Source organism: Euleptes europaea, chromosome 20, assembly GCF_029931775.1.
Source record: "Euleptes europaea isolate rEulEur1 chromosome 20, rEulEur1.hap1, whole genome shotgun sequence".
In the NCBI taxonomy this organism is placed as follows: domain Eukaryota; kingdom Metazoa; phylum Chordata; class Lepidosauria; order Squamata; family Sphaerodactylidae; genus Euleptes; species Euleptes europaea.
The window spans coordinates 24,257,706-24,379,601 of NC_079331.1; the positions used below are offsets into that span (position 1 = coordinate 24,257,706).

The following is a 121,896-nucleotide window of genomic DNA, read 5'->3' on the forward strand; positions in this document are numbered from 1 at the left end:
ACATAACTGTACTGAATACATATGTATTAGGCTGGGGCCATAGCTCCGTGGTACAGCATCCGCCTTGCATGCAGAAGGTCCCAGGTTCAATCCCCCGCATCTTCAATTAAAGGGAATTGGCAGTAGGAGACATGAAAGACCTCTGCCCAAGACCCTGGAGAGCCGCTGCCAGTCAAGGCAGACATGGGCCAATAGTCTCACTCAGTATGAGGCAGCTTCATGTGTTCAAATGCAAAAAGTATAAATAGCACAAGCTGTTGTTTGTCTGGAGACACGCAGAGGAGTCTTGTATCATATGGGGAGGCAAAGTAAATTTGCCACCAGGTAAGTGTCATCTTGCACACACCTGGATGACTCAGGATTGCCCAATCTCAGCAGATCTCAGAAGCGAAGCAGGGTCAGCCCTGGTTAGTACTTGGATGGGAGACCACCAAGGAAGTCTAGGATTGCTACGCAGAGGCAGGCAATGGCAACCCACCTCTGAACATCTCTTGCCTTGAAAACCCTCCAGGGTCGCCATATGTCAGCTGAGACTTGATGCCACACAATGATTAGGCCCTGACCTGGTTAGCCCAAACTAGCCCAATCTCATCAGTTCTCGGAAGCTAAGCAGGGTCGGCCCCAGCCAGTACTTGGATGGGAGACCACCAAGGAAGTCCAGGGTTGCTACAGAGAGGCAGGCGATGGCAAACCACCTCTGACATCTCTTGCCTTGGAAACATCATGTGGGGTTGCCATCGGCTGCAACTTGTCCACCCTTTCCATCGCCAAGTGTCATCACCTCATTGGGTCAGGAAGGCTGCAGTCATCTGCTCTTGGTCATTTGTGAGAAAATGCCTTCCTCCCACATGCCTCGCACACACAAATCTTGTGCGTAGGAAGATACTCCTCACATTTTCATTCGCCAGGATCATGCTCAATGGACTTCCGGGTCAGGTGACCCCCCCCGTTGCAAGCGCGAAAGCAGCGCTCCTGCCGTCCGCTGCTACGGGGCACATAATTAGCCCCGGGAAGAGCCTGCAAGCGGCACCCCTCGGGACAAGAGGGGATGCAGTCCTGGGTGCCGGTGGCGGAGCTGCCATGGGAGCGATAGCCGCCGAGAAATCGGCGGCGGTTGCTCTGGCAGATTCCACCAAATAGCCGGCGCCATCTTAAAGAAGACGGCAGGAGAGAGCGAGGTGGGACCTGACTTTTTCTTTTATGGATTATTAATAAAGTTTTTTTCTGATTTTTAAAAATCACTATTTGGGGTGTGTGGCAGTTTTCTTTCTTGAAGGACAGTTCTGAAACTATCTATAATTCAGTTACGCTTTTTTGTTCTTTTTTTGGCTTTTTGCCAGTTGAGTGACGCACTCACAAAAAAAAAAAAAGTTTCTTTTAAAACTAAAGACCATTGAGCTAAGAGAAAAGAATTGGAGGATAATCAAGTGACATGGCATAGAAACTTTATAGTGGTCACAGTGATTGTTTTTTCCAAAGTGGTTTGTTCTGAATGAAATGAAATAAAAGAAACTTTCTGCCCCCCCCTTCCTTCCCTTGGATTATAATGGATTTGTAACTTCAGTCTCCAGTTTTTTTTTTTTGCCTCACCAATGGGTGAGAAAGAGAAACACACTAAGGACATTTTAAAAGACACAAAGTTGGTGGTACAGCCTCCTCTTAGACGGTCCTCTGTGACTCAAATAACTCAAACAACCAAACAGACAACTTCTCCAATTGCAACAACATCTATTGCTGCCAAGATGCCTTTAAAAACTAAACCTGAAGTGACTTTGACTTCTGTTTTTGAATTGCTAACTAAGACCCATCAGGATGTCACTGAAATGAAACAGGAGCTATCTCAGAATACAGCTACTATAGCTCAGAACTCAGCTGCAATAGCTGCCTTGCAGGATACAATCTCATCTTTGGCTGTCAGGCAAGACAGGGTAGAAACCAAGCTCAAAAAAAATTCACAGGATACTAAAGAAACTAAGAAGAAGGTGGATACCCTGGAGATGTCAATAACATCTGTAGCTGACAGACAGGAGACCCAAAATGATCAGATGGCAATGATGGAACTCAAGATAAAAGAATCTTCCCTACGTATTCGTGGATTGCGAGAGAAAATTGAGGAGCGGGATCTGCGCAAATATCTGTCGGTTCTCTTGGCAGATTTTTTGCAAGAATCTGAGGAGGTGATTGCAGGGATGATTGTGACAGCCTACAGAATAAATTCAGCATATGCAACCAAGAATAAAGTACCGAGGGACTGCCTGATTCAACTATTTTCTAGAAGCCACAGAGACTTAATTCTTAATACTCATTATAAAACACCACTGAAGGTTGGAGGTGAGTCTCTGAGGCTGATGAAAGAAATACCTGCAAGACTACTGAGGAAGAGGAAGGATTTCATGGAGATTGCCCAGCGCTTAAGACTCAGTGGAATTCAATACAGATGGGAATATCCGCAGGGTGTCTCTTTTATTTTTAAGGAGAAAAGGTTCAAGTACACAGAAGTGGATAAGGCAGACCAGTTTTTAAGAAGATATGATGCAGAACTGGTTAAACCTTTCAAGTCAGCTAAACAAGTTCCAACTAGAGAATCTACAGAAGAAGAAAAGGCATCTGAAGCTTCTGGTGGCGGAGATTTGCCAGTAGCTTCATCAGAGGACTCTCTAAATGATGAACCTGAAGACTGAAGATCGAACAGATGGGGGGTAGAGGGGGGTTGTGGTAGTAGGAGTCAAGTATGTATTTACTGTGAAAATATATGGAATCTAACTGATAATTTGATATGTTACAGGCTATATCTTGGAATGTTAATGGATTGAACTCTCCCAACAAAAGGAGGAAAATATTTCATCATTTACGAAAATCTAATGCTAATATTATTTGCTTACAGGAAACGCATATACTCCCAAAGGATGTTGTGAGGCTGGAACATGCTAGGTTGGGTACTTTATTTACAGCTTGTAATAGCACTAAAAAAACTAATGGTATAGCTATGTATATATCTGTTTTATTACAACCAAAAGTTATTTATCAAGATATAGAGGGAAGAGTTTTGTTGTTGGAGGTAACAATTGGTTTCCAAAAGATATTGCTTGTGGGAATATATGCACCTAATACAAATCAAAAGGTATTTTATGAGAACTTAGCATTATTATTAGCTGAATATGCTACTGAAAAAATGATATGGATGGGGGATTTTAATGGAGTTAAGGTACCTAAGCTAGATAGATCTGGGAAAAAGAAAAAAGTAAGTAATGAAGGAAAGTTACCAGGGATTTTTGATGTTCTTATAGATCAGTGGGATATGTTTGATGTCTGGAGGTTGACACATGGTAATAGGAAGCAATATACTTTTTTTTCACAGAGACATCTCACGTGTTCCAGGATAGATATGATATGGATGTCAGAGGGTCTGGTACAGAAGTTAGAAAAATGTGAGATTCTACCTAGGGTGCTCTCAGACCACAACGCGGTTTCAGTTAAAATTGAAATGGGAAATAGAGGTTACAAACCCTGGAGAATGAATGACTTTCTTTTAAAAAATAAAAAAATTGTAGATAAATTGAAAACTGAAATATCAAATTATTTCATAGAAAATATCGATAAAGGTACCAGTGAAGACATAGTTTGGGATGCCGGTAAAGCAGTAATTAGGGGATTTTTAATTCTACAAAACACAAGATACTATAGGGAAAGGGAGAATAAGAAAAAATGTATATTAGATGAAATAAAGCAAGCGGAGAGATATTTAAGTAGATTGCAAGATAAAGAGGCTAAACAAGAACAACAAAATAAGATTAGAAACTGCCAACTTCAATATGAATTCTTACTTGCTGAGGAAATTGAACGAAAAGTTACGTATACCAAACAAAGATTCTTTGAACATGCTAACAAACCAGGTAAAATGTTAGGTTGGCAAATTAAACAGAAAGATAAAAAAATACCAATAACTCAAATAAGAAGGGAGGGCAAGATAACAAGAACTAAAGAGGAGATAGTAGATACATTTGTGAAATTTTATATAGATTTATATAAAAAAAAGTTAGTTTCAGAGGTAGAAATGGATGCATATCTTGCTAAATGGGATTGGCGGAAAATAACACAAGAAAATAAAGAACTTTTAGATTCTCCAATAACCAAGGATGAATTGGAGCAGGCTATAAAAAAAACCAAACTGAATAAATCTCCTGGACCAGATGGTTTTACAGCATATTATTATAAAACATTTAGAGAACAATTAATCCCCTATCTTTTGGAAGTTATGAATTTAGGGATGACAAAAGGTATTATTCCTCAAACATGGAAGCAAGCAAATATAGCTTTAATACCAAAGGTGAATTCTGATATATTGGAAGTTAAAAACTATAGACCGATTTCATTGTTGAACATTGACTATAAATTATTTGTAGCAATTTTAGCTACTAGACTAAAAGGAGTATTGAATCAATTAATACATGATGATCAAGCTGGATTTTTACCAGGGAGATTGATTAGTCAAAATGTTAGGGTGGTAATAGATCTTTTAGAATATGCGGAACAAGACACAACACCAATTGCTTTTATATTTTTGGATGCTGAAAAAGCTTTTGATAATGTTAATTGGCAGTTTATGATTAAGGTATTAGAATATATGGGTTTTGGTGATAGTTTTAAAACTGCCATAAAAAGTATATATACACATCAAACAGCTAATTTGATTATGAATGGATCTTTATCACCAAAGATTCAAATTCAAAGGGGAACGAGACAGGGTTGTCCTCTTTCCCCTTTACTTTTTATTTTAGTACTAGAGGTTTTATTGAATAATCTTAGAAAATCTAATGATGTAGTAGGGGTAAGAATAGGGAGAAATCATTATAAACTTAAAGCTTATGCGGATGATTTAGTATGTTTTTTGATTGACCCGAATGAACAGTTTGACAAATGGAACAAAATACTGGAGGTTTATGGAAAGCTTTCAGGTTTTAAAATTAACAAGGCAAAAACAAAAATTTTGGTTAAAAATATGACTCTCTCACAGCAACAAACATTGACCAAAAAGTCGGGACTCAATATTGAACATAAAGTTAAATATTTAGGAATATGGTTATCAAATAATAATCTTAATTTATTTCAGGATAATTATGTGAAACAATGGCAACAATTAAAAAAAGATTTGATAAGTTGGGAAAAGATTCCTTTATCACTCTGGGGAAGAATATCAGTAATTAAAATGATGTTATTGCCCAAGATGCTTTTTTTGTTTCAAAATTTACCAATAGTGGCAGGCGTACAGACATTTGAGGAATGGAAAAAAGATATTCTGAGATTTCTTTGGGGTAAAGAGAGACACAGGATTGCATATAATAACTTAATAGAATTAAGGGAGACGGGAGGACTGGGATTACCGGATTTAAAAATGTATTACCAAGCGGCATGTTTCACCTGGATTAAAGATTGGATTCTCTTGGAGAATCCAAAGTTATTAGAATTAGAAGGATATAAGCTACGATTTGGGTGGCATGCTTATTTATGGTATGAGAAGCAGAAAGTGAATAAGGAATTTTATTTTCATATTATTAGGAAAAATTTATTATATGTATGGAATAAATATAAAGATGCTTTAGAAAGTAAAACTCCCGGTTGGATAAATCCTATAGAAGCTTTTATGCGAAGAGGTGCACATTTAAATTTGGACTGTGATATTTATAGAGAATTGATAGACTATAGAGATGGGGTATGGATATTGAAAACACGTGAAGAACTCCAATTAAAAGACTGGTTTATGTATTATAAATTAAATGATGTTTTTATTAAAGATAATAGATTGGGATTTAATCATACCAAATCTAATTTTGAGACAGTATTATTGAAAGGTAATAAAGGATTGATTGGTAGGATTTATAAAGTACTTATAGAATTGAACTTAGAACAAGAAAGGATTAAACCAGTCATGTTGAAATGGATGAGAGATCTAGGATATAATATTGATTTGGAAATTTGGGAAAAGCTTTGGAAAAATGAATTTAGGTTTACTATTTCGAATGAAATAAGGGAAAATTTATATAAAATGTTTTATAGATGGTATATAACCCCAGTTCTATTGAGTAAAATGAAAAAAGATGACAAAGCGTTATGTTGGAAGTGTGGTACTGATATAGGAACGTTTATGCATGGTTGGTGGTTATGTAAAAAAATTAGAAGATTTTGGCAATTAGTTATGAATGAAACTAACAATCTTATTAAAGTAAAAATCAAGCGAGATCCCGCTTTTTGTTTATTGGGCATTCCAAATAGAGAATTGGATAAAGGTGATAGAGTCATATGCCAATATAGTTTTGCAGCAGCTAGAATTATAATTGCAAAAAAGTGGAAGCAAACGATTAAACCTTCAATTAGAGAATGGAGAGAAAAACTATGGTTATATATGCGGATGGCCAAAATTACAGCATCTTTACATGGTAAAGACATGGAGGAATTTAAAATTATGTGGTCAAAGGCCGCTGCATATTGGGATAAATCGGCAAAAACGGATTTTAAAAATTTAATTAACGAATTATAGTATAACGTGATTTTAATTAATGTATAATAATGTGATTTTCTTTTATTAGTCACTACACCCCATCGGAAGTCCATTGGTGATGGGCACTGTGGTGGGTGGTGGATTTTTGAAGTAGGGCGTAATATATATTTCTATATGTATAACAACGTATGTGTAACAGAATTGTACGCTCTATCTATGTTTGTATTATTTTTTCTCTTTTTATTTTACTATTATTTTTTTTTATTTTTTTTCTTTTTTTTTGGATTTATTATAAAAATCAATAAAAAAAATTATAAAAAAAAAAAGGATCATGCTCAATGAAGTCATGTGATGTCAGCACCAGGCCACAAGCAGGATGAGTGTTCAGCATTGCTGGGAGTGAGCATCAACTTGGAACCCCACATGGTTCCCATGGGAATGCAGCTGGTGGACTTCTTCACACCAATGTAGTTGACCTTGGGCTGGATCTGAAAAGAGGGGAATAGAAGGAAGATGGGCAAGAAGCATCTAGAACTAACCCTGAGCAACAGTCACTCAATAATTTTATTCACATTCAGCTTGTTTAGTCCGCTAAAAATGTGGCTTGGATTCTTTAATATTCATGTGTGTGCTATGTACCATCAAGTCCCTGCTGGCTTATGGCAACCCTACGAATTAACTAGGACAGGAGCTAAAAACATATTAAAGATTTGTTAAACTGAACCTGTTGGGATGAAAATGGACTAAGCCACCCGGTATCAAAAATGGTGCATCAGTAATGGGGTGGTGGAGTTAGAAAAAGGGAAGAATGAAATGCATGGATCCTATTTTCATACAAGCACAGAGGGCAACTTCTTTAACGTGTCCTTGAGGACTCTATTGGCAAATCTACCTGGCCCTCAGGACGTCCCCTTTTGAAAACAGCCTAACAGGCTGAAAACAGGCAAAGCATAGTGTATGATTCCCAGAGGTTGCCCCCCTCCTCTCCGCCACAATTCCAACAAGGTTGTCATCTACCAAATGGAATTTCACCAAGTCCAGCCAGACTCTGCAAGGATTCCATACTGGGAATATTTATAGATTCCACAGCCCCCAACCCAGGTATCTGACAAGGGGAGCTTTGACTCTCGAAAGCTCATACCCTGGGAATTTTGTTGGTCTTTAAGGTGCTACCAGCTCTTCCATAGCCTCCAGCAGCTGAAATTTTGGCAAACAGGTTCCTGTGTTGTCTCTGCCCAACACGGAAATGTTTACAAGCTTTCTGGAAAGTGGAGAAGTTTTCCACGCTTACCAAGGTAGAGCAGCCGTGTGGGGAAAGAGCGGAGCAGGGAAGGAAGAGATGAAAAAGACAGCCACAGAACAGAAGTACCATTTTCCAGTGAGGAAGGAACAAAGAGAATAACAGAGAAGGATTTGTATACTGCAGCCGTTCCGCTGCGTCCTCACAAGGATTCTGGCTTCTGAGAGGCTTTGTGCTTGGCGGAGAAGGAAAAGCATCTCTTTGAAGCACAGCTTATCTCAAAGTTTGTTTCCCCAGAGGTAAATCTGCAACCAAGTGGCACACCTGCTCAGCTCCACCGGCTGTGGAAGACTGATGGCCGTCAAGCACGCCCAGGCCTTTTATGCTTGGTCTGTTTCCGCTGGATCTGCTGCTCACTAACTGCACCGTATTTACAGTCGAATTCGCAGAACATTATGCACAGGGGCTTTTTGCCACAAAGAAATTCCAGGAGTACCTTGTGATCAATTATGCATCCCCAGCAAAAATGCAGAGCTTCTGAACCATGTATGAGTCCCGCCCTTTGAAAATGCTGCTTTGTAATTGGCTGTGGTGTATTTTTTGAAATTTGCCACCAGCTCCTGCTGAACCAAATGGCCATTTTACAGCTAAAGCAGAGAAGGGTCCAGACAACCCCCCCAAACCAATTTTTTTCTGCATAACTCAATGAAGGGGGTCATAAGAACATAAAAACACTTGCACAGTCATTTGTGACATTCATCTTTCTGTTGGAAGTTGTAAACCCTTGGCCCAATCTGAACCAGAAACCACATCAGAGACAATCAGGTCCAAAGAAGTTGGTTTTTACTGGTCATATAGGTTAACAGAGCACAAAGAAAAGGTGACAGCAATGGAGCTTGCTGGCTTGCACTTGGTAATATAAAAGCATGAAAAAAAGCAAGAGATTACAAAACACAAACAGCGCTGTGGTTCCCACAGCTTCAAAAGAGTTTAGGTATGCATAACAGTCCTTGAGTCTGATCAGTGGGAAAACGAAACCAACTGAGACACAGGCCTGACATTCTGCCCCCCTTAAGCCCCCCCCCATCTTGCAAGGGGGATGGCTTGTCCGGGTAGGCGGTGTGAAAGGCGTTCACTAAGTGTGGGGCGGATACATCCTGTGCACGCACCCACTCGTCGTAGGCAGGGGGGAAGTGCTTCCAGCGAATTAGGTATTGCAGGGACCCATGTCGTATACGTGAATCCAGGATCTTTGACACTTCAAAATGTTCCTCCCCCCCCACCATCACGGGTTGCTCGGGAGGCGGTTCCGGGTGCCATTCCGAGGAGGCGACATGAGGCTTGAGGAGGCTGACATAGAAGACTGGGTGGATACGTCTTAAGGTTTTAGGGAGAGTCAGTTCCACAGTGACAGGGTTAATGGTCCGGGCAATGGGATATGGCCCTATGTACTTGGCACTGAGTTTGTGGCAAGGGCGAGTGGATCGCAGGTTTTTGGTGGAAAGATACACCAGTTCACCAATTTGAAAGTCCTTGCTGGGAGAGCGATGCTTATCTGCTTGCGCTTTATATTTGCGCTTGGCTCTGTCTAGGTTGCTCACCAGCCAGGGCCATGTGGTGCAGAGAGCATGCGCCCAGGAGGCCACGTCAGGATCCCCCTCCCCCTCGGTTACCTCTACAGGGGCAATAGGACCAAAGTCCTGACCATACACAGCATAGAAAGGGCTGAATCCTGTAGATTGATGTACAGCATTATTGTAAGCATATTCTGCAAAAGGCAACAGTTCAACCCAATCACCTTGGTGGTAATTGACATAACAACGTAAATAACATTCCAGTACAGCATTGACACGTTCAGTTTGCCCATCCGTCTGGGGATGATAAGCACTAGACAAACCTTGCTCCACCCCCCACCAACTTGAGAAAAGCTTTCCAAATTTTAGCCACTAACTACTTCCGCGGTCGCAGATTATCTTGCGCGGGAAGGAATGTAGACGGAAAACATGTGACACAAAGAGGCAGGCCAACTTGGGGGCGGAGGGAATACCCGCACACGGAACCAAATGTACCTGTTTGGAAAATAAGTCAGTACAGTTTTGCCCCCACTAAGTGGGAGATCCATCATGAAATCCATGGCAATCACCTCCCAGGGCTTGCTGGGAATTTCCAGCGGTTGTAGCAGTCCCGGGGGCTTGCCTTGAGACCGTTTGACCGTGGCACAAATAGGGCAGCTGCGAATGAAGGAGTCCACATCAGAACGCATCCCCCCCCCAAAAAAAAACTGTCTGCGCAACAAGTGAAGGGTTTTTAGGAACCCAAAGTGCCCCACAGTTTTAGCTCCATGGGCCAATTGCAGGACTTCTCTTTGAAGTATTTTAGGCACGTATAATTTCGAGTCTTTGTACCAACAACCACCTTGCTCAAGCAAACCTTGGGGTAGGGTCTGGGCAGTGCGTTCGGCTAAGCACTGAGCACGAAGGGAGTCCAGGAAGGAGTTGGAGAGGATCACTCCCCCTCCTCCCGCAGAAGAGGGTGGATCAGGAGCTGGTGGCGATTGAGGGGGGGGAACTGGTTGCTGCGGGGCGCCGGGTACAGGCGCTGCAAGGGGGGACGGCGAGGGAGTCGGCTGGTTAGTGTTGGATACTCTGTCGGCCACTGTGCGGTTTCCAGGCTGGGGCCGAGTTTGGGACCGAGTCTGCACGGCCAGTACGGGCAGGGCCCCTCTGTGCGCCGGGGTGAATAAAGAGTCTGTTGGCCGATCAATTTTTACTGGGTATTGAGGCAACCTGGATAGGGCATCAGCAAGTACGTTTTGTTTCCCAGGCACATGTTTAAGAACAAAACGGAATTGAGCAAAGAAGTCCGCCCAACGCTGTTGTTTTGCGGACAGTTTATGGGTCCCCGTGAGGGCAGCTAGATTTTTGTGATCGGTCCAGACTTCGAAGGGGACCCTGGACCCCTCCAGGAATTGCCTCCACAGAGTAAGGGCATGATGGACGGCTGATGCCTCCTTCTCCCAAATGGGCCAGTTCAGTTGGGCATGCGCAAACTTTTTCGAGAAGTAGGCACAGGGGTGAAGGAGACTGTCTGGTCCTCTCTGGAGAAGAGCCCCCCCCCCCCATGGCTACATCGGACGCATCGACCTGTACAATAAACATTTGGTTTGGGTCCGGGTGCCATAGTACAGGTTCAGAAGTGAAAAGCCGCTTGAGGGCTACAAAGGCGGATTGACATTGATCAGTCCAAAGTATTTTGGCAGTGGGCAACATTGCAGAAACCCCTTTACCCTTTGTTTTCAGGTGGTCAGTGATTGGCAAGGCCACTTGAGCAAAGTTGGGAATGAAACCACGGTAGAAATTAGCAAAGCCCAGGAACTGCTGCACTTGTTTGCGGGTGGAGGGAGGAGTCCAGTCAAGTACCGATTGGACTTTAGCAGGGTCCATGCTAAGGCCACGATGAGAGATTATGTACCCCAAGAAGCCAGCTGGGTGACCTTGGGCAAGTCACAGCTCTGTTAGAGCTCTCTCAGCCCCACCTACCAACTCTTCTTCTTCTCCTCCTACCAACCAAAAGGGGGTGCAGAGCCTCTGCTTTGTGTGCCAAAGGTCCCAGGTTCAATCCCACAACATCTCCAGTTAAAAAATGATCAGTCAGAGCTGATGCTACTGGCTGTGCTAGACCAAGGGTCTGCTTGCCCCCACCCAAATCTCCATAACAGGCCCTGACCAGCAGCAGCCACAAACCAGGCAAGGTAGAGGCAGGGCAGACACTTTGCAGGGAGAAAGCCACGAAGGGGCGCTGTCTGGCCTGCCTTTGGCTAACGGCACTGCTGCGGTGCAGGGACCTTCACATAAACTGCTGCTCCACACCATATTCCGTAGGTTTGCTTCTTAATGCTCTTTAATAAAGGTTGTTTGAGGGACATTGTGGAAAAGTGGGTTATAAATATTTTAATTAAATAAAGAAACAAACAATCTGATTTGCTTGCTGTGTGTGTGTGTGTGGGTGAAACCCACAAGAGGCACAGTTTCAGGACGGCACATTTTTTTGATAAGCAACTGGAGCCAAACTTAATTGCTTTCCTAAAACTAATATATCAAACTGCATAAATAAAACTGTTTCAATAATTCATGGTGGAATTTCCACTTGGAAGAACAAGAGCAAGAGAATTAATTTCATTTCCCAGGCTGAATTGGCCAGAGCCGCAGATTATTCAAGGATCAAAAGAGGAGAAAAGATGCAAGGAAGAAGGACGCTTTTTTCTTTTAAAAGTGAAATTTAGCCCAGAGATTCGTTCCCACTGGGATTAAAAACATATCTAAACAATGGTAGCCAATCACGGGCCCCTCCTGTTTGAAGAAGCACTTGAAAAACCTTTGAGGATGAAATGCACGTGCCCAATACAGATGCAGATGAGAATTTGCAACCTTCTGATTCTGTGGCTCAAAAGCGGACACACACACCCCAACTCCCAGTCAGCGCAATAAAACGCCTGCCTTGCCCTGCCTACTGCCAGTTGTGAAAAGCGAGAGGTCAGGGAATCTCCCCAGCAGCAGGAGGCACTGTTGCTTTATGGAAAAGGCATTTGGGGGATGCATTGCCTATTCTCTCTTTGGGGTCAGCCCAAGATATTTCCCAACCCAAATGGGACTACTGTGCATATTAATCCTTTGCAATATTGCGGAGAATGTAATAATGCCTGGCTTAGGGGCACAAGAAGAACCCTGCTGGGGTCTGTCTAGTTGCTAACAGCTGCTAACCAGGTGCTAGCTAAGTGGGGAGGGGCTGTGGCTCAGAGGTAGAGCATCTCCTTGGCGTGCAGAAGGTCCCAGGTTCAATCCCCGGCATCTCCAGCTAAAAAAGATCAGGTGGTGGGTGATGCAAAAGACATCCACTGCAGACCTTGGGCGGCTGCTGCCAGTCTGAGTAGACAAGGCTGACCTCGCTGGATTAAAGGTCTGATCCAGTACAAGGCAGTTCCATGTGTGCTCATTCCCATGTGCCCCCTGGAAGCCCACAAGCAGGGCAGGAAAGCAGCAGCCCTTCCCCTAGAGTTGCCAGGTCCCTCTTCGCCATCTCTTCGCTTTGATACCTCTAAGGGCAAAGGTTGGGGGAAGGGAGGCCTTGACTTGGCCTGTGTGTGTGTGGGGGGGGGGGAGGGCTTTAGCTTTAACAAAGGCAGCATGAAGTTATTTACCGAGAATATTTTCATCTCACTTTCCTTGCATCCATCCACATGACACAACGGCAAATTGAAGCTGGGGTTCGGTTTCCCTTCGGTTAGCTCATAGATCACCATAAACGTGTCTTGCCGCCTTCTGGGATGTACTACCAGGGCTTTTATTGCTCACCCACAGATGTGTGTATTTCTAAGAGCACATTTTATCCTTTCATCACGCCAACAACAACAACTCACTCTCAAACATCAATGGCAGTGACAATATTACCAAAAATGAAAAACTGCACCAGCTAAAAATTAATAATTGCTCAATTTGGGGAAACAAAAGAGCACATCTCCAACAAAAGACTCCATCTCCAAACATCTGGCCAAAGGAGAACTTTCATACCTGATCAAGAAAGTTGTTCCCGAGAGCGGTAGCCACAGTCAAGAAGGCTTGCAAGCAGGTTATGGCTGTCCATGGAACTGTAGCTCAAAGACCCATCAGCAAATCCAGGTGTAATGTATGCAACTGGAACATGGATCTGTGCAAGGAGAGAGGGTCCCTAGGGCATGTGAGTCCCAGGTTGTGCAAGGCTTGAATGGTAAGAGAACCCTGGACTAAAGTGGGAAGCATATCAGTAGCCACAGATTTTGCTTCAAAGCCAGCACCACTGGAGGATATCAGCGCATCCGAGTTAGAAGCACTCGCTGTAGCATCCTGTAGCAACCTTCACCTAGAGTGCATTATAAGCAGGTGCAACCAATATGAATAGGTAGCTTAATTGTGGGCGAAAACGCATGGTCAGGATCGAATGCATGCGTTTTGCCAAACATGTGTTCGATCCTGGCTGAAACAGGGAATAAAGGAGGCTAAAGCGACCATGCGTTTTCGCACACACTATCTGTTGATGGCAAATCATTTCCCTCCAGCTGAAATGCTGACAGCTTACCTTTACAGTTATGCATAACATCACTCCCTGGCAATGTATTAGGTGTTTTACAGCCCTAGGGACCGTCTCTCCTTGCACAGATCCATGTTCCAGTTGCATACATTACACCTGGATTTGCTGATGGGTCTTTGAGCTACAGTTCCACAGTTGCCAACCTCCAGGTAATAGCAAAAGATCTCCTGCTATTACAACTGATCTCCAGCTGATAGAGATCAATTAACCTGGAGAAAATGGCAGCTTTGGCCATTGGACTCTATGGCATTGAAGTCCCTCCCCTCTCCAAACCCCGCCCTCCTCAGGCTCCGTCCCCCAAACCTCCCGCCAATAGCGAAGAGGGACCTGGCAACCCTAATTGTATGGCTGGCTCTGCGTCTTGTGGCAGCCATTTTGTGGTTGCGGCCCCCACCTTATTTCAGAATTCTAAAGGTGCCCCCACCCGCTCAAAAAGGCTGGAGTCCCCTGGTGTAGATAGAAGCCTAACAGAAAATCCCCTTTTCTGTCCATTGCACCTCCTTTCTGAAATCAGGAAGGCAAATTTCCTTTCCTTGATTCTTTTCTCTCTAACTATTTGCATGAAGCCATCCATTTCACTTCCACGTGGCTGCATTTCAGATCTTAAATTTAAAGGATGAAGAAGCACCTTTAAAACTTTAATAATCCTTTAATTTCCTAGCCTGGCTATATCTCCTACTGCTTCATTCTGTAAAACAGCTAATTAAAAATCGGCTGCTCAGATGATGGGAAAGATTTTTTCTGAAAAGCTGCCAGCGAGGAGCCAGGAAAGTTGAGAATGCAGCAAATGCTGCCGGTCCTGCTAACTTATTAATGTGAGGTCCACAGAATAATATGTCTGAGTAGAGGGGATTCAAGAGTATTTAGGAGTAAGAACCAGTCACTCCAGAACATTTTGGAAGAACACAGAAGATACTGAGAGCCAGTGTCACCCTAGTGCAGTGGTTGGATCTGGGAGACCCAGATTTGAATCTTCACTCTGCTATGGAAGCTTGCTGTGGGAACTTGGGTCAATCCAACAGCCGAATCTACCTTACTCAAGACAAAATTATGAAATGGGTGCTTCAAAAGAACTGTTTCCTAACACTTTAGGCCAAATGAGGAGATATCTACACCCATTAAGGAACAACGCCGTTCCTGTGGTTTGTTTAATTAAACCAGGCTTTTGTGTTGTGTCCAAACCAAGTCTTCACATTTACTTTTAAGAAGCCTGCGCCTGGAATCATTTTTGCGAGGGAAGAAGGAATCGGAAGAGAGAGATGGAGTTCAGCCCTTATTTTCTGTGCAAGGACAGAGTGGGTTTTCAGGGCTCCACCACTGGTTATGATTCAATTATTCTCCAAAAAAAGAGGCATGAGGTGGGGGGGGGGCTCATAAGCCGCTGCCTCCCCCCTCCTCCTCTTTGTGGCCCCATTTCAAAGAGCGCTGTGTCTCCCCACGTCCACCTGAAGAACCTACTCACACCCTGAAAAAAGACCAGCCCGGCCCCTGCTAATTTGCTCCAGAGACAGCTCCAAAATCAACAGTCTTTTGTGTCCTGCCCGTTTACATGGTGTAATTACACCAAATATTTATTGGCAACCGGCACCTCTATGAAGCAATGGCTGGAGCATCACAGGGCGGGGGGGGGGGGGGATTGGCACTTCCAGCCCGGAGAGAGGCCTTGAGTGGGCCGGCTGTTCCACTTGGCCCTGGGAAGAGATTTTGTCAACAGTTGTGAGTGGCTTCCTGGCAGCAAATTAACACCACAATATGCAGGAGGGTTCATTCTTTGGAGCTCAAGCGCTGCATTTCCGCCCAGGAGCCAGCTGACTCAGACAGGCAGTTGAGTTTCGCAGCAGGGCCAAGAGACTGTCACAACACTGCGAACGCCATCCATCAAGAGCCTGCATCAGCCATGCTGTGCGGCCACGATGCAGGCCCTTTCCAAAACCACACTAATTGGCTGCCCTTCCCATTCAGCCAGGGGAAACTGAGTGCCTCTCACCTCCCATTAGCAAGCTATGTCAGTCGGGAGGGGCTGTGGCTCATGGGTGGAGAGGCATGCTTAGCAGGCAGATGGCCCCCGGTTCAATCCCCAGCATCTCCAGTAAAAAGGGATGGGTAGGAGGTGATTTGAAAAAATATGGGAAACCTTTAAAACAGTTCCACAGCAAGCAGGACAGGAGGAGGGGATACTTCAAAGGGAAGAAGGAGAGGACCACCCGGAAATGTGACTCACTCTTAGATTCTCTTGAATTTTCCCCTCTTGAAATCCTGCTGCATGCCGGGTCTTCGTGTGCTCTAAAGATGCACTCAAAAACACCAATTCTCCTGGATGGTTTGTGAATGATGGCAGAGGATAGGACTTGCAATCATGGGTTTGAATTGAGGGCGGAAAGGTACTGGCTGGATATTAGGAAAACATTTTTACAGTGGAACAGTTCAACAGTGGAATCGGCTGCCTAGGGAGATGGTGAGCTCCCCCTCACTGGCAGTCTTCAAGCAGCAGCTGGACAAATGCTTGTCAAGGATGCTCTGGCTGATCCTGCATTGAGCAGGGGGTTGGACTAGATGGCCTGTCTGGCCTCTTCCAACTCTACGATGCTATGAGTCTATGATTTGGAACCAACTGAGAACTATTTAAAAGAGAATCATGCAAGGACACCCATCTTTCAGTATTACTCAGGGAATCTGGTATTGCAGATTGTGAGTTCCAACATGAACCAATAATTTCATGTTTAAACCCTGTTTTAGTTGATACTGAACCCCTGTTTTCAGTCAAAGTAGAGCCATAAGACTGTCGGCAAAAAGGAGTGGATTGTTTTGAACCGTTTCTATCTTCATCCATTTACTGTTGCTCCAAATCATGGCATCACAGGATAGGTTTTTTTTGGGGGGGGATGCAGCTGCTTCAGAAACTGTTGAAGCACGCTCTTAATGCTTCCCTTCAGTGCTGGGAAACGTGATGGTTACTGTAATGTATGTAAATAGTTAGGTGATATGCAGGGGGAAACTTAGGAGCTTGAGTCCTGGATGAAGGATCCTAAGTCCTGCATGCGCCATTGGTCCAAACCGGCTCGTGCCATTGGCCCTAAGCCGGCACACGCCATTGGTAGCCCGGGGTTGTTTCCCCCCTATCACGGATCAGGGGGGGAGTGGCGCGGGCCAGCCAAGGGAGCATATAAGCAGGGCCGTTTGCACTGTGTTCTCTAGTTCTGTTCTGTTCTTCAATAAACGCGTTGTTGTTGGAACTCCGTCTCGACCTCATGTGTTTCCCCACGCGGACTTAACATTGGCGACGAAGGCTGGTAGGCAGTCCGGCTTGCTACTGAAATCACTGTTGCTAAAATCGCCTGCAATTCTCCGCGACCTCACAGTGCCCGGTAGGCAGTCCGGCTCGCCTTGCTGAAATCCTTGACACACTGAGACGCAACACTTCGCTGCAATGGCCACCCGCGGATCACTGGAACCGTTCGACTCTGCCAACCCCAGCGAGTGGGAGAGCTACGTGGATCTTGTTGCCTGCTTCATGGACGCCAATGACATTGACTACGCCGGCAAGCAGCGCTCGATCTTCCTGAGCATGTGTGGGCCATGGACTTTCCAGCTCACGCAGTCCCTGATGGCCCCCGTCAAGGTGTTCGAGGTGCCCTTAAGGTGTTCGAGGTGCCCTGGCCACACTGGGGAACCATTTCATGCCCCAGCCGACGTGCCTTGCTCGCTGCCTGCCATTCCACCTCCGCAACCAGGAGCCGGGCAAGTCCGCCGCAGACTACCTCGCCGCGCTTCGACAGCTGGCCCATTTCTGCGAGTTCTTGAACCTCAATGACGCCCTCCTCGACAGGTTCATCTTCGGCCTCCGGAACGAGAAGGTGCGCAGCCGCATCGTCGCCAGGAAAGATGCGACCCTGACCTCCGCCATCGAGGATGCCACGGCGGCCGACTCCACTGCCAGGAGCGACCGTCCCTGGGACCGTGGCGCCACCGTACCGCTTCGCGAAGCTACCCCAGTCCATTTTGAGGACATCTGCGACTCCGACTTGGAGGACGAGATGCACAAGATGTCCGCCAGACCGCACCGGTCGCTGGGCCCCGTGGCTTGCCCGTGCGACAGCTGCGGTGACCAGCATGACCTCCGTTCCTGCCATTTTCGCAACGCCAACTGTCGGGCTTGCGGCCGGGTTGGCCACATCGCAAAGGTCTGCCGCTCCATGCAGAAGGGTCGTCAGCCGGGCCGGGCCAGGAAAGATGGCATCGCTCAGCCCGTCCACAACATGGCCGGCGATGAGTCTCCCACCTCCTACCGCTACCGCTATGACTCCAAGCTGCAGAGCATCCACGTGCACCAGGTCCACGGCATGGAGAAAGTTTCAAAAGCGTACCAGCAGCTGCCTGTAGACTCTGTGTTGGCTGAGGCGCAGACGATCGTCACCCACCAGGATGCCTTCCGGGTGACTCGCCTGCAGTTCGGGGTCAGCACGGCCCTGGGCATCTTCCAGAACCTTATGGAGGACCTCCTCAAGGGCTTGCCGGGCGTCGTCCCGTACTTTGACGATGTCTTGGTCGCCGCCGGCTCCAAAAACGAGCTCCTGGAACACGTCCGCCAGGTGCTCAGCTGTTTCCAGGATGCTGGGCTGACAGTCAAGCAGGAGAAGTGCCAGCTGGGCCTGCCGCAGGTGGAGTTTCTGGGCTACCTGATCGACGCAGACAGCATTCACCCCACGCCCGACAAGGTCAAGGCCATCCACTGCGCCCCACTGCCCCGTTGCAAGCAGGAACTCCAGTCATTCCTGGGGCTCCTCAACTTCTACCACGCCTTCCTGCCCAACAAGGCGTCGGTAGCGGAGCAGCTTCACCGCCTGCTGGACAAAGCCGCCCCGTGGTCCTGGGGCACGACGCAGCAACGGGAGTTCGAGGCCACCAAGGGTCCTCTCTCCTCCGTAAGTCTCCTCGTTCACTTCGATGAGCGCCTGCCGGTGGTACTGACTTATGATGCCTCGCCCTACGGCATCGGCGCTGTCCTGAATCACCTGTTGCCAAGCGGTCGGGAGGCCCCGATCGCCTTTTACTCTCGGACCCTTTCCACGGCGGAGCGCAACTATGCCCAGATTGAACGGGAGGCCCTCGCCGTCGTGGCCGGCGTAAAAAAGTTCCACGACCACCTGTACGGTCATCCCTTCACCATCGTCACGGACCACAAGCCGCTGTTGGGTCTGTTCGTGCTGGATCGCCAGACGCCGCATATCCTGTCCCCCTGCATGCTCCGGTGGTCGATTTTCCTGAACGCCTACGAGTTCAGGCTGCTGCATCGCCCCGGGACCAGCATCGCAAACGCGGAAGCCCTCAGCCGCCTGCCGCTCGAGGACACCGATCCGGACCCATCCCCGGCCTACGACGTCATGCTGCTGGAGACCCTTCCAGAGCTGCCCCCCCTTGCCTCAGACATTGCCACCCACACTGTGAAGGACCGCACCCTCGCCCGCGTTCTCAACTTGGTGGGGAAGGGGTAGCCGGCCGCCAGGCTGGACGGCGAGTTCAAGCCGTTCGCCGTGTGCCAGCAAGAGCTTTCGCATAACAAGGGGTGCTTGCTCTGGGGGAACCGCGTGGTGGTTCTGGCGAAGCTGCGCACAAAGGTCCTGGAGGCTCTACATGCCTGCCACCCGGGAATCATGCGCATGAAGGCCCTAGCACGGAGCTATGTATGGTGGCCGGGAATTGACGCGGCCATCAAGGAGTGGGTGAGCCGTTGCCGGCCATGCCAAGAGTTGTGCCCAGAGATGCCGCGAGCTCCAACCCACCACTGGGAGTCCACAGACACACCCTGGTCTCGCATCCATATAGACTTTGCGGGGCCTTTTCAGGGTAAGACTTTTGTTAGCCGAATTGCTCCTTTATATGGGGAAATTAGCTGAGCAATCGGCAACTATGTATTTTTAGAGCGGTATCGCACTCAACTATACCAGAATCCGTTTAATGAGACGTTTGAATAAAGACAGAGGCTAGGAGTTCCAAATTAAACAGTGTTTATGTATTCAGGCATTCAAATGGTGCATCACAAGCATACAAGAAGCTAGTAAATTAAAGGCAGTAGTACAGGGAAATTTGCCAATTTGGCAGGATATCGTAGACCCAATATATTTACCTTATCTAGATGAGGTGTTGTCCAACTCACGCAGACTATAAACAGATTGAAAAGAAAGACCGAGATGGGGGTAGGGGTTCCCGTGGGCTTGACCAGCAAGGCGGGAGGGAGCGTGGTAAGGCTCGCGAAACCAAACCAACAGAGTAACGGCAAAGGTGCCAGGAAAGACCTAAGGTGCCATGAATGGGCCAGGGGTATCCTAATTATACTGTTTTCTGGGGGCGGGCAGAGGGGTTTGACCCCTCCCAGGTTCCCAGGTGGCAAAAAGGTGGACAAAAGGATTAAGCTGTGTCTACCGGGGCAGGGTAGTGAGAATTTGGAAATCTATTATAATTCCAATGGCTTTCACAACCCGAGATGGTCAAGAATCTTTCTGCTGATGGGATTTACATTCCGGAACAATAGGTGCGATCTGTGCAAATGTCCTGGGGTCTCTGCAGCTGGACAGGAGGGATGACTCATCTGGATATCAGGATTACTGCTAACGACTCATTGAGCAACGGAGGAAGTTGGGAGGGGGAGCAGCTCGCATTGGGTACGTGGCTGTCAGCTCTCTGCGAAATGGCTGCTTCTAAAACAGAGATGTACAGGAACATGGCTCCTCTCAGGTTCACAAGAGACAGCCCTTTGCATCTGGTTCCTAGTAGCTGGTTGCCCGGGCTGGCAAGAGCAGCTGTGTCAGTTTCAAATGAGTCGCGCTGCGACTGCCCAGTAGCGTTTGAGGCAGGCGTGCGGCTAGAAAGCAGTCTGTACGCTTGCATACCAGGTTGCCAGGTCCAGTCCTGGAGATTTAGGCAGGCCCGTATGCTATCAATTCCCCTCCTTGCCGCCTGAAGACAACGTCTGAAATGGCGGCACACCTAACACGTGTTGATTGAAGTCTTGATTGGAGACACCGGGGTCGGGTTGCATTGGCCAATGGAGGTTTGGGAACCATTTGTCCTATGCTAAAACCTTAGATTAAAAACGGGGCCGCCTAGTGAAGTTGGACAACCTCTCAAGAAGTGTGCATTGTTAAATTTGCAAGCATATTTCAGGGCGGATGCATTGCATGTATCAAAGCATCCGGTTCATCTTACAGTACAAAATAAAACATTGTTTTCTAAACTCAAGCTTACATTGCTAAACTAACAAACTGAAAACATATACATTGAGTCATAACAGTATACATAGGATACAAAGAAAAAACCTTAGGCAAAACTGCCGGATGTAAAAAGGAAAAACTTTGTACCCTTTTTAAAGTTACAGATAGACAAAGATAGAAAGACATACCGCTGGTTTACAAGCATTCGTTTTAGGATCTGGAAAATCTCGTTCCCCTCCTAGTAGAAGGGTGAAGGTACAACATAAACGCAATGGTTTCCAGTTCGCTCCTCCCCATGGTAAAGAGAGGGGGGCTTAATAAAAAAAATCTTCTTTGCCTCTTCCGTTGGCAATCGGCTGGGCTCGGCTATCTTCGTGCTTCTTCGGTAGCACTCTTCGGGGCCTCGCCTGTCTCGGGGGTTGGTATGGGATGGCCTGGCTAAGGGGGCGTGGGGTGATTTACATACAGCCTTGCAAGGCATTCTGGCCAGATCTAGGGCCATGCTAGAGGCACAATAAGATTACTATACCATTTTACTCTGGCACCTCTGCCTGTCATCAAGGGGTCTAGTTGTCCGGGACCCTTCCTACGCACTGGTTTTGTGTCCACTATATCCTTTTAGGGTGGATCTATTGTAGTGGATGCCCTCGCCTTCCATAGCCATCCATCAATCATGAAGACTCGCGCCTGCGCGGTCCTCACTATGGTACCTCTCGGGGGTGGCGCCTATCCGGCGGGTCACCAAAGGTGACCTTGCTGGCTTACACTCGCGCCATTCTGGTTTCGGGCCGGATGATCCCGCCGGGCGAACCGTCGAGGCTCTGACTAATGAAGCGATTCCATTTGGTCAGGCTGGAATCGCTTCCTCGGGAAGGGCCTCAATACTCTTGGTAAAAGATAGATCAAACAAAATATATACACAACACACGCAGTAAAACATATATGCATAACTAGAGCCTTAGGGTTGGAGGGGCGGTCGTATGCAAATGGCGGGTATGCTGGCATGTTGGGTAGGGGCACCTGTGGGGGCCCCTAGCGCGGCTACACACCGGGTGCTCCGTTTGGAGACCTGTAGGGGCATGTGCGGGGGATTAGGTCTGTCTTTGACCTTCCTAGTATGGGCTTTTTGCAATTTTGAGTCGGTCGCCATGCTAGGTGCGTCTACAGCTGTCGTGGACCCGGAGGACTTTCTAGCCCCTGCTCTTTACCGAGCCGGCCTAGTGCTGGCCGTGGGCCGGTGGTCCAAAACCGGCCCGACAATAACTGGCATTGGCTTCCAAGGCATAGGCCAGATCAGACAGTTCCATTCCCGCGAGTTCCATAGTGAAACTGCCATCAAATTCCTGACTGTTCCCAGCCAATTTTTCCAAAGGGGCAAGCCGAAAAGGGGTAGCCCCGCCTATGAAGGTCAAAGAACAGACTTAACAGATGGGGGAAAGAGCCCGGATGCGGTCCTATCGGCAAAGGCCGGCCTTTCTCGGATTTCTCCGTAAGGGAAAGGTGTCAATCATTCCTAGTCTCGCGGCCTTTCGAGCTGCGGACCTTCGCTTTCACGTTGGAGGCGATTTTGGGGGAGGAGAGGCATTTTGCATAAGGCGCAGGGTATTATGGTACACAATACATTTACACATTTCCTAATAAAACCTTTGCAATAACATTTCTATATCCGGGTGTCTGTAAGGCCTTTCCTGGTTTCCTATTCTTATACATATGAGAAAAATACTAGATGAGAGGTTTAGTTGGACACAGTCTGCAGAAGGTAACCGGGGCTAGGGGACCAAGTTAGACCGAGGCGCAATCCATTAGCTCTAAGCTAATTTTCCCTGGTGGCATGTCCCCACACCCACCAGTAAATGCGGTCCTTTACCACTAGGCCCAGGTGGGCCTTCTGGATTGCACGCGGATCATTCTGGTTTTGGATAGTCAGCCCACTGAGCGGGCTAACTATGTAACCAGGACCTTGAGGTCTCTTCCTAACAGGGCGATTCTACAGGAGCCGGAATCGCCTTCTCGGGGGGAGACCTCTCCCATACTGGTAAAAGATAGAATTCTAACTAAACAAAGCAGCATATACAACAACATTTCCATACTTGACTTGGTATGCTCCAAGGGGAGGGGGCGAGGGGACTTCATGCTAAAACTGCGCAGACTCGGTCTGCACCAAAGGGTCCGGCTTATGCAAATTTTTGAGTCTAAGGGCTTGATGGGTAACTGACTGCTCCTGGTGTTTAGACAGGTATTCAGCCTAGGTGCTGTCCGTTAAAGAGACAGCGGCAGATTTTTGACACAGAGAAGGGTGCTGGCTTTCCAGGGGAATGTTTGTTTTTCGGTGGGAGGGGGCCCCTGTGATTTCAAGGCGGGTGTCTTTAGGAGACCATGCGGTGGCAGTGGAGGCCTTCCTGCATTGGTGGGTGGGAGGTGGAATTCATTAAGGTCCACCATGATTCTAACTGCAGCTCGGTGGCTGTTAGTTTTGGGGCTATGAGGTGTCTGATTTCCAGGGGGAGGTGCCCCGCTGAAGCTTCTTTAATTATTCCCATGGCCACGGCTGTGTTTAAACTATGGGCTTGGGTACAAGCTATGGCAATGGACAGATTGGCTTGTAGAGACTGGGTCCCTTTTAAAAGGAGAGCAAAGTCTCTTTCAATTTGGCTTTCCCAATTCACTAAGATTTCACTGATGGAGTGCTGTACTTCAGACATGGACTGCATGGAGTTGGAGATGGGCTTGCCTAGGTCTGAGATCGTGGCTGTAGCATAAGCAAACTTATTAGCCAGGACCTCTATATTTGCCGCATCTATAAGGGCTGCTCCTCCCGCTGCGGGGGCAATCCAATCGGCTGCTGCTCTTTTCCTTCTGTTGGGGGAGGGAGAGGCGTCTGTCCACAACCTGAGCCAAGCTTTCCATCCTTCCTGGCCCGGTTTTAGATAGGGGGCGCATTGGGGTAATCTATTCGTGGTGTTGAGACCCGAGAGCTGGACTCGGATCTCCTTTAGAGACATTTGGGGCTGGATCAGAACGGTTTCCTTTATATCTGTTTTGATCACATGGGAGCCAGCGACTTTAGTAAAATTGTCCATGAGTTTTTGTGGGTCCGAAATTAGGGGGTCAAATGTTAAATTAAAGGAATCCCCTGCTTCCACTTCTAAGTGATATTGACCCACTGAATGAGTCAAACGTATTTCTATCACTCCCAGGTGGTGAAACCTGATAGAGTGGGCTTGACTGGGGCATTTGGGGTCCGTGGACCTTATGAGCCAGTCTGGAGGTCCTTGCTTTGCCAAGTCCTCGTTGCTAACTGTCCAAGGGGTATTTGTCCAGTTTCCCACTTGGTTTGTGATGACCTCCCCGGTAGGGGTGGTTAATTTAGTGGACACTTCCATTTTGGTCCTGGTGCCTATTAGGATAATAATTTTTAGGGGTTCCCCTGCCTTCCAACTTGCGGCCGACAACATGCAAACTGCGCAAGCTGGAGCCCAATCCTCGGTAACAGGAGGAGGAGTGGGGGTACGGACAGAGGTGGTCGCTGGCTTTGGGGTAGTTTTCTTTTTACACTGGGTTTTGAGCTTAGGTTGTGGTAGAGTTACTTGGGACCAGTCTTTGAGATTGGGGTCTCCCTCTTGTTTCCAAATGCAAGTAGCTTCAACCAGTGGAATTTGTCTGTCTTCATGGGAATAGCACATGAGGACCTGAGCGCTGGTCTTAACTTCTATACACATGAGAATCAAGTTTGGGGTTTCATCCCATTGTTCTTCGCAACTTCTAAATCTGTTACTTGGGGAAAAGTAGGGATATTCTGTGCGTGTATAACTACTCTTAAGAATGTCACAGACCATGGGCTCATGTTCTGCTCTTGTGCCCTTACATGTCCAGTGCGGTTTTCCCGATATGCTGCGAATTGCATTGTGCAAAGATTGGCCATTGCTAAGTTGCAGGGTAACGAGGAAGCACAAGGTCCTGATCCATATTTTCCATTCCATTTTGGGGACCCTGCAAGTACAGAGAGGGATCGGATTCAGGATATGCGGGGGGGTTTTCAACAGAAAAATTTGTGAGGAGGTTGTCTTTCTCTTTCCCCTCCTTGCTTATTCTGGGGCTTTTAACCCAGAAGAAGCAAACTAATAGAAACTATATACAGTCTGTTTCAGATCTCCATGAAGGTGCCTTCCAGAGAGACTGTTGGAAGGTGTGATATACTCATGACTGAGATCTGCTTAGTTCTGACTTCTGAGATTGGGGGCAGCGAGGGGGGTCTCGCGGCTGGTTGAATTTGTGGCTGGACTTCTGGCGGCTTGCCTTTCCACTCCTTTAGCTGGGAGCAGTGGAAGAATTTATACCAGGTGTCTCCCTTGTGTTTGGGGATGGCTACCTGATAGACGGCAGGGCTCACTCTCTTAGTGATAGGTACAGGTCCCTGCCATTTTGCGGACAAGGGATGTCCGTCTTTGGAGAATTTTCTGTAGAGGACCAACTGTCCTTCTTCCCACTGCTGGGGGTTTCTGACCCAGCCTAACTTTTTGTCTATCCTTTGCAGGTTGACTCCTAGGTTCCGTGCCACTTGAAGGTGCACTTCTGAAATGGTTTTGACCAGGCTGCGGACCCATTCCTCGTTAATGACTACAGTCTCCATGTCATTGGGTAGCTGTGAGTTAATCCAGAGGGACTCAGGGAGGCGCATTTTCCTGCCTGTCATAACCATATGGGGAGTATAGCCGTGGGTGGCAACGGTGCCTCTGAGGGCCATTAGAATGATAGGGAGTTTTTCGTCCCAGTCTCTCCCTGAGGACTTCACCATTTTGCGAAGTGCCTCTTTGAGGGTTCGGTTTGTCCTTTCAATGGTTCCCGCTGACTGGGGGTGGCCAGCGATGTGGAATCTCTGTTTTATGCCCAGCGCCTTGCACAGTTCCTGGGTGACTTGCCCAGTGAAGTGTGTCCCGAGATCGCTGTCCACTTCGCATATTCCAAAGCGGGTGAATATGTTATTAAATAAGAGGCGGGCTGTGGTGGCTGCATCGTTTCTTTTGCATGGAAAAGCCTCGACCCATTTGCTGAATGGGTCTATGACAGTCAGGCAGTGCTTATTTCCTCTGGCTGTGGTTGGGAGGGGACCTATAAAGTCGATTTGGATTTGTGCCCAGGGTCCTTTAACTCTTTGGTGCCGGAGGGGGGCTTTGGGGCCGGAGGAGTCCGCATTTACCATTGCGCAGGAGAGACAGTTGTCTACCCACTGAGCTACTTCCTGGCGCATGTGCGGCCACCACCCAACTTCCTGGACCCGGGAGAGCGTGTGCTCTTTGCCCCTGTGCCCTTGTTCATGGACAAATTGAATGAGATCCCCTCTAACATCCGTGGGCACGACCCAATGGAATTCGCCATCTGAGTCTACTGCCCAGACTATAGAGTCTTTGCATTGGATGGTAAATTTGCCCGTGGCATCTTTGCCTGCTTGGGCTAGCTGTTGGATGGTTGGATCTGATTCCTGCAGGGTAGCCAAGTCTAACACTTCTGAGGTTTTCATTTGGGCAGCAACCCTTCGTGTGGTTACTGGCCTGATCTCATTGATATAATGGGGTGGGGAGGGTTTGTCATAAGCAGCTGCGGCTTTTGCTTCTTGGTCAGCTAGGTTGTTCCAGTACGCTGTTGCAGAGTCATCCTTCTGATGCCCTTTGGCATGCGTGATCTGGGTTATGGCTATGCGTCTCTGGATTAGGGCTGCAGCGTCCATCCAGCGTTGCTGGTATGTGACAGCTTTTCCTTCTTGTGTTTTCCAATCATTTTTCTGCCACACCGGGAGCCAGATAGTGGCTGCTCTGACTGTCCAGTCAGAGTCGGAGTAAATGGCGATTGGGGTGCGGGGGTCTTCCCAGTCTAAGACTGCTAACAGCGCGTCTATTTCAGCCGCTTGGCTGGAGTGGGGGCGTGTGATTCCCTTTAGCACATGCTGATCCCTTACTCTAACGGCTGCAAAACCGGTGCGAGGGGAGCCATCAATGTAGAAGGAGGACCCGTCGCAGAACCAGCATTCGAAGCCAAGCGCTTCTGCTTCTGCTAGGGGGACTCCTTCCTTTGCTGGCCAGGGATCATGCACTATCGTTGGGAGAGGGCACTCATGCTGTTCCCCTGTAACTAAGAGGCCATACGGGGACTGTGGTTCACTAGGGGCTCGCTGGAATTCCACTCCTTTGTTAACTAGAGTCAGAGTCCATTGAGCGATTCGGGCATTGGACACTTGTCCATCTTGAATTTTCCCTGAGAGGATATATTTGAGTGGCGTGTGGGAGGTGTGAACTATCACCCGGGAGCCTCCGACTATGAACTCCCAGTGTGTCAGGCTCCAAACTAGAGCAAGACACATTTTCTCACACGGGCTAAAGCGTATCTCTACAGGGCTCAGGTTCCTGGAGGCATAGGCGATAACTCGTGGGGCGCCTGCCTGCTCTTGAGTCAGAGTAGCTCCTATGCTGCGTTCTGACGTAGCCAACTGAATGTGAAAGGGTTTGGCGGGGTCGGGGTGTGCTAGCGCGGGGGCTTGCATGAGATTGGCTTTCAGTGTAGCGAACGCCTCTTGCTGCTCTGCCTCCCATTTCCACGGGGTGTTCTTTTTGAGTAGGGCATAGAGGGGTCTAGCCTTATCGGAGAACGACTCAATGAAGTCGCGTGAGAAGTTAAAGGTGCCTAGCAAGGCTCTGAGGGAGGGAACGTCTGTGGGAGCGGGGAGCTTTGCAATCACTTCAACCCGCTGCGCATCAGGCGCCCTTCCCTCAGGTCCTAGTGCTAGTCCCAGGTATTTGACGTTGTCTTGCACCAACTGAGCCTTCTCACGGCTTGCCTTGAAGCCGGTTTCTCCGATAAGTCCTAGGACTTCTCGGGTGATGTCAGCAGTCTTTTCAGCTGACTCAGAGTGTACGAGGATGTCGTCCACGTAACTCAGCACGTGTGGACGCGAGTCAGGCTGGAGTCTTTCCCACATCTGAACCACATGTGCATGGCAGATGCTTGGGGAGGAGTGAAAACCTTGGGGCGTTCTCTTGAATGCATACTGTTGTCCTCTGAAGGTAAAGGCAAACTTGTACCAACAGGATGGATGGAGCTCAATGCTATGAAAGGCATTGGCTAAATCAATGACTGAGTAGAACTTGGATCCAGCTGCTATGGCGGCAAGGATCTCGTTGTACTTGGCCACTACTGGAGCGACTGGGGGAGTGACTGCGTTTAGGGCTCTAAAGTCGACCGTCATCCGCCAGGTGACTCCATCTGCTTTTAATACAGGCCACAGCGGGGCATTGCAGATGGACTGCATCGGCAGAATAACGTCCCACTTCAGCAGACCCTGTATGGTCTTCCCTATGCCTTCTTCCGCGTCCGCGGGGTACTTGTACTGGCGCTGGGGAGGGGGATCTTTCCCTTCGATGAGCACGCATGCTCCTTGGACTAGACCACACTCAGCCTTGTCTTGGATCCAGACGTGCTGGAATTCCTGTGCCCAGATATCATTTATGATCGGGGCCAGGGGTAGGGGGGCTTTTAGGGCCGCACATCTATGGACAGCATTCACTAACGTGGGTCCTCCTGGGATTCGCCACAGGAAGCCGTTAGCGAGGTCTATTGTGATTTGTTTTTCTCTTAGGAAAGGCATCCCTAGGATGCCATCGTCTTCTCCTTGGTTTTCACAGGCCTGCAGGGAGGACTGAATAGCTCCAATCCTTACTGGGATGTTGTCCCAAAGTTTTGCCCGATGGCTTCCGCCTCCAAAGCCGGAAAGGCGCATGGTGGTGGAAGTGGGCTGACCTAGTTTAATGAACGCGGGGTGCAGCACGTTAAGAGCAGCCCCTGTGTCTACTAAGAGGGTGGCGGACTGTATATTCCCGGGAGTCCCTATTTCCGCCTTTACCATGGGCCTCCCCCAGGGGTCGGGTTTAAGCTCTGCCACGATCCCTATCGGGAGGTCAGGGGACTCCGGGCATCCCTATGCGGTCGCGGTCGTTTTGACGCGGGGAGCTGGCTCTGGGGGTTGCAGTTTGCTCACAGCATAGCTGGGAGAGGGATCAAAGGCCTGGTTCCCTTCTAGCTCAGCCAATGCTTGGAGCAAGGTTTGCAGCGGGGCTCCATCATACTGATCCATATCGACTCCTTTGCTCCTGAGTCTGAACCATATTATTCCTCTAAGGTTATCCCTTGGGGCAGAGGGGGAAGGGGGAGCACACGCGGAGGCTCTGCGCTGCTGCCCATCGGGTGGAGGGGGAGCATATACAGAAGCTCTGCGCTGCTGCTGGGGGTCAGTCTGGCGAGGGATATATACAGAAGCTCTGCGCTGCTATTGGGGCTCAATCTGGCGAGGGACATATACGGAGGCTCTGCGCTGCTGTTGGGGCTGGGTGTCGTCGAAGGGTTGTTCCGGAGGTGCGCTAGGGGTAGTCTGCTGAAAAGACTCCCTGTCGCCTCCTTGCTGGCCTTTGCTATGGTTGCGCTGCCATGTGCCCTTGTTGTGCCCATTTTTAGTTTGGTCTGGGTTAAGCCGAGAGTGGGGGCCGTGGTTAGAGTAAGTCACGGGCTGGAGGGGCTCGTGGTGGGGTCGGCTTCTCTTGGAGCTGCGCACCTTTCTGATTTGGTACTGTTTAGCCGCTTCTCTTAGTTTGGTTTCTATCTCATCCCAGCAATATTCCGGGTTACCATTTAGCCCTGCCAGGATCTTAGTGTCCACATCTAAGCCTTCCAAGAAGGGACTTAGGAAATCTATATCATTATAGATGGGGGTACCGTTCATATCGTCATACACGATACCGGCCAGCCGTCCTAGGAGCTTCTTCCTAGTGGCATAAGTATCAGGGTCCTCTCCAGGAGCCTGAAAGTCTGCCCAAAAAAGAGCTTTGACAGAGTCTCCTACTCTGTTAAATTCCATGATTGCCTTCATCCAGTCTATCACAGAAGCCATTTTCAGGTTTCTGGAGGCTATAACCGACTGGAGTCGGGGGTGCTCATGTTGGGGGGTACACCTTAAAGCTAAGGTGGTCAAATCATCTGCGTCCGCAGTCGCGTAAGAGGAGGAGGCAGTAGCCAGCCAAGTTATGACTGTGTCCCGATTTAGGGGGCCAACATGGGCGGCTATAGCCTTGAGCTCATCCGCGGTCCATTTCCGGGTCTCTGTGACTCTTTTGGTCACAGCCGCTTGCTTTCCTTGTTTGGTGACTACACACCGTGACTGTATAGGTTCTACTGGGGCTGTTTCAAGGGGGGGGGTGCTCGTCCATGATGGAGGAGTGGGGGGAGTGGGTTCATTCATATGACCGAGTATTGGGTACAGGGGTATAATGTCATCCTCTTCTTCGTCACAGGGGTTTACTGTGCTAATAATGGATTGCTGAAGGTCTAATTTCTGTTTTAGGGCTCGAATCTCTCTTTTGCAAGCCTCGTGGGAGGCTGCTTCAATATTTTGGTTGGCTTTCTCTGCCAGATACTTTGCAGCTTGGGCTGCGCGGGCGTGCTTGTTTTTGATTTCTTCTACCTGGTTCTCCAACTCCTTAACTCGTGATATTAGAGCATCTTTTTCCTTGATGCGTTCTAACATGGCTGCGGCTACTGTTTGGTTTTCAGTGGCTAATCTCTGGATTTTATCTTCTTTCTGCTGCAATAGGACATCTTTCTGCTGTTTTTGGGCAGAGAGCTGCTCTGCCTCATCAAAAGCCTTCCTGGCTTCATTTAGCATGGATGTGCAGTCTCGGAGGGCTGTGTACAGTCCCCAAGCTATATATCTATCTTTCTTTGAAGAGGACGGCTTGTCCTTCTCGCAGAAGGCATTAATCGCATTTTGCAAGGTAGCAATAGGGTTCTCAGTGCAAAAGCTGTTTTCTTCCCACGGACAATCACCTTTCTTAGCTAGCCATTTTGCCAAACGTGGGAGACTGTCCTGCTGTTTGAACATCTTGCTTAAGTTACTCTCTTCCCCGGGCGGAAGTGGCATGAAAAGTTCAATCCTCTCCTTTCTTTACCCTTTAGGAGCTCTACTCCGGGCGGAGATGGGTCAAAAACAGTTCAGTCCCTTCCTCCTAACCCTTGACGGGGCTTAAAAATGCTCCCCGGGCGGAATGGCGTAAAAAACCTAAGTCTCTCCTGGCTTTACCCTTAAGGAGCTCTACTCCAGGCGGAGAGTTTCAGGCAGTTTAATCCTTTCCTCCTAACCCTTGGCGGGGCTTAGTTTTCAAAACATGCACCCTCTGGAAAAGCTGAGCCCTTGCTCACCGGCTATACCCGTCACTTTCCAAAAGAGGGGGGGGAATCAGGTTACTCGCTTCACCTGTCCTCGGTTGCAGTTAGGACTCTCCTGTCCGTCTGCTGTTTTAATTTCCTTTTCTGAGTCAGTGAGCGCAGGCAGTCTAGGTCGCCTGACCCCTCACGTCTTTGGGAAGTTGAGGCTGTGAGCGCAGGCAGTCTAGGTCGCCTGACCCCTCACGGCTTTGGGAAGTTGGGGCGGTGAGCGCAGGCAGTCTAGGTCGCCTGACCCCTCACGGCTTTGGGAAGTTGGGGCGGTGAGCGCAGGCAGTCTAGGTCGCCTGACCCCTCACGGCTTTGGGAAGTTGGGGCGGTGAGCGCAGGCAGTCTAGGTCGCCTGACCCCTCACGGCTTTGGGAAGTTGGGGCGGTGAGCGCAGGCAGTCTAGGTCGCCTGACCCCTCACCTATTTTGGTTCAGTTCAGTAATCGGGGGGGTTATATCAGTCCTGAGTGTAGCACGTGCAAAATGTCTAGTGCAATCCTACACTACAATAACCCCACCCGGACAGCCGTTCAAATGGGGAGTCTCCGAAGAGAGGTGGTTCCCAGGGCAAAGCCTTGCAGTCCCCTTGCGTTGCTGAGAAGGTAGCTCAGCTGGCGGCTGGACTTGGGGCTGAAAGAATGAAGGGGGGAGAAGCCAACCCACAAGATAGCGCTCACTAGAGCCACACACTCAGACACACACACACTGTCATTTTACGTGACAATTGATTTTTTGTGAAAAACTAGTCAAAATTCAAAGCGTCTCAAAAACTTTTTCCTACGTCAACACGCTAAATACACACGTGCCGACTCGCATGTATTCAGACGTGCAGGAGTGCCCGCATTCTCCACCAGTAATCTGTTAGCCGAATTGCTCCTTTATATGGGGAAATTAGCTGAGCAATCGGCAACTATGTATTTTTAGAGCGGTATCGCACTCAACTATACCAGAATCCGTTTAATGAGACGTTTGAATAAAGACAGAGGCTAGGAGTTCCAAATTAAACAGTGTTTATGTATTCAGGCATTCAAATGGTGCATCACAAGCATACAAGAAGCTAGTAAATTAAAGGCAGTAGTACAGGGAAATTTGCCAATTTGGCAGGATATCGTAGACCCAATATATTTACCTTATCTAGATGAGGTGTTGTCCAACTCACGCAGACTATAAACAGATTGAAAAGAAAGACCGAGATGGGGGTAGGGGTTCCCGTGGGCTTGACCAGCAAGGCGGGAGGGAGCGTGGTAAGGCTCGCGAAACCAAACCAACAGAGTAACGGCAAAGGTGCCAGGAAAGACCTAAGGTGCCATGAATGGGCCAGGGGTATCCTAATTATACTGTTTTCTGGGGGCGGGCAGAGGGGTTTGACCCCTCCCAGGTTCCCAGGTGGCAAAAAGGTGGACAAAAGGATTAAGCTGTGTCTACCGGGGCAGGGTAGTGAGAATTTGGAAATCTATTATAATTCCAATGGCTTTCACAACCCGAGATGGTCAAGAATCTTTCTGCTGATGGGATTTACATTCCGGAACAATAGGTGCGATCTGTGCAAATGTCCTGGGGTCTCTGCAGCTGGACAGGAGGGATGACTCATCTGGATATCAGGATTACTGCTAACGACTCATTGAGCAACGGAGGAAGTTAGGAGGGGGAGCAGCTCGCATTGGGTACGTGGCTGTCAGCTCTCTGCGAAATGGCTGCTTCTAAAACAGAGATGTACAGGAACATGGCTCCTCTCAGGTTCACAAGAGACAGCCCTTTGCATCTGGTTCCTAGTAGCTGGTTGCCCGGGCTGGCAAGAGCAGCTGTGTCAGTTTCAAATGAGTCGCGCCGCGACTGCCCAGTAGCGTTTGAGGCAGGCGTGCGGCTAGAAAGCAGTCTGTACGCTTGCATACCAGGTTGCCAGGTCCAGTCCTGGAGATTTAGGCAGGCCCGTATGCTATCACTTTCCTCATCATCGTGGACTCCTACTCAAAGTGGCTGGAAGTGGCCGATGTCGGATCCATGACGTTGCGCATTGTCGTCCGGGAGCTGCGCAAGGTTTTCGCCACCCTGCTTAGCTTCCAAGATCTGACAAGATTGGGCTACAGCATACCTTTCCACTTCCCAAAGTAAATAAATAGGTGAATTTAAAGTTTTGTCTGACAGTCTTGCCAAAGTTTATAAGCATTAACATTCTTTTCAACAATCTTCCTAACTCTAAACAACAGTCCTGTGATACCTTAAAGACTAACATATTTATTGTGGCAGAAATGTTCTCAAGCCGGAGTCTACTTCATCCAAAGCATGATGCGTCACAGCTTCTTCCAGAATAAAGTTGCTGGGCTTTAAGACTTTTTATTGCATCAACCCTCCTGGAATTCATAACCCTGAAGCATGTAAACTAGGATATATTATTACGTTTAGTTTTAACTAGAAAGAAACTATTCCACTTCAGCATAGAAACCACAGTACATATATAGAATATGAATGAAACAGGACACGGATATTCATCTCACACCCCTTCTAGAAGTAGCTATTCAACCACTACCAGTGGAGTCTTAATCAGAGTTCTAAGTCCATTGAAGTCAAGGGTGTAATTCAGGCAATATACAGCACAGTTCTAAACTATCAGACTTCACATTTACTTTGAATGCATGACTATGGCACATTTTCCTGATTAGAAACAGACAACATCGATGTATGTCAGCCACACCTTATTTTTGCTATAAGCCCAGATGTCAGTGAAAGAAAAGTTGTTTTCTCACTAGCCATTTAACTTGGGATTTCCATCATTCATTTGCACAGTTTTAACAATGTTGGTGACTGCTTGTGGCATTGTTTTCCCTGTTGTTCTCCTGTCTTTCCCCCCCGACCTGATTTGTGGCAATTTTTAAAATTTAAAACACAGTTGTAGCACCAGCCTGCTCTGTCCAGTGCTGTGGAGGAGAATTCTCAGGGCTGCTATTGCTTCCGATCGTGCTTCTTAATTTCAGCGTAATTAAAAGTGCTGCTGTGTGGAAACAACCAGGAGAGAGGTTGCAGCAACAATATACTGAGAAAGCCCAGAGTAAAATTAGCTCATTTTCTTCACAACTGGGTTTCCTAGCAGAAGCGCCAGTAGCTGCTTAGACCCACAGAGACAGATAGGGTTGCCAACTCCAAACTGGGAAATTCCTGGAGATTTGGGGGGTAGAACTTGGGGAGAAAGAGTTTAGGGAGGAGAAAGACCTCTGTGTGATATAATACCATAGATTCCAAAGGAGTAATTTTCTCCAGGAGAACTGTCATCTGGAAATCAGTTTTAATTCCAGGAGATCTCCAGGCCCCACCTAGAGGTTGGCGACCCAGAGGCTCTTGGAATGGCGGAAGGGACTGGTATGGAGCAACTAATTTTTTTCACCAGTTGGGTGGAAGACAAAAAAGTGCACTCCACAAGCACACCAGTGAGTTTGGGAGGAGGGAAGAGACAAACACACCACAGAAAACATGGGAATGCACAGGTTGCCTGTGAGATCATCTGGATTGTCCATTAAAACTGACTGAAATATGGCAGCCCCAAACTACACAGCCTCATGTGGAGCCACCCCATCGCCATAGAATCATAGAGTTGGAAGAAACCACCAGGGTCATCTAGTCCAACCCCCTGCACAATGCAGGAAATTCACAACTATCTCCCCCCACACCCCCAGTGACCCCCTACTCCATGCCCAGAAGATGGCCAAGATGCCCTCCCTCTCATGATCTGCCAGAATATAGAGGATGCCTCACCCCAAATCCCTGGGTGACCTCTCCCGTGAGAGAGGTTTTATGTGGAGGTTGAACAGCCTGGGGGACGGAATTAATGTCTGTGGGTTCCCAGGAACCTCCACGTGCCAGAGGCCAGAGTCTGGTTCCCCCTCAGATGACCCCCCTCACCCCTGGACTAGTCCACCATCTATTTATTATTATGTTTCTGCTGCCATTCCCCCCCCCCCCGAACTCCAGGCAACATACAGGGGAGGCCCAGGAGGAGACCCCCATGACAGGCTCCTGTCCATTGACCGAAGGAGTCCCCACAACCTAAGATTTTGGCAAACTGGGCTTTTTTAACATATAAAACCTTCCCCTCAGTTGCAACGTTCAGTTGGGGTAGCAGGTATAAAAGTGTGAAGTAAGTTTTGTGGTGAGCAAGGAGGACAGGCAGGTCACAGAGGCAGGAGTGGTATAAAAATAACAAAGGAGGTTTTTTCCCCCCCATTTATGTACAGGCCATTTTTGAAAGCCCAGTGCTGCAGCAGCAGCACGGGAGACGCCCGCCTGGGGCACTTCAATGGAACTTAATTATGGCTTCAGGCTGTGATTTCAGCAGGGTACAATGTCAAAGAGTCCATCCTCCAAAGCAGCCATTTTCTCCAGGGGAACTGATCTCTGTCATCTGGAGATCAATCGTAATACCGGGAGGTCTCCAGGCCCCACCTGGAGGCTGGCAACCACACTCCAGAATGTCAACATCGTGGCAAGCAATCTGGCCTCTCGGAGGGGCGCATGAAGGCCTGAAGAAGAAGGCAGGACTGATCTGTGCCGAGAAGCCCCTGAGCCCACCAGAGAGCCCGGACGCCTCACCACGCCCTTTCATCTGGGGAGGGCCCTGGCTTGATCACTTCTTGCAACCTCTGGCCTGCTTTGGTGTGCCTTTATGCCCTCTCTGAGTTGCTCCTGATCTTGGCAGCACCTCCTGGGACCACCGCAGCCTTTCCCCCTCGCCCGCTGTCAACTTCCTCCTCAGTTTCACTATTATTCATCGCCATGCCGCTCAAGCGAAACCGCACTCGGCTCCTAAGGGTGAGATGTGGCGAGAACTGCAGACACAGCCTCCAAAAGTATTCCCGGCACAGCACGGCCCACGCAACCAGCACACTTCCCTCCCCTTCTGATCAGCTGGCCCCAATCCAGCTGCTGAGACAACATTCTCACTTCTTCAATACCGGCTCCCATTTTCATTTAACTTGGGCTGTCAGTCAGCAAACTCTTGGGGTTTTCAATTGCCAGGGCTAACTTGACTTCAGCAGTTAGCCAGAGGCAGATGCCACGTTGTCCATCAGCAGTTTGATAAAGGGAGCAGGGTGTGGGCTGCCCCCCCCCCACACACACACCAAAAGATGGCCATCTGACTGAGCTCCATTTTGCCAGAAAATTTGCTGGGATGGGATGTGGCTCAGTGGAAGAGCCTCTGCTTAGCCTGCAGAAGGTCCCAGGTTCAACTCCTGGCATCTCCAACGGAAATGACCAGAAAGTAGATAATGTGAAAGACCTCTGCCTGAGACCCTGGCAAGCCGCTGCCAGGATGAATAGCCAAGGTTGACCTTGACAGATGCTGATAAAGCCGCTTCATGTGAGTTCATGCTTCCTGGTAACTTCACAGGGAATTTTCTTTGTGTCCAATACATTTAACTGTGACTTAGAAGGCCTTCTTTATATTTCTTTATAATTTATTTATTTACACAATTAATATTTTGCCTTTCTGCCTTTCCAAGGGCCGCCTATGTACCTAAAAATCCAAAAGAGACATGATAAAATTAAATTGTAAAACCATTATAATAAAACATATAAAACATACATCATTACAACTTTAAGAAGTGTTAAAAACAGAGTTAAAATATATACTAAACAGCTGAAATACATACAAAATGCACACAACAATTGGTTAGGAAAGAGGGATCATTGAGGGAATGCTAAACGAAACAAAACGAAGCCATCACTCGCTGGCACAAGTCATGAACAGAAAGGAACAGACAAATCCCCCGGAGGAGAGAATTCCAGCGCTTTGGTCCCATGACGGAGGAGGCCCACTTCCAGGTTGCCACCCACCTAATCTCAGAAGATGGGGGCACCTGAAGCAGGGCCTCCAAAGGTGACTGTAATGGGTGGACATAAGGGATTAGGTGATCCTTCAGGTATGTTGGTCCCAAACCACATGGGGCTTTGAAACTCAAAATCAGCACCTTAAATTGTGCTCAGAAACAAATTGGCAGCAAGTGAAGGTGGGCCAAGACTGGAGTAGGGTTGCCAGGTCCCTCTTCGCCACCGACAGGAGGTTTTGGGGGCAGAGACTGAGGAGGGTGGGGTTTGGGGAGGGGAGGGTCTTCAATGCCATAGAGTCCAATTGCTAGAGCGGCCATTTTCTCCTGGGGAACTGATCTCTATCGGCTGGAGATCAGCTGTAATAGCAGGAGATCTCCTGCTACTACCTGGAGGTTGTAACTGTAATAAATGGCAGCACGTGGCTTTAAAGATAATAATATGAAATATACCAACTGGAAAAGAAAACAATATTATAGAATATAATAATTCTATTTTTTGAAAAATCCAAAACACAACATATATTCATAAACACGGTGTTGAAAGCCACACAGAAACCTCACAGGGTCTAAAATAACAAAAAATGTATAATACAGATTGCTTTAAGCAACATGAACAACATAAATTCAAGAATTATTTCTATGGCCTTAGCAAGGGCTTATGTATACTCAAGAATTATAGTCCATGAAAAATCACGAAGAGACGAAGAAAGGTCCAAGGTGGGTCTATCACAAGTACGCGTTTCGGAATCCAATCCTTCCTCAGCTTGGCGACCACAATGATGTTTATTATTATTAGGCTTATTATTATTACTATGATTATCATTATTCCTAGAAGCCATTTTTTGGTCTCTTTAAACATCATTGTGGTCGCCAAGCTGAGGAAGGATTGGATTCCGAAATGCGTACTTGTGATAGACCCACCTTGGACCTTTCTTCGTCTCTTCATGATTTTTCATGGACTATAATTCTTGAGTATACATGAGCCCTTGCTAAGGCCATAGAAATAATTCTTGAATTTATGTTGTTCATGTTGTTTAAAGCAATCTGTATTATACATTTTTTGTTATTTTAGACCCTGTGAGGTTTCTGTGTGGCTTTCAACACAGTATTTATGAATATATGTTGTGTTTTGGATTTTTCAAAAAATAGAATTATTATATTCTATAATATTGTTTTCTTTTCCAGTTGGTATATTTCATATTATTATCTTTAAAGCCACGTGCTGCCATTTATTACAGTTTCTACTATTTCCAGCATAGGTATTTTCTTCTTCCAGTTTACTACCTGGAGGTTGGCAACCCTAGACTGGAGTGATGCAGCCCCTACAGCCCACTCCAGTCAACAACCTGGCTGCAGCATTCTGTACCAAATGACGTTTCCAAACACTTTTCAAGGGCAGGCCCCACACAGAGAGCATTGCAGTAACCTGACCTGGATGTGTCACCAGAGCATGCACACCACAGTGGCCAGGACTTTTCTGTCCGGGACAGGCTGCAGCTGGTTAACCAGAGTTGAAGCTGGTAAAAGGCCCCTTTTGGCCACAGCTTCCACCTGCTTATCCAGCAGTAGGCCTGGGTCCGACAGCAACCCCAGACTGTGGACCCGATCCTTCGAGGGAGGTGTAACCCACAAGTTCACAAGGTTGGAAGAGACCACAAGGGCCGTCCAGTCCAACCCCCTGCCATGCAGGATCCCACAATCAGAGCACTCCCGACAGATGGCCATCCAGCCTCTGCTTAAAGATCTCCAACCCCATTCAGAACGGGTGACACCTTAAATCCAGGGTCAGACGTTCTGCCACCGGTACCACTTCCATCTTGTCAAGGTGAAGCTTCAGTTCATTCGCCTGCATCCACCAAAACTGCCTCCGGACACCAGAGTTTACTGGGAAAGTCTTCATTCCTGCCAGTCAAGTAGCAACTGAGAGGAAAACTACATATGGTTTTCCCTGGGTGCCCAGGATCAAGGACATATGGCAAGTTTGGTCCTGGGAACATAAAAGCCCTGGTCCCGCCAACATAAGGGCCAGCGAGAGCAGAACGCAGCTCCTCTCCAGACACAGTCCTCGCAAGTGAGGGTTCTTATTGTGTACAAAACAGAGGTCCTTGCTCCTTTCCGCCTGAAATTTGGAAAGGATGAAGCTTAGAATGAGGGGGCCAATAATTTAATCCCAAGTAATTGAGAGGGAGGGAAAATTGCAGGCGCAAAGTGTTTCCTATTGAAAATAAGGGAAATAAAAAACCAAGTATGCATTTCACAGAGGATGCCGGTAAGACCAGGTCATAAATTCATGGCTTGAAAAATCTGCTTCTGACTTCTGGCCAGTCTGAGAGCATATGCACGATGTTTCCGGTCAGTTGGGTTGGTCCTAATAAACTGTATTACATGGATTTTGTTGTTGTTTGGGGGTTCTAAATAAGGACGTTAGGAGGAATGGGAGTCAAGGGATGTATAAGCAAATTCCACCAGAAGGCAACACCCCCCCAAGCCCCTTAAAATAATTCTACCTGGTACTTCCCCAAGCTGCTAAACCCCTGCTTCCGCCAGAGTGTCTCTCCAGGGCCCTAACTTCCTTGGATCAATGGTAAAAGATGGGTTTGGGCTTTTCACACCTTAAAGCCACTTTGATTTTTTAAAAATTATTTAGGCAACCCCTCCCACCCCAAACCCCTTGATTGTAAGGTGAATTGCAGGTGTTATCTGGGAAGAGGGTCTCGCTGAGCCCCTTGTGTTCTCCTTGCCAGCTGGGCATGTCACCCTCTCATATGGCCCTGCCAGACCCATTGCGGGTTTTGCAACATAGAGAAAAAGGATTATTTGGAGGGGGCTCGGCTGGATGACCCCTAGATACCCACACCACCACAACCAACTACCACCTCTCTGGGAGTAAGAGGGAAAGGGCTCGGAATAGCAGAGGTGGGGCTGGTGCAGCTCCCCTCACTTCTCAAGGCTGTGGGGCTGGCAGAGGAGGAGTTGCTCACCATCTCGTTCTTGACACCAACTCCCAGGAGTGGCAGATCGCTTTACAGGCAGGCAAGCTTCTCTAAAGCTGCCATTTACATGGACAATTACATACTGCCCAGCTTACACACAGGCCTTGGCTGACGGCCCAGGATGCAGAAACCTGACAGCACCCACCCCGCTTGTTGTGAAAAGGAAAGAAGGGGGGGTTGGAATGCATCCTTTCATTTCACTTGTGTTCCTTGGGGTGGGGGGTGATGAAAGTTACCCTGCTGTTGAAGGCATCTGTTGTGCCTGGGGAGACAGGGAAAAGGGGCACCGAAGGAACAGATCGGAGCTTGCCAGAAGATGCCCCCCAAGCCTGAAGAAGCTCTCCGTGGGCTCCCAGGGTTAAGCAGGGAAGCCACATGGGGAAGAGGCTCACCACTCAGCTGGGGGGGGGGCTCCTTGTCCGTGTCGTCCCACCTGCCTCAGCACAACCAGAAGGGAGGAAGAAGAGGTTCACAGGCCCAAACAGCGACGTCCCTCTGAGAAACCAGGCCAGCAGCCCCGGCCCTCCGCCTGCCCAAGGGGAAGAGGGGCGCCAGCCGCTGACCTGGGTTGTGCCTGTAACATGCCAAACCCTGCCCGGGGCCCCAGCAGTGCCTTCCACCCCTTCCGTGTAGGGGAGAGTCCTGGTTCCTACCCCAAGATAGAGGAGGAAGGAGCATGGATCATGTCACTCCCGGCCACCGAACATGCCCGGCTGAACCTTCATGAAATACTCGCCCAATATATTTAGTTTTGGACTGCAAGCAAATGTATAGCAGTGTGTTGCTTTGATGAGCACTTTGCAGTTGGGTCAGTTAAAAGAATCAAGATCCTGCGACTCTAAAGGGGGAAGCTGAAAATCCTCAAGTAGTGAGCCTTGAAGCCCCTCCCCTCCCCAAACCCCACCCTCCTCAGGCTTCGCCTCCCAAACTTCCCGCTGGTGGTGAAGAGGGACCTGGAAACCCTAATGTATGAAGGTGTGGCAATCATTTCGTGGCTGGCTCTCCCTCCTGCCATCTTTTAGCATCCATTTTGCAGCTGTGCCCACAATACGGTGTCAATTCCAAAGGTGCCCACAGTCTTCAAAAGGTTGGGGACCCCCGCTCTAAGCCCAGAAGCCTCGATCACAGCCAACCGCCCCCCCACCAAGATTTCTTCAGGGACTTGCTTGACGTGTCAAAGTTTGCTGCAGCCACAAGGGCTTGACTCCCCGCCCCCCAAAGCTGGGATTTTTTTCAGGGTGCTAAATGCAGGCAGCAACGCCACCCCTGCAAGGCACTTGTCAGTAGCCAGTTGCTTGGCCAGAACCCTCTGAGGTTCATCCTGGGTTCACAATTTCTACCTGATCTGTGTTTCCAGCTTTGAGAGGCCCTTCATCTAAAATTTGAAATTTTAAAAAGCCTTCATGCATAGTATCAGCACACTGCACAAGGGTAGGGTTGCCAGGTCTCTCTTCGCAACCAGCGGGAGGTTTATGGGGCGGAGCCTGAGGAGGGCGGGGTTTGTAGAGGGGAGGGACTTCAATGCCATAGAGTCCAATGGTCAAAGCAGCCATTTTCTCCAGGTAAACTGATCTCTATCAACTGGAGATCAGTTGTAATAGCGGGAGATCTCCAGCTGGTGCCTGGAGGTTGGCAACTCTAAAGGGCTGCATCCTACCAGCTAGCCGCAGACACATGCCTGGGGCAGCGGTATCTGAAGGCAATCCAGAGCCCGCTCGGTGCAAACACCCTGTTTGGGGGCAGAAAACAGCACACGGATCAGCTGCCTGGAACATCCAAAAGCCCCGCTGGGCACTCAGCCCTGCCGTGGGTAACACCGCCTTGTTCCTGCATGAACAAGACAAGGCACAGACGGAGGAGAGCATCGCAACCACAGTTATCGAGAAGCATCTCTTTGAAGGTGCGCTCACGCAGCCTTCCCCACCCTGGAACATCAGTAAATCTTCCATGTGGGTGGCGGCTGTGCCATTAGCTCGGCTGCCAGGAGCTGCAGGTGCCAGGCCTGGGAGGGGGAGAAGAGAGGTTAATTGCAAACATAAGCGGAGAAGAGCAGGTTCCCCCCCCCTTGGAGGAGCAGAGGAACACACACCGCAGCACCGTACAAGGCCTGAATAATCCGAGGAAAGCAGTCTGCCCCGGGGCTGCTCCGCCCTGTGGTATGATCCCATCAGACCTCCCCGGCTCAGCCGGAGTTTGCTGAGCTAGGCTGGCTGGGGTCACGGCTTCAAAAAGAGGCTCCTCTGGAGGAACGCCTAATTGCTGAGCCGCCTCTGGCAACTCTTGAGGAGGCGCCTCATGCCAAGCAAGGCAGAAATAATTTGTAGGCTGATTTGGTAGGTGCATTTGTGCATGAGGAGGAGGAAACCCTTTCCGTCCTCACTCGCACATTTGCCTAGGCCCTGAGAACGGCCACTGAGCCCAGGAAACCATTCCCAGTAGTAACCAGACAGATGCCCCCAGGGAAATTCACAAAAGTGGGGCGGGATGGCAGCTCCTCTCCCCTTTTCACCTCCTGCATTTACTATTCAGTGGACACTTGTATTCAGAAAAGACCTAATCAAACTCCATTTCCAACCAGTCATGATTGTTAATCTTGAATGAGTAACTAAATGGAAAGGCAATACCTCTGACCGTCAGTAAGGAAGCCAGTGGGCCACATGTGAACCATTAGTTTTGTCAGGGGGTTGGGTTGGGTTTCAGATTCCATTTCCCTATGCCATCCATTTCCCCAAGGGGGCGAAAGGTAAGGAAGGAGTAGCAAGAGGAGAGATCATCTCAGCAGATACATGTCTGACAGGGACTTTGTCCAACCAGAACATTTAACCCATCTTCACACTAAACAGGATCGTCAGGATTGGGAGGCCTGTGCGCCATAAGGATCTCCCCCCAAGGATTTGGGAGGGCTGTCATTATTATGGGACACATTTGCCTCTGTGTCCCCTTTGTCCTGGGCGTTTTCAACAGCTGCCCTATGCTGGTGAAAACTGCCTTCTGGAAGAGGCCAGGGGCACATCCGTCTTCCTGACTTCCCTGTGAAGCTATAAGCAGAACTATTCCAGAACATCTCTCTAGCGGTGCATAAACTGATTTTAGATTGGTAATTTTAATATAGTTTTATTGTATTTCATAACGATTGAACTGATTGATTTGGTACAGTTTTGTCGTATTTCATGTCGTTGCTGGGTGCTGAATTTGGGCAGGAGACAAGCAGGCGTGTAAAGATTCGAAAACTGGAACTGCTGATTCAGGTTCTGAGATATCTGGCGCGTCTTCATAAATTGCAGTTAAAACAGTCAGCTGTAGAGGGACCCAACGTGCATCCAGTCGACCCGCGCACACGGGAGCAGAGGTCTGTTCTTACAAGAGAGGGGTGTGCGAGGGGGGGGAAGCCTGCTCCCTCCCTCCGCCTTATCTCACAGCATGGAGCATTGGGCTGCTTGAAACATTCCCCTCCTCCTCCTAATCCTGACAAAACTTCTATATCATAGTTAAAGGGAAATCTCCACACTCGTGGCCAAATCTCATGGGCAAACGTCCTCAGTGTTCTCTCCAAAGCTTATCCACATTAAACAAAATATTACATATTGGGTCTACCCGCAGGTAAGAACTAGGATCATTGAACACCGCTCTCAAATAAGGTTGGGAAATAGAGAAGCCCCACTCGTAGACCATTACATACAACACAGACACACGAATCTAGATATTAAGTTCTTTATTCTTTGGCATTAGACTAGTAATCCTTTCAATAAGGTGGATGTAGGACGTATTCTTCTTCAAAAAGAGGTGGTCTTTATTCATTTATTGAACGCCACGAGCCCACGTGGTTTAAATGCTGCAATTGATTTCTCTTGTCTTGAGGTAGTGTGGAGATTTCCCTTTAACTATGATATAGAAAGTTTTGTCAGGATTAAGGTGTCCAACAGCAATTCCAGGCTGTAGCTTCTTTATTGGAACTTTATTGGCAGAGGGATGAAATTCCAACAACCAAATGGAAAGGCTGTGTCTGACTGGCATGGAGCTGAGTTAGCGGAGACACAGGGGAGGATACAGTGCTGGAGAATTCCACCCCCAGCTGGATCGGAAACAAAAAAAAGCTACCCAGCGCAGAGTGCAGAGAGGTGCAGAGGTGCTTTGCCATTGCCTGCCTCTGCACAGCAATCTGCGTCTTCCTTGGAGGTCTCCCATCCAAGAACTGACAGCTGCTCCCTCTGCTTAGCTCCCTCTGCTTAGCTCCCAAGCCCTGATGAATTTGGGCCAAACTGAGCTCCTCGGGCTGCTCATGGTGGGAAAGGCAGGGTATACATGAAGGAAATAAATACAGGCCCAATTCCAACAGCAGACACTTTCCTTGGTGGGCGCTCTCCCTCCCACATTGTGTGAAAGAGAAAGAAGCTTTCAAAGGCAGCCAAGTCTCAGTCAGTCACCAGGTTGACAACTGCATGCCAGCCATGCAAAACTCTGCATTCTCCCCCCCCCCCATAAAAAGCTGCCAGCAACCCACCAGGGATAGCAGCAGAATGAGCTTCAGGCAGACTGCCAGCTTCTGCCACTAGCAGAGGGTCACCTTTTAAGGTACCTTTAACCCACCAAGCACCCCATTTTACCCTTCTTACTGCTCAAATGCACAAACAAATCACAAGTGTTATTTTTCCCCAGGCAAAAAAATGAAAACATTCTTCAATTTTAGTTTACATCAATTAAAGTACCATTACAAACATTTACATTATACTCTGTTCACAAAACCTACAAAAGGTAGCCAAGCATTTAGAGAAAAAATTCTTTACCATTCTGTCAAACATACCTGTCCTGTTCTTTCGACCACCTAGGGTGGTGGTTTCGTGTAACCCCAGCAATCAGGGCTTTTGCTGCTGCCAATAAAAGTCTAACTACTTCCCTATGTTATTTCTGCACAAAGCTTCCAAAATCACCAGGAAAAGTGTTTGAAGAGTTGGGTGGGAAGTCATACCACGTCCTTCACCTAAACACACACAACCATTGGGAGAAAAACTCCTTCAGCATGGCTTTGATACCTGGGTTCTATTCTCAAAGCTGAGTTTCATTTATGGGATTGCACAAAAGTAAGAGTTCTGATCAAGAGTGAAACTTCCATTTATCACTACAATCTATCCAGTAAAGTATACTGTAAAGTCTTAAGGCAATAGTATTAAAATCTAATAGCCAGGAATTCCAAATCACTCTTCCGGTCAGGTTTTTGCATGGTTACAGCTATCACCCAGGAATTTTATTTTTTTTATTAACTTTTGTTTTTGTTTTTTTGCCATTTCTTTACAGTGGCTAAATGACTCAAAATGTAATGTTGCCCAATATAAACCACAGCCTTGCTACATGCATTTGAAATGCATCCGTCCCTTATTTGGGTGTGTGCGTGTGTGTGTAAAGTGCTGTCAAGTCACAGCCAACTTATGGCAACCCCTTATGCGGTTTTCAAAGCAAGAGACTAACAGTGGTGGTTTTGCCATTGCCTTCCTCTCCATAGCGACCCTGGTATTCCTCGGTGGTACTAGCCAGGGCCAACCCTGCTCAGCTTCTGAGATCTGACGAGATCAGGCTAGCCTGGGCCATCCAGGTCAGGGGCCTTTATTTATATTATTTATTTATTACAACATTTATATCCCACCTTTCCTTGTGGTTCAAAGCAGCCTATAATAATAGTTTAAAATGTTTTCGGTTAAAACCAAAAATAAAATAGCAAACCCCAAATCTCTCCCCCTTCCATCCAGGATAGTTTCAGCTCAGTCCATAACCAAAAGTGTTTGAAGAAGAAATGGGAAATGGGCACCAGTTTCTCCACTGCAGAGCTGAATGGCTTCCTTAGACCTTTTAAGGGTATTTAATTCCTTAAAAACTGCTCCACTGAGAGGTCATTGAAGCTTTGAATTAAATGGACACTAGGCACACATGAGTCTCTGAAGGTTGAAGTTAAAGCCGTGTCCTCTGCTTGTTTAATACCCTTATTTGGGGAGTTGTGCCTTGAATGAGAAATTCCTCCACAGCAAAGTGTTGGGCAAGTACAGTAGGGAGAAGTTCCTGTGGAAGAACAGCTCGCAGCGAGCATGCCTGAGCTGTGGCCAGCTTTGGTAGAGTTGCTGACATCTCAAACTGAGGAGGAAAGCAAGGAAGCTGCTGCCTTTGGGGACTCGAGAGGCCTCCTGCCCCAAGCAACAGGTGGGAGTCAGGCGAATCTAACACCAAAAGAAGACGAGGACTAGCAGATCTCCTCCTCAGGTTTGGTTTCATGTTTTTAACTAACTCTTGCTCAGATTAACAGCGTCTCTGATTTTGAATGGTGTGCTGTGAGATTTGCGATTTGCACAGGCAGGCCAAAAATGCTGCTGTGCCCCCTGGCATCGGCAACACCAGAGGGAGCAGAAACGCTTTTACACCCGCACACAATACTGTTCACTGCAGATGTTTCTTGCTAGCTCCAGCCTCTGTTCAATTCAAAAACCTTTAATGGCATATTTACTATTACAGTTGTTACAATTACAGTTGTTACAAGATAATCATAAAACCTAATATCAATAAGATGAGCTCAAAAATCTAAGGTTGCAAGCTTTTGAATTTTCATAACTTCCAGCAGAAAATTGGAAACATCTATAGTAATCTTTGGAGCAGAGTCATTTAGTAGTAGTTGACATTTTGCTTTGTTGGATAGATAATATTTTGGATGTATCCAATTTTAAGCCTTTTCTCACGGGATATTTGGTAAAGGGGACAGTCAAGCAGTATATGGTCAATCGTGTCCAGGGAATTGGACCCACAGGTACAAAGCCGTTCCTGTATTGGGATTTGATGGAACCTTCCATACAACATCCTTGAAGGGAAGGTGTTGACCCTGGCAAGAGAGAAGGCTCTGCGAAGAGAGAGGATGTCCAAATTATAAAAATAATGGGGAATACTGTCAGGTTTGTTCTCAAGACCCAGCGCAGCAGAGGAGCAAACCGGGGGTTGAGTGTGATGTAGCCTCTGTAGTTCTATATCTAAGAAGTGTTGCTTAACAATTTTAAAAATGTGAGCATCAGAGGTTGAGGCCAAGTCTTCCAGGGAGACTCCAGTAGATTTTATTTTGGCCAAGAGTATGCAGTCCCAGGAAATGTTATGAAGTTCTTTCAGCAGCATTGATAAAAGAGAACCGCACTCTGATCTGAAATACAATTTAAGCCAGAAGCGAATCGTTATTAGCCAAGCCTTTGTTTCGCACAAACTTTGGCCTAATCAGAATAAATTGCATAATAAGAGACACATCGTGGAAAAGCCAGAATTTGTCTAAAAAAGTTTCCTTGAAAGGATTCCAGATCACGGTTAAAGGCATTGATCCAAATTGGAATTCTGTACAAGATCCGAGGAAAGATTTTGGAATTGAATACCTTAACTGCGGCAGGGACAAATTGGTTGCCCTTATAGAAAAAGAATGACTTTAATTGGCTCAAGGATATTCTCCCTAGTTTGATAGCTCTACTTCTGTGTACTACCCATCTCAGATTATAGTTGAAGGTAATGCCTTTACCTCCTAATTTTGGTGGATGGCCGTTGATGGGATCTAAAGAGCAAGCAAGGTCTGACAGAAATAAGTTGAAAAGAAGGGGAGCAAGGATGCAGCCTTGCTTCACACCCTTGTTTGAAGAAATTTTATCAGTAAGGTCACCTTTAGAAGAATATTTTACCTGGCAAGTTGTAGATGAGTGAAGTTTTTTTTAACAGAAATAGGAGACGGGGATCAATTCCTAGTTTAGACAGCTTGGACCAGAGTTTATCTCTGTTAATAGAGTCGAAGGCCGACTTTAGGTCAATGAAGGCTACGAAAAGTTTCTTACTACCCAGATTCATGTATTTTTCTGCAAGAGAAGCAAGAGTCAGGCAATGGTCTAAGGTTGATTTATTTTTGGGAAAGCCAAAAATAATTATTATTTTTGTTCAGGGCCAACGATGGTGTTGTCCTTAACCCACCTAAGGAGATGTTGTTCAAGGTGCTTCGCATAGAGTTTGCCTAAGACTGATAAGAGGCTGATGGGGCGAACGTTTTCAGGTAAAGTTGGGTCGCCTTTCTTGTAAATAGGGATTATTATTGAATTCAGCCAAGAGTTAGGCAAAATGCCATACAAATCAATAGATGTGAATAAATTGGCAAGGAGCGGAGCCCACCAATCTAAAATTTCTTAAACAAGTCGGCAGGGAGCCCATCAGGACCAGGGGCTTTGCCATACTTCAGGTTACCTATTAGCTCCTTAATTTCTTCGACATCTACAGCTGGCCCTCTAGGGTAGGTGGAAGGGATCATTTCATCAGAATTAAGCACAAGATTACTGTGTGAATTAAACTCCTTAGAAAAATGCTCAACCCAACTATGAGGAAGCTCCAGCCTCCAGCTTCACTCAGCAAGGCAGGGAACAAAGGCCGATAGAGACCTCTTTGTCTGCTACCAGCCAAGCGAAAGACTACTTTAAGTTCTACGGCAACACTCTTCCTCCATGTTGGGTGTGTGAGAATCAGTGGTTAAAATCCTGTGGAAAAGAAACTACCAAAGGTACCAAATGGGGAGGGCTGAACTGAAGAATGGGAAGAGAAATCACAGTTGACAGTTCAATGCTTAGAGAGTGAAATGATGTGAATTTTCAGAGTGCGCACAGACAACAGTGCATTAGAAGAGATTGGGCTGAACTCAGACATCAGTCTTCAAATGCAGCCAAAATTAGCTTTGGCCCCCAGTTGTCTTCTAACTTTTTAACATTGGGTTGGATAAACGTTTCACAGATGGCAACTCGGGAGTCGGGTCTCCTCTGCAACATGGCAAGGCACCCTGGAGGGCAAGTTCTTGAAGGGATCACACAACATTTGCTTGGCAGACCAGGTGTTTTCTTGCCCTGGCCAATGGTTTGGATTGCTTCTAGCTGCCAGGTCGGCCCCTCAAGGAAGTTTGGGAAGGAGGGAGCTGCCCACGTGCTGCGGCCGGGCCGGCATCGCAGCTTCCACAGAGGCCGGGCCATTCTTCCTTTCCAATATCGCTTTTCCTCCCTTTCAGTGTACACAGAATGCCCTCTGTTGGCCACGGCATATTTTTGCTTCTCTTCCATGCCTCCAGCGGTGATTTTCTTTTGAAGAATGTCTCCCCTCACCTGCTTTTCTGCTTCGCTATCCACAACAGAGGGCAGCCACATTCTGTCTGACTTGCTTGCTTGGAAGACAAGTTTGCACAATAGTTGTCCAGGAGAGACAGAGAACCACAACCTTTCAACATGTGCTCAGAGTATCACACCAAAGCAGCTAACCCTAACCCCTTCCCCTGCATGGGGCAAATGCACTCCACCACCGTTACAATGGTTCTCATCTTTCATGGGGTCATGAAGGATATGGCTGGCTTTAGCCCGTGCATCATGGAACGAGGGGGGGCGGGGACTTGGCCGTGCATGGCACAGGGAAAGAGCCACTTGTCCAAGCTGGGTGGGGCATGTGAGCAGCTGGGCTCTGCCTCACTCTCTGGGGGGTGGGGGCGGTAGGGCCAAGGCAGGCAGGGGACAGAATAGTCCTAAGAATAGTCCGGCGGCAGCAAACTATCGGCAAAGAGAAGTGACAAAGGAGTCATGTGGCACATTAAAGATGAACAGAATTTATTTCAGCATGCATTCCCATGGGTCAGAGCTTTCTTCTTCAGATGCATAGCACATCGACCAGGTTTGGTTAAGCACAGGGTCACCAACCTTCAGGTGGTGGCTGAAGATCTGCCAGGATTATAATTGATCTCCAGGTGACGGAGATCAGTTCCCCTAGACAAAATGACTGCTTTGGAAGGGGGACTCCGTGGTATTATGCTCCAGTGAAGTCCTCCTCTTCCCAAACCCCACCCTCCTCAGGGCCCACCCCCAAAATCTCCAGACATTTCCCAACCCGGAGCTGGTATCCCAGGTTAAGTGCCCATCAGAGAATGTTTAATAGGATACAATTTTGCACATCAAAAATTCTTGATTTTTACAATCTGAACTATTTTGCAACTTTCAGCACTCAGTTTTAAGATGCAGAAGGGGAGGGGGCAAAAATACCCCAACATAATTGTTATAAACTATTACCTTATTTGAGTCCATAGGTTATGATTTATGGATGTTGTTGTGTTTGGGGATTTCAGGGATAGCTGGGGGAAATCTTAAATACAAAATTTAAATTTTGCAAGCAAACCCAGATTTGAGCTGCCTAAATAAGTGCTTCCATTTCTTTCCCAGCGTGAGCTCTCCTGGAAACTGCCCGGGCAAGGACAGTCTTTGGTGTCGCAGGCCACCACCCGACAAGAAAGCAAAGGGAAATGAAACAGTTGTCAGGAACATATTTTAGAAAATGATCCATTGTCTAGATGTCCTCCCACTCTCAGTAGTTCAGCGTTGGGGGATGGGGAGGCCCAGGAGCTGGTCCTGCTACCAAAGCCCCAGCCTCTATGGCCACTGCAGCAAGCCCGACTCCCATTCCCATTCAAACACAAATTAAGCTCAGAGTTATCACAGAGATGATGAGGCCAAGAGGGATCAAAGTCATGCACGAACGGTGGGAAAGGGAAAGATTACAGAAAGTAAATTGAACAAAATTTCAAAGCTATTAAAAGGTAATAACGCAGCTAATGAAGAGAGGCCACTCAACCGACATCAAAGGCCCTGCGAGCAAAAGGAAAGCACGGCAACCGAGAGTCACAGCTGCTCCCCCTCCCACGAGAAAGCACCAAGGAAGAGGTAAAGGAACCTAGTGAAGCACCTGTGTGAGCATTGCCAAGAGGCCAGGGCACCAGCCTCCCCCCCCCACCGGTTTCTGGCAAGTGCGTCATTCTCCAGGCCGCATGTGCAATGGCTTCTCTTGCCCATATTGTAAGGAAGGATAGGGAATGGGGACAGAAGCAGAGGCCTATCCCAACCCCCAACCTTAAGCCGGCCTGTAGCAGAGGAAAGAGGCAAAGAATCCATTGACTATTGAGGCATTTGAGCAAGACCCCTGCCTCCCTACGCTGAAAACACGTCAGCTGCAATTACAGCCCCAACTCACCTAGCGATGCGTGCCACACCAAGTCCACGTCCCCCATCCTTCTCCGCCTACCAGGGCAGAAACACTTAAGAATCCTAGAGCCATTTCTTTTTGAAGCACAGAGTTCGGCTTGCTCACGAGCAGGGTTGCCAACTCCAGGGTGGGAAGTTCCTGAAGATTTGGGCGTGGGGCCTGGGAGGGCGGAATCTCAGCAGGGCACAATGAATGCCACAGAGGCCACCCTCCAAAGCAGCCATTTCCTCCAGAGGAAATGTTGTATGGAGATCGGTTGTCATTCCAGCTCTCCCAGCCCCACCTGGTGAGCACCCACCCTCCTCTTCTGGTGCCGTTTGTCTGGCAGGAATGTTTCAGTGTGTGGTGGGGGGAGAGGGTCCTTGCTCCTTTCTTTATACAGGGAGCAGGCCCAGCCCTCCCCCCCCCCCGGTGTTGCGGCAAAACGGGGGTTCGTGGAGGAGAGAGACCCGAGACCGTTAGTCGAGAAAAGAGTTTTATTGCAGCTGCGGCTCAGCCGCCTTAACAAGCATAAAAGACTGAGCCCCGATTGTACTGGGGAATGAACTTTTATCCTAATTCCATGCTAAGACATGACACGTCACCATTTGGTGCTTATCTGGTAGTTTCACATAGTCAGGAGCACAGGAGCACAGCACTTCCATCCAGTCCCCTTGATCATTCACCATGACTTTCCCCCCACTAACTCAACACACAGTCTTGTACTGCAGCAGACTTTTCCCTTGCTGTCTCACTGGGTAAACAAGAACAATTAAACAGTGCCTGAAAAAGGGCAAGCAGTTGCCTGGGTGCTATGGGGAGGAGAGCCACCACTCAAAAGGCCCTGTCTCCAGTAGTTGCAGGTCTCACGTCTGAAGGGGGAAAGGAGAACCAGAGAAAAGGGCTTCAGAAGATGACCAAAAGAATCAGGCAGGGTCACGGAGGAGTAAGTGGCCCTAGTCTTTAACTCAGGGGTGTCAAACATAAGGCCCGTGGGCCGGATCCGGCCCCTTGAGAGCTCTTATCTGGCCCACAAGCCAGCTGAAGTGATCACACACACACCCCACTCTCAATCTGGGCTGGCGAGGCATGGACCTGCCCGGCCCAGGTGAGCCAGCTTGCTGGGCAGGGCAGGAGACACACCCGAAAAATATCTGGTCCTTGCAGCAATTAAGTTTGACACCCCTGCTCTAACTGCTTGGCACTTTGCAATGGGCCCAGAAACAGGGCAACCAGCTCCGTTCTTTCAGTACAAGAGTTCCCTGCAGCAACTCTCGCAAAGGGCGGTGGGAGCAGCCACAGCAGCCACAAAATGCCACGGAGGGAGGGAGGCCACGCACCACTCAACTCTTCAGCATTTCAGGAGGAGGCTCTGCTTCACAAGATGCCTTTTTAAAGGAACATATTGCCTGAAAACGCTCTCCTGCATATACATAGCTGACCTTCAGTCACACACAGAAGCTCCTTGGACCGTGGAGACAGCCGCCGCCGCCACCAAAGCAACTAAAAATCTACGCAGCCAATCAGGAGCCCCCACTGGCCCCGCCCACTTTCTAAAAATACCTGGCAGACACTAGAAAAGGGGTCAGCGGGGGCCACGGAGCCTCCGGGTTTGGTTCTAGATATTCCTGGCAATCCAAAACTGGCCCCCTGGTTGCTACTCTGAACCCACCTGGAGGCCCTCCCGGCAGGATCGTCGCAGTCCATGGCCGTATCTTCCTGATCAAGGAATCGAGTTGCGTGAACCAGCTGGTGGTATGTAGGGCTGCCAACTCTAGGCTGGAAAATTTGTGGGGATTTTGAGGGTGGATCCTAGAGAGGGCGGGGTTTGAGGACCTTAGTGGTACATAATGCCATAGAGCCGGCTCTCCCAAGCAGCCATTTTCTCCAGTCCAGGAGATCAGTTGTAATTCCGGCAGCTCTCTAGGTCCCACTCGGAGGTTGGCAACTCTAGCTAATGGTGAAGGGATCTGCTAGAAAGAATGCCAACACCCCCAGACTTCAGGGCAAGCACAGCCCTGTTCAAAATAATTTGACTCCCTGATCCTCAGGCTGAATGGTCGATGAATAGCTTCTCGCAGTCTCACCTGGATTAAGCTTCAGTTTATTAGCCTGCACCCAGACACCAAAAGATCTGTCAGAGTCAGCTGAAGAGGAGACACATCTGCATAGTGGAGTTGTGGGGTTATGGTCTTCACAGGGTTTAGCACTATCAGTGTTCCTAGGGGCTCACACTGTCCACCTTCCCTCCCCAACACTCAGGAGGGTTGAATTCTCTTTGCAATCCCATTTTTTAATTTCTTGCTGGTGTTTATCTGTTGAAGCAGACTTGGGCCCAGATCTGCTCCTAAATTATTGGCAGGTGCACCCCATTATTGTTTCCACTGTATAGATTATGTTGAAGGAACCCCCCCCCAATAAAATCTCTTTAATCACCAAATAAGGTAAACAAGTGCCTATTCCACTCAAGAGCCTGTTGGGTGCAACCCCCTCCCCCAAAGAAAGGTCTGCAGAAATACCTTTTTGTGAAAGGCTGAGCTGAAAAGTAAATGATCCACTGCAATTCGAGGGGCATCTGAAATGTTTCCAGTGGGAGGCCGTCCCAGCCGATAGTAGGAGAAAATTCAAAGACAAACGGCATTTCCCAAAGTAAGGCTCTGGTACCCTGCCAGAAATTGTGCTAGTCTTTAAGGTGCTACTGAACTCTTGCTCTTTTCTAAAGCTTACTTTGTCAGACACAAATGAGAATGAAGACCAGTCAGCCCTAATAACCTGGTCAGAAATCACCCTTGCAAATCCTCCTCAGCTCACAACATCCTCTGGCTGGCAGTTCAGCCTTGCACTCTGAGTTAGCAGAGAACAGGGAAAGGGGGTGGGCGCTGGTGTTTAACACCCTACCCCATTTGGGATTCTTCCTTGGTAGGGTGTGCTACCAGCAAAATAATTTTTTTTAACCTGGCCTCTTTTAGAAGCCAGAAAATTGATGTGTGTGTGTGAGAAACAGAGAAGAGTTGTTTTTATATCCCGACTTTCTCTATCTTTAAGGAGTCTCAAAGCAGCTTACAATCACCTTCCCCCCCCCCCCACGAACAACAGACAGCTTGTGAGGTAGGTGGAAGTCCTTCCCTTCCTAGGATGTAATTGCCTCATGCCCAGAGATAAGCCGGTGTTCTTCCAAAAGCACCTTTACCCTTTTGTAACTGCTCCTTCTGGTACAAGTGACCCATAACTACCTGAAAACTGCAAGCTACGAAAAATTCTTATGAAATAGATTTAATGTGGAAGGGACAACCAACAGATTATCGTCTGCTATTGCTTAATCTTTAAAATAATTAAAGTTCTCTCATCCCTCTAAAAATGGTAATTAAGAGGTCTTTGCACCCCAGAACTAGAGACTGCTCCTCACACACACCACGCCAGCGTGGTGTAGTGGTTAAGAGCAGTGGACTCTGATCTGGAGAACCGGGTTTGATTCCCCACTCCTCCACATGAAGCCAGCTGGGTGACCTTGGGCTAGTCACAGCTCTCTCAGCCTCACCTACCTCACAGGGTGTCTGTTGTGGGGAGGGGAAGATGATAGTAAGCAGGTTTGATTCTGCCTTAAGTGGTAGAGAAAGTCGGCCTAGAAAAACCAACTCTTCTTCTTCGTCTTCCAGACAGACTTTGTCTCTTCAGCCAGGTTCTCCACAGGAGGCCCTAAGAGGATTCCTCTGCAATATGTCCCAATGCTACCAAAAAAACCCTTAATTTCTTCTCTCCCCGCCCCCAAAACAACATCAGGATAAAGTGGGACATGCTCAGCAACAGCACAGAAGATAAAAACTTTTATTGATATGTAATGCAGGGAAGAGAGAATAAAAATATGCAAAATGTCTCCCTGCGTAAGAAAAGTTACAGTGACCACGGTGTTAGTATGAGGATATCAAAACCACCAGATATCAAAGTGGTGGTTAGAGGAAGAGGTAAGCTGGTAAGAGGAAGAAGTACACTTGGCAAGCTGGTTCCTGGCTGGACTTCTGCTGGGAAGGGGCAGCCAGCGGATGGCAGAGCTGGCGACGTTCCCTGTAAATCTGCCAAACTCTTGAGGCTCTTCTTTCTCCCCTCTGCCCAATTTCAAGGCAGGCCCTTGGAGGGGGAGGGAGCAGCTATTTGTTACATGGATGACCCCCCTGGGGTGGCAGCTTGGGCATCCCTGGGCTGCTGCAAAGAGGGAAGAACCCCCCCTTGAGTTGGGCAGGTTCTGAGGTGAGGTTTTGGTTTCCGCTTGCCATCCAGCATGTTGTCATCGGCAGCCCCCTCCGTTACTCACAAGTCCAGAAACCAGCCGTGAAGGAAGTGCGGCACTTGTGGGATGAACTCGCTTCACAGTGGGGTTCTCAGCCTGCTTGCAGGTACTTTGGCATATCCATCAAGCCTGGCCTTCAGGGGCAGGCAGGACAGGTAAGACGGATCCCCGTGCAGATCCAGGATCCCCTCTTTGGTACCGACCCGTGAAAATGCAGGAGCTCCCTTGGCCAGAATGGTCTTTGAACAGAAACACACGCTTTGCCTGGTGGTTATTTGCAGCATAAACACTCGCCTCAGGGCACTACAATGAGGGAGCCGGGCATTTCTAAAGCAGCCCCCTCTTAATACTCCCAGTTGAAGTATTTTGGCTTTTCCAGAAATCCAGGATTCAGTGTCAGTCTTTGGAATTGCTGTTAACATACTTGGGGAAAAAAAGAAAAGAAAAAAGAGACGCAGCCCTGTGGGGTGTCTCATATAACACAAGACGGCGATCCAGCTCTCTCCTTCCTACATATGCATTTCCCTGCATAAATAAAAGCCAGCATCCTGTATTATAATACATAATTTACAAAATATAGTATTCAAAAGCTGAAAAGAACACCGTTGGGCACTGCCACTGACCAAATGGCAGCTGAAAGCTGGTTTATGGGAAGGCCAATTTGGTGATATTCAGAACAACTGAGCCCTGCTTTGGCACACAGAAACCCTTAAGAGCACACTCTCCCCCAGCCACACAATCCCGCACAAGCCTTGAACACAAAGGCAACTCCAGGAGACCAGCACAGGAGAGATCCCGACTGGGATGGTGCCTTAAGTGTTGTTGGCGTCCACTCACTGAAGGGGACAGCGGAAAGCCCACAAGGAGGAGGAGGAGGAGGAAGTGGCTCCAGTTCCCAGGGAAAGCTCTGCTGAGGGCAGAGTCACCTGCATCTTCAGCTGCCAGCAGTTATTCCCCTCCCGCAAGTGCAGGTGGCAATAGCTTCTCCCCACCCCCCTCAACACAGGGCTGCTCTGTGGGAGGGAGGGCAGCATATCCCAAAGTCCCCGAGCTTCTATTGCCAAACCCCTGGGCCATTTGTTTCAGCAAATATTAACTGGAAGTTTTTTTGAGACTGTTCCAACTGTTGCTTTCTTACTTCAGTAAGAAGGTTTTTTCCCTCCCTCGTGAAGAGAATTCTTTCACACAATTTTGGGTTCCGGCAGTTTGAGATAAGGTAACAGCTTTTCAATTGCAATTATTCCAGTCCTGCTATTTCTAAAACACGTAATCAGAGTGACGAAGAATTTGTGAAAAAAAGAATCTCTTGTTAAAAAAAACACACCCAACAGCGAGTGTTTAATGGCCTCCTTTCATGTGGTGAGCAATAAAAAGGCACTGCTCCTTAGTCCTTAAAATGACTTCGGAAGGTGCAATCCAGCCAGCCAAGCTACAAGACACAGCCTGTGCTGCCAGCAGCTGCCTCTGGTAGTTTTCTGCCTGCAGCTCCTCCAGGTACAATCAAACTTGACACAGCCACCAAAAACAAATCCACTCTGAAAATCACAAAGACAGAATTTTGGCCACAGTGATTTTGGTTCAGGACTTGTGTGCTTTGTTGTACTTTGCATTTCTCAACAAGAGGAACTGAATTTGTTGAGGCAAAGAAAGTGGAAGAGTTCTATTTTAGCTTTGTATGGTCAATCAGACATTCAGAATTCGGCTTGTGTCATCATTTTGACTACCAGAAAATAAAAGCCATGACTCCTGCCTTCCGAAAATCAAAAAGCTTTGTCAGTGAACCATAGCTCTTTTTGCATTGTTAAAAAAATTAGTGTTTTTTCCTCCTCACACCCTTGATAGAAGTGGGAGGGAAAGAGCGCTTTTAACAACTGTAACCCGAAACGCCTAAGAAAGAAAGAAGCCCTGAAAGGTTAGTACATTTTGAAGCTGCCTCTGGACTCCAACAGCAGCAGCTACCCCACTAGCAGACCAGCCCCTGCCGCATTCGGAGGATCTGAAGTAAGGCCGCTTGGACATCTTCATCCATGTGACCCTGAAAATTAAAGAGACCTTCAGCACACACTGAACAACTGGCAGTTTCACACTCTAAATTCCCTGCATGTTCTTGGTTCAGAGATGGTTCTGCGAAAGAGAATCAATTCAATATGACTTTTGCCTGGGCCACAGGGGGCAAACTGCAGCCCAATGTCCCACCTCCCCTTCACCGAAGCTTTTCATCTGGCCCTCAAACTGCTCCAGTGCTTGTTTGAGATCAGCTCACTGCAGTATCAGGTCACAAACTGATGCTCTCAGAAACTCCAGGGCCAAGAAGGGCAGCAGCGTGGGAAAGTGGCCACATCTGGCTCTTGGGCCAAAACAACTGCCCACCCCGGCCTAGACCCTGCTGCCCTGTTCCCACTGGCAACACAAGCGGCCTACAGAATGCCCTTCCTTGGAGGCCGTCAGGAAGCACTGTCAGAGAGAGGCCACAAGGGAAGACCCAACCTCAGTACTCCAGCTGCCCCGTCCCGTGGGATGCCACGGATGCAGAAGAACAAGAACACCTACCTGGACAGCACTAAGAAGGTGAGTCCGGTATATTGAGATGACCTCCTGGTGCTGCCTCTCAGCATCCTAGGGAAGAGGACCACCGATCATTCCCCAGAGTCCAACTATCAAGAGTCCCCTTTGCTTTGGGAAGGAGGAAGGTGCCATAGAGGGCACCGACACCCCTCCCCCCACTGCCCCATCATAGCCGCCACTAGACTTATATGCTCCCGAGATTTTGCCCCCCACCCCCCACACTCAAACAGAGCCCAGTAAGGACTAGAAAACTGATGCCCTGTGCGGGTGCTGCTCTCTCAGCTTCTTCAGCATGAAAGCAGAAACGTCTCATCGGCCCAGGGCAGAAGGCCCATCGCTGCCGGGCACCTTGGCTACTTACAGCCAGCTGTTGCTGCAGGGTCTTCACCTGGCTCTGGAGGGCTTCTGCCTGCTGATTCTGCCTCTTGGTCGGAACGACGTTGCTGTACGTCAGCTGGGAAAGGCCATTGAGGGCCTGCTTCAGCCGCTCCACGTCGTTCAGGAGTTCCGTTATCTAGAAGCAGTGCAAGAGTTTAAACATTAGCCTCATTTGATTCTTCAGCATTAAAACAATCGTACAAAGTATCAATTAGAATAAAGAAAACAAGCGATAAGATTTTATTGGATGTGATGGTTCTAATGACTTCCTTCCCCTTCCTGAGGAGTCTCCACACTTTGAAGAAGGAACTAGTAGAAGGTGCAGCTCATAACAAATACAACAGAGTTGCCCTTGCCTGTAACTGCTGTTCGTTGAGGTCTTCTTGTGCACACACGTGGGGACTGCGCCTGGCGCAGGCCTGCCACCAGATTGATTTTCTTTAGAGCTTTACTACAGTGTTTCCCCGAAAATAAGACACTGTCTTATATTTATTTTTCCTAAAGAAGACACACTATGGCTTATTTTCAGGGGATGTCTTATTTTTATTAAGTATGGCCTGGGGCCGCCTGAGGGGAGTGGCCGTGGGGTGGCCGGGCTGGGAGTTCGGGCCGGGCCTGCGTCTCAGGGCTGGGCGTGGAGGGGGAGGGAGGCCCGCGCGGCCACAGAGGCGGGATCAACGAAGGCGCGACCTGTCCAAAGGCTTTTTGAAGGGCGCTTTCACACAGCCTATTTGGGGGTCGGGGGGGGGTCTCTCTTCCCATCCTGCTGACCCAGCCCCAGCCTCCCCCCTTACCCATGCTGTGCCAGCCCAGCGGGGAGCCGCGCCGCCTCGTCCCTCTCCGCCGCCTCGTCCCTCTCGCTTCAGCCGCCGCCGCCGAGCTCAGGCCAGACACGGCGGCCCCTCCATGGGCGGGAATGGCGGCCGGGTGCGGGCAACAGGCGAGGAGCCTCCTTCCAGCGGCCGCTTCCAAGGGGCGGCATTTCCCTGCCAGCCCCGCCGCCCCGACTCAGGCTACCTGCCCACCGGAACGAGGCAGGGGGAAACGGGCAGGGCTACAGGACGAGTGGTCTGAGGCCGAGGAAACTCTCCAGGAACAGTGAACTGGCGGGAAGTCTTGGTACGCTGCATAGCCACGCCTATCACCATGTCTTATTTTCGGGGTATGGCTTATATTGAGCAAATGGTTAGAAATCCTGCTACGGCTTATTTTATGGGTATGTCTTATTTTCGGGGAAACACGGTATAGAGGGGGCTCCTCCCCTAGTCTGTCCAGCAACGGCTTCCCGCCTGAACCATCATGTGTCTAGGGGAAGAGCGACCCCCTCTCCCTCAGTCCCTGTCTACCACCACAAACCTCTCCTAGGCCCAGAGGAAGACCCATTAGAGAGGTTGCAGCGGGGTAGGAGGGAGGGATGTGTGTCTGCACAGAAGACCTCAATGAACAGCAGATACAGGTAAGTGCAACTCTGTTTTCATTTCAGTCTTCTTGTGAAGCCCCACATGGGGATTTTAGCAAGCTTACCAAAACAAAGGAGGAGGGCAGACCTCTTACTGGAACAGTGTATGTAAAACGGCCCTTCCAACCTCCGTATCTCTTCTCGCTTGCAAATCCAAGGCGAAATGTGATGGAACGCAGCCAAAGCCCCCCCCCCCGAAGCGTTCCAGTGGAGTAGGCTCTCACACCCAGTGGACAAGGCTCTCTCACAGACCCGTAGGCTTCAAGGATGGCCGAGATCACCCAACAAGAAATCATCTGTCATGACGCTGCCCTAGCCTTCTTGGGGCCCCAGAAGAAAACAAATAGCAACTTCTCCAACCTGAAAGACCTAGTCCTACCTAAATAATAAAGAACGGCCCTTTTAACATCCAATGTGTGTAATGTTTTCTACCTTGCTGGATCAGGGGAATGCAGTAGACATAGTTTATCTTGATTTCAGTAAGGCTTTCGATAAGGTTCCCCATAAAATTCTTGCTGACAAATTGGGAAAATGAGATTTAGATCCTATTACTGTTAGGTAGATCTGTAACTGGTTGACAGATCGCACCCAAACAGTGCTTGTTAATGGTTCCTCATCCACTTGGAAAGGAGTGTGTTCAGTTTTGGGCACCACAATTTAAGAAGGATGTAGACAAGCTGGAACGTGTCCAAAGGAGGGCAACAAAGGTGGTAATGGGTCTGGAGACCAAGTCCTTTGAGGAAAGGTTGAAGGAGCTGGGTAGGTTTAGCCTGAAGAGGAGAAGACTGAGAGGGGATACAATAACCATCTTCAAGTACTTGAAGGGCTGTCATATAGAGGATGGTGCCAAGTTGTTTTCTCTTGCCCCAGAAGGTTGGACCAGAACCAACAGGTTGAAAGTAAATCAAAAGAGTTTCCATCGAGACATTAGGAAGAAATTTCTAACAGTTAGAGTGGTTCCTCAGTGGAACAGGCTTCCTTGGGAGGTGGTAAGCTCTCCTTCCCTGGAGGTTTTTAAGCAGAGGCTAGATGGCCATCTGTCAGCAATGCTGATTCTATTACCTTAGACAGATCATGAGAGGGAGGGCATCTTGGCCATCTTCTGGGCATGGAGTAGGGGGTCGCTGGGGGTGTGTGGGGGGAGGTAGTTGTGAATTTCCTGCATTGTGCAGGGGGTTGGACTAGATGACCCTGGTGGTCCCTTCCAACTCTATGATTCCATTATTCTATTCTATGACTCGGTATTGAAAAATATTTTCTCCAAAACAGAATCTTAGGAAAAGGCGGTGATCAGGATGGATACTTATATGAAAGTAGGCATCCTTGAGGTCTAAAACAGTGAACCAGGAGTCCCTGGTCAAGCAGAACATCAGAGAGAGAAACCATTCTAAATTTCAAAACATTCAAACATTTTTAAGCTCTCTTAATTCAAGAATGGGTCTTTGTCCCCCATCCTTTTTGTCGACAATAAACACTCTTGAAAAGATGCCCCAACTGGGGTGTTCATACTGTACTCTCTCTACTGCTCCTTTGGTCAAGAGTTCCTGTAGCTGCAGAGTGAACTCCAGAAAAGGATTATCTCTTGGTGAATCAGGTGGGGAACAGGAGGGTAAAAACTTGAACTCTAACCTATAACCATTTTTAATAATACTACAGACCCAGAGATCAGAACAAATCTCAACCCAATGTGGGTAAAAAGGTGCCAATCTATCCTCAAACAAGCATCCAGAGTGTGGCACCCCTGAAAATAGTCAGAACCGCTAGCCCTGAACCTGCTAGTCTTTTTGGGCCTGTTGGGGAGGGGGATAGGCTTTGACATGGATCCCCTCCTGCATTTTCCTATTTGGAATGATTGTTGGTACTGCTGGTAAAAATGCTTCTGCTCAGGATACTGATTGAACTGTTCAGGGTGCTGAAACCTTTGATCTCTGTAAAACGGGGTAGCATAGCCTTGCTGCCTCTAGTAGGGTGGTCTCTCTCTCCCTTGTGTACTGTATGGTATTACCCCATAATCTCTAGCTGTCTTTCTTTCCTCTTTAATATCCTTCAGAAACTCAGTGGTGTTTGCTGCAAACAAAGTGTCACCCTCGAAGGGCAAGTCCTCCACTTGTGCCCTGGTGTGAATGGGCAGTATTGTCGTGCGTAGGCAAGCATGCCTTCTCTCAGTCACGGTGGCTGAGAGACTCTGAAGGCCACCTCAGCAGAGTATTTTCCTGCTGAAATGTCTTTCTTTGACAGGGAAATGGCCTCGTTCTGTATTATCTGAATGAGAGACCTAGTCTCCTCGAGAATGTCTGGCATACGTCCTGACAGTTTCTCCCATAGGAAGAGGTCAAACCCTGCCATTATAGTCTGATAATTGGCAATTTTTAGATTAAGGGCTGCTGCTGTATAAAAGCATCTGCCCAACGTATCCAGTCAACGGCTTTTTTGTCTGCTGGGGTCGAATGTTGACCTTGTCTTTGTTTGAGCTGCATCTCAGAAGCCACAATAGATGATGGTGGAGAATGGGGGAACAGAAATTCTGCCGTATTAGGCTTTATTCTGTAAAGGTTCTCCAGCTTCTTAGTTGATGGTGGAGCTGAAGCTGGCTTTTTCCAAATAGTCTCCTTCAGGTCATCTAAACCCTCCAGTAAAGGGAAGGCCACCACAGATGGACTGTCAAGGAGAAGCCTGCTTAGGATTTTATCCCTGGGCTTCTTCTGGGTCATGCACACATCAATCTCTAAGGCCTCTGCAATTCTAAGCATCCTCAGCAGGTGACATGGGGGTTGGATCCCCAACCCTATCACCTGGGGAGCAGCTCTCTGAGTCAATAATTGAGGGGTCTGGAGCCATCACCACAATGTCAGGTTCCAATGCATCATAATTGGTCATCTGGATAGAGTGGCTGAACCATTATGTCTTGAATCCAGGAGTGGAATGAGATCGTAAAGCCCCTCTCTCCATTTGTCGAAGTCAAGAAAAATCCAGCCAATCCTGAAACTGTACAGGGTCAAAGCCCAGATCCATTGTCAGAACCTGTGCCACTCTGACGATTGGTTCCCAAGTGTCTGGTACCGACTCAATTTTGTCTTTAAAAAGGACTACCTCCGAAAAGGATGGTGTCAGGGAGGCAGACCGCAAGGAAAGAGTCCTCAAAGGTACGAGGTTCAGGAGCCTTCAGGAGCTCCAGTTCAGGAGCCTTCTTCTTCTTATGATCCGATCTCTCCAGTTGCTTTGACTTGGATTGATGCTTCTTTGAAGCCGGCTTTGAGTAGGAACTGATCTTATTCTCCTTACGCTTAGGAGTGGTTGGAGGTTGCATAGTTGGAGCTTTTGGAAGCGAGGCCAGAACCAAGCTCGGAACTGCCCTTAAAGAAGCCAGAGATCTCACGGACGCTGTCTCAGTATTAGATCTCTCGGAAGGCACAGCAGGGACTGATTGGGCAAAGACGGTCTAGGTAAACCCTTTACAGATTTTGTTAATAGCTGGGCTAACACAGTGCTCTGCCAAAGGGCTGCCTCGAGTCTGGCAGCCTTATCTCCCCTTGCTTTGGTGGTGAACTCCATGCAGATTTTGCAAGATTGAAAGTTATGGGAATCTCCTAGGCAGAGAAGGCACAGGCGGTGCTCGTCAGAATGGGGCATCTTAATCGAGCACTTTTCGCGTTTTTTAAAGAGAGCCTTCGATGCCAAGGCTCTGGATCAGTAGGGTCAATCTTATCCGCACAAACTCTCTCCACTCGGGTGAAACCTCAGGGGAGTCATTCGAAAAAAATAAGCAAGCTGAGTTAGGCTGAATGAGGTTGCCTCAACCCCCGTTACACTCTTGAATTTCTCCAATTCTTCAATATCCCGCAAGCACATCGCAAGAGACCAATCACAGCAGCGGCAAGAAAGGAACTGAGGGAGAGGGGGTCGCTCCGCTCCTAGACACGTGACGGTTCAGGCGGAAAGCCGTTGCTGGGCAGATTAGGGAAGAGCACCCCCTCTATAGTAAAGCTCCAAAGAAAATCAATCTGGTGACAGGCCTGCGCAGGCGCAGTCCCCATGTGGGGCTGCACAAGAAGACCAAAAGTGAATTTCCACTTTCCCACACATTTGCCTGGGACAGCCTGTTCCTGTAACTGAAGCCACCTTCGTGCATCATTCACAACCCTGGTTCGGAGCCCCACTCATCCCGCTTCCCACACAGAAGGCGTCCCCGACTTGTTGTGCTGTCCAGGCAAAGTTAAGTTTATTTCTTCTCCATAAACCGGGGATCACACCATGGGTTAGACTCCCTCCCACCCAACTGGTTGGAAAGAAATAAACTTCAATTTATTTAATACAAGACTGTCATCTACAATGGTACTTGTTAAATGCCCGAGAACTGCAGTTCGGGAACCAAAAGCCATCACAGTCCCGGAACTGGTTTCCCAAAACACTGAGAAAAAGGACACGCCCAAAGTACATGGAAGAGATTAGCAGTTAATGACTGATACCAGCAGCCTGCGATGCAGGCACCTCTTACACCCCCTCACATTTATTTATTTATTCAATTCATACCCCACCCTCAATTCCCAGCCAAAACTGGGCTCAGGGCGGCTAACATATAAAAACAAATACATTCATTAAAACAATAAAACATTCAAGGTTGGGTGGGATAAAAAAAACATAAATAATGAAAATGTAGAATTTATTAGAAGAGCTATGTCAAGATTAAAACTATTTAAAAAACGTTAAAACAGCACAATAGCATTTCCTAAGGTTGATACCTATAACCACATGCCAAACATGTTTCGGCCTATATGGCCTTCCTCAGTGGCCTATTTGAAACCCATGTAAAACATGCAAACGCTTACAGATATATATACACATATGCAAGCAATATAAGACATACCAGCCATGTAATAGGTTACATATATTACCAATTACACCAACATCTGGTAAGATTGTCTTTTAAGTTTTTATGCTGGGCTGTATATGTCTCCTATATAAGATGTGTGCAAGTATCAACAGTCAAACAATGTGTAGCCAAATGTGTAAATGTGTGTATGTTTTACATGGGATTCAAATAGACCACTGAGGAAGGCCATATAGGCCGAAATGCGTTTGGCATGTGGTTATGGGTATCAACATTAGGAAATACCATTGTGATGTTATAACGTTTTTTAAATAATTTTGATCTTGACATAGCGCTTCTAATAAATTATATATTTTCATTATTTATATATTTTTTCATCCCACCCAACCTTGGGTACCCAACTTCTGTTTTCTAGGTTGGGTTCTATTCCCCTATTTTTTCTTCTACAATAAAACATTCACCATAAACATTAGCCAAACATCTAGATATATCCCAGATTCAAAAATTCATTCTACACTGACAGCTGTCCTCTTGAATACACATATGGGAAGCTGCTGCTAACACAACTCTCAGTGTAGAATGTTTACACATTTGGGACAGGTCTAGATTGTTTCCTCATTTAGCTACATGTATAATTTTAGCTTCTTCACAAGATCTGGGCAATTGTGCATAGTATCACAGTTTCTATTGCTCTGCAGGAAAACTACCAGAGCATGGGGATTTCATTGCTCAGCGATGCTAGAATTCCCTCCACTGAGTTCCAAGTATCTGGACTTTGGTTTAGAAAGAAAGCCCCTCAGCAAGTCTGCTGAAGCAGAACTTGAACAATAAAAGTTTCTATCTCCTCACACTTTCCTGAAAAATAATCATTATGCCTTTTTCAAATGAATTCATTGTTTACCCAGCTATTCATGCAGTAACAGCTTTGCTGGTAGCTCACGCAGGTTTATTACTAAACTCAGAGTATTTGGTTTCACAAAGTTGTCAGAATTCCCCAGTGCCACCGCCCTCAAAAGTGTCAACTGGTGCAGTCTATCAGAAAGCCCAAGAATCTTGAGTTTTTGTGCTACTGATGTTTTATTGTATCACTTGTTTGCTGTTTTGGCTACTCAGGCCCTCACAGAGGGGGATGCTTTGCTTCCTGTTTTCTCCCCAGACAGGCCTGCAGTGCTGAGAATTCAGCCAAGACTCTTGGTAATTGACTTGGCAAAACCCACGGAAGAGCTTTTTCCTTTTTCTCTGAAGCCGCACAAGAAGGTCCCCAAGCTCCAATCCATCTTCCAAGGTTGGAAGAGAGCCAGAATTGCCACAACCAAGAACACTGGAATACCAAATGCAAGCAGTTTGCAAAAACCAAGAGCACATCCTACACCATCAGTGGTGGCGTGCAGCACACACATTCATTAGCCCAGCCAGGAAGTCACTGCCCCAGGTGGCCACAGCCAAGCATTTCCCCCTCCTGATACTACGCGTATTAACTTCAGCAGTAGCCAAGAAGTAGGTTTCAAAGAGGTTGACCACACATGTTCTGGAAACGACAGCCAAGGCCCGTGAGGCCAGCCAGACCCGTGGGTGTTTTTACATGCAAGGAAAAGCTGAATCCACCCACTTTATGGAAGACAGCCAAGTTGGTTTCTCTGAAAACCAGCTTGGAAAGTGCTTGCTCGAATTCATTATTAGTTCTCCCTTCTAGGTTTCTGGGGCTAGTTACGGGGGTTGAGGGATCCCTCTGTTTGCACCAAAGCCCCTCCTCAGCCTCCCCCTTCTCATTTAGCACCCAAGGACCTTTGCTTGCTCAGCCTCAGCCTCGCTCACCTTGTTGTCCTTGGCCTCCACCTGCTTTGCAGACTCCTGGATCCTCTGCTGCAGCTCCGTGATGGTGCTCAGAGACTTGTCACACCTCTCCTTCTGGTCCTGGATCTCTTGCTCTATGCTGAAGCTCCGGGGCTGCAGCTCCTCCTCATCGCCCCTGGGGGGCAGCTCCTCCGCCCGGGCCTGCGCGGCCTCTTCCTGCACGGCCTCAAACCTCTTATTCAAGTCCGCCAGTTTCTCCTCCAGGCTGTTTTTCACGGCCTCGTGCTCAGAGCGCTCCACCACCTCCCGACTCTCCAGTTTCTGCAGCGCCTGCTTTGTGCTTTGGATTTCGGCCTGCAGCCGGGAGACATCCTCTCTCCTCCTCTGGCTCTCCTCTTCCTTCTCTGTCAAGGTGGCTTTGAGGGCTACCGCCTCTCTCTCTAGCGCTTCCTTTATTTGCGTGTGCTCTGCCAGAGGTACCGATGTGGCCCTGAGGCCGGCCAGATCCTGCTGCAGCTCCTGGGTCTTCTGAAGCTCTTGCTGCCAACTTGCCGTCTTGTCACTCAGCTCTCTTTTGAGGTCCTCGACGGTGTCGCCGAGCTCCCGCTTTAAGGCTTCCACCTGCTCCACTGGCACATACTGGCCCTGGAGGCGGCTCTGGGCCTCGGCGGCCTCCGAGCACTGCCTGGCGCTTTCTTCCTGGAGCCGCTCCTTTTCGCCCTGTATTTCCGCAAACTTCTGCCGGAGCTCCTGCAGCTGCTTGTTCAGGGCATCCATCTTGCCTGTGAACGCCCTCTCCATTTCGTGCGACTTTTCGGCCAGGATGTAGTTCTGCTGCAGGTCATTTTGGATCGACTGGATCCCGGCCCGTAACTTTTCGTTCTCCTGCCGGCATTTCTTTGCCTCCTCCTCTTGTCCTCTGCACTGCTTTTCCTGTTCCAGCAACTTACTCTGCAGCTCTCTCAGTGTGGCCTCGAAAGTCCGCTCCTTGTCCTCAAAACTGGCAAGGGGGGCATACTTGGACTGGAGGCACTCCTGGATCGTGTCCAGCTCCTTCTTCTGGGCTTCAATCTCAGAATGCAGCTGTGACACCTCTTCTTGTTTGGCCTGGCACTTCCCCAGCATTTCGGCGTTGCTTTGCTGGAGCTCTTGGATGTTTCTGTTCAGGGCAGACATCCGATCGTCATGATCTCTCTTGCTTATGTACTCCTCTTCAATCTGGTTCTGTAGAACTCTTAGCTTCTTTTTTAATGCTGCATTCTCTTCACTCCTTTTCACAAATTCTTGTTTAACACCTTCCATTTTGTCTTTCAGATCCATCAGTTCCTGGCCTGCTTTCCCCAGCATGCCGTTCAACTCCTGCTTGGTCTCCTCGTGAGTTGAAACCGGCACATACTGCTCCTGCATTATCTCTTGAAGAGATGCATTCTCAGCGACGAGTTTGCTGGCCCTGGCTCTCTCCTCGTCAGACATCTGGCCCAGCTTGGCAAGCTGCTGCTGCAGGTCAGCGATGGTGGATTTCAAGGCCGCCGCCTCCTCCTGGTGCTTTCCTCCTAGAGGGCCATAAACAGCCTGCAGCTGAGCCAGGTTCTCCCTTAGGGCGGCCTTTTCTGCCAGCAGCTTTTCCACCTCTGCTTTGTATCCGTGACACTTCTCAGAGGCTTCCACGAGCCTCCCGTTCAACTCCTCCAGCGTCTTCTTGTTTGCTTTCTTCAGCTCTTCTGTGGCTTCCAAAGGCACGTACCGGCTTTTCATCTCGCTGCGGAGCGCGTCCATCTGCTCCTTCAGCAGGCTGCTCTCGGCATTCACTCGCTCCACCTCCTCCCGCAAGGCCTGGTTTTGCAGCACCAGCTCCGAGTGCCCCCTCTCCAGCTCCTGGGTCCTCTGCTCGCACCTGCTCTTCAGCTGCCTGTGCTCTTCCAGCCTCACGGACTGAGCAAGCTGAGCTTGCTGCATCTCGAGTTGTGCCCTGAGCAGCTGTGCCTCTTCCTGCAGTTTCTTGCGCTCTTCCTCCACTTCTGCTAACTTCCAGGCCCTCTCATCAACCTCACTGGAAAGCGAACTCTTCATTTTTTCAAATTTTGCCATGGACTCCTTCAGCCGGCCCTCAGCCTCCAAAAGCCGCTTTTCCTTCCTCTCGCATTCCATCCTCAACATGCTGAACTCCTTCTGCAACCGCCTGTTCTCCTCCAGCAGCTTCCCTTCATCTCTCCTGAACTCCTCAACCAAGAGCTCGTTCTGCTTCAGCTGGTTCCGCAGCTTGCCCACTTCGGCGGAGGCCCCCTCGTACTTGGCCTTCATGTCCCTCAGCTGCGCCTTCAGCTCTTCCGCCATCTTGCCAGTGCCCACGGCCGCTTCACTGGTCAGGTGATCCTTCAAGGCCAGGAAGTGCGTCTGCATCTGCTTGACCTTCCCTTCCGAGTCAAACATTCTCTTCTGGACGTCCTTCAACGCATCTTCAAGTTGCTTGATCTGCCGGTCAGACTCCTGCTTGGTCCTCTCGCACTCGGACGCCAAGGCCCGGCACTCGGCTGTCTTGTGGGACAGCTCCAGCTGGAGCTTGCCCACCTCCCCCCTGGCACTCTCGTAGCAGCTCCGCAGGTGGCTCAGCTCTCGCTTCAGGGGCTCGGCCTCCGAGACCGAAGAGGGACTCGGACTTGAGAGTTCCAAAGGTCTCACCATCGACCTGCTCTGCAAGTTAGTTGACAGTGAGGCAGATCCATGCTGTAGGCAAATATACATAACATTTCAGTCAATTTTTCGTACAGCAGTTCCTGCCACAGTTATGCCTTCTAAAATGGTTTAAGTAAAATATAAGCACTTTCACAGCTCAGGGGAAGAGCTTGTACACTACGACAGACAACAGTTCCAGTTCAAACCCCATCGTTTTCAGTTTAGAACAATGGATCTTGGGGAACAGAGCTTGTGAAAACCCTTGTCTGAGACCCCGAAGAACCACTGAAGGCTGCAGTAGGCAGAAGCCACTGCAGACACTTTACGGTGTAAAAAAAGGGGCAGATGAACCAGGGGGTTAAACAAAGTAGCTTTCTGAAGGCCTTTTCTCTTTTAAAAAAATTAATCATGTCAATGCAATGAGTTAACCTGAACTCTGTGTTAACCTGAACACCTAAGCTACACTCTTTCAACCAGAGCCCAATTTATTTGCAAATTCTGGCAGTGCTGTAGGCCGCTCGTACACATTCATTCTCTCTTCCACCCCAACCTTGATGAACGGCTGCCTGAGGCGGTCAGGAAGGCTCCCGTGCATCTGGCCTTTTGCAAACTATGCAAAACGGAACTGTAAAGGAGGGCATTTTCACAAAGGGATTAGGGCAGCAGTGTTAACAGAACAGGCCAGGAATGTGCTTCTATAAAGGAAGTTTGGACTTTAGTTTGAGCCACTACTTTTGGTGTGTGCATTATCCATATTATGCTACTCTTAACTGCATTGTTTTAATGCAGTAATTTTCTGCATTGCTTATCACATCTGATACTTTTTTGCATTCTTTCTAACTGTTGTAATCCTAGTCCTATTGCATTGCTTGTTAGATATTTCGTGCTACTTGACTGTATTGATTTACACTGCGTAGTTCACCTCATCCAGGAAAGAGCAGTGTTTTGATATCCACCCCACTGGCTCCATCATTGGGCCCACGCTTTCACAAGCCAACTTCTCTTCAGAGCATATCTACGTTACTGCAGAGAAGCTGCACACAGAAACTATGTGGAAAGTGCCGTCAAGTCGCAGCCAACTTATGGCGACCACCCTTAGGGTTTTCAAGGGTAAAGGACTAAGAGGTGGTTTACTATTGCCTGCCTCGAGGTAGCAACTCTGGACTTCCTTGGTGGTCTCCCATCCAAGGACAACCAGGGTCAACCCTGCTTAACTTCTGAGATGTGACGAGATGGGGCTAGCCTGGGCCATCCAGGTCAGGGCATGGTAACTGTGTAGAGTCTGACAATTCCAAACTGTTCTCAGAATCATATGCCACAAGGGAACTGGGACATGCATCCTGGAACCTCAAGAGGGCGCCAAATGAGCACAAAGTCAGAGAAACGCCAAAAAAAAAAAAAACCCCACATGGATGCTGCAAAGGCTGCCGGTCCTCTTAGGCTGGTAGCAACGTTGCAGATGCCCAAGTGGATATTCTGTCACAGGGTAGGACTGAGCCAACAGAAGGGATTACCTGCTGTTCCACAGAATATCCTGGACCCTGCTTAAGCAGAACTTCTTCTTTCCCTTCAGAAAGACACAATTAAAATTTTCAAATTAGACAGTGAATAAATATGAACAAGAAGTTTAAGCGAACCATTCTTTTAAAAAGCAGCAGCTCAAACCACCCCAAACCAATGCCAAACTCGGTCTGTGGCACACTGTGGTCCTCTGCCTAAGCAGCTGCAGCATCACAGAACTCAGGCAGCCAGCGTGGCGCGCCCAGTTCTCACCTCCACGCCGTCCTAAGGCACGCTGAGTGAGCGCAGGCCACTCACACACATGCCATCTAACCTGCCTCACTGGTAGTCGTAAAGATTAAAGGGAGAAGAAGAAAACCAGACCAGTCCACCTCACCTCCTTGAAGGAAGGGTGGGGCCAAAAGCATACTAGATCCTCCGTGTGGAGGGCGAAGACCACTGTACCTTAGGATAGCCCAGGAAATGGGTTGTTAACAGGAAGGAACAGACAAAGAAACCTGGGAAGCTGGAGGATCACAAGCCTTGGGGAAAGGAAGGGTAAATTTCAAGCACTGGCCAACTGGCCAAATCTTGAGTGTACTGACTAGAGGTATCTGGACACAGATTGAGCAAATACTCAGAGCTTGCACATATCTACAATCTCATGCTACACTCATCCCTTTGATCAGAGGCTTCCCATGTCAAACCACACTCTCTCTTGGACTAGACTGCCCACAGAACAGGACTGTAAACTATTTGGGCACTTGCAAGGGCAGCTGGCTAGCTTCGCTGTTTTTTGGCAAAGCTACACCCAGGCCATTCTGCACACACTGGCTGCAGCTCTATCTAGATGCAATGCAACTTGATCTCTTCTTTAACCGTACAGAACCAGTTTTCCAGCAGCCAAAAGATCCTTCAAGTCTTTAAAAAGAGTTCTACCAACTGACAGGTCTCCAAAATGGGAAGGGGAATGCAGGTCAATAATTCCAGGAGAGCAAACAAAGGTAAGAGCAGCCCCTGCTGGATCAGACCAGTGAGGGGGGGGGGTCCCCACCTAATCCTGCATCCTCTTCCACACAGTGGAGACCCAACAAACAGGGCTCCAGAGGCCTCCCCTGATGCTGACACCGGCACCGGGTTTCAGAAGGTTATAAGAACATAACGGAACAGAAACGGAAGGAAATCAACATTCAGGCAGCAGGACAAGCTGTGACTCAGAAGCAGAGCGCAAGGCTTGCCATGTAGAAGGTCCCAGGATCCATCCATGAGACCTCTCCACGGAACACTCTCCAGCAGCAAAAGCCCCTCTCTGCAGAAGGCCACAGAGAGCCTTCTAGCCTCGTTTGACATTTCTGCATTCATGTGTTCAATGGGCACCGGAGGACATTCATGCTGACGGGGCCTCCGCCCCCTTCAAGAGACGAGCCTTCTTCACAGTCTCTGGCTCAGACTCAAAACTTTGGTTCAGGCATGAGGCCCCAGAGAAGATGGGAAATTACTGCTCTCTAAGTACCAAGGCCAAACTGACAGGGACTCAAGAGAGAGAGAGGAGGGTGGAAGGGCGACAGGAATATCATCAGCCCAGAAGGTTTCAAGGCCACCCTTGGAGGCCTACACGTTCCATCTTGTTAACACAAGGATTTATGGGAGCTGGTTAACTGGATCTGAGGTAACTGCAAAACACCTGATCCTAATTAGCAATCTCGGCTGATTGGTTATTTCACCTGGTCAGCAACAACAGTGGTCATTTGGGTTACATCACTGGGCCTACTTTTGATGTGCTGGCCTGAATCATGTCAATGCAGGCAGCGAGGCTTCCAGTATGATCTTTCATTCTAGTCTTGCATGCTTAGTCACAACATGCTCTTGCCCTACCTTGAGGGCCTGGCTCAGCTCTTGTTCCTTGGCCCAAGGCCTTGCTTGTAGGGTGGGCCGGGACAGCCGGATACCCTGTTGATTTTGGACTCTGAAACTATCTTGGACTCTGCCTTGCTAAATACCCTCTGGATTTAAAGAACCGTTGTTTTTAAGTATCTAGGACCGTGTTGGCGAACCTATGGCACGCGTGCCGACTCTGGCACGCGTAGCCCTCTCTGCCGGCACGCGCCCGGCCGCCTCCACTCCCCCCCCGGGGAAGCAGCCTTCCTTCCCCTTCCCTTCCCGGGCTGGAGGCGAGGGGTCGAGGCGCGGCTTTGCCTGGCCCCGCGCCACGGGCGGTCCGCAGCGACTCCGGATTGGCTCCTCACGCCCGAGGTCGGACTGGGAGGCGCTTCAGAACGGGGGCGGGGACAGCGGGCGAGCCGGCAGCGGTCGCCCTCAGGGCCCGCCTGCCCGCCCGCCCGCTGAAAAAGGCCCCCGAAGGCCGGGCCGCCACCTGCGGCGCCTCCCCTGCTCGGCCAAGAGGAGCCGCTGCCGCCGCCCCGGTTCTGCCCAGTGCGCAGCCCAGCGAAGCGGCGCCGGGGAGCGACCCGTGCGGTGGGGGGGGGGGGGCGTGCTGCGGTGGCGGCCGGCAGGACTTGCGCCCAAGCAGCCCCCGGAGCCTCTGGGAGGAGGAGTAAGAAGGCTCCTGGCCCAGCCTGGGCTCCGCTGCAGCTGCCAGAGAAACGCAGCGGAGCACGGCCCTCTCTGAAGCCGCAGCATGCAGGAACGCTGTGGCCCCTTTAAACCCCCTCTCGCCATCGGCAAGAGGAGGCGGGAGGCGGGAGGAAGACGCTTCCCCCAAGCTGGGAAGGCGAAGCGTCCCTGCACGCCGCGCGGCACAGGGGTTGAAACCTCTCTCGGCCGCCGCGGAGGGAGGGAGGGAGGGAGGGAGGGGGGAAGAAGAGGAAAAAGCCAATCGCTCCCTCCCGGGGCCGGAGCATCCGCGTGGGAGCCGATCAGGTGGAGGACTTTTGTGGACTTGGGGGGGGGGAGAGGTGGGAAGGCTGAAGCCCGGTCGCAGGGAGCCGGCTGTGTGTGTGTGTGAAGGCTTTTCTCTCTTTTCTTCCTTTTTCTGTCATTCTCCTATTCTTTCTCTCCTCTTTTTCTGTCTCTTTCCCCCCCTCTTTTTCTCTCTCCTTTTCTTTCTTCCTTTCTCTCTCTCTCTCTCTCTCCTTTCCATGCTTCCTTTCTGCCTTCTTTCTGTCCTTCATTCTTTCCTTCCTTCCTTCTTTCCTTACTTCTTTCTGTCCTTCATTCCTTCCTTCCTTCTTTCTGTCCTCCTTCCCTTCCTTCCTCCTTTCCTTCTTTCTGTCCTTCTTTCCTTCCTTCCTTCTTTCTGTCCTTCATTCCTTCCTTCCTTCTTTCCTTCTTTCTGTCCTTCCTTTCTTCCTTCCTTCTTTCTGTCCTTCCTTCCTTCTTTCTGTCCTTTCTTTCCTTCCTTCCTCCTTTCCTTCTTTCTGTCCTTCCTTCCTTCCTTCTTTCTGTCCTTCCTTCCTTCCTTCTTTCTGTCCTTCATTCCTTCCTTCCTTCTTTCCTTGCTTCTTTCCTTCCTTCCTTCTTCCTTTTCTTTCCTTCTTTCTGTCCTTCCTTCCTTCCTTGCTACTTTCTTTCCTTCCTTCCTTTCCTTCTTTCCTTCCTTCTTTCCCTGCTTCCTTCCTTCTTTCTGTCCTTCATTCTTTCCTTCCTTCCTTCTTTCTTTCCTTCCTTCCTTCTTTCCTTCCCTGCAGATCAACCGCAGGCTGCAAGCTGCGCCCCCCTGGCACCTTGGTTGCCTGGGCCCACCGCTGGCTGCCTTCCCACCTGGGAGGAGGGGGAAGACCTGGGGGAGCTGAGGCACCCTCCAAGCCTTCTCTGCATAGCCTCCCCTAAGGTTGCCAACCTCCAGGTGGTGGCTGGAGATCTCCTGCTATTACAACTGATCTCCAGCCAATAGAGATCAGTTCCCCTGGAGAAAATGGCCACTTTGGCCATTGGGCTCTATGGCTGTGCAGTCTTCCTCCCCAAACCCCGCCCTCCTCAGGCTTCACCCCCAAAACCTCCCGCCAGTGGGGAAGAGTACCTGGCAACCCTAGCTTCCCCCCCCACACACACACACACACCAGGAGATCTACGCCCGGTATGGCCCCCGAACGATGTTATAAATATGCAAATGGCCCTTGGCAGAAAAAAGGTTCCCCACCCCTGTTCTAAACTAAAACCTCAGTATTCAGGTTAAATTGCCGCATTGGCACTCGGTGATAAATAAGTGGGTTTTGGGTTGCAGTTTGGGCACTCGGTCTCTAAAAGGTTCGCCATCACTGATCTAGGACTAGCTATTTAGCTTTTGTTCGTTAATTCTCACTGTTCTTTGCTCTTGTTTGTACATTCCCACACATCCTTTTAATAAATCACGTTAATTCTATTTTTGGTATGTTTTTGCATTCAGGAAGCTTCAATTTGAATCCAGTACCTTGGCCCTGGTTGACCAGAGCTACCAGAGTGACTTGTGTTTTGAAGACTCACCCTGAGGGTGGGCAACCTTGCAGGGTGGGTGGGTTTTGTTTGCTGCCCAGCCCCGGTCTCCCTGACACCCTCTTTTGCAGATATTAGTGATAATGGATTGGGAGTGTTGGTGATTCATCTATTTACCCAAGCGTAACAGCACCTTAGAGACTAACAAGTTTTTTGGGGGGTATGAGCTTTCAAGAGTCAGTGCTTCCTTCATGGCAATTGCTGTTATAATAATAAACAATGCTTCCTTCATCAAGATAAAAGTTGACTCTTAAAAGCTGATACCTCAAAAATCTTGGTCAGGGATCCTGGAGGTTTTTTGCCATCTCTGGGCATGGAGCAGGGGTCACTGGGGTGTGCGGGGGAGGTAGTTCTGAATTTCCTGCATTGTGAAGGGAGTTGGACTAGATGACCCTGGAGTCCCTTCCAACTCTATGCTTCTATGATTCTAAGATGCTCCTGGACTTGAACCTAGCTTTTTAACAGCAGACCCTCTGAAATTATCCAAGTATTTAACTGTTAGTTTTAACAACAATCGACCAGAAAAGCAAACAACCAAACAGAGCGACACCACCAGAAAGACAAACCCCAGTGTATGAATGCTATTCTAGGTATCCAAAAAGTTACTCACTGTTACCAAAACCACTTCCAGCCACTGCATGGTCACTCTGAAATAAAAACACAAATGCATTAAGACAGATGGAACATAAGGGATCTGAAGAAGTGAGTTTTGACTCACGAAAGTTCATAACCCTACCAGAAATGTTGTTAGTCTTTAAGGTGCTACTGGACTCTTGTTCTTTTCTACTGTTAAGACAGATGTTCAGACAGAGGAGATGACTGGCCGGTTGCAAAGTACACGGGCTTTTGGAATAGCTTCCAAATCGGCAAGTTCAGTTTACAGTCCATGTAGACACAACAATCTACCAAGAACATGTCCCAGCACAAAGCCACATGGAAAGGAACGGAAGCGGGACTCTCTTCCACCAGACTCGGGGAAGGAGGAACTCAGCTGAGCTTTCTTGCCTCCAGCTTTCACCCACTGGCTGCCGGGAGCAGCTGCCTCCTTCCCCACAGAAGGGACGCACCTCATAGAATCTCAGCTTCGACTTCAGAGCCTCAAGAGCTCGCAAGCTTTCCTCCTGCTGCTTCTCCTTCGCTGTCAGGAGCCTTCCAAGTTCATCCTTCTGAAAGCAGGCACGAGAAGGCAAGGTGAGATACACCTGGCAACATTTACGCTCCGAGCCCCCCCCCCCTTGTGCAAACACATTTTAATGGGATTACTGTGTATGCCCACAGCTTGATATACCAGAACTGGCCCCCAAAGAAAGGGGCTCAAAGATCAGGAAAAATCACCTCCTCAAGTCAAATCACCTGAGGGGAAGAAGATAGAAGTTCTCCCCCAGGTTCACATTTTACAACAAATAGCTCAGGGTGGAAAAGAAAAAGTGCCATTTTCTCCTTACCTCACTTTCAAGATCATCAGCAACCATTTGTTCCTGCAAGAGAAAACACACCCCACCCAAAATTAAATGAGGTGTTTTCAAGGCATTCACGTGTCTGACAAAGGCTGTTTGAATTTTCTACCTTTTCCTAGCAACTGGCAGGAAATAAAACCTGTTAAGTCTCAAGTCACCCACCAAAAAGCAGCTCCTGTCTTCTTCAGGCAGCTTGCCCTGCCCAATGCACCAACTGATTTCTGGGCTTCATGCGTGGTCTTCTGGGGGCAAACAGCAGCAGCAAGAATTCCTCAGCAGTTTTTATTCATTGTTAACACAGCCTGGGTCTCAGTGATGGAGCTGGCTGAATATCCAAGTAAACATGCAAGCATAGCCCATGATGGCATTCACACCACAAAGAGGTGCCAGTTAAACACCCAGAGTCAGATGTTTCAGTTTTACACCACCAGAAAGCCCTCACTCACTCCCTGAATCTCTCAGAAACAACGGAGCTGCGACACGCTCCCTTCCCAATCCCACATCCTCCTCAGCTATATCTAAGGCGACATCTGAGCTGAACAGAGTTGCTCTCGGAGGGTTTCCAGGTGCCAGGCCCACTTCTCCCATGGCACCACAGACAACCCTGCCTCCAGAAGGGCAACTGTGGCGGCCGCCTACAAACCCAGGCAGACTGTACTAATTATGGGGACCGCTCCTCGCAGCTGGACTTTCCCTCTTGGGCTCTTTCAGAGGATTCTTGTCTGCCCCTCTCAAAGTGGAATGCATTAGGGTCTCTTTATGCTCCAGTGGATCCCATTCCTCCTGCAACCTCTGCAGCTAGAGAATGAATGGCGCGCAAAGTCACAGCAATATCAATGTGATCCGTTTTTCACATGCTACATTAACATTATGGGCAATCCAGACGTAAAAATTGGGAAGAAATTTTTTTTTTATGGAAGGCTTGGACCGATAGGGGGATTTTAACGTTGGATCAACTGCTACACCATGATGATGTTGTCATTTTCTCAGCTGAGGTCTTACATGTGACTTGTCAACTTCTGTTGAATGGCAGCGTTTACAATTGCAACATCTGTTGGTGCGTAAATATGGCCCTGTGGCATTAAGTGTTTTGGAGCCCCCTTTTGCTCCCGCAAACTCTAATTGAATCAACGCAGAAAGCAAACCTTCAAGATTTGCTAAAAAATTTTTTGATGGCGATTAATAAACATGATATGCAAAGTCATAGAAAAGAATGGAATAAGATTGCCCTATTTTGCCAAAGCAACAGGAGATGGCTTTACCTGCTCTCTCTGTGGATCTCAAATTACAATTCATTCAGCACAAAATTATTAAAATTATGCTTAGGATATACTGGACACCAAAGCAACGATTCGGTAAAGTGTCTAATTGTTGGCGCTGCAATTCACAGTGTGTGTCCTTTAAACATAAGGTTTAGGCATGTCCAGTAATTCCGTTTTTCTGGAAGTTATTACTCATATCAATTTTGTATTAGAATGTTCATTGGTTTTTGAGGATGTGTATGTACTTTTAAACGATCTGCCCATCTCTTGGAGGCTAACCGATGGTCAACAAAAATGGACCCTCCGTACCCTTAACTACAGCTAAAAAGACTTGTATTACAACACTGGAAAGATAAAAGCCCACCTCTGGTAAATCAATGGGTTGAGGACCTTACAACATTATCAATATTTGAATGCACAGCCTATAGAGGACACCTGTGTATGGACTTATTTTTAGATATTTGGAAATCTCTTATGGAAACTTAGGAGTAGATCTGTTACCGCTGTCGTTATATTTGTGTTTCTACTTTATATATACTTTTAATTTTTTTATTAGTTGTTGAATTTTGAGGTTTTTTCCTTGTTCTTTTTTTCCTGGTGTTTTTGAATAAAATAAAAATAAAAACCCCAGAGTGTACAGCATGTCCATGACAGCAGCTGAGATGGGTCTCTAGTGCCCAGAGAGTTGAGCTACCTGGTCACTGTCGGCTGCTTTGTTGCAAACGGGGCCTCACCTCATTCAGCTGCAGCTGCAGCCCATTTATCCGCTCTAGTAGGATCCGGTGCTCCTGCTGGATCTCCCGCATCCTGCCCTTCAAGTCTTCGTTCTCCCTTTCCAATTCCTCCGAACAAGAAAGGACATCTCAGAATCTGGACCACTGATCAAGCATAGCATTAATGCAAACTCTAGATGCAGCACACCCAAATGACTCATCCCCTCGCCTGGCAGCTGACACCTGCAGGGACCCTTCCGAAACATGGCACATGGCCAGCCACATCCAGCTTCTCTTGTCCGTACACTCAGAAGCTGTCATCACTTCAAGCCTGCTGCTTATCTCAAGCCTGTCAGCATCTGTAAAGCCAGCTCTTCAGCGCCTCTAAGGCCAGGCCTTTTTCGCAGCTCCGTGAAATCAAGAGCCTCTTTGCTGGGACTGTGTGTCGACATGCAGACTGGCATTGCTGTGGCAAGAGGTGAACTGAACAGCCCACTCAGCAAATTCTGCTTCGCTAGGGAACAGGCCGCACTTCTTAGGATCAGCATGGGACCCAGCCAGCCCCCGAAAGAATCAGAGGTGGGAACCATGGCAGGCAGAGTTCCCTTGTGCCTTCTTGTGCAAGTCACCAGCAGGAGTCTGGTGGGGAATGTCCTGCTAGCAGCTCTAGAGTTTGCACAGAGTGCCAGTTGAAACCCCTCATCTCGGGGAGTGCACCTTTTTCAGACCCTCTCATTTGAGAGACGTTTAAAAAACCAAGTTCCTTGTCTCACCTGTACATTACGATGATCCTTCTGATACGGCTTGAAGGCTGCTTCCTCTGAGGCACTGGGCAGGCTCCATTTTGGCAGTATGTTGGTTACCTACAAGGTAAATGAACAGAATTGCCACCTGAAGCAAGTTCTTCATCAGCAAGCAAAAATATCAGCATTAACCTTCTCATCAGCAATAGTGACAGATCTTCAATTGTCAAGTTCATCTTAGGCAGCTGCAGAAAATATCAGGATAACACTTGCAATGTTTCCCAAACCCGACAAAAAAACAGACTCCTTACCTTTACTACAGACTGCCCCTTCTTCATAACCTCGTAACTCACTAAAAAGAAAATCACACAATTTGTTCATCGCCCCAGTTCATTCAGAGGACTGGATTGTTATAGCTTATTCTGAGCAAGCTGAAAAGATGTTTGTCAATTTGTACTATTAGTGCTTTACATACAGCAGCACACACAAACATCTAGACTTTAAAAAGGGAGAAGCAAACACAGAGAAAGAAAACTAGTCGTGAATCCTTTAAGCGCCCCTGATGAATTCGAAGTCTCTCTTTTAGTGTGTACAATAGAGACCCCACCACCACCACCCAGGATTCTTCCACCCATCTCCTCCAAGAGCAGGGGAGGCAGAGCCCAGCCTATGGCAGGGGTCAAACTGACTACGCACTTCAACATTTCCTGCCCCCAGGCTGAGTTTCCCACACGCCTTGAGTCTCTTGTCCACAGAAAGGAGTGAAGTAAGTTCCTCCCTTTACTCTTTACTCTCCAAGTAAAAGAAAAGGCGACGTACTCTTGCTGGACTCCTCCAAGGCACCTTTTATTAGCTGCAAAATGTCTACGCTGTCACCAATCCGTGCATAGTAAGAACAGTCGTGGCCGAGGGCATCAACCAACGAGATATCCGCACCGCTCCTGAGCAAAACTTCCACGGCATCCTTGCAACCATACTCGCAGCCTAACATCAGAGCGGTCCTGAAGGTAGAAAGGCCAAAGACACATCAGCTGTGATCAGCTTCATGTGGGTTTTAAGAAAAAATCTACTTGACTGGACAGAGCTTTGAGATGTATTACCGGTTCTGCTTGTCTCTCGCATTCACATCAGCACCTCTGTCTAGCAGAAGCTGACATATTATTGGACGGCACATCTGAGTGGCCAGCACCAGTGGCGTCCTTCCATCCTAGAGGGAAGGGGAGGGAAACGTGAAGGAAAGGGTGCAAAGAACTTGGCCAAAGGAGGATGGCTCTGCGGCGGCACAGGCAAGACTTACTGCGTCTCTGGCGTTCACGGAGGCTCCGTGATCACACAGTAGCTGGATGCTGGAGGGACAGTCGGACATGGCTGAAGAAGACAGAGAAAGGGGACGATCAGCAAAGGGGACAGCCCACTACTGGCAGGCTGCATGATGGACGCCAAATCTCAACTGCTAGGCTGCTGTAGTAATAAAGAGAAGCTGCTCTGCTTCCAGACAACACCGCTGCATTGTACCCTGAGGAGCTGTTCCGTTAATGCTTTACCTGCTCTGATGGAGGTTTTTCAACACTGGCCTCCTTGTGCCAGAGGAAAGGGGCACCGTTCACAGAACAGATCCAAGAGACCCAGCCTATTGTTTTTTAACTACTGCCGAATGTGCAGCGTTTTAACGGAAAACAATCCTACTTGGCAGATGACACCAAGCATCTTCATACCTGCCTTGCAAAGAAGCCTGCAGGAACTGTTCGCCCACACAAGCCGTGAACAGCTCATAGAATCACAGAATTGGAAGGGACCACCAGGGTCATCCAGTCCAACCCCCTTCACAATGCAGGAAACTAACAACTACCTCCCCCCCACATCCCCAGTGACCCCAACCCTCCCCCTGCCATGCAGGATCCCACAACCAAAGAACTCCCGACAGATGGCCATCCAGCCTCTGCCCAAAGACCTCCAAAGACAGGGACTCCACCACCCTCCGAGGCAGTGCACTCCACCATCGAACATCCCTCACCGTCAGAAAGTTCTTCCTAATGTTTAGGTGGAATCGCTTTTCTATTAGTTTAAATCCATTACTCCGTGTCCTAGTCTCTGGAGCAACAGAGAACAAGCTAGTTCCCTCATCAACATGACATCCCTTCAAATATTTAAACATGGCTATCATGTCTCCCCTCAACCTTCTCTTCTCCAAACTAAACAAACCCAACTCCCTAAGTCTCTCCTCATAGGGCATGGATTCCAGACCTCTGACCATTCTGGTCGCCCTTCTCTGGACACGCTCCAACTTGTCAACATCCTTCTTAAATTGTGGAGCCCAAAACTGGACACAGTATTCCAAGTGAGGTCTGACCAATGCAGAATACAGTGGTAGTATTACTTCCCTTGATCTAGACACAATACTCCTATTGATGCAGCCCAGAATTGCATTGGCCTTCTTAGCCGCCATATCACACTGTTGACTCATGTTCAGTTTGTGGTCCACTAAGACTCCCGGATCTCTTTCACATGTACTGTTGTCAAGCCAACTCTCCCATCCTGTACCTGTGCCTTATGTTGTTTCTGCCTAGGTGAAGTACCTTATACTTCTCCCTATTGAAATCCATTTTATTACTTATGGCCCAACTCTCCAGTCTATCAAGGTCATTCTGAACTCTGACCCTAACCTCCGGGGTATTAACTACCCCTCCTAACTTGGTGTCATCTGCAAATTTGATTAGCATGCTCTCTGTTCCATCATCCAAGTCATTTATAAAAATATTAAATAGTACCGGTCCCAGGACAGACCCCTGTGGTACTCCACTAGTCACTCCTCTCCAGGATGAAGCTGTGCCATTAATGAGCACCCTTTGGGTTCGGTTGGTCAACCAATTACCAATCAACCTAACAGTAGCAGTGTCCAGCCCGCATTTTACTAGCTTTGTTTCAAGAAGAGCATGGGGGACTTTATGAAAGGCTTTACTGAAATCAAGGTACACTACATCTACAGCATTCCCTCCATACTTGTCACTCTATCGAAAAAATATATGAGATTAGTTTGGCGTGACCTGTTTTTGAGAAACCCATGTTGACTGTCAGTGATCACGGCATTTCTTTCTAAGTGCTTACAGACTGTTTAATTGTCTGCTCTAGTATTTTACCTAGTATTGATATCAGGCTGACTAGGTGATAATTGTTTGGGATTTCTTTCCTCCCCTTTTTAAAGATGGGGACCACACTAGCCCTCCTCCAGTCTGCTGGAACCGCTCCATGAATTCTCAAAGATTATTGCCAGTGGTTCTGAAAGCACTTCAGCCAGTTCTTTTAACACCATTGGATGCAGTTCGTCCGGCCCCAGAGACTTGAATTCATCAAGAGTAGCCAGGTATTCCTGTACTATCTCAGATTCTATACTATGCTGTAATTCCCCTATTGCATCCTCTGCTCCATTATTCCCAGGTTGAGGACTATTTCCCTTTTGGGAGAAGACTGATACAAAAAAGAAGTTAAGCAATTCTGCCTTTTCTGCCTCCCCTGTTAATAACTCACCATCTAACACCCAATCCACCCTCCAATATTTGTTCAGCATCCAGCACATCCATGATGTGAAATAAGAGAAGTGGTCCTCTGCTGGTCCGAATAGAGGACAGATATACTCGCTTGCCACAGGCAGCCGGGCAAGTGGCTATTTACAAGACCAGCTCAATACCAGGGGTGGCTCAGGGTATTAAGGACAAAAAGGCTCAATGGAGATGTATCCTTACCTGCATCGTGCAGAGCAGTTCGGCCCTGCAGGTCCACATTTTCAGTCGGGCAGTTGTACTGTCAGAAGATCCAAATGAATTTTATCATTACAAGGGCCATCTCTGACGATCCCAGCATTTTCACTCACTTGAACAAATATTTCACAAGGCATTTAAATATGATTCTGCCCCAGTATGTTAAATGTGCCCTGAGACATCTTCCTGGCCCCTATCAGACACCAGGCAAAGGCTTGGCTCTGCGCTTCTCCTTTCAGTTTTGTCAAATTTACTGCTTGGCTTTACTAGATCACAGTCCGGGCTAAGCTGCTACTTAGTGCCAGTGCAGTGTAGTGGTTAAAGTATCTATCGGATTAGAAGGTGATGGAACCAGGCTTAAATCCCCACTTGCGCCATGGAAGATCGCTGGGTGACCCTGGGCCAGTAGAACCATCTCACAGCTTGACCTCTCTCACAGGGCTTGGGGAATAAAACAGAGGAGGGGAGAATGAGGTAAGCGGCTTTGGGTCCCCACTGGGGGGAAAGGCGGGATGTAAATGAAATAAGCAAATAAATAAATAGCAATCGCTTAAAATTTGTGGTTGAATCTAACTGTGTTTCTGCTCTGTGGCCATTTCATTTATTTGTTTAGTTTAAAATTCCTTCTTTGATAAACACTTTCCATGCATTGCAAATGGGATTCTTTTCAATTAAAACCAAAACCACAAATGAAAAAGTTCAATCAGAAAACTTCGTTGTCCTGCTTACGGAAGACAAAAGAAGACTAAACTTTGTAATGACAATGAAAAGAACACATTGCGTATTCAAGTCTTGGAAACCAAATGCCATAAGAGAACTTTCTTTTTCAGATAAGGCATAGCAAAACATTTCCACACTGGGGCTTTTGTAAATGATACGTTGCATGGTGTTGAAAAGTGCCGGGCAAAGTTATTTCTAAGCATCTTCAGGCAGATGCCTTCCAGAGAGGCCCATCTGGCTTCTTTACCACAAGTCCTGCTTGTTTAAGAAGTGGCAGCGACTACTCTGTGGCCATTTTAAAACTGTTTCATGTGCTGCTTTACTTTGACTGATGCTTTACACATTTGATCATCAGTGTGCCAGAAGCAAGAATTGCCCTGGGCATCATCCTTATACACTTATTCTTATATTCTTATACATTATTCTAATACACTTAAGCAAATTGCCAGGCATTTAGTACCTGTAGCAGTTTTTGCAGGCAGAGCGCGTGGCCGTATTTTGCCGCCAGGTGCAGAGCATTCCTTCCTAGTGAGGATAAAGTGACAAAGAAAACAGGAGTCATAAAGCCACATGCCACAAAGTTAAATAAATAAATACCAGATATTTAAAACACGCACAGTTGTGACCTTGGGCCAGTCACACCCTCTCAGCCTGTAAGCAATGCCTGTACCTCTTAGTCCTCAAAGGTTTACAGAAAAGGATGAACTGTTAACCCAGGCAGCCACTTGTTTCTATCCTTCTACCACCTCCTTTGTTTCCATGTGCTGCAACCCACCCTCCCAATCCACCCAATCCCCACCCCAGTCTCCAAGCAACAACTGGGAATCAAGCAGGGTCATGAATCCAGAAGAGACACTGAAAAGCATTCTCACAAGCTTTTAGAAGCTTGTTTAGGGTCACAACTGTTTACATTTACTCAGGATGTTTGAGAAACACATGAAGAGTTTGACCCACGCGATATCTTCTACAAGCTCATTCAGGAACAACAGCAAAATTATCCTTACATTTTCAAAGAAGTCACCGTACCTACAGCATCAGTAGCTACAAGGTCAACTCCATGTACAAGAATGGTATTCAGACAGTCAAGGTTCCCCTTTGATGCTACAACGTGGAATCTAAACAAGAAAGGGGAGGAAAAGTAACTGTTGGGTACAGTGATGACGTGAATGGGGGAGGGGGGACATGAAGAGAGGTGAACTCAAACTCAGCTCAAAAGGGAAGAACAGCATGACAAGGCAGGCCGCAGTACAAATCAGAGGCAGAAAAATCTTGGCGGCCTCCTCATGGCCGTGCTGAGAGGGCCCAGCAGCTGGGTTTTGGTTCCAGGAAGCTGCCTGGTGTCCTCTGCAGTTCATTCCCACCTCAGCTTGCAGAGACAACACAACAGCCACCAATTTCTATGATCCAGTACCAATCAGCAAGAAATGCTCTGGCTGCTTCCCAGGTTGAAACAGGAGGAGGATTGTGCGACGTGAGTGAGGACTTCCTCAACAGAACAGCTCACCACAAGCCATTCAATAGATGCCTCATGGAAGAGCCCTGTTTTAGAAGCTCTCACAGGTTATGCTTCGAGGCCCGAGAACGGCTCTGTGTGGTAACTTGAGCCTACTATTCAAAGCTTTGGATATTCAGAAAGTTCTGAAATCACTACAGAATCTCCCCTCTCCTTTAGCACATATGAGGGCAGGTACAGGAACAAAAACACACCTGAAAGAGGAGAGGGCATCAGACAAGTAATATGGGCCACATGGGAAAGACCCAAGCCCTTTTCTTCTGGCCTCCCAACAACCCTGCCGAGCAAATCAGTCACACACACACACCGATTTTCTGAGGAAGCCAGACAAAGACAACCCAGTCCTTTTGTTGGCGAGTCAGCTGATTATTACTAGGAAAACAGAAAATGTGATCTATTCATGCCAACACCAGCTGAGCATATGCAAAAAAATCTCAGGAAACACCCAGCTTTCCTGTAAGGAATGTTTTTAGACAATAGAGTATATCACATGGTCTAGCAAGAAAAGACCCTCTAGTTCACCAGGGGCTTCTTTTAAACACCAGTGGTTCCTCCCACCCCCTCCAAATAAAACCATTCTTGGATGATTGTGTACCAGATTTATTCCCTTTGTCCAGAGGAGGGCAACAAAGATGGTGAGGGGTCTGGAGACCAAGTCCTATGAGGAAAGGTTGAAGGAGCTGGGTATGGTTAGCCTGGAGAGGGGAAGACTGAGAGGTGATATGATAACCATCTTCAAGTACTTGAAGGGCTGCCATAGAGAGGATGGTGCCGAGTTGTTTTCTGTTGCCCCAGAAGGTTGGACCAGAACCAAAGGGTTGAAATTAAATCAAAAGAGCTTCCGTCTAGACATTAGGAAGAATTTTCTAACAGTTGGAGCAGTTCCTCAGTAAAACAGGCTTCCTCGGGAGGTGGTAAGCTCTCCTTCCCTGGAGGTTTTTAAGCAGAGGCTAGATGGCCATCTGTCAGCAATGCTGATTCTATGACCTTAGGCAGATGATGAGAGGCAGGGCATCTTGGCCATCTTCTAGGCATGGAGTAGGGGTCACTGGGGGTGTGTGGGGGAGGTAGTTGTGAATTTCCTGCATTGTGCAGGGGGTTGGACTAGATAACCCTGGTGGTCCCTTCCAACTCTATGATTCTATGATCCATCACCACTGCCACAACAGCTACCCAGGAAAAGAGCAAGCAGGCCAGGGGTGGGGGCATTCCACTCCCTTTCTCCACAGCCATTTTGACCCTCATCACCCATCCCCAACAGGCATTTTGATCCTCATCACTCCCTTGCCTGAGCTGCTGTGCCTCATGGTGGATAGAGGGAGAAGGCAGAGATGGAAGCCCTTCTCCTCACTCCAGACACACAAGCTCTCCACACTGCGGAGAGAGACCACCCTGCATGCTCAGAGATAAAGATGACTGATAAGACTGGCAAGGTTGTTGTCAAAATCTTAAAGCACAACATCAGTGCTAGATATTAGTACTACTGGGAAGATGGATTTTGCTGTCTATCCCAGAGAGGGTTCCAGTAATTCAGTCAATTTCCTTCATAAAATACAAACCAAAAAAAACAAGGAAGTTCTAGGATGAAAGGCAACATTGAAGGCACCTGAACATCTGTCAAATTGAATGTTAAGGCACCCCCATTGAGTTCCACATCATATGAGCAGTGAACATAGTCAGAAACACAGAAAAACAGACAGTGGAGATTACAAAACATCAATCATCTTGTTAGCACAGACAGACCTATACCTTGTACCAAACAGACTGCTGTTAGGAAGTGGTTTCAAAAGAGGTGGACTAGACCTCTCCCCCCATCACACAACAGAAGAAGTATTCCCCTGGATAGAAGCCTCCCCAGTTTTGGACTCACGCTGATCTCCCTTCCACATCCAATTTGGTGGGATTCACCCCCTTCTTGGAAAGGACAGATGCGATCTTCTCCACATCGCCCCGTTCAGCTGCCTTCATTAACCGATCATCATATTTGTTCCAGTCTGCAGTCAGCTGTGTGAGGAACACAGAGGAGGTGTGTTTAGTGCTCAGTAGAGGAAATCCAACAGAAATACACAAAGTCACATTCCACAAGATGCCACTGCTCAAAGGAAGGGAAAGCGTCCCACCTGTATCTGCCATGAAGTTGGAAGGGAGACTAATATTGCTGAAAGATTCATAATAGAAGGTGAAAGGTTGTAGCAATATAAATCTAAAAAAGTGTTACTCATTATTCAGTTTTATTGCCTGCTCAATAGGGAAAGTACTTACGAAAAACCAAAAAATGGATGAACTATGACAGGGGTCGGCAAACTCATTAGTCAAAAGAGACAGGTCTACCAAAGGAAGCTCGCCCCACCCAACAGCTGATAGGCGGGCGGGGGGGCAGGAACCATCGAGCCGCCCGCCCAACAATCATGCGGCTGGAGGGGAGACTTTAGCCTCCCAACCATTGAGGGAAAGGGGGACCTGGCCATTCTCCACGGTGGGGGGGGAGAGACAGCGCGCCCGCTCACCTGCTCTCTCGCGCTCGCTCACTCTCTCTCTCAGGCGCGCCGGCGTGAGCGGGCGCGAGAGCAGGGCTCCGAACCACGTTCGGAGAGCCGCACTCAACGGGCCAAAGAGCCGCATGCGGCTCGGGAGCCACAGTTTGCAGACCCCTGAACTATGAAGTCTTTCTCTTTCAGGGCACTCCCCACTCCAAAGATCTCCACTACTGATGGTGTAGGTCAGGTGTGGGAAGCTGAGGAGAGTTTGGCTATCTGGCCGGTGTACCGAACGCCTAGCGCACCAGCAAACACCCTTTTGGGCCTGCTAGAAGTGGTAATGAGCTGGGCCTTGGCGTTCCCCAGGCTAATAGTCCTGAGGGACTTCAACGTCCATGCCGATGTGGCTGCTTCTTTGCAAGCTGTGGCCCTAGTATCTTCCATGGGACTCTCTCAAATTGTATCCGATCCCACACACCAAGAAGGCCACACACTGGAGTTGATCTTTGGTGTGGGGATGAATGTAGGTTTGATCTCTGTTGACAGAGTGCCACGGTCAGATCACTGACCCCTGAAGGCCCGCCTGGTAATGCCAGCCCCTCCCTGCATAGGCAGCGAGCTAGCAGAGACTGATGGACCCAACTGGGTTCCAGAATGCTCTGTGGGACTCGATGCCTCCCAGCAACTCATCAAACATGCTGGTAGAGGACTGGCACAGCCATCTCTCTAAAGCCATCGATGAGATCGTACTTCCAACGCCCTCTTTGCCCGTTCCAAACTAGCCCCACGGTACACCTCGGAGCTATGGAGGAAGAAACGGATGCTTAGACGCTAGAGTGAGGTTTGGCAGTGTAGTTAGGATGAAGCTACAAGAGAATCCTATAGGACGTTTATGAGCTCCTATCAGATGGCAGTGAAGGCTGCCAAATAGGAATTTTATGCAGCTTCTATGGCGTCCGCTAGCTCTTGCCCGGCACAATTATTTAAAACAATCAGGTCACTGACCTCCCTTACCAAAAGGTTCCAAAAATTGTAATGATTTCGCAATCAGCTGTGAGGCTTTCGCAAGCTATTTTGCAGATAAAATCTTGTCATTCTGCCAGGACCTTCCCACCAGTATTGATACAGTGAGCGAACAGGAGGCCCCTTGGCCATCTACGGGTCCTGTTTTGGACCCATCCAGCCGACTCTCCCAGCCTGATGTTTATAGGATCCTGGCTGCTGTGAAGCCTACCACTGGCCCCTTCAACCCACGTCTGTCATGGCTGGTGAAAGCCAGTGGAGATGGTATACAGGGGCCCCCAGGAGGACATTATTAATCTGTCCTTGAGTTCAGGGGTCTTCCTGGGGGGACTGAAAGAGGCAGTGGTAACACCGCTCTTGAAAAAAACATCCTTGGATCCGCGTGATCCTGCCAACTACCACCCCGTGTCGAATCTTTCATTCCTGAGTAAGGGTAGTTAGAGAGCGGCAGCTGAACAGCTTCAAGCCTTTCTGGAGGACACATCAGCCCTGGACCCATTCCAGACCGTTTTCCAGCCTGGCCATGCAACAGAGATGGCACTGGTCACCCTCATAGATTATCTCCAGCGCCAGCTGGATCGAGGCGGATTAGCACTGCTGTTATTGCTTGAACTGACGGCAGTGTTTGATACAGTCAACTACGATCTGTTGACCCACCGCCTCGCCAGGATTTAATGCAATTCTGCAGGGCCTGCAAGACTGAATTGTTCCAGCAGGCCTATGGTTGAGGACAGCAAGGGTTTTGCATCTTGGCTGGCCTCCCATCCCCTTCTTTTCCCTTTTCCTACCCTGCCTCTTTAGTTATATTAACAGTTATGCCTACTCTAACCTTGATTCCTTCCTTGTTGAGTTTGTTTTTACCACTACTCGGCTGGCACCCGCCACTGGGACAATTAAGGGCGCCATTGGAAATGTTAAGAGGGTAAAGAATTTTAACTGGAATTATATGTTTTTAAATTACCTGCTGTCAGGCCTTTGCTGTTAGCAGGAGTAAAGGCTCTTGACATGAGTAGGCTACAGTTTCTGGCTACACGTCAAGTCCTTGGTTCTCATGTCTGTAAACTCTCTGTACAGTTTTGCTCATCCTGTTTTCCACAGCTGCGCTAATGTTTAGTCTTCCTTCCTGGGAATCGCTTATCTCGGGGTTGCTTAGCCATGTTTACCTTCACAGCCTGTACTGCTTTTAAACATGTAACCTGCCTAAGTTTCACCATTACCAGCCTCACCTGCCCGTGGGCAGTCAGCTCTTAAATCTGCCTTTTGCTCCCAATAAAGTCTTACTGCTTCAGATCTACCTGTCTGGATGAGTTTGCTTATGGGATGCTAGGGACAGACGCCTGATCCTGACATTAGGCTGGTAATCCGGTTTATGGGCTGTGGTGCCGTGTTCTCCCTAACACCATGGGTGAGGCTCTGGACACCAAAGTGCCCGATACCACGATACCGCTGATTCCTGACCAAGAGCTGGTAGACCCCAAGGTACCGGACGAGGAACCACCGGAGAAAACAGAAGAGGCCCCCAAGTTGCCATTGGAGCAACCGCGGCCTCGGGGGCACGGACGGAGCAGTGCCCGGACCTCCGGATGTTCGTCCGCAGCTTTGGCTGGAGTCTCCTTGGCCATGGGTGCCTCCACACGTTAATACCCGCCGGTGGCGGGGAGCGGGCTCCGTCTTGCTGGAAGAGGACTGGGATTTTACAGTTGGCTCTCGGATGGGAGCAACGGGGGGTTCTGAGGAACCACCTCTGTGGGGCATGGGATTGCGCCAGACACGGAAGTGGCGAGAAAGGGACGAGGACTTTCAACCCCAGGAGCAAAAGTGGCGAGAGCGGGACGAGGACTACCTACACCTCCAGCATCAACATCATGAACTGGTCTAGCAGAGAGCTACGCTGCGGGGCTTATTGGAGGGACTTTGGCTAGAGGTGGACAAGCTACGTCGAGCACGCTTGACTCCGCCCGTGGTGGGACAGGGCCCCGCGGTTCCGCTCGTACCTCAACAACCTCTACCGCCGGAAGCGCCCGTACTCCCGCCACCCCGCCACCTCAACCCCAGCCGCCAGCTTTTCAGAGAGAGTTACAGGTGTCCTTTGACGGCTCTGGAGATAAGCTCCCCCTTTTTTTATCCAGGTGGATGGTTTCATGAGGGAGCAGGGGACCGCCTTTCAGTTGGAGGAGAGCCGGGTGCGGTACGTGGCTTCACTGCTAGAAGGAGAAGCAGCGAGCTGGATGGTCCAACAGTATAATTTGCAGTCCCATGAGCTCCGAACCCTTGATGACTTCATGTTTGCCCTCAGACAGCGCTTTGAGGATCCACACCAAAGTGAGCGGGCCAAGACAGCACTGCTGCAGCTTCGCCAGGGATCCAGGTCGGTGATGCAGTTTGCAAGCGAATTCCAACTACTAGCCAGTAAGGTTGTGGACTGGAGTGAAGCTTCACGTGTGCAGTATTTCCGTGAAGGCCTGAATTCGGAGGTACATGCAAGGGGACCCCCCTGATCTCGAGGGTGGATCCAGCTGGTGGTGGAAGTTGAGAACCGCCAGCAGTTACTGAACCTATGTAAACAATGCAAAGCATGCAAATCTGGGCTGCGGCCGGAGCAGGCAGTTCCGAGAGGGGGCTCCCGGCCGCCCCGACAACAGAGAGAGCGAAGCGGTTTCAGAGTGGGGCTTGCCTTGTTTGTGGCAGAATGGGACATTTCGCTGCCACTTGCCCTTCTCGTCCTGAGGGCCTTTCGGGCGCTCCGCGCCCAGCCGAGGAGGCGTCGCAGACTGGAGTCAAAGATCGTCAGAGGAGTGCAGCTCCCGGAGGGTGAGGACCCACTGCTCTCAACCTCACACCGACAAGCCAAGGGGAACGGAGTACTACTCAACTCGATCCAACGAGATCACGGATTACAAATGTACCAGTGTCAAGCCAGGACAGATCGTCAGCCTCGGAGGGGGAGGAGGCTTGGAACCACCAGCCAAAAAACGTCCCAGGTCTGCTGTAACCGGGGCTCCGCAGCAGACCTCTTCCGAACAAGAGCGGGGAGCTCCAGTGATGGTGAGCGATATGGGAGAGACTTTATTTTTAGACGCTGTTTTACAAAGTCCCAAGGGGGGACCCCAGTTTTCGGTGGAGGCTTTAGTTGACTCGGGGTGCGCACAAACTCAGACTTTTAAAGCTTTAAAAGTGACAGCAGTGGACTCGCCTCAAGCCATCCACTTCACTCAAATGGATGGCAGTGACTTTAGGGGGGGAACTGTTAACCGGCACACAGGCTGAGTAGCGTTGGGAGTCGGGACTCATTGGGAGGAGATCCATTTTACCATAGTTCCTAGTATCCAGTGGTACTTGGAGCAAATTGGTTACAAGGACACGGTCCCACCATAGATTGGGTGGCCAGGACTATTACCTTCACCCAGCCGCAGTGTGACCACCACTGGAGGAAGGTGGCCGTCCGGGGGTGTGCTGCCATGGCTTCGAGGAGTTGGGATCCTATACCCCCCCACCTACCTGAGGAGTAGTTTGCAGATGTGTTTAATGAAAAGGAGTGTGATGTTCTACCTCCTCATCGAAAGACAGACTGTGTCATTGAGCTGGTTCGGGAGGGCAAACTACCGAAGGAAAAGGTTTATCCCATGAGTCCAAAGGAGAAGTTGGTGTTGCGGGAAAATTTTTTTTATATATATAAATTTTTATTGGTTTTTTTAAACTATAAATTCTTCATAGTATCAACAACAATTCAAAAACAATATCAATGTCACAAATACATCAACTGTTGTCTTGATTGGAAATAAAGATAAAACAAATAGGCTTCCCCCCTCCTCCATCTACCTCTTAATAAAGTATAACTGTCCATCATTGATGTATTCTGATCCTAATATTAATCTCATACTAAGATTACTTTATTAATCTCATACTAGCATATCAAATAAAATTTAACATTTTGGATCAGAGTAAAAGGTAACCTTCCATTTTTCCCAGATATTATATATGTTCACTATAATTCATCCAAATCTCCCGTTATCCCAAGAATTAGTCTCCATCTCCTCCAGCTCTAACATTTTAATCTAATCCCATTTTTTCTGGAACATCCATCCCTTTCCCTTTGGCTGCATCTAACAATTTTGCAGCCATTGTAACATGAATTTAAAAATATCCTTTAAGTTTAAATGCCATTGAGAATCATACTAAATATCATCATCTTCAATATTTTTTTAAAAGTTTCTGTATAATCCATTTTATTTTGTAACGTCCAAATCTCAATTTATACCGTAAATAGCCATGCCTGTATTCAAACCAGACCTTTAGCCATGATCTAATATTTCCTTCCGGATCTGTAGTGGATCAGTCAGGTGTAAAAGCCAAATCTCTTTGTTCTCTCGGCAGCTTTCTCTGACCTTCATCTTGACTGTATTCTGGTTGGTTTGTGTTGCTTCAGTCTGTTTTTCTTGTCTTTCTATCTTTTTCTTTGTTTCCTTCTGACCCTCTACAGCTCTTTTAACTAAGAAATCCATCAGTTGTATGTCTGTTTTCATTGTCACAAGCAGGTTGCTTTCTTGTTCTTCTATCTTCTTTTTTATATCCTCATGTACTTCCATAACCTTTTTGACAGAAGAATCCATTACTTGCTTGTCTGTGTTTATGATCATCATTTGATCCTTGACATCTTTTTCCATCTTCATAGTCATAATTTGGGTCTTGACGTCTTTTATATCTTGCGTGACAGCATCCATCTTCTGATTGATAGCTTGTGCAGATTGGTCAAGAGTAGTCACCATTGAAATCAATTGCGCCATCTGTGTAGTCTGTGAGGGTCTGTATGCCTCTGCCTGGTTTCTCTCCCCCCCACCCTGGACTCGTAAAAGCAGTCCAGGCCTTTTGCCTTTCCTTGGTTCAGGCGCTGGGTCTGACAGGCCCAGGTTGGAATGTCTCTTCCCACGTCCACCTCCCTTGCTCTCTCTGACTCCCTCCCGCCAGCTGTGGCCTTGGTGGGTAGATAGCCTAACGAGTTCCCTGAGGTCTTTGATGTTCTTGTACCATGCACAATTATCTCGTAGATTCCCATAACATACGTTTGACATCTGCTTTCCCGTAGGGGTTATAATTCTGTCTTTGTGAAACTGTATTCACTTGCAACTTTACCAGTGTAAGGCCTGTACTACCTGAAGCTTCCAATAAAGTTCCTTGTTTCTGCATGACAGTCTGAGCAAGTGATTTTATAGAGTTTGCACAGGAAGGTTGGGAACCCTCACATTAAGTTGCAAGTCCTCTGCCTCGTTGTCCTGCTCCTGTACCGTTCTTGGACAGCTATGGCAGGCAACGGGGATGACAACAACGATAAGGACGACGCTGTACCCAAACAGCCCGACCTGACCCCTTCGGAAGGGAAGTCGACTGGGAAGACGCCCAGTGGAGCTGACTCGGGTTTGGGTGCAAAGCCCAAGCCCACCCGCTTGGAGACCTGGCTGGAATCTCCCCGGCATTGGTCGCTCCCGCAGAGCGACGCGCGGTCACGACGGACTGCGGTTCACGGGTTGGGGTTCGAGGACGATCCCGCCCGAAAGGAAGCCCTGCTGCTTCACCAGATGGATGAGGAGCGGCAGCACTGGCAGAAAGAGCGCCAGGAGTTACTGGACCGGATGGATGCCATGAACGCAGTGATGCTGGACATGGCCCAAGCCATGGACAACCTGAAGGTTCAGACTCCACCCGTGGCTCCGGTGGACGGAGGGCAACAACCAGACCCACCCGTGGTCCCCGCACCTCCCATCCGTCCTGCTCCACCGGCCCGCCGAGATCTGAAGATCACGTATGATGGGTCGAGTGACCAGCTGACGTTTTTTATGGTACAAGTGGACATTTTTATGTGCGAACAGGCCCGGACTTTTACCTCGGAAGAATCCCGGGTCCAATACGTGGCGTCCCTCCTACAAGGTGAGGCGGCCGCCTGGATGGTACAGCAGTATGAGCTCCGCTCCCCGGTCTTGCGAAGTCTCGATGACTTCATGATCACCCTTCGACACCGTTTCGAGGACCCGCATTTGGGTGAGCGAGCAAAAACTGCCTTGCAACAACTGCGCCAAGGGACTAAATCTGTCACGCAGTATGCAAGCGAATTTCAGTCGCTCTCTAGTCGGATTTTGGACTGGAGTGAAGCTACCAGAGTGCAGTGTTTCCGCGAAGGTTTGAACCCGGAATTGCAACACTGGGCTTTCATGCAAGGTAACCCTCCCGATGTTGAAGGGTGGGTTCGTCATGCCGCTGACATCGAAAACCGAAAGCAACTGCTGCTCCTGTCCCGACAATGCACCGGACGGGAGACCAAGACCCGTGGAGACAGGCCCGGCGGTCCGAAGGACTCTCGTCCCCCCTCGGGGGGAGGACCCTCCGTGACCAAACGCCGCAAATGCTTTGAGAGCGGGGTCTGTCTCGTTTGCGGGGGGAAAGGACACTTTGCTTCTCAATGCCCTTCTCGACCCGGACGTCCGGGACCGTCTCGTCCGACAACGATCGAACCGAACGCCGCAAACGCTTTGAGAGCGGGGTCTGTCTCGTTTGCGGGGGGAAAGGACACTTTGCTTCTCAATGCCCTTCTCGACCCGGACATCCGGGACCGTCTCGTCCGACAACGATCGAGGGGCAACCTCACCGCCGGAGCGGCGCACCCAGCCGACGGGGCGCACCCTCGGCCTTGCACGCATGCGCCGAGGTCGAAGCCTCGGACTCTTCTGGCCCATCGGGGCCACGGATTACAAATGAAGCCTTGGACTCATCGGAGTCACGGATTACAAATACCGCATCTGCTTCCTCCAGCAAGGAGGAGGACTGGGACAGGCCGGCAAAAAACGCCATCGGTCTGCTGTAAAGGGGGCTCCTCAGCAGACCGCTCCGAACGTTGTGCAAGGAGCTCCACTGATGGTAAGCGCTCAAGAAGACAATGTGTATGTAAAGGTCAATCTCTCACTGCCCAAAGGGGGGCCCACGTTAGAATTTACGGCCCTAGTTGACTCGGGTTGTGCCCGCACCCTGCTAAGCGAAGAGGCTGCCCAACAATTGCGAGTTAAGCGAAAATGGCTACCTGAACCCATCCGCTTTTCCCAGATGGATGGCAGTGACTTTAAAAAAGGACCTGTAACTCACCGCACCGCCGCGGTCGTCATGGCTATAGGGGAGCATTGGGAACGACTTTATTTTACCATTGCCCCCATCACCGCACCCGTTGTTTTAGGGATGAATTGGTTGCTGGGGCACAATCCCTCCATAGACTGGGTTGAGCAGACGCTCACCTTTCCCCGCAACCCATGCGAGCTTCATGATAAAGACCGAGTGCTTACCACTCCCGCAGCCGCCCTCGTGGGGGCCCCTTCTATCGAGATTCCTCTGCCCCAGCTTCCCAACGAGTATTCCCAGTTTGCCGATGTGTTTGACGTGCGGGAATGTGACGAACTGCCCCCCCACCGGGAAACGGACTGTGCTATTGAAATAGTGGGGGATGGCAAATTATCCAAGGGGAAGGTCTACCCCATGAGTCCTAATGAAAAGGCGGTGTTGCGCGACTATTTGGACACCAATTTAGCGCGGGGCTTTATCCGCCCGTCTAAGGCTCCATACTCGGCCCCCGCCTTCTTTGTCAAGAAAAAGACGGGAGACTTAAGACTGTGTATTGATTTCCGTAGACTGAATGCCGTCACTCAGTCTAATGCTTACCCCCTCCCTCTCATTCCAGACCTTCTCGCACAATTGAAAGAGGGCCGAATCTTCACCAAATTGGATTTGGTGGAGGCTTACCACCGAGTCCGCATACGAGAAGGGGACGAACCGAAGACTGCCTTCTCCAGTTGTTTTGGAATGTTTGAGTATTTAGTGATGCCATTCGGACTTTCGGGGGCTCCGAGTGTGTTCATGCAATTAATTAATGAAGTGCTTCATGATTTATTGTTCCGCGGGGTGGTGGTTTTCTTGGACGATATCCTCATTTATACGAAAACCATGAAGGAGCACGTACAACTGGTGCGCGAGGTGCTGCAGCGGCTGCGCGAGCACAAACTGTTTGCTAAGGTTTCTAAATGTGATTTCCATCAATCCTCCATCACTTTCCTGGGCTATGTGATTTCCCATCAAGGCTTAGAGATGGATCCCGAGAAGGTTCGGGCAGTAATGGAGTGGAATCCCCCCATCACGCGCAGGCATTTACAGCAGTTTTTGGGCTTTGCTAACTTTTACCGAAACTTCATCCCTAACTTTGCCCAGGTAGCGCTCCCTCTCACTTCGCTCCTACGCACAAAAGGGAGAGGGGCAGGAGCCGCCTTGCCCTCAGCTAGGCTGCAATGGACTTCGGACTGCCAGCAGGCTTTCGATACGCTCAAGCTGCTTTTCTCGTCCGAACCCGTTCTCGCGCACCCTGATTGTGAAAAACCTTTCGTGGTCCAGGTCGATGCCTCTGACGTTGCCATGGGGGGGGGGGGCTCTTGCAACGGGACGCGAACGGTCAGCTGAAACCTTGTGCCTATTTTTCAAAAAAATTCTCCCAATCCGAAATCAACTGGGCCATTTGGGAGAAGGAAGCCGCTGCTGTTAAACATGCCCTCACCATTTGGAGGCATTTTCTGGAAGGGGCAGAGATCCCTTTTGAGGTGTGCAGCGATCACAAGAACCTAGAGGCCTTAAAAGGGGCTAGAAAGCTCACCGCGAAACAGATTCGTTGGGCACAGTTTTTTGCCAAATTTCGCTTTGTCCTGAAACATGTGCCAGGGAAGGACAATGTGTTAGCGGATGCTCTTTCTAGATTCCCCCAATACCGCAATGACTTTGACCGGCCAGTGGATTCCTTGTTTACCCCTGAACAGAGAGGGGAAGTCTCGGGACTTGCAGTAACCACCCGGTCCCAGTCCCACCGCCAGGATGTTCTTCCCCTCAAGGGAATCCCGGAGGCTTTTCAACAGCGGCTCCGGGACGCTTCTCTGAGGGAGGCGAGTCAGCAGGTTCTCCCCGCACATCTCGACCAACAGGGCTCCTTATGGTTGCAGGGGGGTAAGCTTTATGTCCCCGAAGTACTCCGAAAAGAGGTGCGGGGACTGGTTCACGGGGCCAAACTTGCGGGGCATTTTGGGTTTGTAAAGACTTTGCATTTATTGCGGCGTCAATTTTGGTGGCCAGGTATGAGAGCCGATGTGGAGTTGTACGTGCGCAGCTGCCCCGTCTGCGCCACGGCCAAAAAACGGATGGGAAAGCCCCCCGGACTCTTAAAGCCTCTGGAGACCCCGACCATGCCCTGGGAAGTGATCGCCATGGATTTTATCACTGATTTGCCCCCAAGTCGGGGGAAAACTGTACTGTGGGTGATAACAGACTTATTCTCTAAACAGGTTCATTTTGTTCCTTGTGCGGGGCTACCATCGGCCCAGAAGTTGGCTAAACTGTTTATTAATCACGTGGTGAAGCATCATTCGATCCCGAGGAAGGTCCTCTCCGACAGAGGGGCCCAGTTCGTTGCCAAATTCTGGAGGGCCTTCCTGAAAGTCATGGGGGTGGAAGAGCAAGGACTCTCTTCGGCCTACCACCCCCAGACCGACGGTCAGACCGAACGTGTCAATGCTGTAGTAGAATGCTATCTAAGGTGTTATGTCAATTACCACCAGGACGATTGGGTGGACCTACTGCCTTTTGCTGAATATGCCTATAATAATGCCCCCCATTCCTCCACAGGTTTCAGTCCTTTTCATGTGGTTTATGGAAAGGACTTTGGGCCCTTTGGTTCTCCTAACATCACTCCGGAACTTGAAGGGGTGCAGGAGGTCCAAGATTGGGTACAAGTAGTGCAGACCACTTGGCCCTGGCTGCAGAAAAACCTGGAAAGGGCCAAGCGCAAGTACAAAGATCAGGCCGATAAACATCGGTCTCCGGGGTGGGAACTCAAGGTGGGAGGGCAGGTTTACCTTTCCACAAAGAACCTACGCTCACTTCGGCCTTGCAAAAAGCTTAGTGACAAATATGTAGGTCCTTTCCCCATCACCCGAGTGATCAATGACGTCACGGTAGAGTTGGAACTTCCCAAGTCTCTTCGAGGGGTGCATCCGGTGTTCCACATCAGCCTACTTAAACCGTACGTCGCTGCCCCTCAGTTCCACCCCCTCCCTAAGTCCGAAATTCCTACGGTTGTGGGGGGGAATCGCATCTTGAGGTTTCTAAAGTGTTGGACTCTAAACTGAAAAAGGGAAAGCTGTTCTATTTGATCCGCTGGAAGCACCTGGGATCCACCCAGGATGAATGGGTGGCCGCTCCCCATGTGGCGGCTCCCCGCCTGGTTCGAGAGTTTCACTCTGCCTATCCGGACAAGCCTCGTCCGCCCAGACTCGGGGGAGGGGGACCTTAAGGGGGGCAGAATGTGAGGGTCTGTATGCCTCTGCCTGGTTTCTCTCCCCCCCACCCTGGACTCGTAAAAGCAGTCCAGGCCTTTTGCCTTTCCTTGGTTCAGGCGCTGGGTCTGACAGGCCCAGGTTGGAATGTCTCTTCCCACGTCCACCTCCCTTGCTCTCTCTGACTCCCTCCCGCCAGCTGTGGCCTTGGTGGGTAGATAGCCTAACGAGTTCCCTGAGGTCTTTGATGTTCTTGTACCATGCACAATTATCTCGTAGATTCCCATAACATACGTTTGACATCTGCTTTCCCGTAGGGGTTATAATTCTGTCTTTGTGAAACTGTATTCACTTGCAACTTTACCAGTGTAAGGCCTGTACTACCTGAAGCTTCCAATAAAGTTCCTTGTTTCTGCATGACAGTCTGAGCAAGTGATTTTATGGAGTTTGCACAGGAAGGTTGGGAACCCTCACATTGTCATCTGTTCAAATTGTTTAACTGTTGCCTCAGATTGTTTAATAAACATCTCCTGTAGTTTTTTCTCCATGGTTAAGGCTGTGAAGTTTCTTTAAATTTTGTGAAGGCAGGGCTATGTAATAAGTCGAAACAGGGGTGAGTTCCAGACGTTTACATTTGTAAATAAAATCCAGACATTTACATTGAAATAAGGCTGGTAAAATACATGTCGTCAGACAGGGCCCTCTGGCTTGCAGTTAATAGAGAATAGTTCAATGATCAGTTTAACAATTTTTCCGAATTGAAAAGGTCAAAGTTTCACTTTAAAACAGCTTGTTAAAGATTTGGAGTACCAGCGAGTTTTACCAGACGCTCTAGGTCGGATCAAACCAGGAAGTATTCCGGAAGTTGATTTCGCCGCGGACCTTCTACCGCCTCTTCTCGATGGTTGTTTCCTTCAGGAATTATTTCTATGTTGCTCGAGTGCCGGTCCTACGATTTACTTCCTATTGTTGTAGAACAGATGATAGAGAGGGTGGTATAGAGGGTCTTCCGGTCCAAGGGATCCCTTGTTATGCAAACGTGGCAGGAAGTCCTTTTTTCACCGGCAACTCAGAGAGTAATTCTCCCTCCCCTTCCCTCAAGGTTGCTTCTCATTGGTGAGGATTTTAGTCCATCTCATAAGCGTCCTTCTAACTCTTTGTTTTGATTTAAGCTGATCAACTTGATAAGGCTCCTGTCTCCAATCCTGGGGAATTTTGTAAGTCAAACTTATCCGATTCAGTTAAGGGAGGAATAAGGGTACTGGGAATATCTTCATCTACCCCCCCCCCCCGGTTATTCAGTACGCCAGTAAGAAACGAGGGATTCTTGTGTACTCACTTGGGCATCCAGAGGTGAGGTTCTTGTCTTAAAGTAGTCCTTATGTTGGTTATAAGGTGGTGGAGGGTAGAGTCTTATGCATTTTGGCCATTTCTTCTCCTCAGTGCCCAGGCAGGACCAGCATCCAAATCTCCGGGGGACTTATAAAGCTCCCTCGGAGTATTTAGGAGGTCAAACTGCAATAATGGGCTGCAGGGAATTCCTGCTACCCAACCCACTTGCAAGGATCGGGTTGGGGTGTATAAAACACCCCAAGGTTAACGCAAACTTGGATTTCACCCAGGAGCTCCTGGGCAAACGTAGCACTCACCCCAGCAACACCACCGGAAGCCTCGGTGTTGCGGGAATTTTAAACTGCTTTTAAATTTTTACTGCTTTTAAACATGTAACCTGCCTAAGTTTCGCCATTACCAGCCTCACCTGCCCGTGGGCAGTCAGCTCTTAAATCTGCCTTTTGCTCCCAATAAAGTCTAACTGCTTCAGATCTACCTGTCTGGATGAGTTTGCTTATGGGATGCTAGGGACAGACGCCTGATCCTGACACCTGCTATGTTGTGAGCCGCCCTGAGGCCAGCATTGCTGGGGAGGGGCAGGATATAAATCAAATAAGAAATAAGAATCTTTACTCTGAAAGCAAAACAGTATAGTTTTGCCTCCCTCTTTGAATGTTCTTAAAAATATGAGACGACTCTCTCTTTCCCACACAAGGTGAGGCCTATTGAACCAGAGGGAGCCCCTAGGCTGACTAAACTGGAGTACAGGGCAATACAATCAAAACATCTTTATCAGATGTTCGCATGTGGGTCGCTTCTTGGAGGCAGCATTTGCTCAGACTTCAGTCGGTTTCCTTTAGAGCCTTCCTAGAAGGGGACTCTAGAAGGCCCTCCACAGCTGTCTGCATTTCTTCTATTCTGACAAGAAAAACTGGTTACAAGCAGGCTTTCCAAGCAGTTTGTCCTCAAGACACTAGAGAGTTCCTCCTTTCTGTAAGTACTTGGCAGATTTCATTTAAATCAGAGGTTTTTCCAGGGATGGGGCTCCACCTCTGAACGACACAGAAATGTGCTGGTTTTAAGGTTCCCCCCTCTCAACACCCCTCCAGATGGTACAATTCATATTTCAATACAAAGATGGGTAGGAGCTGCCTGGCTGTCAGCTAGGCTCCCTGTCGGCCCCGGGTAAAAACAAGATGGTTCCCCACACAGACAAAATGGAGTTTTTGTGCACTCCGTTCCCCCCGTTTTGCACTCGGTCTCCCGCCCGACATCTGCACCTCAATGGAGACCCGCCCGAGTAATCGCTGATCTGATACCAGGTCCCACGGAACAATGTCGGGAGCTCAGGAAGATCAGCCAGTTAATGCACACGTTAATTTCCTGTATGCGTTGTCTTAAGTCGTTACCGGCAGTTAACTTCTTAATGTGTCTTTGTATCTAAAACCTAATCAACCCCATTGTATTTACCCTATATATGTACCGAGTTTTCCCCATGCCTGTATTCTAGCCTTAATTTTCTATGACTTGCTGAACTCGCTGACTTTCTGAATAAAACTTTTAACTCGCTGCAACGTCTGGAGTAAAGTTCCTTTACAAGAAACGCAACGGGTTGCTGAGGTCTGACACTGGCACAGTGGCATCTAGCCTGCATCACACCACACTCTTGCTCGATGGGGAGATTAAACTCTGCCTAAAGTGGAGTCTTTGATCCACCACAAAGACTTGGAAAGGGATAGTGGTTGGAGTACTTGCTCTTTTTAAGTATCTGAAGGGCTGTCACTAAGAGGAGGGCAGGGAGCTGTTCCTGTTGGCAGCAGAGGATAAGACTTGCAATAATGGGTTAAAATTGCAGGCAGAAAGGTACTGGCTGGATATTAGGAAAAAAATCTCCACAGCTCATGTGGAGAGCCAGCGTGGTGTAGTGGTTAAGAGCGGTGGTTTGGAGCGGTGGAGTCTGATCTGGAGAACCGGGTTTGATTCCCTACTCCTCCACATGAGCGGGGAGGCTAATCTGGTGAACTGGATTTGTTTCCCCACTCCTACACACAAAGCCAGCTAGGTGACCTTAGGCAAGTCATGCTCTCTCAGCCTCACCTACCTCACAGGGTGTCTGCTGTGGGGAGGGGAAGGGAAGGTGATTGTAAGCCGGTTTGATTCTGCCTTAAGTGGTAGAGAAAGTCAGCATATAAAAACCAACTCCTCTTCTTCTTTTTCTACGAGTTGTTTGACAGTGGACTCAGCTACCTAGGGAGGTGGTGAACTCTCCCTCACGGGCAGTCTTTAAGCAGAGGCTGGACAAACTCTTGTCAGGGATGCTCTGGGCTGATCCTGCATTGAGCAGGGAGTTGGACTAGATGGCCTCTATGGTTCTATGAGTGTCTGATCGGGACCTGGAACAACCTGGTTCGAATCCCCACTCTGCCATGGAAGCTTGATGGGTGACCTTGAGCCTTGTACAATCTCTCAGCCTAACCTACCTCACAAGGTAGTTGTGGTGGTGGTGAGGATAAGATAGAAGAGGGGGAAATGAAGCAGTAAGATGCTTTGAGTATCCACAAGGAAGAAAAGCAGGAAATAATTAAAAATAAAAATGAAGTAAGCATGCTTTTCTCTGGATACCCCCCCCCCCCAAATTAATACATGCCACAGCTTCCTGGCAGATGTACCTAGAACAATGTTAGGAAAGAGAACAGGAAGTGGCCGTGAGAGATGCGAGAGCATCCTTCTTCCTGTTCTCCCTCCCATCACGGCCCAAGTCAGCACCTTCAACATGCACTCTCCCCCTTCCGCATGAGCATCATACAAAAGCACAGTTTGGATCTGCATCTTCTGTGGCTGGCCAGGACCACGGGGTCAGACTAACCAATCAGCACACCTCCCCCTGTGTGTAATCAGGGAGTATTTTAAAAACACCCTGGGAACTATCCAGACAAGGTAGAGATTGCTGTATATTCATGGGACTGTCCACAGATAAGCAGGAAAATGTACGTTTGTAATTTAAAAACAAAATCCCCATGAGCCCTTCGCCTGCTCACAGCCATTCAGGGGCCACAGAATACTGCAAGCAGCTGGACGCAACTTAAAGATAAGACAGGGGAGAGAGCAGAGAAAGCCAGCCCACTCAGTCTCCTTCAGAGTTTGACTTTTTCTTGGAGGAAGAGATTGGGATCAGGGGATACAGTCCTTATGGCTCAATTCTCCTAGCCCTCGTTTTGCCTCTCCATGATTTTATAAGGGCTACTTTGAAGCCAGAAGTCCTGGCATGGATTCATTTTGAGAAGAAAATGTGTTTCTGACAATCCTAACTGATCGCACCCCGTCTCCCACGTTCTCGTCTCTTAACAGAGCTCGCTCTCGTACGATCCTGGAATGGGCGAGCGTGCATGTGCCTGCGTGCGTGCGAGAGACAGAGAGAGAAATCAGGGTCTGAGGGTGCATGCCATACGCAAACTCCCTCCCACACTCTTGCATACACAACACAAGGCAGTATACTGCTCTGGCTGAGGGTTAGGTGGGGCTTCCTGCTCATGTGACTTACACACCCTTCTCCACGCACTGTCTTGCCAAAGCCCAAAAGCAACCCAAGAGCTGCTAGATTCACGGTGCATGCCATACGCAAACTCCCTCCCACACTCTTGCATACACATGGGGTTAGAATGCTGAGATTTGGGGTTAAGGGAGCATGAGAATAATAAGTCACTGAAAATCAGATCTCTCTTGATATTTTCTTGAAATCCAGTAATTTATACCCCAATCCCCAGCAAGAAGAGAATCCCCACATAGTCAGAAGACCTTGAATGTATAGAGGGATGTTGCTTTTTTTAATTCATTAAGAAACACAAATGGGACTAAGTATACTAGGAAGTATGGACTGTTGAATGGGGAGAGGACTTGCGAACTCCTGCCCTTAAGAGCTTACAGGATCTGGGTTGGGGGAAGAGCTCCTCTCTAATCCTTCTGGCAATTCCTCAAGGGCTTGTTCCTTCCACCTTTTAATGTCAGACTCACGGGAGAGATAAATCCAAATCTAAAAATATTATATAGGCTCCTAAGCCCATAGCATCTAGGTGGTTCTAGGTGGAGAGTAATAATAGGGAGCTGCTCCCTGTCCCCTCTGCATAGAGGACCGCACGGGATCATCCGCTTCAGAAAGGAGAAAGCATCAGCTGCGCTCTCCAAGTGCCCCAAAGCAGGACTCTGCCGCATGCAAAAAAGGTTTGCTTGTTCAGCAGCAAATACAGAACAAAAGCCAACGTAACTGCATATGATGATGCACTGGCTAATTCTGGCCTCTGCAGGGCCATCGTGCCTTCTCTCATCTCACAGCCCTTTCTTTTCTACAAAGCTCATGACCTGTCAATTAAAAAGAACTGCAGATGTGACCGGGACTCTTTTTATAGCCATGAGAGGTCAAACATTCCACCTTTAAGGGACATGCTAGCTGCTATAGGCTTAGGAGTCTCAAAATTCTCTCAGGTCACTAATAGAGGCCACGGAGGCATCTGCAGGGGGGTCAGCGGGCCGTGCTGGAACCTCCCCCCCACCCCCCACCGCCGCTGTCTTCCGGGTCACTGAAGACATTTCCCTCCCCTGCTGTGCTCTGAAGAGATAACTGTGCCCAGATTTTTTGGGCATTAGCTCAGAATCCACTTTCAGGTGCAAGAAGGCTCAACATACACACCCTCTCTCCACAAGTGCCCTATTCCCCCACCCCCCATATTCCCACTACCTCAGCAGAAAGAACTGGGAGCACGCATCTGCCACAAATGTTCACTTTCTCCCAAGATGTAGTTTTAAGTTGTCATTTCAAGATGATCAAATTGTTAACACAAGTACGCTTTTACAAAAGCCAGGGCTACGTGCTATTCTAAGTGCCATTTCCATATTCACTATTCATTATCCATTTACTTTAGATACATCCTGGCTTCCTCCCCAGTGGGGTCCCAAAGCTGCTTACACTATTCTCCTCTCCTCCCTTTTATCCTCACAACAACCCTGTGAGGTAAGTTAGGATTGTGTGTGTGTGACTGGCCCAAGGTCACCCAGCAAGCATCCATGGAAGAGGGGGGATTAGAACCTGGGTCTCCCAGAACCTAGTCCAATACTCTTAATCACTACACATGCTGGCTCTCACATCTCTGTAACTTCACACTGGCAACAACTAGCCCCAAATTCACTGTCCACATAGCAAATTTCTCACGACAAACGCTTCTATTCAGTACCTTTACAGACCACACCACACACCACTACCTATCTTATACAGACTAAAAGATATTTTCCAGCCCTCCTAAATGTCCTTCACATTCTTAACCCCAGCAGGATGAAAGTGCTCTTTAGTGGAAAACCTCACATCTCTTAAAGGTAACGGTCCCCTGTGCAAGCACCGGGTCATTCCTGACCCATGAGGTGATGTTTCCTAGGCAGACTTTGTTTACGGGGTGGTTTGCCAGTGTCTTCCCCATTCATCTTCCTTTACCCCCAGCAAGCTGGGTACTCATTTTACCGACCTCGGAAGGATGGAAGGCTGAGTCAACCTTGAGCCGGCTACCTGAAACCAACTTCCGTTGGGATCGAACTCAAGTCATGAGTAGAGCTTGGACTGCAGTACTGCATCTTACAACTCTGCGCCATGGGGCTCCTTCACATCTCTTAAGTGCTCCTAAAAACCACATTTTACTAACCTGCATCACAGTTACACAGATATACATCTCAATCTCCCTATAAATACTGGCCTCCCTAAACCTTTTCCCCTCCCCCACTGCTGAGCCCTTCCTCCCCACCCAAATTCTACAGGGAGGTCTGTCCCATCGTGCTGCAGACAACTTTTTGTTATTTTAGCACCATGGGGGGGGGGGAGAGTATTACTCCCCTGTTAATGGAATCTGACATGGGTTACTTTAAATGTATTTCAAATGCTTTTTAATGGTTTTATTAATTTTATATCTGGGTTTGCAAGCCGCCCTGAGTCTGGCCTTCAGGCTGGGTAAAAATGCAATAAAATAAATAAATAAACAAACAATAAACTCTGTCCAAAATTAAATTCTAGGAGGCTGCACACAGTGGATCAGCCAGAGTTAAGAGTCCAAGATTACATGGAAAGTTCCGCAAATACTTAACAAATCTAGAAATACCATCATATATACTGGATAACATAGCTGTTAATAACAAATACCCTCCAAATCAGCCACAGAAGTAATTCTGTAATATGGAGCCATTGTGATTTAGACCACCAAGAAGGGTCAATACATTCTAGGGCGAAGGTTACGGTGGCCTTGCCTGCATATTACTGAAGTTTGCCGCCACATGTGCAATACCTACGGTGTTTTTCAGGGCGCAGGAAAACCAGCGACTCATCCTAGAGCTCCCAAGTTGCTGCTGCTAAGAACAAACAAGGCATCTGACATTCAGGTACAGAAGAGGAAGCCGCCAGCCAGAGTCCAAGCAGGCCCTTTGTTGTAGGCTAGAACCTCCCCACCCTCCCGCGTCCAACTGGGGCCATCCTTCTCTTAGCTTGGCTCCCCAGTCACGTTCTCTCCATCTTCGGGGTCTTCTTCAGACTTCATCGCTCCTGAAAGGGCCAGACGGCTTTGCAAGACAGCCTCTGCCCAGCACAACCGTCGCTCCCGGTGTGCCGTGCCAGCTGCTCTGGCTGCCCCTGCCAGGCACCCTACAACAACATGGTTTTTGTTTCTGCTGCTTCTATGCGGAGGACTGACTCCTGCCACCGAGACTCAGACACAGTAAATAGTGCCCAGCTCCAAAATATCCTATAAACAATATGCAGACAGTCGCACACCAGAGCTATTTTTTGGTTTGCCTGGTACTTGATAGCCGAGCGATCGAAAGAAATAGCTAATAATACATTCAGTGCATGCTCATCTGTTGAGTAATAGATTACGGTCGCTGGCGGCCAGCAACACAAGAATGCACAAACTGATCCGGCCACGAGCGGGCGACACGCTCTGCCAGCTGACCAAGGCAGCAAATACGCCGTGCCTAATTAGCTTTGAAATGACACTTTCCAAAGGTCGCCTCTCAGCCACTGCGAAAGAGGACATTATAAATACCGGCAGCACTGCAGCAACCAACTTGCTACCAATTGCTTACGGCTGGTCCTGGCTTTGCGATCAACACAGCACGAGGAATGCATGAGTCTATTTTGAAAAAAGCATCCCAGTAGTTAAATTAGAAGACCCGCGTGCCTTTCCTTTAAAAATAAATAAACAACAAGAAATCTCTATTCACAAGCATGAGCCCCATTCTGAAGGTGAGGGGGGTTCAGCTTACTTCTGCTGCCAGGCTGTCTCCGGCAGGGCAGCTGAGAAGCCCCGCGGAGGCCTGTCAAGACGTTAAGCAGACAACCCAATGATTAACGGGGCTGGAGCTGCCGGGTCCTCTTTCCCTTATTTTCAAACTTAAGCAAGGAAGAGGCACTCGCCAGTGACTCGGATGACCAGGGCTTGATATGGAAGAGACGAAATATGCCGGACTACTCAGGGTTGGCGGTGTCTGGCCCAGGGCCGAAAATACAGCTTGCTGAGATGGCCCTTCAGGGAAACTGCAAAGAATTCCCAAACAGCAGGTTCAGGGCTCTCTGAGGAATACAATATGAAGGCCCATGGCAGGAGAGGTCTTCAGTTCCAGCTCCACCTCCACCCCAAGGTTTAGCAACATTAAATATTTGCTCAAAACCCTGCTCATTTTCAGCCCCCAAGTGCTCACCTAAATAAGGCTCTGTGTCGCTTCCAAAGGACACTGGAGCACTGTCGGAATATCCAAAGCTGGTAAAAGCTACTGATATTTCCTCTTTGGAACCTATCCCACTCAACGCAGGACTGAAGAAAGGTCATTCAAACCTAATGTCCGAACACTGGCGTGCTCCTGCATATTTGCAAAAAGAAAGAAGCATTGGAGACAAGCAAAGATTAACTGTTGACCTCGGGCCCTGCTACTGACAGTCCCTGGTCATCCACCAAACCCTCCTCCTGCCGGCCAAGAGTCATTTTGCACCACTGATCAAACTCCCCTTGCGGGGCCACCTTCCTCCCTGTGCGGCAAGAGGCCCATCCCTGCTCCAGCATCAATCACAGCGAACTCTCTTGAAAGGCACGCTCTCCAGGAAGGCAGCGGCAACCCAACCACCTTCCTACAACAAAACGACATTCCAGTAAAAATAAAACCAAGATGTTTAAAGGAACTTCATGCAGCAAGTTGGGCTGGCAGTAGTTGAGACTGTGAGACAACTCAGGTTTCTATCATTAAAAGTTCAGACAAAAATTGTATTTCTTTTTTAAAAAGAAGACTTAAGATGCGACACGCGAACTGAATGCAGAAACCCTGGCTCAGTTTAAATGACGACACACAGCCAATAAGACAGCTGTTAAAAGAATAAGCACTACAGACTGATAGAGTTCATCATTCCTTTTTGAAGACCACCCTCCAGAAACTCAGGTTGCCCGGCGACCTTCCGATCCTGCCAAGGCCACGTCTGCCTTTGCTCAGCAGAAGCAACACCCCACACACACACACACACACGCTTAGGATGGTTTGGCTCTGAGGATGAAAAAGCCAGGCCCCTCAAGGCAGCTCTGAAGAGGTCAACAGGAACACTTCTCGGCAGCTGACCCAAAATGCCTGCCTCTGGCTCCAGAGGCTGAGAACAAGCGACTTGGGAGGTTGGCCTGTCAGAAGGCCTTTGCGCACAGAACCCAAACTGCACAGCCATTCATAGATTGGAGGAAAATCTGCTCTGGGAACAGTCACGGCCATCTGTACTGAACCTGGACACACAACTAACCTCCTTTTTTTTTTATTAAATAATATATTTTCCCTGTAACTGGATCACAATGCGTGTGTTCGTACACAACATTCTAGGGCGCAGATTAACTTCATTACTAGTCAAATGCTCCTCATCATTCTGATACCCTGGGCGTGTGGCAGGCTTGTAAAGGCACAAAGGCACTCTGGGTGGCGATGGGGGGAGCATAAAACTGGAATATCAAAACCAGTTAAACTTGATTTGTTTACATTCAACACGATTCAATCACAAGTACAATCTTAATATGCTGTAACGGCATTTTTCACACCGAGATCCAGGGATCTGTGGAGGCCTAAAAGTCCTTAATATGGAGAGGAGACAAACCCTCCATGTCCACCCAGCTCCTGCCAATTTGCTAAGATTGGGGCAGGGAACTGAAGTAGCCCCCTCCTTCGTCTGAGTTCACAGAATCACCACCATCCACAGTCACCTAGCTTCCGGATTACTTCAGAGCGCTAGCTCGAAAAACTCACAGAGCATACAAAGCTACCTTATACTGAATCAGACCCTTGGCCCAGCAAGGTCAGCACCGTCTGCTCTGACTGGCAGCAGCTCTCCAGGATCTCAGGCAGAGGTCTTTCACATCACCCACCACCTGATCCTTTGAGCTGGAGATGCTGCTGGGAACTGACCCTGGGACATCCCGCACACAAGCCAGATGCTTTCCCCTGAGCCACAGCCCCTCCACTGATCAGCTGCCAGGATCCAGTAGCTGAGCCCTAAAAATGCTCAACAGCAAGGCACCGTCCGTCATAGCTACTTAAGGTGCAGGACCAGCTGGCTTTCATTCTGTTCTGCAACACAAAGGACTTCTCCACAGAGAGAGAGAAACACACCACCTCCATAATCGATAGCAGCCAATGATGGTTTTTCAAGTGAATACTGAAAGTTCAGATGGTGTTAATCTTTTTCTATTTCTCTGGGTCTCTCTGAAAGCTCTTCCAGACCCCTTCCCGCCCCTGTTCAGCCAGCCTCTGACGAGAACTTCTTATCAAACAAGGAAGTTTCTTTCCAACTCAGAGTCCCTTCCAATCAAGGGGTAAGACTGGTGAAGACTTGGGTTCGGGCCTTTTGAGGGGGGGGGGGGCTTGTAAAATTGGCCATCCTCTGAGATTGGATCATTAAGGCCATGTACCCACTATAAAAAATATTTTACTCGCGCTTGCTTTTAAAGTCCACCTGATGGATTTCTCATTGTATTGTTTGAGAGCAGGGACCCCCATGGGACATACCCAGCTTGCAGCACACCTTGAGAAGTTGTCTGTCCCACACATGACAAATGCCAAGGAAGGAAGGAAGGCTTGAAAGTCCATGACAATTTCCAGGGTTGTTAAAGTGTGGGAACCAGCGTGTATCTACCAAATCCCCAAATGCCACCTTGAGGGTAGATACGTGTTTTGCATAAGCTTATAATACATCTAACAAGTCCCTTGAGACTTTAAAAGCTAAGTGAGAGTATTTCACATCAAAGGGTAACTGCAGCACCTACTGGCAAAGTTAACGTTCAAGGCATGTCTTGTACCAAGAGAACATAGATTGTTCTTGCAGCTCAGGATGAAGCAAAACAGGATGCTCTTAAATTAGCAGAGACTGTGGAAAGGGCATTCTGCCACCGCGGGCACAGAGAACGAGAGGCTTGGCGAGTCTCAGTCATAAAGACTATTTATAGATTCTACTTTTAAGAGGTTTGGAATTGCACAAGTAGCAAGACTAAACTCCAGGTCAGAAGCTCAGGACAAATTTCTTTTTACTTCATTCCATGGGGCTCCATTCTTGTCACATTATGCTGTGGGGAGAGAACACTTACGACCAAAGACTGGCTATTCTTAGCATCTGCACTCAGCCAAAGAAAAAAGACAACTGTATCTTCCTTACCAGGCTTTCACCCTCACTTGCTGGTCATCGGAAAGTGGTCCCTCTTGCCAAATTTGAGAAGAGAACAGTTAGACTGAAGCCTAGTAGAACCTTGGAGACCAAACAGATTTTCAGGGTAAAGCTTTTGAGAGTCAAGGCTCCCTTTGTTGAGAAGAGAACAGCTTACCGCAGAACATCAAACCTCTAAGGCAGGGGTCGGCAAACTCATTAGTCAAAAGAGCCAAATATCAACAGTACAACGATTGAGATTTCTTTTGAGAGCCAAATTTCTTAAACTTAAACTATATAGGTAGGTACACTGTTTATTAACTTAATAAACTTTAAAGTTTTAAGTCTTAATTAAACTATAGGTACACTGAATAAAACTTGATATCATACTTAATAATGATATTTTTATTGATAAAAATTAAATTGTAAGTCCCTGCCATTTCCCCCTCCCCATCTGGAGTCCTCAACTGGAGGCCTGGTCTACAGCCATAAAAGCCTATTGGTAGACCTGGCCTCCGGCTGAGTCCCATTGGGAGGCCAGGTCTACCCATTGGCTTTCTTGGCAGTAGACCTGGCCTCCGGAGGCCCATAGAAGCCAATTGGTAAGACCTGGCCTCTGAAGGGGGACTTTTTTCCCCCTCCTTGGAGTCCAGGTCTACCGCCAAGAAAGCCAGTGGGTAGACATGGCCTCTGAGGAGGGAAAAAAGTAAGTAAGGCATCCATAAAATTAAATCATGACAATGACTGAAAAACACTGTACATTTTCCCCATCTGCATTCTCAAAACCCTGCAGTGGGGCTTATTGTTGAGTTGTGCATCTGAGTGGCAAATCCGAGGCAAAACCTCCCATTCATAAATGGCCAATAATCCCCCATGCAGTTTTGAGAATCTGGATGGGGAAAATGTGCATCTGAGTGGCAAATCCAAGGCAGAACCTCCCATTCACAAATGGCCAATAACCCCCCATGCAGAGTTTTGAGAATCTGAATGGGGAAAATGTGCATCTGAGTGGCAAATCCAATGCAAAACCTCCCATTCATAAATGGCCAATAACACCCATGCAGAGTTTTGAGAATCTGGATGGGGAAAATGTGCATCTGAGTGGCAAATCCAAGACCACCTCCTCCTCGCCGGTGCCTGGGCTCCTTCCTACCTTCCCTCAAGACCTGACCCAGGACTGCCCCGGGCGAACACTGACGGGCCCCGCGCCCCACTTACCTCCGAGCCTGGGGAACAGGCGGCGCAGCGGAAGCGTGCCGTGGATGGAGCCAAGCCGCGGTGCTGGGCCGAGCAGGGAGGGGCGAGCGACTGGGGCCCCGACAGCCATCCCCGACGGGAGGGCGGGCCGGAAAGGCATTCTCCTGACCAGGATGCTGGGGCTGAGAGGCGAGACCAGGAGCGACCTGGGGCAGGGCAACGCCCCAGCCGGCCGGCGCGCAGATGCGCAGACGCCGACGGCTCCAGCACCATGTGGCCCTTACAACAAGGGAGAGGGGAGCCAAAGCGGGGCGGCCTAGAGGAGGCTCCGGGGGGGAGGTAGCTCTCGGGCCGGCTGGCGGGAAGACAGGCCCGGACGGACACCAGACGGCCCCCCGACCAGACAACCCACCGGAGAGGAAAGGGGCGGGGCTGGAAACCGGGAGGGCCCTTGGAAGTTCGGGGAAGGTGGAAGGGGCGGGAAGCGCTTCAAACCCCCGCCGGCCAGCTGGGTGGGACTGGAAAGAGCCGCACCCAGCTAAGGAAAAGCACCATTTCACATCTTCAAGACTTCTTCATAACAAACAAAGCCCAACCTTTGGTCTGCAACCACCACCTCCCAACAAGGTGCAAAAAGCTGTTGCCAGGGATTCACAGCTGGTACAACAACGAGACTAACTGAAAACATCACCGAGCCAACAAACTTGGGGGGGGGTGTCACACCCTTGATTTGATTTTTTGTACAATTACAGGTGAGTAAAGTGGTAACAGGAGACATTTCAGCAAGGCCCTGATGATATACCAACCACTACCTGTCCAGATTTAGACAGCACAAAGCTGTGGTGAGGAGGCTTTACTATAGTAAGATGCCCTATGGGAGGGCAGGGGACTTGCTCCTGAAGAATACTTGGAGGCTTCAATCTGTGCAGAAGGCAGCTGCTTGTCTTTTCTGGCACTGGGCACCATGCTCATATTCAACTATTCCAGCTATACCCATGGCCAGCTGGCCTCCAGTTGCAATTCAAAGTGCTGCCTTTAAACTTCTAAAGCCTTTCGGCAGCCTGGGACCCACCTGCCAGTTACCACCAAACAGCAAGCCCTATTGGCGGTGTTGCCATTCCATCAGGTATGGCCAATGGTGGCAACACCCACATTCTTGGATCACCTCCCTAAAAGGTGCAAAAAGCTGTAGCTAGGGATTTGAAGCATCTCTTTTGGGTTTGGCAGTTGGCTAATTATTGCATGTGGCTGTTTTGTCCTAATTGTATATCTGGGTCTGTATTTGACGTTTTATTGAATTTAATGGATTTTCGGTCAAACTACTCTGAACTCAGGAAAAGCAATATATACAATTTCAAGTATAAGAAGAAGAGTTGGTTTTTATATGCCGACTTTCTCTACCATTTAAGAAAGAATCAAACTGGCTTACCTTTTCTTCCCCACAACAGATACCCTGTGAGGTAGGTGGGGCTGAGAGTGTGTGACTAGCGCAAGGTCACCCAGCTGGCTTCATGTGGAAGGGAGTGGGGAATCAAACCCGGTTCACCAGATCAGAGTCCACTGCTCCAAACCACCCCTCTTAACCACTACACCACGCTGGCTCTCCAGTTAAATAAGGCTTTGGTCTCCTGACACAGCAAGACATGGCAGGAATAACACATAAACACCAGTCTGCCACTGATAAGAACTACTTGGGTGCAGCCACTACAGTCCACCCTACTCGGACCGCTGGCAGGCAGCCCCCTGTGTCTGCAGGAGTCAGCCTTCTTTAAGAGACCGGCTCCTCCTCATTACTTTGAGTGCCCTTGCCACAGTCCCAACTGCATCTCTTAATCCACAAACAGCAGCAAATGAACAGAGAAATACTGTGATTTGCACCAGTTAGTTGGTTTAGATATGCTGTTAAAGAGTTTTGGATTAAGTGGTTCCGTGTATGCGTCCCCCTACAATGTTCTCAGGATTGGAATAAATTCCAGCATTATATTCTGATTCAGCCAAAACTGCTCTGCATCCACGTATTTCCAATCAATGCAACACAAGGCAAAATTGCTCAGAATCATTCTGATACAAAATGTGCTTTCACTAGAACCTCAATGATCAGGAGCATCCGCCAGATTATTTAAAGTAAATTGTATTCATTGTACTCATTTCTAATCATTGGCCTGTTCTGAATACATTTTTTTAAGTGGATAGTTCTCAACCCCTGCCTAAGACCTCCAGCATATAGTATGCAATACCCAGGTGATTAAGACGATAATTCCATAAATTAGATACATTTTAATACCTCCTTTTAAATCCTGTCTAGAGGGATTATAATTCTACAGGCTTCTGTATTTGTTCAGACATAAAATACAGCAGATAAGATGAATATGGTTTAGTTCTCATATGCTTTGTATAACTGATACATACATACATATGTTTGTGCCCATGTACTTGTAGATTTAATAAAAACAAGAAGACAGTCCCAGTGGTCATGCCTAGTTTTGGGAATTTAATCGTTTCCGGTGACCAAGAGAGGGAAATCTAAATGCAGAGGGTTTTTGACGTATTCTTTAACACCCTGGAGCTACAAGGTCAATTCCCCCATCATCTCCACAAAACTCAGCTTCACTCAAAAATGTAATACTTTACAACAAAACTCCTGTTTTGGGATTGTGCAAGATACCCCAGGTATAACTGAAACATGAGTATTACCTGATAATGGAATCTGATGAACACATGAACAATCTTACCACAATCGTCAATGTATTACATGGATGCTTCATAGACTTCAACAAAATGAGTGCTTGTACAGAACGCCCCCCAAAATTGCCACAGAATTTAAGCAGGTAGGTACTACTTTTGAGTAATGGAAAATATCCCAACCTACCACCACCACTCCCGCCATATTACAAAGTGACGAGCACCAGAAATGAAGATATCAGCTGAAGAGTACCGAGGAAAATCCATTGAAATAAAAGCTTTTTTTTAAAAGCCTGGCGCAGAACTTTTTACCATCTTTTCTGGGTCTTCTACGACATGCGCACCGTACTCTGCTGCGGCCCGGGAGTTACCTGTTAAAGACCCGATGCACCCCACACAGAACCATCTAACAGTGTCAGGCTAAAGAATTTAGCAGTACCTTATATCTTCACAATTACTAAGAGAAAATGTATACAAAATGATGTATAAATGGTATTTAACACCGAAGAAACTAGCAAAATCATTTGCTTCAATGTCACCAAACTGCTGGAAATGCAATAAAGAAATAGGCTCTTTTCATCATATGTGGTGGACTTGTGAAAAAGCTAAGAAATTTTGAGAGATGATATATAATGAAATAAGGTTGATTTTAAAACAAAATATTCCTAAAACACCTGAAATGATGATACTAAGTATGATACCGGATACCATTTTTACCCATCGAACCTTTTTGATTTATGCCACCACGGCTGCACGATTGATATATGCGGCTAAATGGAAGACAGGCGAGATACCAGACAAAAAAGATTGGATAAAGAAGATGCTGGAATTGACTGAGATGGCGAAGCTTACAGCTTTGATAAACCAGAATGATAATGTACAATTTTGGGGGGAATGGGAGGCTTGGAGAACTTACTGTGAAAATCAATTTTCAATGGGATCATTTAAAGAATATTATTTGATCTAATCCCTTATCTATACTTTGTATTAATTTTATATTAGGTATTGATTTAATAATGTTGGATAGGATAAGAACAGGCTAAAAATAATATCGGGATTAGCTCCGTTAGCATAAGTTTATACAATTTATTTTTAGATGGAAGAGGGAGAGGGGGAAGTCATTTTACTGTTAAATTAGTGATATTATTTGTTTTTTTATTTTTATTGTTACAATTTAGTATTGGATATTGTTTGTATGTTGATATATTAAATGAAGAAAATTAAAAATATATTAAAAAAAAGAATTTAGCAGTACCGACTCCTTTCAAAATAAGAAATGGACTGGGACTAACCAGAATGATTTGATAGTACAAAGAATGCAGAATCGGTAGTAAATCCAGCACCCCAAAACGGGTGTTAAGTCTTGATATAATCTCTAGCTTGCTTCATAAAATGCCAAGCTTAAGCTCCTGGCTACCGGGGTGGGGATCACTCTTAGAGATGCGACGGCCCAGGGGAAAAAACACAGAAACATTCGGACAAAAATAGATGCTCCCCATTTCCTCCAACTTTTCCAATGGAACAACTATAAATTTGGAGGGCTCTCAAAGGGAAAAAACCTACAAAATATTTTCTTGTCTGGAATGGGGCACTACTGACTTAAAATGTGTAGTGTGAAGATGTAAGGCAATTTTACACCACTAGACATATGCTAAATACACGTTCGTTGTTTTAATGTGACTAATTTTGTTCACCGTAAACATGGGAAGCTAAGCAGGGTCAGTCCTAGTTTGTATTTGGATAGGAGGTCACCAAGGAATACCAGGGTTGTGACACAGAGACAGGCAATAGCAAACCACCTCTGTTAGTCTTGTCTTGAAAACCCCATAAAGGGTCATCATAAGTCAGTGGTGACTTAACGGCCTTTTACTCACACAATTAAGCATGCTACGATATGTATGATGGTAAATATTGAAGAGTTTGGTGTTTTCAATATATCTGAACATCAGGTGCTTGACCTGATGTCCAGATATGTGTCCAAATAATAGTCTTATTACAAAAACCGTTTTCTATTTGCAACCTTGATTTTTTTGTCTCCCCCCACCCCTTGAAAAAACGAAGGTGGCACAACTTCTGGCTCCTTCTCAAGAACTGGGTATACTTAAAATACTGCTAATAGAAGAGGCATTTATAAGTCTAAATTCCATAAACATGCTCAAAAGTTCCCATTTTTTCTTAATTAAAATGCAACGCCAAACAGAACCATTTAATATGCGAAGTCATAAATTATGTATGTATGCTGTTCAAGTAGTAAAACTATGTTTGATAAATACAATGCTTTCTTATCTTTGTTTCCCCCACAATGTCGATTTTTCCAGGGGTGGGGTGCTGCTTTTACTCCATGGCAGTGGTATTCCAGACATTTCCCTGCTGCATTTTCAAGCCAAATAGCATTTAAACTGCTGTGCGCAAGTTTCCCAATCCCTTCTTCTCCCCCTGCATGAACTGTGGTGTTTGTTTACATCTCCTCTCCCTTCTTCCTGCTGGCTGGCCTAGACTTGTCTTAGGGCTTCTGCCAACAAACCCTGGCACACATTTCAAACCACACAAGTCCGCAACCTTTACTTTCAAAGGTGGCACGTGCCCAGCCCTGTGGACAGCCATGTGAGCAGAGTCCATTCAGCCCCTCAACCAGACACACCTCTTCTCTCGCCCAGGCTGCATCTGCAGCCGTGGCTTTCCCCAACAAGCAGCAGCTACTGCTGGACATTCATCGCCCTGGAAAGGAGGATGGGGACTCTCCTGCAGGACGCAGCTGAGGGTCTTACCTGACGGCAGGAAAGAGTCACATCCACACTGGAGGGTGGGAGAGAAAGCATGCCAGCCATCGTGTGTTTCCAGCAGGGCCCACCTCACGTACCAAAGAAAATACTGTTTTCGCCAGAATAGCAATAAGCAAGCACTGATTCCCCCTTGAACAACAGCAGATTTGTCAACTCTACACAGTGTTTCAGAACTGCAGGATGGCTGGCACAGCACGTGCAGACCAAAGATGCTGACCCCTAAAATAAGTAAGCCCCATGAAAAGATATGCCCCAGAATCCGAACCACAATGTCAGAACAGCCAGGATTGATCTAATCCAGCATCCTGGTTCACGAAACAGCCAAACAACAAAAGGGGGGGGGACTCAACCGAGTGGCAAGACCCACGACTTGGGTTAAGAGTTGACATCAAGCCACACAAGATATTCAGTATATAAGGCCTCTTATTGTCAATGATTTTTCAAAAAATTCTAGTCATAGCAAAGATTATGAGTTATTTTAATTTGGCTTTCTTTTTGTCTACCTTCTTATGGTTTTCAATTTTCAGATAAAAATACCTTATAAGGTGCATTTCCGGATGTGTTTTTAAATTATTCTATATTCATGACCATTGAGGAAGGCCTATTCAGGCCGAAATGTGTGTGATCCAGTATTGATCATTTATATTGAATGTATATCAACTGTGTATAAGAATTTTGTAACGGACAATTTTATATGTGGCCTGTAGAACAGGCCCTGTGTTTTTAACAATTTTATAGTGTACACCTTGAATAAATATAATTATTTTGTTATAGTTTATAGTTTCTATCTCAACCTTCACACAGCAGCTGACCAAACGTTGTCGTTCCCCCCCATGTTTACAAGCAGGTCCCAGAGACCAAGCTGCCTTCTGTTGCTGCCCCTCCCAGGGCAGGTTTTCAAAAGCTTTCTGTCATTCAGCTTGGAGGGTCCTCTTTGACATTACAACTAACAGACACTGATAGTCTTCTCTTACTCCATGAAGTGGATTAATCCATTTTTAAGGCCATCTAAGTTAGTGGTCTTCACTGCTTCCCGTGGCGCTGAGGTCCCCATACCAGCCCCTGCAGACCTCCCTTCTTCACTTCCTCCAATGTGAGAACGGCCCATTTATTACTGCTACTTAACTGTTTTACTAATCCATGCAAGCACTCATCCTCTTATCCCATGACTGCTAAGTACCCTTTGGTAAAGATCTTTGTTAAAAGCTTTTTGGAAGCCCAAGTATGTCCCACACTTACTCAAAAGGAAGACAGCGCTTGTTTTCCTGATCTGCTGTGAAGAAAGAGAGGTTATGGTCTTATATTTGAGCAGAAGGCTACACAGAGCTTGCGGTTGCCCTGGCCTCCGTGCTTCCCTTGGCTGGATTACAGCAAGGGAAGCAAAGCCAGAGTGCAGGTGAGCAGTGGTGTCTCACCTTGCCGCCACACCTCTCTCAGCTGATGCACCACCTGCTGAACTGAATGGAGGAGGCAAGGTCAGAGCCTGCCGAAGGGATGACGGAAGCAAGGAAAGACACCACAAATCAGCTAAGTGCCAGTCTTACCTCCCCTGCCTCAACCCTAGCTGCCTGGTGGGGCTGGCAAGTGACAACGGCCAGCTGAGAGGAAGCACATCCTGAAGACGCTGGGGGGGAACAGGTAAAGAAACCTCACAAGCTCAAAAGGCCTCATGAGACTGGACCGGTGGAGAGTGGGAGGGAACCAGGTAAGGCAAAAACCCTCCCCTTACTGGGGGATATGGGGATAAGCCCCACCTTTGCTCCTCCCACAGCAGGGTTCTATCATTCAGAAAGTTCCATTGTGATTTCTGGCAGTTCTATGAGTCTCCTGTAATATGAAACAGCAGACCGTATGGAGATAGAGGTATGAGAGCAAAAGAAATAAGAAGTTAATATGCAAATTTAAACTCATGGTGGTACTGTATGCTGAAGAAGCTAATAATACTGAGGCCAGGAAAAAAAATGTAATGCAGCAGAGGCAAATGTGTGAAGACGGAAACAATTAAGACAGAAGGGTTATGTGCTACCTCAATGTGGAAATCACTCAGTGAAACCAACAGATGACACTCTCTCATGAAGTAGAAGAACAAGCTGCTGAATTTGTGTGCACTCAAAGAGATGACAAAAAACCAGTTAACACAGGAAATAATTACACTGATTGCTCAAGGATAGCCTTAACACAATATATCCCACAACAAGAATTCAAGGCAGTGTTGCTTGGTGCAGATAAGTGATGCATCGTACTAGTTTTTGCTTATGGCAAAGAAGGCCAGTTTGCCAACATCTACCTTCTGCATTCCAAAAATGCATGTAAAGAGCACAATTATCTGGGTAATGCAGACGAGACAAGAATACTTTGGCACAGCATCCAATTATACTGCTGAAGGAAAAAGGCACAAATTCCATGTGGAGTTTATCCATTCATTTATATAATACATCATTAAAGAAACAGTTTTAAATCTAAGTGGGAAAAGATGCTGAAAATTCAGACTTCAGATTCTGGGTAGACTACCTTAATTCACATGTACTACCGGTAACTGGAAAGTAGTATTTTTGACTGTCCTTCAGTGTTACTCCTCTGAAGATGCCTGCCACAGCTGCTGGCGAAACGCCAGGAAAGAAAATACCAAGACCACGGTTATACAGCCCGGATAACCTACAAGAACCAATGAACTCTGACCGTGAAAGCCTTCGACAGTATTTTATAAGCTTTCCATAGTTCATATCAAATTAATTTTATCCATTCAACCGGTAAGGATATTCGCTGCAAAGCACCTTCTCACTATATGGGGCTGAGTGTTCTCCAAAAAAGGAATTGTGGGGTGAAATTATTTCTGTAATTGAATTATTTGTGTAATTGAAGCTGGACCCAATGAATACCATCTGTGGTCTGTTAGAAAGATAGTGAGCTGATGATTTTAACATGATTTGGAATGTCCTGACACGAACCAAAATTTCAATGCCTAAGTCATGGCAGCAGCCCTTTCAGAACTATTAAAGAAATTAGTGTTGTCTTGAAACAGCTAATCTTACTGGATAGATACAAGAAAGACCATACAGTATAGAGACTGGTTCATACACTTTTTCTCTTATTTCATATTGCATGTTGTTATTTCAATAATAAAATTCACTTAAAGAAAAAGCCAAAGGTTACTAGCCAGTCAAACCAGGGGAAATTTAGATGCACATCTGGAAAAATAGCTCTCTGGTCTGGAGAATAAAGCAAAACCTTTTTTGGCTGGTTTTCTAAGAGGGCCAAGATCATTTTCTTTGAATACAAGGGGGGGAAGTCCCCAAAGGAGACTGTTTGAGAATTGCTTTTTTGTTTGAGATGTGGGAAATGCTTTTAGAGCATTGCTTAGAAGACATCGGCCCTAAACCACAATTTAGCAACAGCAGAACATTCCAGACCGATTAAGGCATCACAGGAGGAGAGCGACCTTGCCCTCTCGCGTGTGGGAGGGAAGGAACTGACAGCGGGCAGAGAGCACCGGCCGGAGAGCCTGCTGCTTCTCAGTTGGCTAGAAGAACCCTCCATTCATAGCCCCTCTTAAAGTGCATGCTTAAGCATTAGAGTCTTGGCCTTATCTAGAAAGGCGCTCATGAATAAGAACAGGTCATTCATTCCTTCCTAGCACTTAAAAAAAACACTAGCAAAGAGATTTCCTTGCGGACAGAAATGAATTCCAAGGGAACGCCCGTGAGTAGGAACAGCAAAAGTTTCATACACTCCTACTTTGCCACAGGAAAAGGGAGTTGTATGTTTATGAAACTGTGAGTTCTGACAAGCTATCATCCAAACACACGCCACCTCTACACGTACTCCATGCCTACATATACTATGAGGAACACAATTTAATTCAGCTCTTCAAAATTAATTTTTAAATTTAATCCTGTATTTGTGTTAGCATGCAAACTCCCTTTCTAGTAATAAAATTAACAAACAAGATGGAAGCATCCATTTTATCTTAAAAGCCAGCAGAGTTTAGCTGGCAAATATGGGCACACCTGAGTCTTAACCAGGCTGGAACACCTTCCCTACTCAACTGACGCGTTATTAGTACAACCTCTCCAATTTAGAAGCTTCACTTGAGAATAAAGTAAATCAGTATTTGATGGCATGGGACCACAGTCTCACTGCAG

General features: G+C 48.1%; 1 protein-coding gene across 1 annotated transcript; it reads right to left on the minus strand.

Moving 5' to 3' along the window:
- Nucleotides 1–57,384: 57,384 nt before the first annotated feature.
- UACA (uveal autoantigen with coiled-coil domains and ankyrin repeats) lies at nucleotides 57,385–106,854 on the minus strand. Its single transcript, XM_056865877.1, has 18 exons — nucleotides 106,730–106,854; nucleotides 87,104–87,237; nucleotides 84,747–84,835; nucleotides 84,181–84,245; nucleotides 82,986–83,043; nucleotides 80,543–80,613; nucleotides 80,346–80,452; nucleotides 80,037–80,246; nucleotides 79,276–79,339; nucleotides 78,524–78,631; nucleotides 76,516–76,548; nucleotides 76,138–76,236; nucleotides 75,681–75,717; nucleotides 70,654–70,706; nucleotides 66,488–69,190; nucleotides 58,369–58,521; nucleotides 57,993–58,058; nucleotides 57,385–57,477 (listed from the first exon to the last, which is right to left on the minus strand). Exons 1-18 carry the CDS (start codon nucleotides 106,763–106,765, stop codon nucleotides 57,406–57,408), a joined length of 4,158 nt encoding a protein of 1,385 aa, XP_056721855.1. The 5' UTR covers nucleotides 106,766–106,854; the 3' UTR covers nucleotides 57,385–57,405.
- Between the last annotated feature and the right edge of the window lie 15,042 nt (nucleotides 106,855–121,896).

Coding starts and splice junctions, on each gene's coding strand:
- UACA (XM_056865877.1), bottom strand. CDS start 106,765: ATGAGTCGCTGGTTTTCCTGCGCCCTGAAAAACACC. Junction 80,614..82,985: donor AACTGCTCTGCACGATGCAG/GTAAGGATACAT, acceptor TGTCTTCTTCAG/CCATGTCCGACTGTCCCTCC. Junction 58,059..58,368: donor CCCTGCAGCAACAGCTGGCT/GTAAGTAGCCAA, acceptor CCTCTTCCCTAG/GATGCTGAGAGGCAGCACCA.